Raw genomic sequence first — 120,977 nt, forward strand, 5'->3', positions numbered from 1 at the left:
ACGGTTGACCAGTCGGTTTCTTTCAGTCTCTCATTGATCTCTGCATAATCTGCTTTATGGAATAATTTTATTGTTCGAGGAATTGAGAGGGTTGCAATAGTGGATGGAAATTCTAGTTCTACAATCAATGATTTATGATGAGCATCTTCTTTAACTAATGGGTGGTCGGCAAGCGACACATTAACTGAAGTGTTACAGAAGACGAGGTCCAAAATTCGACCGTATTTGTTAGGTAAATGGTTAAATTGGGTTAAATTTGCAAAAGATAAGCAGTTAAGTAACGCGAGTGCGCATTGATCTCTATTACTTGGCATTTGTTGATTATTCCATTCGATATTGGGCATGTTATAGTCGCCAATGATTAAAAACTTGTCATTGGGAAAACGGATTGTTAAGTCAGAAATAGTATTGGTATGACTGGTAAATAATGCTAATCTTTCTGATGATGTTAATTTTGGACCGACGCTAGGTAAATACACGCAGCACATATGAATATTATAACAATGACGATTCGATTTTGATGTATTGACAGTTATCCAGATATCCTCAGCGTCTGATTTCCAAGAGCGAGGGGTAACAAAAAATTCTTTTTTAATTCCTATGAGTACGCCTCCGCCAGTTGATTTACTAGTTCGGTGTATATCCCTATCATTTCTGTAAACAGAATAGCGATTATCAAATAATTCCTCATCTCGGATACTATCAATTAACCAACTTTCGGTAATGAAGATCAAATCATAATTATTGAGCAGTATATTTTGATGAAATTCCTGTGTTTTCGAGCGCAAACCTCTTGAATTTTGATAAAAAATTATTAATGAATCATACATTGAGAATTTTCGGTAATTACATTATTATGTTCGATTTCTGTAGAATATATTTGAAGAATATTATATTCTAGAGTTATGTTATTAGTCATGAGTCCACTGGGCTTAGCAAAGCACAACATACTATTAATATCAATTAAAGTGAGTGAGTATATTATAGAATGTAGTAGTGAGCAGTTAGTGTAATTATTAGCATGTGGGGTTAATGTAAAAAGGGTGATATTGAAAAAATTATGAAAAAAAATACGAAAATAATAGTAGTTACGAGAGGATGGGTGGTTTAACATTGCAGTGGTAGTTAGGTAAGGTTTTTTAGCTGTAATTCGCATGAGACGTGTATGGGTGGTGATGTTTCGTTTTTCCGTAGGTAGATTTTTGCACTTCTTATCCATAAAAACTGATAGTTGTTATCGTTTTTGAAGGCTTTAGCGCACCTCAATATTGATTTATTCTTCCGCGTGAGATGGTCGTTGACGAAGATCCTCTGGTCAGCTCCAACCATCCCGATGGCCTTGGTAGTGATTCCTTTTCTTTTTTTGATGGCTGCGACAAATTCGTCCTTCTTCTTGCGGGAGGTGAATTTGGCGATTATGTTACCCGGACGTCCATCTGTCGTGGCTTGTGTACGATGGCGCTTACTGATTCTGCTAACGTATTCAATGTCACTTTGATGGAGAGGGCATCCAATAACTGTTGCGATATTCGACATCATGGTAGGTAGATTCTCGTTGGTGGTCTCAGGCATTCCATGTATTTCTATATTGTTAGATAGTAGTTCCTGGTCCCTTTCGTTGTTTCCCCTCTCTAACATGTAAACTGTTTGTTTTAATTCTGAGACCTCCATTTCTAGCTTATCAACTTTAGCTAATTTTTCGTTTATAGATTTCATATTACTTGAAAAATCTTCCATGACATTATTATTATAAATGATGACTTTTTCGAATTCCGCCATTTTACTGCTCATTTTTTCGATTTGTAGCGCCATTTTTCTAATCTCAACAGTTAGGAGTATGTTGCTTTGATCTGAGGAGCAGGATTGTGTATCTAAATTGTCCAGGGTTTGGATACAATTATTGCACTCCCACGCATCCTTTTTACCTTGCGACATACGTTTAAAAACACTTGCCGGAATATCAGCGCATTCGAAATGGATGGTGCATTTGCAAGTTGAACACTTTATACACTCAGCCACTTTCAGCTGCTTAACGCAATATTTGCAGGTTGTATCCATCTTATGTTTGGCTTGTGGCTGCAATAGGTTACAATACTGTGGGTATCTTGAAGATTTTTGAAGAATAACTAAAACTCTAGATTTAGCACTTTTTACACTCCAGACAAGCACTCACTTTCGTATTTTAATGCACTTCTACGAATATTATCAGCTGGTATAAAAATTGTAGGATAAGGGTCGATGTTTTTAGAAGAAAATATAAGATTATTAGGGAGCGAAATGACAAACTTCAGACTTGTGATAATTGTTGTTGTTATATTATCATAACATATATATCATAACATATTCGTGCTGTGCTGTTATTTTGTTATATTTGTCAATTCATTCATTATAAGCAACCAATCGCGTTTTTAACAGGAAAACAAATGATTTGATCAGATTTTTAATAAATTCAAATCAGTGAGTTTTCTCTGTTCATGGTTCAATTTTACGTTCAACTCAAGCAGATTGATACAACCAATTTTTTTTTTTTTTTTTTTTTTTTTCATGTTCTCCGTAAAACGGTTATTCACCAATACATTATGGAGAAGATTACAAATTAGACAAAAAGAATAGCAAAACACATAAAAAGGTCAGTTTCACTACTTTCACTAGTTTCACTACAATCAACTAAATTGAATGGTCTGTAAGGCCCATGGAGACTTGTTCCGCGCAGCATCACGCAAATCATACAAGTCTCGAGTTTAAATAATACCTCAACGATTCCTATATTCTCATTAGTTTCAAGCACAGATAACACAAACAAAGAGAACATTATCAAATAATAATAATTGCGATACATTTATCTAACGTGGCATCTACGTTTATCTAACCCTTCAAATAACCTACATTTACTTGGATAAGTAGCCAATATTTAGGGTATTAGTTATTACTAGAGATTTGAGGTCACAGATAGCATAAACTCAGAGTGATATGGCATGGAAACGTACCGACTGTCGCTGAGTTCAGACTAAACTGCACTTATCAAACCGGTATGCGTTTGGTGTGTAGGACGAAATAAAAGCACGCGCCGCTGTGAAAAAAATGAGTACTGCTAATTGATTAAGAATCTCTTCAAATTATTCGTTATTCGGTTAAAAACGGGATTGCAGACCCTTAAAAATGAATTGACAGGTTTCCTAATAAACTTTCAGTAAAATACGTTTTTATAAAAATTCTAATATTTTTGCATTTCGTCATTATAATATATATATTATCAAGGAAAATGCAGGTGCATGAACACGCGTTTTGAAATATAAGGAATTTACTAAAAGTTTATCAGAAAACGGCCTGAAATCCCGTTTTTCACAAGATTACGAATAATTTGAAGAGATTCTTAATAAATTTGCAATACTCATTTTCTCCGTGTATGTAGATGTGGTTTGCTAATACAGGGTTTTCCAATAAGAGGTGTTATTTTGATATTCAATCGTAAAAGATCAATGGTTTCGTTGCTTGTGTGGCACGTAGCGCCGTCTTGTTGAAAGTAAACGTTGTCCAGATCAATACCATCCAATTCCAGCCATAAAAAATCATTAATCATCTCTCGATAGCGCAATCCATTCACCGTAACTGTTGCTTCAGCCTCATTTTCGAAAAAGTAAGGACCAATGACTCCGCCGGACCATAAACTGCACCAAACAGTCACACGTTGAAGATAGAGAGGCTTTTCAACAATAACTCTTGGGTTTTCCGAGCCCCAGATGCGACAATTTTGCTTGTTGGCGAAACCACCGAGGTGGAAATGGGCCTCATCACTCAAGATGATTTGCATTTGATTCACTCAAGTGAATTTTAATAATTTCAATGCGTTGTTGAATCGTGTATCGTTCCATTTTTATTAATGGCGTAGTTTCTACTTGTCAAATGTTAAAAAATGACAGCTTCAAAAGTAACATCTACCGAAATAGCGGGCTATTCAAAATAATACCTCTTATTGGAAAACCCTGTAGTATAGTTTGATTCCATACTGGTTCATGGCCCTCCTTACTTGTGTCTATTATCTATAATTTCAAGTGTACTTTTATCAAGTGTATTTCAAGTGTAATGTGTTTTTGTTTCTCCTTGTCAATGAGTAGTAACGTATTACATGTAATTTTCTATTTAAGAAAATTAACCATAAGAATATAATCACAAAGTGTCATGGGTGCTTCGTTCCACTATCCACTAATTGCTGCGAAACAGCGTAAGGTTGGCAGTAATTTTTCATTTAGTTTCAAGAACTACATTTCAGTGGCAGCCGTGGTGGTGGTACATGTAACACTAAAAATTGATGCAAATAGGTATGATGGCCTCCGTGGTCGAGGGGTAAAGCTCTCGACTAGCAAGCCGAAGGTCGCGGGTTCAAATCCCGGCGTGCGCAAGTAAATTTTATTGAATTAATTTGTGTCATTTCAGAATGTATTCATTTAAAATAATATAGGTATGGTATACTTACGGCACGTGCCAGAGTGGAAGATACTCTCAGTATCGCCCTGGTCTAAGACCATCATTTAGAGATGAAATATTTCTTGAAATAGTTGTAGTTGTGTTTGGTGACCAGATCTGAGTAGCCAGATACTCACCATCATTCTTCTTTCCAATCTACTTCCGCTCTCCAAAACCTTCAGCCTCACAACATACCCCACTTTGGAATGCCATGCTCCTATAATAATAATGCAAAAATATGCACTGAAAATGCAAAAATATGCTTTAACGATGTCATCATTAAATATGCTTTCAAATGCCAAAATATAATAAATTATATCAAAATTGCCAAACATCAACAATTCCAGAATATACATTGAAAATGCCAAAATATGCATGAAAATGAATTGTATTATATAAATTTTAAAATATTCATAACCATTTGCTTCTTCTGAGATGAGCGACTTTTTTCATACAAAATTCAAATTTTAATTTGACGCCAAAATACTTGACCAAACTACGTAATTATTTTTTTAATAAAAAAATATAGGAAATATCTAGCACGTGCTCCTTTATTTATTATGTTTTAAATTATTGTTGTGTTCCCACAAACAGTTCTCCAACTCGTCGTGGAAGGAGATTATAAATAATTTGTTCTTTGTAATAAATCGGGGATTTATTAATCCTTCGCGTATTGCAATGGTGACTCGATAGTCGACCTAAATGGAAGCTGGCTAATTGAGATCTGTAACACTTTGTTTTTCTGGGAGCATTCCCACTGGCCCTGGCGACTACTGGCTATTGGCTGCCATCTTGCGGACTTTCAAGCAAGCTCTATGCACTGCCCTCTATGACTGCATCTGTGAAGCTCTTACTTCCCAACAATTATAAAATATAAACCATTAATTTTCACGATTTTAGATGAAACTTTGACAATGTTTTTGTGAGTAAAAGTTAATTTAAAAAAATATTACTCATCGTTAAGAATTTATAAAAAAAAATGTTTTTCGATCGAAATTTTATATTCATGCAAGACAAATTGTTATTCCAACGTATATCTGTCGTTTATAATTTAAATTTAAGCCCAGCATTATGTTTTTTAAACAATGAAAAAATAAGTATTTTATTATATCTCCATGGTAGAGAAAAATATCGTTTTAAATAATGAACATTAACTAAAAAATGATTGCCAAAGTTGAAGCTAAAAATGGCCTCGTGAAAAATATAGTTATTTAATGCTGTATCATTTTTTTAATAAGAAACACAAATTAATTAAATAGCACAGTTGGTATTTTGATCTCATATCCTAATTAAAGTTATTTTCTTACATATAAGGCCGCGCAGATATGAATATAGGTACCTAATCGTAAACGACATTCCCCTATCTGACATTTTTTCCATCATCAAAGATAGATCCCGCAATGTTTGGGCAGAGTATTGGCACATTGCTAGTCAATACAAGGGAGCCTGCTAGACCTCAATACAAAGGACTATCCCATCAAAACCGTGGTTTCAGCAATTCCCCCAGTTTTCCAAAAAAGAAATTTCTTCACTCATTCGAATGAGGATCGGATATTGTTCCGTTCCTTACCATCTTTTTAAAATTCACGTCCTTGACTCCCCAGATTGTACATTCTGTGGTCTAGAAGTGGGAACTTTAGATGACATATTTTTTGGTTGTCCATCTCTAAACAAATATCCTCTCTTCTCATCATCATCATCATCACTTTTGGCTCTACAACCCCTGGTGGGTCTTGGCCTCCTCAAGAGTCTTCCTCCACTCATCTCGGTCCCGCGCCAGCTCTCTCCAGTTTCGAAGCTCCAAGGCAGACAAATCTTTGAGGACGTTGTCGCTCCATCTTAACCTTGGCCTTCCCAGGCTCCTTCTCCCTATCGGTCTTGAGCTCAGCAGGGACTTTGGTTATTGATGCTCGGTCATTCTCTCCACATGACCTAGCCACCGAAGTCTTCCCAGTTTTATGAACTTTGTGACGTTTAGCTCCTTAAACAGAGTACAGAGCTCATTGTTATAACGTCTGCGCCCAAATCCATTTTCTAGAACCGGTCCGAAGATGCGCCTCAAAATTTTCCTTTCAAAAACATCCAGTGCTCGCTCATTCTTCTTAGTTAGAACCCACGTCTCGGCTGCGTACGCAAGCACTGGTCTAATTTAGTGTTTTGTACACTAATACCTTGGTGGTTCTGGAAAGCAGTCTGGATTTTATTTGTTTGTTTGTATCCTCTCTTCTATCAAGCCTTATCTAAAATTGCCTCCCCTCCATTCAACATCTCATCTCTTCTAAGTCTGAACTCGACTCCAATTTTCATTATAATTTTTAAATTTGCCTATTTAAATTAAATTAATATCTGAATTTTCACCTTTCATTTGTCCATAATTTTAAATGATGGCCAAGAACACCCTTGAAGGGTGAATGCCAGAATTAATGGAATATAGGTACTTAAAATATATATGTATATTTTTTTTAGTGCTCTTGGAAAAACTTCTTCGTTCCTGTTCCGATGTGAAGATTATTTATGTCTTGCTCAGGGGAAAGAAGGGTAAACTTATCCAAGAGAGAATGAAGTCCCTTCTAGATGACCAGGTAAATTACTACAATTAATTCAGTACTTAATTATGAATAAAACTGTAAATTTTTGTTTTGGTACAATATTTTACATTTCATAGTACAATCCAGTAATGTTGGCCTCACTGGGTGGCTTACCCGTGCTGAGGCTTCCATTTTATAATACAAAAAAATATACATAATACATTTAAAGAAAATATATTATATAATGTTGGTGAAGAAAAAGAAAACATGAGATTAAGATTAATTTTAAACTAAAAATTTAGATTCGAAATTAAAGTAAAATAAAAATAAATAAAGTTAAAATCGGTATATTTATTTTATATGTTGTGTGTGTTTGTGAGTGATATGTGTTTTATATTGGTTTTGAGTGTTACGTGTAGGTTTTATTATTTTATGTTATGAAATTTCGGTATTATTGTCTTTTTTGTTCTTTAATCCATTTTGTAATATTGTGTCTGGGTTTATTTTTGCTTTCATAAATTTTATTTTCAAGTGTTAGACTGTTGAATGCTTTTATAGCATGGTATTGATAGTGTCTTTGTCCAAAGCTTGTATTTAACGTCGGAGTTTTGTTTTCTTTGTACGCTTGTCTAACTGGTCTGTTAGTGATATTTTTTGTATGTTGAAATTTGTTTTTTTGGTCAAAAATGTAGTTTAGTATTGGTAGTTTAGAATATTTGGTCTGTATCAGTCGGTCTATGTTTTTTTAGTATTATCTTTAAAATCATTTTCTGTGCGATTTCTATTTAATCGATAGCCGAGTTTGTTGCTCCTCCCCAAGCAATAATTAGATAAATAATCTATTATTACCAAATCATAAGTTATGAAGAGTCGTTGAACACTTATTTAGTGTTTCTGGAGTTCTGACAAGATGTATAATATAATACATATTTTAAATTAATTTCTGCCATGGTCAAAAGGCGCAGATCTCCAGTGTCGTTCAGATATCAATCCTTGTCCTGAAGATTTCTTAATCTTAAAAAAAATGTTGTGTGTAATATTATTTTGTCGGCGCCAGAAGCGGACTGCTCCGATTGCACCTGCACAGGACCGGCCCTAAGTGGACTTTTGCCGAATGGCAATTTCAGCCAACCAAACGATATTATTTACAAAAATGAAATTAAATTTAGTTTCTGCTTCCAGGTGTTTGAGACCCTCCCAGGCCAGTGGCGATGCAAGCTGCAGGCAGTGGAGGGGGAGCTGGGAGTACCAGATATGGGGATGACACAAGCAACCCGAGACCTACTCACCAGCAATGTCAACATTGTGATGCACTGCGCTGCTACCGTAAGGTGAATAATAAGTTGTAATTCTCTCCTCTCTCCTCTCTCCTCTCTCCTCTCTCCTCTCTCCTCTCTCCTCTCTCCTCTCTCCTCTCTCCTCTCTCCTCTCTTCTCTCTTCTCTCTTCTCTCTTCTCTCTTCTCTCTTCTCTCTTCTCTCTTCTCTCTTCTCTCTTCTCTCTTCTCTCTTCTCTCTTCTCTCTTCTCTCTCCTCTCTTCTCTCTTCTCTCTTCACTCTTCTCTCTTCTCTCTTCTCTCTTCTCTCTTCTCTCTTCTCTCTTCTCTCTTCTCTCTTCTCTCTTCTCTCTTCTCTCTTCTCTCTTCTCTCTTCTCTCTTCTCTCTTCTCTCTTCTCTCTTCTTTCACCATCTTGAAACAGAAACGGAACGTACGAACAATTTTACAGGAATGCAAAACGGTCGATTGAAAACAACAACTTTACCATGCTTAATAGAAAATAATATTTTCTAAAATGTCTTCAGGTTTGACGAGCCCCTGAAGAGAGCCATCAAGGTCAACGTCATGGGAACAGCCGACATCATCTCCTTGTGCAAAAAGATGGACAACTTGAAGGTATACAGACGACCATCTAAAAAAACATATGCTTTGTTTTATATACAGGGTGTAACAGCACGTCGTAACAGAAGGATTTTAACCAGAGATTCCTGATAATATTTGGATTTAAGAACGGAAATACCATTTTGCTGTCCGATGCAGTTTTTATCGATTTAAAACAAAAAATCCTTTACACCTAGTAGTTGGATACAGAAGATCACGTGATACGCACTCCGCCTCGTTCCAGTAGCACGGTAACACACGATACAGCATATTATACCTTCGGGTACATGCTGTTACAATCTGTACATATAACTGATTTCCTTATACCATCTGTATGTCCTTATGGGTTGGTCCAGGACCTGGTGTGAAAAACTGAAATTTTACTTTTTCCTAGTGACAACTATCTAGAGTCAACCACGTTCTTGGATGTGGTTGACTCTTGACAGTCCAGCGCCTGCAAGTGGGCGATAAAGCCCCCTTGCAGGCGCTGGAGGCTTTCAGGGGGGCAGTAAAAGACTAAAAAAAAATTAGGAGGCTTTAAGGAAATCTAGAAGGCTGACGGCAGACAAATTCTATGTATAAGAATTGGGCAGAGTTAAATAACAATAGATTGTTTTACTTCGTTCCAATAAAACTTGGAGAACCACTACGATGATTTTGGGAAACGATTCCAGGAAATTTTAAACATGGACATAACAGAGAGGTTCCAAGTGTAGAATCCTTTTTTCAAATGTCAACACAGCAGGATCATCCCACTTTGATGAACGACTTATGGAACTGACAAAAAACGAAGAATTAAAAATTAAATTCAAGAATGTTTACCAAGAACTTTGGCTGCAGAAGCAAATCTCCTAACTGTATGATTTATGGTCAGTGGCGGCCAGTGACTTTTGTGTGTGATAGAGTGCTATGATTGAAAAATTTGAAATTATTGATTTTGTTTGTCCAAAACAAAAGTTTTGGTCGTGCGCTGCACGGATTTCCTGAAAATCTTCATAAAAAAATTCGAATTTTCAAAAAAAAATTTCGGCTACAATAACATCAATAATGTAATTTATTTTAATATGTATAAGCATTCTAGTACAACCAAAAGTCACCAGCCGCCACTGTTTATGGTTATTTGGTTATGGTGGTTATGACTAATGGTTATGGTCAGTTGTTCAACCATATCTGATAGTATTCCCAACGTCGTATTTGTGTGAACGTGAATTTAGTGCTGTAGCAACGTTGATTTAGTACGGTTAATTTCACCAAGTACTCATAATTTCTGAAGTTTCTTTCTTAATTTTGTACATTTTCTAGTCTATGGTGTACGTGTCAACGGCGTTTTCCCACTGCGAGCGGATGGAGCTGGGAACGAACGAGGAGTTCTATCCTCCCGGCATGTCTCCGAAGACTGCGCTCGCCTTGGCGGACTTTGAAAATGAGGATGCTGTCAACACACTGACACCTGGGTAAATCATTTATTTGGATGGTCCGCCATTTTGAATACATCTATTTGAATTTAGATTTTGTTTCCTCGAAGAAATGAATGAATCAAATAGAATCAAATGAATCAAATGGAAATTAACCCCCTTTCCGACATCTGATGAAACGATGATGATGTCGATGCATTTTTATTCATTCATTTATTTATTTATTTAACGCCCAGAGGGCTTTTACATGTAGGTGGTACAATTTTGATGACAGACAATTTTGAACCATGAGAAAGAAATAATAAAAATAAAACTACATTAAAAAATAATATATGCAAGAAACAAAAATAAAAAGAACAAGAACATAAATTTAAAAAATACAGCGATATGACTGGTTCACAAAAATACAACTTCCATTTAGGAATAGTGTTGAAATAAAACTTTAACGTGATCCACAAAATTCGCAAAGTCAATATTAAATATATAGAAATCACCTAAGTATTGGTTTCCCATAGTGTGAAACCGCTGTATTGGGGAGTTCGCAATGTAATTGCGCTTATGTGTGTTGCAGTGGAATGGTGTATTTTGTCGTGTTGTTATTGTAGGTATTCGTAAGTTTATGAGTTGCAGAAGTTCGCAATAGTCGAATTTAGAGTTTAGAATTTTGAATAAAAAAGTGAAGTCGTTTATTTTATGCCTGTCTAACAATGTGTATATTTTTAGAGTATTTAATAAGAAATGATATTGTCAACTGTTCGATACACTCTGTTAATTTATTTATAAATGTTATACAACCATACGGGCTTTTTTTACAAGTATGTGAAATACATTATAATTAGGTGTATCCATAGACTAATATTATACATCAATGGGTGTATCAGTAAAATTTGCTAACATATCTTAATTAGCATAATTACTTTTATTATTATTGAGGTATGTAACTATAGTCTTCTTGTAACTATATTCCCTGCAGTTGAACACAGCTAAAATTTCTGAGAAAGTGTTGCCAACTGCAAGGTACAAGCGAATATCTATATGACGTTTTTTTCTTATAAACCAATTGTCATCCGTATTTATGCCCTTGTTTTTGATTGCACAATTTTTATATACTTTTATAAAACTTCTTCTTTCTAAGACATAATTTTTAATTTCCAGTTTAAAACTTTACTGAGAATGTCGCATTTTATCTTATTATTGGTTCACATTTCACAATTCGTTTAATTTTTGAACACTTCATTTTATATATTATATCTTCAAAGAAAAAGTTCACTATTTATAATGCTTTATACTTACACCATATAAACGTTATAATCTGCTATAATACTCTCACACAGACTTTGTCTTTGTGGCGTTTTTTGCATTTTTATTTATAGTGGCCCTTTTTATTTTATAGACAATAAAATGACATCAAAGTAAAAACTTTCAATGTTAAATTAATATTGATGAATTAATTATTGTGTTTATTATTAATGCATTTAATTTTTTTTTACATAAACCGATATTTTATATATTTTTTTTACCTGGCGTATGTAATAGGTTAAAAATAAAGTATGTGCTTGACTTTAATGCCATCGTGTCTTGACGTCGCGAATATTTTTCACTCTGTCGACACTTTTCATAAGTATTCATTTACTGAGGCAGGCTTAATCCAGTAGTTTACCTTCCTTAAATTGGTAGATCGCTCAGTCGTCACCTTTCCGTTGGAAAGTGCGTAGTTGTGCTCTTGAGCAGTGTTGAGCCAAAATTTCGGCTTAACTGTTGATCAGTAGGATTGGGAACAGCGGCCGTGAAAGTCTGACGGCCGTTGTTCCCAATCGCAATTGTTGAGCCGAAATTTTGGCCCAACACGGCTCAAACGGACAACTACGTTCTTTCCAACAGAAAGATCTACTAATTTAAGGAAGCCAAACTACTGGATTAAGCTGGCGACAGTAAAGGACTAGTTAGAAAAAGTGTCGACAGAGTGAAAAATATTTGCGAAGCCAAGACACGGTTGCATTAAAAACAAGCTAAGACATTATTTTTAACATATGTTTAAAAAACGATTGTTTAAAACAATATTATATATAGGTTTATGTATTACAGTATTTAAAAAAAATATATATGTATGCATTAATAATAAATTCAATAATTAATTCGTCAATACAAATTTAACATTGAAAGTTTTTACTTTGATGTCATTTTATTGTCTATGAAAGTGGGCGGGGCCACTTAAGATAATCAACGGTAAAGGTGTTTGGAAACAGCCGAATCAAGGTTACTGAACAAATCACTTGGCTGATCGGAGCCTCAGATTGATCGATCGAGTTGGGAACAACGGCCGTAAAGGTTTTAATTAATAATTTTAAATATTTCATCAAGTGGTTGTAATTTTTAGTTTCTAAGGGTAGACCGAGTTTATAGTTAAAATAGTCTTAGAAATATAGGTTGAGTTTGTTCTATGAAATCGGAGTGGATTTTAAAGTGAGGGGACCAGAAAAGAATTATATTTGACTTGACTTCGAACTAAATAATAATGTGAGATTTTTATTGTTTTTAAAGTCTCTCTGTGATTTGAGAAAGAAAATTAAATTATGAATCGAAAATTATGTCAGGATCATTAATTTTATTATGATGACAGATGTGAAGGAAACATTATTATAATGATTTATTTTTGGGTTATTACGCCGTCTTGCGTTGCTTCTTCATCCAACATTGTGTAATCAATGTGGTAAACAGGTAAAGGATGCGCTTATGTATGTAGATGTTATACCGTGTTGCCAACTCCAGTGCTCTAAGAGCTGGTATTACAGTATAATTTAAAATGGTTTCCTGCGTTTAGTTTTGTTGTAGTTTTTTTTTAGTTGAAAGGTTGATTTATTTAAAAAAATAATATTGTTTTGCAGTCTACTGATGGGATGGCCAAACACCTACACCTTTACGAAAGCAATCGCCGAAGAGGTGATGCGGCTAGAGGCCAGTGGACTACCAGCTGCTGTATTCAGGCCTGGCATCGGTAACTATAACAATAATAGTGTTTAGTCTACTATTATAGTTTTTGTGTAACAAATAAATATAATGATACCCTCACTGGGATCTCCCGTGCTGAGGATTTTATTGGCATACTATTAAAATTTTGTAGTATGGATAATATAAGGTTAACTATTTAAATATTAATTAATAGATATTTTTAAAAAAACTCGTTTGTACAGGTTTAAATTATTCGCTAACCAAAAATACATTTAATTTATTTAAGGAGATAATACTGTTTTTTGATAAACTACCAAAGTTTTCATCGAAGTCGTTCCAGTAGTTTTTGAGTCTTTAGGGAGAAAAGAAAAAAAAATAATTTGTATATATACAAATAAAATAAGGGTTCCAGTTCTTTTGAATTCATAGTTTTTTCTGGAGTTCCTCATGGGTCTATCCTTGGACCACTTCTGTTTCTGATTTTTATTAACGATATTGGATCCGTCATCACACATTCGCTGTATTTACTATTTGCAGATGACTTGAAACTATATGCCTCAATAAAAAACCATCTTGACTGTATTCTCCATCAACGTAACATTGACTGTGTCTCAAACTGGGCCAAAATAAATGGCTTGAACTTCAGTACACCCAAGTGCAATATTGTCTCGTATACAAGATCAAAGAAACCGCATGTATTTGAATATACAATCAAAGAAATTATTCTCCAACACCTAAACCAAATCAAAGATCTAGGAGTTATTTACGACAGCAAACTAACTTTTCACCAACACATCGATGATTTAATAAGCAGAGCATACAGGCTTCTCGGCTTCGTAATTAGAAACTCATATCCGTTTCGTAACACAGAAACACTGACGTTATTATATAACACACTAGTCCTAAGTGTACTTGAATCAAACTCGATCATCTGGGCTCCACATGAATTAACATACACTTTACGCATTGAAAGAGTCCATAATTATTTTTAAGGTTTTTATTCTCGCGGCTCTATGGACGTTACCCGTCGATTTATATATTAGGCATGACGAATTACCACTCCCTAGAAACACGTAGAGGTATTGCTTTGCTTAAATATTATTTCCTACTAATAAACGGTCACTTATCTAATAATGAGGTACTGGCCCAATTAAATTTTTTTGTACCAGAGTCTCACTCTCGAGGACGTCATCACAATCTTCTATATAGTAGAGCAAGCCGCACTAATTTATTTATGAACTCACCTGTGGGGAAAGCTACGTGCTTTTTGAATGCGGTAGATAAAAAAATAGATTTATTTTTTGTGTCCTATAGCGCATTTGCGAGATTTTTGGCATTGCATATACACTGCATAAATGGTACAATTATAACGTCTTAGGCTATATTACCTGTAATTGTTATAAATAAATGTAAAAATTATATAAATAAATAAATATATGGATAAAATGATTTATGAGCACCAAGTTAAAGTGTTTTACACAAGACTACGATCCAGTATTTGAAAATCACAACGAGGACAATAATCATTAATAAGTTAAGTGTACCCATTCTGTTAGAGCCAATATTCACTCGACTCCTTTTACATTTCGCACACAAAATGTACTGTTTGTATAATTTTCAGTTCTCGTTTGTTTATGAACAAAATTGGTTATTTGTCGAAGTCATTGACACGATAACCGAAGTGCGGCACTTGTCGTTATTTTATAAACCGCATAACGATAACATGACGTAGGTATGATTCAATTAACCTATCACTAGATTTTTTGTATGTCAATTTAAACACTTCAATTTAAATGAAAACTTGGGTAATACCAATGTTATAATTATTACACTTTCTTATTCTAATTTTTTTTTGGACTTAAATTTTAAATGATTTTTTTTTATTAGTCAATGTATAGCCATCCAAAATACAAAACCAAGTTGAGCGAAACGAGAACGGAGAAAACTTACAGATTAATTAAGAATCTCTTCAAATTATTCGTAATCCGGTTAAAACAGTATTACAGGCTGCTTCCAGATAAACTTTTAGATTTATAATAAACCAGCAATACAAATTTTTCTCCGTATAGGATTCAGTTTGTCAATAAATTAACCTGACAGTATACAGACAGCTCGCATTGTAATATCAATATTTTTTTTATAGAGTTGAGACGGTTTACACGTAGTTCCCGTGAGCACTTAGACCATAGGCCCATTGTGCTATCTCACATTATACCTTAATCCTTTAACAGTCACCCGGTCCCATTTATGAAGTTCACCAGGGTTGTCAGTGGATATGTGGCTATGTCTTCTGGTTCCATAATGTGTCTTCCCAGATCTCATCTCTCCTCTCCAATCCCCCTTGGTTCCCTGAAGGCCTCACAAGGGAAGAGAGCCTCATCTCTCCTCTCCACTCCCCGTTGATTTCCTGAAGGCCCCACAAGGGAAGAGAGCCCCATCTCTCCTCTCCACTCCTTATTGGTTCCTCGAAGGCCCCATGGGGGAAGAGTCCACTCCCCGTTGGGTTTCTGAAGGCCCCACGGCGAAAGAGTCCACTCCCCTAGGTTCCCTGAGGGCCCCGCGAAGGAAGAGGGCCTCATCTCTCCTCTCCACTCCTCATTGGTTCCTCGAAGGCCCTATGGGGGAAGAGTCCACTCCCCTAGGTTTCATGAGGGCCCCGCGAAGGAAGAGGGCCTCATCTCTCCGCTCCACTCCTCATTGGTTCCTCGAAGGCCCTATGGGGGAAAAGTCCACTCCCCTAGGTTCCCTGAGGGCCCCGCGAAGGAAGAAGGCCTCATATCTCTCTCCACTCCTCCTTGGTTCCGTGAAGGCTCCACGATATAACTAGTTAATGGTCTGCAAATTGCTGCCTGCGTAACAAACTGAAGAAGAACGGTTACGCGACCCTTTTCATACAAAACTTAAATTTGATTTTGAGACCCAAGCAAATTGAATTATTATTTTTTTAATCAAAGATTTAGTACGAATCTATTGTATAATTTATTTGTTTATGTTTCAAATTATAAAATATGAGCAATTAAAGAAATCCATTTTCAGACAAGTTTGGCGATTATTTGTGATTAATAGTAACTACAAAAAATACGTTTTTTTACTAGGCTAATAAAGTTAAATATAATATGTAAATTATTAATTAAAAAAACTATTTTGACGGGCTTAACACAAATTTGTCGTATATAATTTTTAATTTCCGACACAAAAACGCCTTTTTTTAGATGTTTAATTTTTTTTATTTAAGTATCATTATATTTACGTAGTAAATTTGAGAAATATTATTTTTTTAATAATTATCATTGACTCACAAAAAATTGTCAAAGGTGCCTCTGAAATCGTAAAATTTTTAATTCTGTACTGGCCTATATTTTCTAATTTAAAATACAAATAAATAATAAAGTATTTGTCCGTACTATATATTTGCAATATCTTTTGATAAAAATATTTATTATTCAGTTTGGTCAAGTAATTTGGCTTCAAATCCAAATGAAGGTCGCGCAGTCGTTCCTCATGACTACAAATCCCAATGTCTACGGGTCAATGATATAAACTCCCTAACACTGTTAAATATTTATGTATAAGAACTGTTAATAGCGAAGGTAAATGAATAATTTAAAAATAGTCCTCTTTTATGAGTGTGTTTAACAGTATAATTGAACCCGTGCCTTCTGATGTCCGGTCAGGTGCTCTGCACCACTGTGCCACGTCGGCTTATTTCCAACCCGCCAAATAATTCAATATGTACTAGTACTTCAATCAACAATTACTGCTTATTATATATTTTCCAACTGTATTTTTGTAGGAAAGGCTTTGTTAGTGCTCAATCCACTAGATGGCGTCGTATTTTTACTCGGGAGATATTTTCAATTTGTTTTCATATTACAGGCGACTAATTATTGCTTATAATTATTTATTATCGTTTGTGCTATGCATAAACACTTTGTCTTATAAACATTAGTTTATCATTGAAATAAAAAATGATTTTTTTATCCCTTATTTCCAGTTGTCGGCACATCGGGAGATTCTGCTGTTCCTGGGTTCGTGGATAATCTATACGGACCAACTGGCTTCGTTGTTGGAATCGGCTACGGTGTTATCAAGTAAGTTTGTTATAAAAAATATAAGTTTATAAATAAATTAATAAATAGATCCTGGGTTTAATTCCGAGTTGTGATCGTTATCTTTTATTTTATTTTCATTGTCTTGTTCTGTTTCATGTTTCATTTAGATTTGTTTATACAGGGTTTTCCAATAAGAGGTGTTATTTTGAATAGCCCGCTATTTACAAATCGCAAGTGCGCCCTACTGTCGAATTTGGCAGCCATCTCTGGTCGGGAGCCCCTAAATACCTGAAAAAAACCCTTGACTCTGTGCAGAAACGGGCGGTCCGTTTGATAGATTCCCCAATCTTAACAAACGGACTGCAATCTTTAGAGCACAGGCGTCAGGTAGGTATGCTGTTCTTGTTCTATCGGTTATACAATGGAAGATGCTCTGAGGAACTAGCGTCATTGATCCCTTCGGCACCGGTGCGTAGTCGGGATACACGCCAAACGCGCGCCCAACATTTGTACACGGTTGACATTTGTCACATGAGAACGGGTCGCTTCTACGATTCGTTCTTAAGTTCAACAGCTCGGCTGTGGAACGAACTGCCGGCCTCTGTGTTTCCTCCCTCCTACAACATGGGACTCTTCAAGACCCATGTTCACTCCTTCCTCTCCACAAAAAGACCCTCCACACAGCATCCCCAAAGATGACATAGGCTCTGAGGGAAATTATTTTCTTCAGGGCCTCCTGTGTGGAGTTAATATAAAAAAATAAAAAATAAATTCGGTAGATGTTACTTTTGAAGCTGTCATTTTTGACATTTGACAAGTAGAAACTACGCCATCAATAAAAATGGAACGATACACGCTTCAACAACGCATTGAAATTATTAAAATTCACTTGAGTGAATCAAATGCAAATCATCTTGAGTGATGAGGCCCATTTCCACCTCGGTGGCTTCGTCAACAAGCTAAATTGTCGCATCTGGGGCTCGGAAAACCCGAGAGTTATTGTTGAAAAGCCTCTCTATCCTCAACGTGTAACTGTTTGGTGCGGTTTTTGGACCTTACTTTTTAGAAAATGAGGCTGGAGCAACAGTTACGATGAACGGATTGCGCTATCGAAAGATGATTCATGATTTTTTTATGGCTGGAATTGGATGGTATTGATTTCTACAACGTTTACTTTCAACAAGACGGCGCTAAGTGCCACACAAGCAATGAAATCATTGATCTTTTACGATTGAATAACAAAATAACACCTCTTATTGGAAAACCCTGTATTATAGTTTTCTTCAACGATAATTTAACACAACCTTTTAATAAATTAACTTGAAGCTTATAAATAAACCTAAATGTAATATTATTTAATCATTGAAAAAATAATATTAACAATAGTCAATGAAATGTAAAATATACGAAAAGACAGAAAATAAAGAGGCAACAATTGCGACCGCTAATTAATAGATATTATAAACTAGAGAAGATTCGCGAAAAATCACGGGATAGTCTGAATTCACGACAAATCAGTTACAATTAAAAAAATAAAGTTTTGGACGGCATTACAGTATTTATCATTAGGGCAGATGTGTCCGAAACGTTGGCTGAAAGAAGGATTTAACGCAACACGGCATAATACCCTAAAAATAAATCACTTAGTTATCACTTTAGTCATAAAAGTCTCAAATCATATCAAAATATTTTCTGTTCAATATTTTATATTATAGGTAGGTACTTTATCATTTTTCTGAATTATTCACAGTTCAGTTCCAATTTTGAAAATTATTCTTAAATTCATAGCAAATTGAGTTCATTGAACCAGAATTACGCAGGACGCATAGGCAACCGAATTTAGTATTTTTTTATGATTGATTTTCTAATTAAATAATATATATAAATTCGATTTCAGAAAATAATAACTATTTAATATACATATACGGCATAATACCCAAAAATAAAACACTTTTGGCCGTGAAAATTTCAAATCACTACTGGACCTTTTTGTTTACTGTCTATTTCATTGAGAGTTGTTGATATTGGATATATTTTTCAATAATTAAATTTAATAGTTAAAAGTAATGATGAACCTATCTTGGGTCCAATGTAAATGATGTCTAAAAACTAGTGGTAAAAGCGCGAAACTAGTGAATCCAAATTACATTTGGAGACTATTTTGCGCTATGTCTTTTTTTGATTTGATTTTTCGGAATCGAATAAATCGAGTTCTAAGTTAGAACGTTTATTTTTTTAATAATCGATAAATGATCGAACATAAAAATCGAAAGAAAATATCGAAATAATAATCGAAGTAGTCGAAAAATAATTAAAACCTCAAATTAAAAATTTTTAACTAAATAATTTTTTTTAAAATTATTATTACGACTCGCAATCTAAAAATTTACACTAAAAAAAATCAGTCTCTTGCCGGGGAAGTGCTCTGACCACTAAGCTAATTCGACCTAAATATAAATACCTCCCTAAAATAAACCTAGATGCTACTGAATATTTTTTCTGTCGTTTCTGTTTCAAATTCTTCGATTGAGAATCGTTAATATTGGCTTCAAAGGTTTGAAATTCTTTAGGTCGAATTAGTAAAAAAAATGTAGTTACCGGATTACTGTTTATTGTATTAATGCGTCGAAACGTAAATCCAGCTCCAAAAGTTTTTTTAACCCTTTAAACGCCGAAAAAAAATCGAAATGCTCATATCCAAATTTTTTTTTTATTATTCTCACATCTTTCGATTCACCAGTTCCTTTACTTTATATTATAGATCATGAAAGAATATTGGAAAACTAATTTGCTAATAGCTTACCACTGATATTGACAGTGAAATTATCTTTATAATACACCCATTGATGTATCCATATTTTGGTCGATTATTGTACCGTGTACATGTTATTTTATTTTGTTTAGAGCGATATACGTCAAGGATGAATTCCCCGCGCAGCTGGTGCCGGCAGACTTGTGTATTAACGGTATGATTGCAGCGGCTTGGCAAGTTGGCACCAAAAAGTAACGTTACCATTATATACTAATAAGACCTAAACTAATTTCTTTAAACACTCACCAGACCAGCCTAAGATGTAGCTCGGTGTACTGGGCACTACGAAGAATTATTGGGATTTAAAAAAACTAAAATAAGATCAGTTGTGTGACACGGTGCTTACGTTGAACGCCATTGTAGAAATGAAGAAAAATTACCGTTTTAAATTTGAAAAAAAAAATACTGAGATGGCATCAGCGACCATCAAAACGTATTCCTTTTTTTTTGACAAAAATTTTCCATGAAAATCAAGAAAATTAACTGCGGTCACCGGTGACCGTAATGGCGCAATGGGAGAAAAATTACGATTTTCGTTATGAGGTCACCGGTGACATACATGGCGTTCAACGTGTTAACCAAATTGAAGACACAAAATTAGAGTCTTTGAACACAAAATACGCAGAAAAAATAGTAAACAAAATTATGTTCATAACTGTACAATGTACATGGTACTATAGAAAGACCTGATTTTCAAACTCACGTCATATTGATTTTTTTGACATTTGAAAGGTCACCGTATGCCGATTCTATGTACGTTTTAGCTTGGTAACAAATTGTAATGAACTGAAAAGCTTAACAACATGACAGTTGTCCTCTTCTGCTCATATCATAAGCTGAAATTTGTTCGAAAACCATATATACCCAGAAAATTGTAATTTTTATTGGTGTTACTGTTAAACTTCTTAAAGTTAGTGTTAAATAAAATGCACACGAAATAAAAGTTTTTTTTTGTTTAGTTGGTAGAACTCCATTATTTAAAAATTTTATGTAAATCAAATTAATAATGTTATTATTAAGTTCTGCAGATACTTTATTATTTTTTAAAGTGTTTGAAAATAGCCTTGAATACCGAAACAGCTGTCACAATAATAAAAAGTTAACATTGTCAAATTTGATTTGCATTAAATTTAATAATAAATATATAAAGGATATACCTAAATTGGTTTACAAATTTGGACAAAAAAATAAAATATTTGGAAAATTACAATCACTTTCAACTTTTATTGAAGAGCTTTTTTTTAAATGAATATTTAAGTAATTCTGAAGGCATACATAGTCTACTTCTATACAAGCAACGAGTATCACAATATCACAACTGCAGGTTTCGGCTGAGCCGAAGTTTTGGCCGGAAATGGCTGAAATCTAAACCGAAATTTCACTAGAAATAGTGTAGATCAATTCAATTTAATTCTTTAAGATATGAATTCTTTTATTAAAATGATAACTTTTTAAATCAAAGCCAATATCAGTAAGCAAATAAAGAAAATGAATACATTTATTTTCAGATATGAAGAACCTCCTATATACAACTTCACCCCATCTCCTAACAACTACTGCATTTGGTCTCGCCTACTCACCAATGGTTTGAAATATGGCCACACTGTTCCCCTACCGGATTGCATGTGGTAAGGGTTATAGAATAATCACTACAGAATTAAAGACAGTACTTACCTTCCAAAGTACTTTCCATATAACAACTAGAAAAATCGAAAATAATTTGTAATTGGAACAACAATATCATTATGACCGAGTCATTTAGATATTCGATTGTAACTTGCAGTTCAATTTCATAATTCTGTTTAAAAAAAAACGCTACTAATTTTAGAAAAATCTTTGGTTAAATAACGAAAAGCGCCCACTTATATTGTACACAGGTTCCTATTTTTATAATTTTGTGATAATCTACTGTTACCAGCTCTGTACCGTTTATGTTAAGTATGTTATGTTTATGTTTATGTTATGTCATGTCATGTCATGTCATGTCATGTCATGTCATGTCATGTCATGTCATGTCATGTCATGTCATGTCATGTCATGTCATGTCATGTCATGTCATGTCATGTCATGTCATGTCATGTCATGTCATGTCATGTCATGTCATGTCATGTCATGTCATGTCATGTCATGTCATGTCATGTCATGTCATGTCATGTCATGTCATGTCATGTCATGTCATGTCATGTCATGTCATGTCATGTCATGTCATGTCATGTCATGTCATGTCATGTCATGTCATGTCATGTCATGTCATGTCATGTCATGTCATGTCATGTTATGTCATGTTATGTTATGTTAGGAATCTAGGGATTAGTGTGTCCAGGAGTGACGGACTAATGATATACAGGGTTTTCCAATATGAGATTTTATTTTGATATTCAATCTTAAAAGATCAATGGTTTCGTTGCTTGTGTGGCACGTAGCGCCGTCTTGTTGAAAGTAAACGTTGTCTAGATTAATACCATCCAATTCCGGCCATGAAAAATCATTAATCATCTCTCGATAGCGCAATCCATTCACCGTAACTGTTGCTTCAGCCTCATTTTCGAAAAAGTAAGGTCCAATGACTCCGACAGACCATAAACCGCACCAAATGGTCACAAATTGAAGATAGATAGACTTTTTAACAATAACTCTTGGGTTTTCCGAGCCCCAGATGCGACAATTTTGCTTGTTGACGAAGCCGCCGTGGTGGAAATGGGCCACATCACTCAAGATGATTTGCATTTGATTCACTCAAGTGAATTTTAATAATTTCAATGCGTTGTTGAAGCGTGTATATTTCCATTTTTATTAATGGCGTAGTTTCTACTTGTCAAATGTCAAAAAATTACAGCTTGAAAAGTAACATCTACCGAAATAGCGGGCTATTCAAAATAACTCCTCTTATTGGAAAATCCTGTATAAGGCGTTGGGTCAAGAGAGACCGGTTTGAGAGGTCTGGTCTCCCCAAACCAGCCTCTCCTGATCCAGCACGCCAGGCAGCTGATGAGCAGGTGCATCTGGAACACAACTCACCCGATGTACCCGGGCACCCCTGCTAATTCACCATACGCAGTGAACCACTTGGAGTGACCTACGGTAGAGGTTTGGTTATCCAATAAATGATTCCCTGGGCGGCGGTACCTAAACCCGCCTCCAACAACATACTGTTCTTCTGCATGGGTTCTAGATAATTTAAATAGCAAATTTTACTTCATGATTACTGTTTTTTATTATTTAAAGTATTATCCAGTAAAGTTCAATTAAGCAGCATGTCAACAGGATGTACATGTTCAATTACAATGTAAATATGTGTACATAATATTATTACTGATTACAAATGAACATAATATTGTTACTAATTATAAAAAAATAGATTATTATTATTATTTTTTTAATGATAAACTAATGTTTATAAGACAAGGTTTTTATGCACAGCACAAAGAATAATATATTATTATAAGAAATAATTAGTCGCCTGAATAAGCAGTAATTGTTGATTGAAGTACTAGTACATATTTAAGTATTTGGCGGGTTGGAAATAAACCAACGTGGCTCAGTGGTCGAGAGCGTCTGACCGGACATCAGAAGGCGCGGGTTCAATTCCCGTCGGCGGCATTTATTTTTCTCGGAAGATATTTTCAATTTGTATTGATATTACAGGCGACTAATTATTACCAGATTATTATTATTGGCGCACACAATCTAAATCTACATGCTAATTAATAACAACTATTAATCGATAGTGATGACTATTATAAAGTATCTCTACTTATGAGCCATATTTCAGCATTGATAGTGATGACTATTATAAAGTATCTCTACTTATGAGCAGAGATGTGCTTTATTTCAAATAAATCCATTTCAAATGGAAATGCAAAATGGGTATTTTCCATTTTGCATTTAAATGCTTTTCTAAAAACCATTTTGCATTTTAAATACTTTTCTCAATGCATTTTCCATTTTAAATGCTTTTTTGCAACATACTTCCTACTATCTCCACTCATCTTTTTTTCATAAGCCCCAAATATCAGTCGGTCCTCAACCTCGCTATGAGAGATAATTTACATTTGTCAAGTTGCTCCCTGGTAGGAGCCCTGGCAATTGAGTGATACCATTACAAAAAATACTGATTCAAATACTGAACATGGGGCCATGACGCTGTAATATTAAAATTTAGATAGCAGTTTCTATGTTTTTACGTTGGCAACATTAGTCCCGCGCAAATTTTTGTGGTTTCACAATCTGTAGTCGTGGTGTTTTTGGATTTACCATCATGTAATATGTTTGTTCTACATTGATGTCCATTATTAAATGACAAAATTCTATAATTATTTTAATTGTTTGACCTGAGAAACCATTTTGCATTTTCAATGCATTTTGAAAATATGTATTTTGCATTTTGCATTTGAAATGCTTTTCTAAAAACCATTTTGCATTTTGCATTTTCAAATGGAAAAGTTTTGACCTATTTCCATTTTGCATTTCAAATGGTTTTGGGTACCCATTTTGCACATCTCTGCTTATGAGCCATGTTTCAGCATATATCTGATTCTATTTGAGAATTTGCAATATTTTATATTACTCGGTAACATGTTAAACATTTTGGGCATTTATGTATGTATATGCTAAATTATGTATGTATCACATGTTTGTAAAAGCCCGTATGGGCGTACAATATGCCGCTGAGATGTCCTTTGTAACCTCTTTTTGTGTTACACGCTTGATTTATGAGAAATTAAATAAAAAAAATAATAATAAGTGCTTTGGTTAGCATTCTTCGTGGATATCCACATTTGTAATAGGATGAAACTTATAAAGACAAGGTTTTACAATACATTCGCCTCAGGGATCTCATTTCTTCAGCGTTCAGTCTACTTTCATCCTTCCTTTGCCAGTTCCATGCCTCACTGCCATACATCAGGGAGGGTACCAGCACTCCATTGTGGACTGCTAGCTTCGCTTCTTTAAAGTACTTATTTTTAGCGCCAACCGCGTTCAGTTGATTATTTATGTTCGCGTCTTCTTCACTCATGTCGTTAAGATTTCGACTTTATTTTAGGATTTTGTGTCGTCTTAACTATACATGTATATATAACTAATAGCTTTTGAACAATGTCAGAGTGGTATTATTATTAATTTTTTATTATTCTTCCAGGTACAATTTTATATACATAACATACAGCATGTATACGTACAAGCTTCTGTGGTTTTTCCTGCATTTTATTCCTGCTCTGATTCTGGACACATTCCTCGTGGCTACAGGGAACAAACCCAAGTAAGTTAAAAGTAACTGTTGTCAATTATTATAAAACTATTGAAAAATCAATGTCACGTTATTAAAATACAGGGTTTTCCAATAAGAGGTGTTATTTTGATATTCAATCGTAAAATATCAATGGTTTCGTTGTTAATGTGGCACGTAGGGCCGTTTAGTTGAAAGTAAACGTTGTCCAGATCAAAACCATCTAATTTTAGCCATAAAAAATCATTAATCATCCGTCGATAGCGCAATCCATTCACCGTAACTGTTGCTCCAGCCTCATTTTAGAAAAAGCAAGGTCCAATAACTCCGCTGGACCATAAACCGCACCAAACAGTCACAAATTGAGGATAGAGAGGCTTTTCAACAATAAATCTTGGGTTTTTCGAGCCCCAGATGCGACAATTTTGCTTGTTGATGAAGCCACCGAGGTGGAAATGGACCTCATCACTCAAGAAGATTTTTCGATTGAATTCTAATAATTAATAATAGTGAATTTTAATAATTTCAATGTGTTGTTGAAGCGTGTATCGTTCCATTTTTATTAACGGCGTAGTTTCTACTTGTCAAATGTTAAAAAATGACAGCTTCGAAAGTAACATCTACCGAAATAGCAGGGCTATTCAAAATAACACCTCTTATTGGAAAATCCTGTATATATTAGACAAATACATTTTAAGAGCATATGATGTACGTAAAGTGCACTACTATAAAAAGCTTTCTACCGACGAGAAATGTATTTATAACCCTTTGATAAGGTGAAATTCGTGAATGAAAGGGGTTGTAGATTTCGGAGTGTTTATTGAAGTCAGTGTAGATGTGATGATGACTCCGGACCGATGCTCAACGCAGTTTGTGGACATTATCGGTGGCGAATTTCCCAGGCTGATGGTCAACACTGTATTTGCGAAACGTTGGTGGAGTGAAGTGAAGTTGATAATTCTTAGAAGCGGAGACCGGACTTGTATGTGGTGTTCATCACTGATGGTGAAGACCATGGGTCTTCCAGGTGTTGTGGACCTGGTCGGCAGATGATGCAAGCGCAAAAGGGCTCACAGTTAATTCCCACAAAGTTGTTGGTTAATTGTAGCCTCCGTTAAATGTAGGAATGTCCCATTGGCCCTTTTCAGTTGCAGCTGGACGCTTGAACGTGACTGATCGATTGAGTACTAAAGACTGACTTACCGCAGCGCATAGCGTGGTTCTTATATATGACACACACTCGCCTGATAAATCCTAGAAGCATCCCGGCCACGAGTTGATACACTGACAGGTTAATTTTGATTCTCATAGGAACGCTATTTACAGAGGAATACTCCACAACCCTAACAAACATAGAAAAAGGAGAAAAAAACTCTTAAGGGGGGGCTAGGGTTAATTCGTACAAAAAAAGGCATTTTTTGTGACAACACAGTTAAAATTTCTTTATTAAATCTAATAGGACAGTAAAGTATGACATTTTAAGAATGTTTTGTAAAATTTTCACGGAGAAATATTAAAAAACACGGCATTGGCAGCAATTATTCGGACGTGTCTCAAAAAAAAGTAGAATGGCGGTGCCCCTCATAACTCGGTGCTGGGTCATCTGAAATCAAAAAATCAAAGTTAATTCGTTAGATAATAGTTTTTCCCAGGTAACGCTGGGAGGGTTTTTCGAAATTTTAATTTTTCACTTTTTTGGAACACTTTGAAGGGAAAAACGCTATTTTTAGTGAAAAAAATCGGCTAATTTGTTATTGTAAAATAATAATTGTTAACAAATTTGAAAAAAACTCTCCAGCGTTACCTCGTAAATTATGTACAGAAATAGTTTTCAAAATTTCAAAAGGATCGGTGCAGTAGTTTTGAAGTTATGGCGGTCACCGACTTTGAAAACGTGAGTTGTGGGAAAAACGCTATAAAGTTTTGAACACTTAAAAATCTGGTATTAAACGTTTATAAGCAATTTTTATCGGCTTACCTCGCACTGAATCATCAATGCCAGGTCCATAAAGGATGTTGCTATCATCCATGATGTCTAAAGCACCTTTTTGCTCCTGTCTACGACAAATCCTGCCTTCTTTAGTTTGTTTCTCAGCTTCCTGCTCTGCTCGGCTTATACGTATGGTCGGGTAGGAATTAAAATCCGACAGGTATAAAAATACTCGTAACTTCGTCAATTTTGCTCCAATCAACTTGAAATTTGAACACAAAATTCTTAACATATTAAGCATTTATTTAAAAAAAATACAAAAAAAAATATTTTAAAACCCTAGCCCCCCTTAAAGGCTTCCGTACTAATTTGAACGGAAATAAATGTCGTCACTGACTATCATGACAGGATCTGAATTTTTGTAAAAATTAAAAAAAAAACCGAAAGGCCTCTAAATCATAAAGTTTTTTACGCAGCCAGTTATTGTTAAAAGGACTAGTAATTCGTAAGCAAATTTCATTTTCGCAGATGAAATGGTGATATTACAATGCGAATTGCCTGTATACTGCTAGATTAATTTGTTGAAATTACAGAAAGGGAGACGCTGACGTCATATTTTGGTTATACACCATTTAGTACGCGCTATGTCTCTCTTACACTTGTCTGACGTCGAAGATCTGCATCCCATTTGAATTTCGTTATCATGCTCATTTATCAACACATTTTGTATTTGAAATTTAAGGCCCAATTGTCCAAATATTTGGATCACAAAACACGTAAACAAAGCATTTATTGTTTTCTTCTTTGTTCTATGCCAACTAACGACACTTTCCCTGCTTCATTTACAATATTCTACACACCAAAAAAACTCGATCGAATTCTTATAAATTTTAAACATAAATTTCTACTGATTTCAGGATGGTAAACGCCCACAAAAAGATAGACAAGTTCCTTGACGCCCTGCAGTTCTTCGGTCTTATAAAATGGTCCTTCGGGCACGACAACGTGAAGCAGCTGCTGGGATCCATGTCCCCCGGAGACCAGGCAGAGTTCAACATGGACATGGAGGCTGTCAACTGGAATGAATACGTCAAGACAATGCTGGACGGAATCAGACTGTACCTGCTGAAACAGAAGCCTGATAATATTCCGGAATGTAGGGCAAGATATTACAGGTAACCGTGGTATTGTTATTGTGCTAATCCAGGTCGGTATATATCCAAATTTGGGTAGCTCCTCTATGCTCTTGATCCTCTATGCTTTGACCCAAATTTGGATAGCTCAGCTCTAATGCCCTTGAACGATAGCTACTCAAATTTTGGTAGCACTTCGAATGCCTTCGATCGATAGCTATCCAAATTTGGGTAGCACCTTTAATTCCCTTGAACGATAGATTTTTAACCCAAATTTGGGTAGACCCTCTAATGCTCTTGAGCGAGAGCTACCCAAATTTGGGTAGCACAACTCTTATGCCCTTGAACGATAGCTACTCAAATTTGGGTAGCACTTCGAATGCCTTCGAGCGATAGCTACCCAAATTTGGGTAGCACCTCTAATGCTCTTGAGCGAGAGCTACCCAAATTTGTGTAGCACACCTCTTATGCCCTTGAACGATAGCTACTCAAATTTGGGTAGCACTTCGAATGCCTTCGAGCGATAGCTACCCATATTTGGGTGGTACCTTTAATGTCCTTCAGCCGCAGCTACCCAAATTTGTGAAGCTGTAGGTAGGTGATTTTAATGAATAAAAATCACCTTCTAACGCGCAATATGAATATTAATAATATCCGCACAAAAGCCCAATTCTTCCACGAAAGGTATACAAATACAATATGGGATTGAATCACCGATTAAATATCCTATTTGTTTGCCTTTCTAACTCGAGTAAGGCCGTATCAACAGTCAGAATAACAGAAGGGTGTCTATGAGACGATGTATGAATGTGAATGAAGCAAGGGGTGTGTGCCACGATCGACTTGTTTAGCGATCCGTCCACTCTGTCTACCCCTGCCGGGAAACGGCTAGTTTGTCTCATGTGTACACTTTACAATGAACCGACTTCATTATATGAGTGTGAACCTAAAATATTAACATTTTTTTATATTCTATTTGGAGGTTAGGTTAGGTTAGGTTAGGTCAAAAGGTCAAAAATGTTAGGTTAGGTAAAAGTCTAACCATGTTTTTCTTACCAGGCTTAAGATAATCGAATTCTATTTGAAAGTTATAAAAAGTCTAACCATGTTTTTCTTACCAGGCTTAAGATGATCGAATTCTATTTGCAGGTTATAAAAAGTCTAACCATGTTTTTCTTTCCAGGTTTAAAATGATCGAATTCTATTTGGAAGTTATAAAAAGTCTTACCATGTTTTTCTTACTAGGCTTAAGATAATCGAATTCTATTTGGATGTTATAAAAAGTCTAACCATGTTTTTCTTACCAGGCTTAAGATAATCGAATTCTATTTGAAAGTTATAAAAAGTCTAACCATGTTTTTCTTACCAGGCTTAAGATAATCGAATTCTATTTGAAAGTTATAAAAAGTCTAACCATGTTTTTCTTACTAGGCTTAAGATGATCGAATTCTATTTGCAGGTTTTAAAAAGTCTAACCATGTTTTTCTTACTAGGCTTAAGATGATCGATTTCTATTTGCAGGTTATAAAAAGTCTAACCATGTTTTTCTTACCAGGCTTAAGATGATCGAATTCTATTTGCAGGTTATAAAAAGTCTAACCATGTTTTTCTTACCAGGCTTAAGATGATCGAATTCTATTTGGAGGTTTTAAAAAGTCTAACCATGTTTTTCTTACCAGGCTTAAGATAATCGAATTCTATTTGCAAGTTTTAAAAAGTCTAACCGTGTTTTTTTCTAGACTAAAGATGATCCACTACGCGGTGAAGTATCTCCTTATAGGCCTTGCGATCTACTCCATATGGACTATTTTAGCAAGCTGCCCCTGGATTAGGATGCAAGAGAACAACCTTCTAGAGAAAATATTCTAAAATTGTTATTTATTTTACCAATCTCATGGTTACTGTGAGAAGTGCCTCTGTCTAGTTTATGATTATCGATTTCTTGGTGTAAAAAATGCTGAAACAATATTTTTATTTATACATTAAATAGGTCACAATTTCATTAATCAATACCTGAAAATGTATTAATTCCGTTGAAATAAATGAACGTTTAGTTTAAAGTATCAGGGGGTCTAGTACGGTGATATTGATAACTTTACACTATCAGATCGAAAGGCGTAACTACCGATGATTTTATACCGATTTCCCGAGCATTGTCGCGATGATTGAAATCTAGATGTTAAAAACGCAATGAATCAGAATTCGATATACACTGGCAAGACTGGCTCATCTCTCTATGAATTCACATTGCTAAACGTCAGATGGCTATGATAAAGTTAAAAATACTTATTAATTGACAATTAATTGAAATATTAACTTTAATATGCATTGGCAGTCCGCACGCATTTTTTGACACTCAAGTGAGTTAATTAGTTTGTGAGGTCACTATCCATAACCTCATATTCTATTATCTTTGGCCATAAATAAGATCTTTTGTTTCTCGAAGCTGAAACGGAATCAATTGATCGCGTCTTATGTGAATTAGTTAAAACCATTGATCGTGCATTGGATTTCTTTCAGTTCTAAGAGCTTAGTTAGTTCAAGGGCCGGCCCTGAGCCAACGGCGCCTGACGCGAGCTAAATTTTGTCACCGCTTGTCAAAACCAGTGGACGCCTATTTATAGGTTATCACTGTAATCGATATAATTTGGATGATTTTTGTTTTTTGTGTAGCGCGGTTTTTAAGAAAAATAATCTTAATGGCGATGTGTTAGGTTAGGTGTTCAGCCTGGAGCGGACTGCTCCAATTGCGCCCGCATAGTGCCGGCCCTGGTTAATTCACCCCCATTCATTAATAAGCGAGTTATTTTTAAATAACGAACGACATTATCCAAAAAGTCGAACATATTGACAGCTTATACGAGACTTTCGAGGCCGCGCTAAAAGTATCGGATTTTGTCAACCGACTATCGGAATAATATTCTGACCGTGCTCGCAAATACCGCTACTAACCATAAATGAAGCATTTCGTCAATATCGCATTGACATAGGGCTTTATCGATAGTCCTTGATAGACCTCTAAAAAACTGACCCAGGCACTTCTAACATTAAACCCCAGACTCATTTAGGCAGTTTTTTTAATTAATAAATGTGTGTATTTATAAATAAACGGTTAGTTTAGTACAATAAAAATTATTTTATGAAAATTTGAATGTATGAGTAATTATCTATTATTATTTTTAAAAATACTTCTAACAAGCAAAACTGTAATGTAACAAATTATGGTAGGAAAATGAGAATCCTGCAATTATTGTGTATTGATGTGGAAACACCATGATGGCTCAAAGGTAAAATAGTGTAACTTTTAAAAAGGCATACTTCCAACTAAACATTTTTCCCATCTTGTATGCGTTTGTCATCAGTTTGTACAACAACAAATAATTATAAGCAATAATTAGTCTCCTGAAATACTTATAAGGCACCTCAGAAGAAACGGGTTCAATTCCCATTGGCGGCATTTATCTTTACTCGGGAGATATTTTCAATTTGTAGTAGTATTTCAGGAGACAAATTATTGCTTATAATTATTTGTTATCCTTTGTGCTATGCATAAAACCTTGTCTTATAAACATTAGTTTATCATTAAAAAATAATAGTATGTACGATGTTCAGAAATTAGTGGTACTTTCTGAAAGAAGTTATTCCAACGTAATTTAGACGAAGAGATAACAGCATGGGTTTTTAAAAATAATATTTTTTTAAATAAACAGTGTCTGGGAACACGTAGTACAAGTAGGGTTGTCAGATGTCCAGTTTTGGACCGGACAGTATGGTTTTTTGAGCGGCTATCCGATCTAGAACATTTTGGAAAACCGGCCAATAGAATGTCCGCTTTTTTTGAAAATACGCTATATATACTCGTATACCTCACTCACGAGAAAACGTTCTTAATGTTTACCAAAGAGCACTAGCCTATATTGAAAAAAGTGGTACCCTTTTGAAAACAATACCTACGAAACATTCAGTTGCTTGGATATTTAACGCGGAAGATTACCTACGCTAGATGAACCAAATGAAATATGGTCACTGTCAAAGCAAACTCCTCCTGAAAATCTTTACGAGGAACTGGCCGCATATCAAAGTATTTTTATTTCAATTGAAGGTTTTTCGACGATGAATTAGCACCAAATCTGTTGAAAAGTGTTCCCGTCTCCAATGTCTTCGTAGAAAGAGTTTCTAGTGTAATGGGTAATGTATGGACTGAAGAAAGAAATCTACTTGGTGTGAATACCCTATAAAGCGAATTATGTGTTTTCTTCAATTTAAATGCCAGTTGCACAATACAAACATACAATTTCAGGCAATAAATGATTTTTAAAAGCAGTAGCATCTAATCCCAAATTTGTTAAGAGGAAGCTATAAGCCAAAAATGTGTATATTCTTGGTGTACCTTATATCAGACGTAATAGGCATTAAAATCGCTTGACAAACGGAGTCTAGAAACGTTCGATTTCAAGCAAAAAACTGGTGTTTATTTATTTTGTAAATAATTTTTTGAGAAATCAAAAAAGTTAATCAAATGCAACTATCACAGATAATCTTAGCTATAATACTGTATTTTTTTAAATTTGTTCCCTTTACGCGTTCATACATTTCTATTGAAAAAAAAAAATAGTAATTTGCATTTATATTTTTTATTGAGAAATTTATATTTTTATTTGTATTCTATTCAAGCGAAGCGATAGGAAAACCTTCAATTTATCTAAATCATAATTTTTGGTATTCTTAATATCCCCCAATTCGTTATAAATATTAATCAAAATAGTGATTTGTCATTAGCTTCGCATTAAAAAGTGATTTTTTGTTTACCAATAATAATAATAAATAGAGGTTTTACTGTTTAGTAATAATAATAAGTGTTTCATTGTGTTCACCCTAAGTAATTTTCTGAAATTTTCTCTATTTGATCTGGCCAAAATCAAAGGGGTTTATGATTTCGACAAATTGTACAAAAAAAATCAAAGGGGGGACCCTTCGATAAAAAATGTTCTGTTTTTTTTTTTATCTGGAACATCTGGCAACCCTAAGTACAATCTGGAAAATGGTGAGTCTACATCACATTTAGAGTCGATTTTGTCTTGAAATTTTTTTTATGTGAGCTTCGTTTTCGAGTAAATCAAAAGGTTAAGTCAAATTAAAAACAATCAAAATTAGGTCAAATAAAAAAAAATCGGTCTCTAGGGGTTTAATATCAGCTGTTTAATGCATTTTAAAATTAGTCGAAGGGTAGATGCGGCTTAATTTTTTTTTTAATTTGTTTTATAATAAAGTTGTAAAAAAATGCTCAGTTCGAAAAACGTATGTTTTTTTTGGGTTCTCTTTGCGATGAATATTCACTAATTTCTTGCTTTTACTACGAGTTTACGGACACCCCGTATAATTTTTCAAATAATAATGCATTTAACCGTGTAAGATTTAATTTGAGAGTAGGGTGTGGGTACCGCCGCCCCGGAATCGTTCATTTGTGTAACCAACACCTCTGCCATAGATAACCCCAAGAGGTTCGCTATGATTGGTGTTCATGGGGTGAGGATTGTACTGACCACCTACTGTGTGGCGGGCGGGATTTTGAGAGACTGCTAGATGGAGATCTTCCATCCAGCAGAACTCTCTCGACCCATCACTCACCGACCCCCACCCTCATACCTTTTGCCTTCCTAGATCTTCCTATCCTTTCCTTTCCTTAAAAAAACACTCCACACAGTTTCCCCAAAGATGACATAGGTCCTGAGGGAAATTATTTTCATCAGTACCTAAACAAAATATATATATTATGTATTTCAATATTTTTTTTAAATAAACATTTTGGTCATAAATAATGGTGCCACGCTTACATCAGATAATATATTAAACTAATTAACAGAATTTAACATCGAAAGCAGTCCACTATCAAATAATAAACATTGGAATTAATAATTACGTAAAAGCAACATTCAATATGTCACCAAGAGAAGAGATAAGGTACAGAGACGTCTGTAAAGATGTACTCTCATTCGAGTAAAGGACATCATTAAATAAAGTGGTCCGATGTGACATAGTTATAATTAATTAATATATTCAGGTATGTAAAAGATTTTTACTTATTTTTGTACTGTCTGAAGGAATACAATTGAGTAATGTTTGCCTAAGTTCAGTGGCATTAAAACGATTCTTTTAATTAGTTCAGTAATTGATATGTTATTTATGCACGGAGAAAGTAAGAGTATTGCTAATTCATTAAGAATCTCTTCAAATTATTCGTAATCCGTTTAACAACGGGATTGCAGGCCCTTAACAAATGAATCAATAGGTTTCCTGACAAGCTTTTAGCAAAATACAAATCAAGGCAAATTCAATTGCATGAACACGTGTTCTGATATGACGAGAAACGTCCTGCAATCCCATTTTTAACCGGATTACGAATGATTAAAAGAGATTTTTAATTAATTAGCAATAGGTACTCATTTTCCGAATTCAAGTCCACATTCTGAATTTTTTCCGATTTATAACATATTTCTCTTGAACGCTGAGTACAATATATTTGGTTTTTGAATATAATATCAATATATTTGTAGAGCTGAAACCGTAATTATATGAGATTCCCTCGATAGAAAAAAATCGCAAAGTATGCTACGCGAATTATTAAAAACGCATTTTATTCTGATATTTAACATGTTATTGGTTTGAAAAAAATCTCAGTGTATCTTTAAATGAAACTTGCTTGATTTTCGCTCTATTTTAAACAAGTCTTGTTTTCATATAAGCATCTTGTCTTGTTTAAGACATAAGACAGAAATAAGTTTGCTAAGGTCCAGGGAGTCTAGCAAAGTGAAAATAATAACTCTACACTATGGGATCGATGGGCGTAACCATAGACATATGAATATTAGTAGACCTGCCCTAAGTGATTAAAAGCGTATTATCCCCACTCCCCATACCGGTTCCATTGGAGCCGGCTGTGCTCGCGTATGGCCTCAAGTGAAATTTGAAAACGTGACGTCATCATTCTTGTGCGAACTATGGTCGAGGCATTTACGAAATAACACGGCAAAATGTTGACTTGTGCTATGAAAACTTGTAAAAATAGATGTGAAAAAGAGAATAAACCCAATTGTCGTATTACATTCCATATATAAGCATTATTTTACTTTATTTTAAGCATATTCACATCGTATAATATGGATCAGTTTTAGAAACATATACTATCACATCGAGAAACGTCTGGACGCGAAACACAAAGCTGGTTGGTTGCTGGGAAGTAAATTATGAACATTTATAAAAGTGTCTTAACTAAATACTTAAACGAAATATTCGACTCTGAAAAGAGAACCGTTTTTTTTTGCCGAATTTGGACTTCGCAAATTTGTTCATAACGTGGCGAGTAATTTGCGCTCCCATATGAAAATGTCTATTCATTCAAAAGCAGATTTTACTTTTAAGAAGTAAATGGTGATATTATAATGCGAGATGCCTATTTACTGTCAGATTGATTTATTGACGAATCACAGTCAGCCTTACTCCCTTCGTTCTTCAACAGTTGATTTTACCCCTCGCCATTATCTTCTCGTCTATTAATTCCTATGTCTGTGGGCGTAACCAATTTAACCGATTTCCCAAGCACGGTTGCGCTGTTAATATCCAGATCGATATTGATAACGCAATAAATCATTAGTCGACATAGCTAGCAATTATGGAGGTATTATTTTTTAATTGACATTCCGAAACGTTCAACGTCACACATTTGCGTAAAAATATTAATAAATTGGCAATGTTGAATTGAAATACTAACCTTATTATGCATTGGCAATCCGCAATTTACTCTTTAACACTAAAAATGAGTTAATTAGTTGATGAAGTCTTTATTCATAAATTTCTTTTCTGCAAGCCCGAACTAATGTAGCTTCATTGGCTCGAACGGGTTCAACTCGCCGCGTATACGAATTCTTTCAATTCTAAGAGTTTCGTTAGTTCAACTCCGTTCATTAGCAAGCCAGTAACTTGGCGTAAAAACGACATTATTAAAAGAGATGTGTATATTGACAGTTAGCGTAAGCTTATTTGATACTATGGAGGCCGTGCTAAAATTTATCCATTGTCGGTCAGAATATTTATTATCAATCGTTGACCGTGTTCGCAAATATCACTAATTGAACATAGACGACGGATTTTGTAAATATCGAATTGACATGGGGCTTTATCGGTCCTCCTGTGGCCTGGAAAAAGATCCCCTATAATAAAAAAAACCTTCTGTTAAAAGCACTTAATGTATTCAAGAATTTGGGAATATTTTCACTTGTTTTCTTATTCCCCTTTCCATCTAAAATCTAAAAACACACTTTGTGCTGTGTTTATTTATTTATTATTTATTTATTTATTTATTTAACGCCCAGAGGGCTTTTACATGGTTGGTAGTATAATTTTAATTTGACAAATACTTTGAAACATAAAAAATAAGAATAAAATTACATTTGATAAAAGCTATGCAACAAGTCATACAAACACAAGAAACAAAAACAGAAAATTACAGTTATTTGTAGATTTACATGATGTGTTTAGAAGTATTGTTGAAATAAATGTTTTAAATGATCCACAAAACTTGCCATGTTGGTATTGAATATGTCAACATCACCCAAGTAATGATTTCCCATGGTGTGAAGTCGTTGTATCGGAGAGTGGGCAATGTAGTTACGCTATAATATAATTTGTTCGGTTTGTGAAATAAACAGCTATACCCAATTGAATTCTTTTTTCAAAATATTTAAAAAAAAAGAAATACAAACATGCCCGGGTTACGAATAACCCGAAGATATTTGAAAATCTCCTACGACCACAAAAGTGAGCGGAAAATGTTTCTTGTGTTTGTGATGGAGGACTTGAACACAGGACGGCTGAGTAGGTCCAAAACGCGATGTTAACTCGGCCACTGACCGGTCTTAAAAAAGAAAGTATTATAGTAAGTAAGAAAGCAGTATAGTAGTCATTGTATCTACCTTACTGTCATGATGAGAAATATGATTTAAATGGTGTCAGAAAGAGAAAACACCACGCTTTATATTCAAATCAAGAACGCTTCAGACAGCATTACAGTGTCCATCATTGATTGTGGTGAAGTGTGTGCTTATGTATAAAGATGTGATACATTGGCTAGAGAAGGAGGTAGCGTAACACTGCATAATACCCCAAAAATAAATCACTATAAATTCATCTGAAACATTGTGTTCTTCCCAGGAAATATGGATAGATCTTCTGATTAACCTTCTTACTAATCAGATTCTTACTCGTCCGTTCAACGTTCGTGTGGTAAAGCCGGCCTTGAACCTGGTTAAAGACCGTTATAACCAAACAAACGCCATGGTAATGACTCAAGTTTTTCACTGTTCTGATCTTACGTCCCGCGTAATATTTACACCACGTTTTTAGTAAGGCTGTAACAATAATAATAATAATATTTTGATGATTTGCATAGCTCCGTTTTAGTGTAAAATCGCCTCAAGGCCGTAATACAAATATATAATACATTTCTACAATGTTCTATCTTAATACTAACTATAGACTAGTCAAACAATTATCCGGTTCGTCGATCACTAATACAAAACTATATGTACAATGCATTTGATTAATTAACTTGATGCTAGAATGTACATTAGGCCGGAGCGACATTATACGGTACGTGTATTTTTACTAAATTTAATATTTCGATTATAAAAATCTGAAAAATAAATTATTAAACGTTGACTTATAAATCTAAATAATCCCACAGGTTTGCTCTCGGTGGAAGCTTTAGCGAAAATAGTGATGAAAAAGCAATCGAACGATGTTAGCCGGTTTGCCTCCCCTGTGCTTAGAAATTTTCGTTTAATCCAATATTTTTGATTTTCACCTTCATAAATCGACAGGTTGCCGTATAAACACATATAAATATACAGAATTTTTAAAGTATTTTTACGATAGTATGGATGATATAAGGCCTCTTTTTTTGCTATCACAATACTTAATTTGGATTTTGGCGATGTCACTGCAGCCTAATGTAGATACTGAGAGTATTAATTATAATTTTTCATTGTTTTTATCTTACTGTGGGAGTATTCAGTTGTTGACAATAACAGAATAATCTATCGAAATTTTACCTTTACCGATTTGAAAGAAAACGGTTGAGACCGCACACTATATAAGGTGTCAAAAGCAGAAATTAAGCATGCCAAATGTCGCTCACGTCAGAGTATTCTATGTCTACTTTATTCTACGCGAAATGTGTACACGCATACCGTGTGTGCATTTAAGAGATGGCTCGTTTGTGTTCGTGTCTAAATTGGCAGAGATTTTCACATGCTTTTCAGAAAAAATTGCTACACGGCGAACATATATTGCACGAAGGGAGTAGTTGTCTATGGTAAGATTTTTTTTCTATGAATTTTTTCTATGAAATGTTGTTATCCCTTCTGATCCAAAACTCTATGCATGCCACTGGTAATGTACCTTAAGGTGATGCACCACGTCATATGCTAACAATAAAATTCACAGTAAAACTCCTTATGTCAATGGAGATAAGGTTTAAATTCCCGCCTAACACGAGCCGCTGGTTTTGATTTATCGAAGAAAAAAACATCGCCAAAAAGAATGTTTCATTTTATGTTGCAAATTTCACGCACAAATATTTAAATGTTTTACGACAATTTTCTAAAAGGCAAAATTTTCCACATTGTACAATAAAACTATAACCGAAAATGGGTTCGTATGTAGGAGATTTTGAACTTTAAAGTAGTTTTTATAGGCCCGAAACTTTATTGTTTTTCGGGGTTTATTAAAAAACTTGCTAAAAAAATTACTCAATTATTTCAAAGGCCAAAATGTGTTCTACTCCCAGAATTTAAGCATCTAAAATATTTCTAAGGATCAAATTTTGAAACCAAAAACACATGATTTTGCATTATTCAAAATAGTATAAGATAAAGTCGCTATCCGCGTCTGTCTGTTTGTGGGCTTATTTCTTCTAAGCTACGCAACAGATTTTAATAACGTTTTCACCATCGTTTAGAACATTTTTTCTGGAAGGTTTATATATATATAAAACATGCATATTATATTTATAAAAAATAGAGATAAGTTAATTTTTTGTAATCAAATCGTAAAAAAAAATATTTTCAGGTGCTTACATTTCTAACTCTGGCTACACCTTGAGAGATTCATCAAAATAATGTAGGACGGAATTACATAATAATTACACAACGCCGGGTACATAATAATAAGCTAATATAAATTAGAAAATCTTCAATAAAAAAAATAATACTAATAAAAAAATAAATTACTCAATAAAAAATATAAATGCAAACTAGTAAATATAATTTTTTTCAATAGAAATGTATGAACGCAGGAATCGCATAAACAAACTTTTAAAAAGTACAGTATTATAGCTAAGATTACATGTGACAGTTCCACTCGATTAACTTTTTTGCTTTCTTATAAAATTATTTACAAAATTAATAAAAACCGTTTTAAAAGTCCGTTTGTCAAGCGATTTTAATGCGTATTACCTACGATATAAAGTATACCAAGAATATACACATTTTTGGCTTGTAGCTTCCTCTTAATTATATTTCACAGTTCTTTACGTGAACTAGTACATCTGAAAATATTCAAAAATATAAATAAAAATTCTTCTTTTTGGGAACATTTTGTAATTACTTGAATATTGTTTGTTTCATAAAAACCACGTTATTTTATTGAAAAACATTTAACAAGCCAATTATAAAAGATCTTCAAATTTTGATTTACGCCTCATTAAAATGAATAATGTCCCATAATGGCCCCTAATTACATAATAAACTATGACTGTCCTCTTGCGAATGTCAACTTAGAGATAAATAATATATTGGGGGTCACGCAACACATATGATTTACTGGCCAACTATTTATGATAAAGTTGTTAAATATACTGACTGGAGAGATATCAACTCTGTGATTAGTAGGTTACTATTTATCAGATATATCATTCTGCTTTGTAAATTGCAATACATTTGAAAACCAATTTCCTCATTATAAGTGTAATCTTTGGGATGGTGTGATAAGTGATAAGGGTCTACTTGAGGACATTAAGAGGAAGGTACAAGCCAAAAATATGTATATTCTTGGTATACCTTATATTTTAGGTAATAGGCATTAAAATCGCTTGACAAACGGAGTCTAGAAACGTTCGATTTCAAGCAAATAACTGGTTTTAATTTATTTTGTAAATAATATTATAAGAAAGCAAAAAAGTTAATCAAGTGAAACTGTCACAGTTGTTTCCTTTATGCGTTTATACATTTCTATTGAAAAAATTTTTTTTTTAGTAGTTTGCATTTATATTTTTTATTGAGTAATTTATATATTTATTTGTAATCTACTCAAGAGCAGCGATAGGAAAACCATCAATTTATCTAAAGCATATTTTTTCGTATTCATAATGTACACCAATTCGTTATAAAGATGAATCAAAATAGTGATTGGACATTAAGCTTCGCCTTAAGAAGTGAAATTGGGTATTGAAGAGCTAACTTGTAGGAAGGAGCACGGAGAAAAATGAGTATTGCTTATTTATTAAAAATGCAACTTACACATTTGTCGAAATATTCTCACTCTATTTTAAACGAGTCATGTGTTTCATAAAATATTTTCACGTATTTTCACGTATTTACATGTATTTCTTTCAAGCCATGTCTTTTTTTTTCTTTTTGAGCGCTTACTGCGGAGCGTATTAAAGAGTTTCGGGAGAAATAGTGACGCGAATTTGGATGGAATCAGAAGTCGAAGATGAGTCAGGTCATGTCAAGAGTCGCTACAACAGATGAATATGTATGGTAAGATGTATGAACCGTGTAACATGTACCGTATTCTATGAACTTTTGAGGCTCCCACCACTTTCCCACCCCGGTATAAGTAACAGATGGAGTAATCCTTCATGGTACACAACAGGACTCTAATTTTTATATTGATAAAAGACTCTAGGTATACAACGATTCTAGACCTCAAATGTCCCTGCATGAGGGGTAAGTTAGCACTATGCAAGATGCTCAGGTTAGTATAAGTGTTAATAGTGTATAAGGGACATTGTTAGTTTTTACACATCAGTTAATGCAAAACAAGTATGTACAAGTGGAATCAGATTCTCCGAGTCGGCAGACCCTCACAGGTGCAATCAGACGTCGGTTGGTCACAGGTGAGGTTCGACAACCGCTCACGCTCGCAGTGACCGTCTGATTTTGCCCCAAAGAAAGAGATAAGCTGATATATAGGCTGTGAACAGCCGAATACCCTAAAGAAGAAATCGAGCGTCAGACGGGAGAGGATCGTAAGGAAGGTGGTCTAGCTCTTGCAGACAAATATAAAACTTACACGGAAATGAACTGTAAATCAAATCGACAAGAATACGACAGTATAAAGCTCATTGAATTGGGTTTGAAAAATCACGGGAAATATGGAATGATGGAAACAGTCTCCCTTGAATTCCCATGAATCCCGTCAGTAGGGCTCTCGACGAACTTGCACTGTTCACAGGGTGAAATTTCCTCCAAAACGAAATAATCTTTGATATGATTTTGATATTTGCAAACAGAGCACAAAGCATGTGTGTGCCAAGATAGAACTGTGTCACAGTCCATCCTCTCTGGCTGCCCCTGCAGGAAACGGCGTGTAACAATAAGTATACATTATTTTTATCAGCTTAAGCTCATGTGGGAATTCATTCCAATGTTTAAGGTCTAATACTTCTACTAAAACGCCACCAGGACGCCTACCACAGGGTAATCGATAACTTTACAATATCGGATCGATATTGTTGATAAGCGTAACTTACGACGATTTTCTACCGATTTCTCAAGCACGGTCGCGCTATTAGTATCCAGACCGATATTGATAACGCAATAACTCCTAAATCGATATACGCCAACAACACTGGAGGTAATATTTATGAATTGACATTCCAAACGTCAAACATCATACAGTTACGTAAAAATATTAATAAATTGGCAATGTTGAACGTAACTACCGATGATTTTATACCGATCTCCGGAGCACGGTCACGATGATTGATATCCAGGCTGATGGTGATAACGCAATAAATCAGAATTCGATATACTCTGGCAACACTGGCTCATCTCTCTATGAACTGACATTGCTAAACGTGAGACGGCTACGTAAATGTTAAAAATACTAATAAATTGACAATTTCGAATTGAAATATTAACTTTATAATACATTGGCAGTCCGCATGTAATTTTTAACACTAAAAAGGGAATTAATTAGTTCCTGAGGTAATATCTTTTGTTTCTCGAAGCTGGAACGGAATCAATTGGTCGCGTCTTAGATGAATTAATTAAGTCTATGGATGGTGCATACGAATTCTTTCAATTCTAAGAGCTTAGTTAGTTCACCTCCTCTCACTAATAAGCTAGTTATTTTGGCTATTACACATTGGGGGCGCGCTAAAAGTAGCTACTTTTGTCTGCCGACTGTGGAAATCATATTCGTACTGTGCTCGCAAATATCGCTATCCGACCATAGATGAGGGATTTTGTGTTGATGTCAATATTGTGTTGACATAGGGCTTTATCGGTCGTCCGTGCTAGACCTCCATAACTATAAAAAATTAGCGCAGGCCAGTGAAAAATCACGGTATAGTCTTAGAATTCTTTATACATCAGTTTCAATTTTGAAAATAACAATTAAATACAATGTGATAATAATTGTATTTTAAAATGAATAAAACTCAAAACATCATAAATAAATATTACAAATTGGCAATTCACGTTTAAAAACAATATTATTATTAAGTGAGTTATTATAACAAATACCAGGTAATTTGTTGTTACTTAAATACCTACCTAACAATTATTATTTTACAAATGATTACTTGACTATCTGAAGCAACAAATCTCTTTAGAACGTTTAGATCGTCAGCCCATCTCTTGTTTTGAGAATGTTGGAGCGGTGAGCTCTGGCGTCATGAAAATTTGATAGCTTCCAGCAACTACTTTCAGCGCACTCAATTGCGTGAGTGCGCTTTAGCCCAAACACGACAATCGCAACAAGGAATATTCACAATATGAAATTACACACTCTTTTCCAAGTTGTTCAATTAGATAAAAGATCTCGAAAAAGAGTGTTGATGCTCAGGTGAAACCGGTTGGTAAATACGTTCCAAGGGTCGACACGCCCAACGTCCACGCCATATTATTGTTCGTCCACATTTTGGGTGAAACAGGGTTTGTAAAGTTAATGTTTACATAAGTTATGTCATTACCGTTTGACTATGATATCCATTTAATACGTCATATTTTATTTGTTTTCTTGCAGTCATGGCGTTCATCCTCTCTTTCTTGTTAAACCTGCTCATCTTCCTGCTAACCGCAATCCTCGTTGGCTATGTCTACTTCACCTGGCATTTCGGCCATTGGAAGAAGAAAAACGTCCAGTTTATCCCACCCGTGCCAGTTCTAGGCAACTTCGGCAGCTGGGCCATGCTGAGGACAGACATCGGAGGCATGTTCAGAGAAATCTACCAAAAAGCAAAAGGCAACGACTCGGGGATAGTCGGAATCTGGGTCTTCAGAAAGCCAGCCTTGGTTGTGACAAGTCCAGAAATGATCAAAGCCATCTTGGTGAAAGATTTCAATCACTTTGCAGACAGAAGCACGCAAGCTGATAGAGAATACGACCCCCTAGGAGCTGATAATCTTTTCTTCGGCAAAAACCCGCACTGGAAACTAATGAGGGTTAAACTGACACATCTCTTCTCTTCTGCAAAGATGAAGAACATGTTTGGACTGATGAATGAAATCGGTAAAGATCTGGAGACTTGTATAGCGGAACATGGGTCGGATCCTGTCGAAGTACGAGATACTTGTGCAAGGTTTACCACTGATGTTATTGCCACAACTGCCTATGGACTGAAAGCTAATGCTCTGCTGGATAGGCAAGCTCCATTCAATGTCTTCAGGAAGAAGCTCTTGGACTTCAGATGGTTCAGGTCTATCGAGTTCATGTCAATTTTCTTCATGCAGGGATTCGCTAAATGGAGGAAGTAAGTAGTTTTTTTATTCATTTATAGCGTATTGTTTATTTGCTAGGTCCTCCATTAATATTGTTATTATTTGTTCTTTAATAACTCTATCGCCCATCTTTAACTTCATTCAAACGAATTTTGGAAAATATGTGGTTTTCCTTAGAGAAGATTAATTGGTTACGCCCTTTACACAATAAACCACTCTCATTTACGCTTACAAACCACTGTGCATGGGAAGGTATTGTTGCATTCCTCTAATCCTAAAATCCTGGTCCTCTGTGTACCTCTCGCCAAATTGAAACCACCGCTGAACCGCTCTGATCATCCAGCCGCGATAAAAAAGCGCAAATCATTTTGTGTTTGCCGTGCCACCAATAATCTAAAACACGCTTTAATCCGCCGCACAATCAGCGATATAGGTTGTGAAACCATAACCAGTACTGATAAAATATTGTGCTACAAAATACCCGGTGAGTCCTTTTCACTTTCGTGTGACATATTCTCCTTGGTGCAGTGGTTTATTCAAACACTAATTCCATCATCTAATGGTCATTCAGTATACGTAATTACACACCATTAATGGTCATCTATCACTAAATGCATCATATTTTCTGGACAGTCCAAACGGCCAACTGAAATCATCTGGTAAGACTGGACTGACCACGAACTTTAATATTTTATATATGGTCAGTTGTTTAACCCACTGACTCTAAATTCCGATGGAAGGAATGTAAAAGTGATAAACTAAACCTAAAACAATATTATAAAACGCGACATTAACACAAAATAAAATAATTCTTCAAGACTTATAAGACAAATTACCAAAACTATACATTGGATACGCTACCATAATTTGTAGGATTCAGCACATAGCTGGTATTTTGAGTCAGTACCTACATACCCCAAACTTCCCTGATCATGCATCCTAATGCTTAGTGAGTGTGTCTGTTAGTTGGTTGTGTATGTGTTGCATAAATATGTTACATTTTATCATGTGTTTCTCGTCGGTAAATGGATGTTTTAATAGTGGCGACGGTGGTAGGTCTGTCAATTAAGTATTTAATGATTATGTATGTGATACAAGCAGGTCTGAAATAATTATCCTGTCAGACAGCGTAATTAGATGCAATTGATTCATCAACCAGTTGTAATTTTTGCACCACACATTGCCCCATTGACCAATGATATTATTGTAATTAGATGGTTGTTGCAGAGACGGATACAATGAACCATGAAATAATTGACTTACTCCCTACCAGGTGCAAGGTGTTTGAGACGGAACTGGCCGACTGGATGAGGACCGTCTTTTGGAAGACTGTGACGGAAAGGGAAAGAACCAAGGAAGTCAGGAACGACCTCATTGGAACCCTCATCGCCCTCAGAGACCAGACCCAGGAGAGTGATGAAATCAGTAAGTGCCAAGTTACTGGTTGTAATAAATCGTTTGTATTATATGATTTAGCAAGAAAACATTACGAACCACCAAGTGACTCTAGGTATATCAGATGTTGGTCTGCTTCCCACGCTAAGCTTAAGTCTAAGTAGGGAGATTCTCAAGTTAAGAAAGTCAAAAATTGGTAGGAAGGTACCTTTTATTGCAAAAAATATTCTATAATCTTCATCAGACACCAAAGCAATGACTTTAACACTATTTCACGTAATAAAGTGTACATTTTTTATATTAGCTCCAAACAGGAGGCCCTGAGGAAAATACAGGGTTTTCCAATAAGAGGTGTTTTTTTGATATTCAATCGTAAAAGATCAATAGTTACGTTGCTTGTGTGACACGTAGCGCCGTTTTGTTGAAAGTAAACGTTCTCCAAATCAATACTCGATAGCGCAATCCATTCACCGTAACTGTTACTCCAGCCTCATTTTCAAAAAAGTAAGGTCCAATGACTCCGCCGGACCATAAACCGCACCAAACAGTCACACGTTGAGGAAAGAGAAGCTTTTCAACAATAACTCTTGGGTTTTCCGAGCCCCAGATGCGACAATTTTGCTTGTTGAGGAAGCCACCGAGGTGGAAATGGGCCTCATCACTCAAGATGATTTGCATTTGATTCACTCAAGTGAATTTTAATAATTTCAATGCGTTGTTGAAGCGTGTATCGTTCCATTTTTATTAATGGAATTATTTCTACTTGTCAAATGTCAAAAATGACAGCTTCAAAAGTAATATCTACTGAAATAGCGGGCTATTTAAAATAACACCTCTTATTGGAAAATCCTGTATTTCCCCTCAGGGCCTATATTATCTTTTGGGATGCTGTGTACCCAGGAGTGACGGATGTACGAATCCATTCCTCCCACTACGGTGCAAGATGATGATTTGCCTGGGGTCAAAAGGTCTCCATCAACCAGTCACTCCAGATCCGGCCTGCCATGCAGATGGTGAGCTGACGCATCTGTCGCCAAGATCCGGAAAAACCTCACCCCCCCATGAACCCGGGCACCCCTGCTAAACCCCCAAACGTAGCGAACCACGTAGGATGTCTTATGGCAGAGGTGTTGGTTCTCCAATAAACAGTTAATTAACTATTCCCCGGTTACGAATAACCTGACAAAATGTGACAATATTTGAATTAGGTACTCCAACTACATAAGAAGAAGAAGAAAATCAGCGGAAGATTTTGCTTGTATAATGAAGGAGAACTCGGCTAGGAGAGGAATCAAACTCACTACACATGGTTGGAAAGCATACGAATTTGTAAACTCAGCCACTAAACGATCATCAACTGTTGCTGTTATCTGGTTCTGACGTTAGAGACGGATTCCGATAATTACACGGAGAAAACTTACTCATATAAAATAATATTAATTTATTCAAAATCTGGTCATATTATTCGTTTTCTGGTTAAAAAAGTATCAGTTAAAAGCGAATGTTTTATACGTGTTCATACAAATACTGATATTGTCGCATTCCGTCGTAATATTTATTAGGAAAAGAATACGTGTTCTCGATATATTCTGAATGACTAGTATTTTACCAGGAAATTGGCATGCTATCACTTATTATTAGCAAACAGTACTATTTTTCTCCGAGTACTTTTGATATCAATGTATGTTTTCAGGATTTGATGGAGACAGTTTGGTGGCCCAGTCCGCCATCTTCTTCACGGCTGGCAACGAGTCCTCCAGCACCACCATGTCTCTTCTGCTGTACCACTTGGCGCTGTACCCAGACGTCCAGGTAAATATATCTATTTCATCATCAGTATCAGTTCTATAATCAACGTGAACGGTCGCGCGCAGCGAAGTAAAGTATTGTCGCAAAAATTGCAAGCGCTGCCGAGCGCCGAGCGACTTGCGCAGCGAGCGCAGCGAGTTAACACATTATGGACACGGCCATTGATAATATAAAAACTGAAATACAAAAAATTACAACAGTGAAAGATTCGAAAGCAAAAACGAACCTAGAACAAAATGTTTATATATTAGAAGAGCTTTGGAAAACTGAAAAAATTAAACACCAAAAAGAAATAATCAAACTACAAAAAAAAATTATCGAAAATTACGAAGAACTTACGAAGAAAATAGAAAAAGTCGTGGAAAAAAATAGTAAAATACCATCTTACGCGCAAGTTCTAGCAGCAAATAAAAAAGAAATTTCAAAAGAAGAGAGGTTCTCTATAATAATATCATCAACTAAAAAAACAACAAAAGCTGCAGAAATATGTGACAAGATACAGAAAGACATCAAACTAGACCAACTTAAAATTGGAATAAATGGATTAAGAAAAACAAATAAAGAGCAAGTAATCATATCCTGCCCAAAAAAAGAATATACCAACACTTGGTGTCGCGAAGCTGCGACTCCACTATATATTTTAAAGGTGGTGTGATATGCCACACGCCCAAAGGACCAGTCCCAAACTACTCCGAATGATAGGTTATGGGACGATATATGCATCCGACAAACCCGATGGACAGTGCAATAATCAAAGGTATAAATCTGGGCTTCTGGAGCACAAGATAAGCCCAGATTGGAATGCAGGAAAGATGGACTCACCCGTTGATGACTATCACACGTCTCCAGGAGTATTAGTTGATTTCACTTCACAAATTATATGTATATTCGCACTGTCTGATATTAATTATCACTCCGAACTCTGATAAGCAACTGACACCACTTGTCAGATTTTACATGTGTCGCAACAATATTTTTAATATGGTGACATTTTGGGATGGGTAAAAGGGTAGATAGGACATTTGCAGGATTTGGTATTGACATTACACTTGTCCATTAAGCCTGTGGATGCATACCTAACAATCCCATATATATTGCGCGAACATTCTCCCGGCGTTGAAAGTACCTTCCGAAATTTTAAGTACTTTCAAATAAAGTAAAGAATTAAATGTAAAACGAAGTAAGATGAAATATAAATATTCTTATCAATACGCTATTAATATTACAAAGTTAAAACGAAAATTTATAAAATAATGAAATAAAGAAATAATAATTATTGTGTAGGCAAAGGACACAATTTTACGACTGGTCGTTTAAAGTTCCCGGAAGGGGTCCTTACGCGTGCGACACGAACCACTCCGTCTTTACCAGGGAACACCTCCTCAACAACGCCCACCGGCCAATAAAGTGGAGGCGCATCCTCTTGATTCACCAATACTATGGTACCTACTAGAATGTTATTCGCGGGACTATTCCATTTTTTTCTCATCTGCAGAGAGTGAAGATACTCTATATGCCACTTCTTCCAATAAGATTGAACGAGGTGGTCCAAAAGCTCTTTCCTTTTCAGTAGACTAATGCGTTCATTAGTCAAATCATAAGCAGGTAGATGCTGAATCGGGGTAGACATCAGAAAATGAGCCGGAGTAAGAGCTTCTGGATAATGAGAACTGCTTAATAAACATAATGGCCGTGAATTAAGTACAGCCTCTATTTGTGTCAGAACTGTGAGAAGCTCTTCATAACATAAAAGTTGAGTACCCACAACCCTATACAGATGCGATTTAATGCATTTAATATTTGACTCCCATAATCCTCCAAAGTGAGGAGCGCGGGGTGGAATCGTCTTCCATTCAATTCTCCGAATGTTAAATTCATTGCGAAGAACTTCTTTAGTTGAATTTGCCTCTAAAAAATTATACAAGTCATCCAGACAATTCTTTGCGCCTATGAAATTTGTCGCATTGTCACTGTACATACACGAAACCGGTCCGCGTCTGGATAGAAAACGCTTAAATGCGTTTAAAAAATTGTCCGTGCTTAGATCTGATACCACTTCCATATGTATAGCCTTCGTTGTTAAACAAATAAATAGACATATATATGCCTTTTGACTTTTTACCCCACGACGCCTAGAAAGGGTTATATTTATTGGTCCGGCAAAATCTACACCCGTATGTGTAAATGCCTTTGCTTCCTGAACTCTAGCTGTAGGTAAATCTGCCATTAGCGGTATAATATTGGAAGGTGCAGTTTTAAAACAGAAATTACAAGCATGTACTCTTTTGCGTATTAGATTTCTCCCCGATAAGATCCAATAACGCTGTCTAATTATTGACATAAGGAGATGTGCACCAGTATGACAATTCACACGATGGTGAAAGTCTATAATTATATCGACAATATGATCCTGTCTTGGCAAAAGTACTGGATGTTTGTTTTCAAAAGGTATATTCGCGTTTGTTAATCTACCACCTATACGTAACAAGCCATTATGATCTAGGAACGGGTTTAGTTTTCGGATTGAAGGTGAGCATAATTTATCCCTCTGTATTAATTGTATATCGGCACTAAAATACCTATTCTGTAAAGCTTTTAATACATTCATTTCAGCAATGTTTAATTCCGTGGAATTTATAACTGTTGAGCGTGATAACTTTCGCATAAATCGTAAAATATATACCACAATTCTCAGCAGTTTTGGCCATGAGGAAATTTTTAAAGCGAGATTATATATCGGAGAATTTTCCTCTATTGACGTTATCGTAAATGTATGCGATTTTTTCAATTCCAAAGTATTCTCCTCCTCTCGTGAGGGGGAAAATCTTTCGACAGGCCACTCGGATACTGGGTTCACAGCCCAGGGCGGACCGTGCCACCAAAGAGAATGATCGACCAGCTGAGCAGGCAGTAGTCCTCGTGATAAACAATCACTAGGATTGGTAACGCCATCTATGTGATAAAAATGTTTCGCGGGTAAATTTTCCTGAATTTCACTAACTCGATTAGCTACAAAAGTTTGCCACCGGTGCGGGGACGAGTGAATCCAAGAAAGTGCTATTTTTGAATCTGAAAAAGCAAATATATCGTTTATCGAAACGCGATTTCTATAAGTATCTATAATAGATCTAACGAGTCTAGATAAAATAAGCGCTGCGCATAATTCCAATCGAGCGAGCGACACTGTTTTCAGAGGGGCCACCTTGGATTTAGAACATATCAAATTCATTGTAGTGTTGCCACCCTTATCCGTGACATGAAGATATATTACACAACCGTATGCTTTCATACTCGCATCTGTGAAGGCGATAATATTTATCGTGCAGTCCTCCTTTACTCCCAAATATCGAGGTAAATTTAAATTAGAAAGCATCGGTAATTCTTCCTTGAATTTGACATATCTATTAACAATACTTTGGGGTAGTTCTTCGTCCCATCCTACTTTCTCTAACCACAGCTCTTGTAAAAGTAATTTGGCATATAAAATTACCGGAGCAACCAAACCTAATACATCGAATAAACGAGCTATTGTGGAAAGAATTGATCTTTTACATATAGTTTTTTCCTCCGTCGGACATATCATAAATCGAAAACAATCAGATATCGGATCCCATTTTAATCCTAAAATGCTACATTTATCCGAAAAATCCATTGTCGCGCGGTGCGACTCTGGTAATTGGGCCAGTAAATGAGGAGAATTACTCGACCATTTGACTAATTCAAATCCTCCACACTTGAACATCGCCATTAAATCTGTAGCCAAAGTGATGCCTTCACTTATAGTATTTACAGAATATACAAAATCGTCCATATATAAATCATTAATTGCAACTTCCGCCGCTTTCGGATAACGATTTCTTTCATCGCTCGCTAGCTGCCGTATAGTTCGCATTGCTAGAAATGGTGAACAGTTCAAACCAAACGCGAGTGAATTAAATTGATAAACTCCAATTTGTTCATCTTCGTGAAATCTATAAAGAATTTTTTGATATTTACGATGGCTTTCCGTTACCATTATACGTAGATACATTTGCTTAACATCTGCGGTTAATGCTACAGCGAATAAGCGAAATTTAATTAAAAGTGTAAATAAATTAGATTGCAAATTTGGACCTGTATACAAAGTATCATTAAGTGACAACCCTGAACTGGTCTTTGTACTTGCATCTAATACAACACGAGTTTTAGTTGTTGATTTATCTTTACGAATTACTGCGTGATGAGGAATGAAATATCCCTCATCAATATTAGATGAAGACGGAACTTCAACCCTCATATATCCCTTTTCCAGATATTCAGAAACTACTTCATTATAACTGCAATGCAATTCTGGCGACGTATTAAATTTCCGTTCTAAATATTCATATCGACGCTGCGCGACACGGCGCGAATCACCTAAATTATTAGGATCTATCTTAAACGGTAAAGATACAATATACCTTCCCGATTCATCCCGTTGGACTGACTCGAGGTACATTTTCTCACATTCTGCATCTTCAGCACTCATCAACGACTTAATAGGCATGTCTTCCATCGTCCAAAACTTGGATAACGCATTATATAAATCTACATTGGTTATGGGGCCGAACGTCCACGAAACCTCCGGCGTACACGTAGGTATTTCACCCATTACAATATACCCGAATACTGTCTGTATAGCCGGTGGTGCATTCGTATTATGTTTAGATAAAACCTTATTCCCCAGCAGAATATATGGAAATAACTGTGCACCTAATAAGATATCAACATCGGATGGAACGTTCCAGGATTCATCCGCTAAGTTTAAACCCACTAAATGCTCACATGACTTTGTGTCAACATGTTGTGTAGGAAGCTTATCAGTTATTTTATCGACAACTAATAGACTAATTTTATAAGTATCTTCTGAAACGCGGGATTTAATTTTTAACGCAACGTGTCCCAATATTGGTGTCTCTACTGAACCAACACTTTTAACTACTGAATTATTTAAAGGAATTATTTTAAGATTTAATTCATTACAAGTGTTTAAACTGATTAAATTTTGTTGCGAGGCGCAATCAATTAAACACCTTACGGTTACTTGATTATTTTTATTGTCATAAGCAAATAACTGCGCGGTTGACAGTAGTACATTCGTAGCTATATTACCCGCAGAAAAATTATTATAATGTTTATTATTACGCGCTATTAATGTAATGGCTTCGTTTTTCGATTGACTTTCAGTATTCACCGTGCTCTCAAAATGCAGAGCGGTGTGATGTCGTTTTTTACAAATTCTACAATCCGATTTAGATGGACATTTCACAGTTTTATGTTTATCGCTTAAGCAGTTTACACATAAATTATTTAATTTCACAAACTGAAAGCGAGCATTTGGTCTTAATTCGTTAAATTGTTCACATTTAAACAATTCAACATGATCAGAATGATTACATTTCCGGCACCTATTACGATTATTATTACTTGACTTCTGTTCGACCACAGCGAATGAATGCGTAACTTTGTTTTTATTATTAACAACTTTATTATCATTTTGCCCAGTTCGTTCTAGGATTTTGACATGCGACCGAATGTATTCTATTAAATCGGTATATGTAGGTATAGCTTTCTCCCGTATAGACATTTCGAAATTTTGCACCAACTGTATATCTAATTTTTTCAGTGCAACATGTAATATTATAAAATCGGTTAGGTCATCAATACCTAATTCCTTGAGTGCAGCTATGGAAGACGCAAACCTTTCGATAAAATTATTTAACTCATTTGGGTTACTAGGTGCCAATAATTTTAAATTCAAAATATTGTTCAGATAAAAGGTACCTAGCACGCGTTTGTCCTGATATTTCTTTTCGAGAGCTTCCCAAATTAAAAAATAATTTTGTTCGTTCGGAAGTATTCCCGCAAAAACTGATAACGCCTTTCCTTGGAGTTTCCCTATCAGATATTGCATCTTTTGCGACGTATTCAAATTTTCATTTGAGTGAATGTTTAATTTAAAAGCTTCATAAAATATCGACCAATTCTCTTGATTACCATCGAACGATGGCATCTCGATCGGTGGGAGCTTAATTAATGGTGAATTATTTAATTTCTGTCGATCACGTGATGAATCTTGCTTTGCTATAATGCTTTCGCGTATAGAAACTACAAAACAGTACTTATTTTCGAATTTACTCCATAAATCGAAATTCATATTGTAATTTGAATCCTTTTTCAACTGAAGTGTATGAAATTCATCACACAACGTATTAAATTGTGCATAATATGTAGCTATATTAACCGTTTGTTTAACAAAATCCTCCGAACTTCTCGTCTCCCTGTCCGCAATACTTTTCCCTTTCTCATATAATTCATTAACACGATTATGCATCAAATTAATCTTCGATTCTAGTAACTTGATTTTAATATCCTGAGTACTATCGCTAGTCGCCATGATTAATTGTATGTAGGAATTTAAACACAACAATAATTACAAATGCAACCTAGTACATACAAATTAACAAAGTATAAAGAGGAAATAATATTTATTTATAACTTTAAATATGTTAATTTTAAATGCCCCGTTGGTAATCCGGCTCGAAGGACCAAAAATGGTGTCGCGAAGCTGCGACTCCACTATATATTTTAAAGGTGGTGTGATATGCCACACGCCCAAAGGACCAGTCCCAAACTACTCCGAATGATAGGTTATGGGACGATATATGCATCCGACAAACCCGATGGACAGTGCAATAATCAAAGGTATAAATCTGGGCTTCTGGAGCACAAGATAAGCCCAGATTGGAATGCAGGAAAGATGGACTCACCCGTTGATGACTATCACACGTCTCCAGGAGTATTAGTTGATTTCACTTCACAAATTATATGTATATTCGCACTGTCTGATATTAATTATCACTCCGAACTCTGATAAGCAACTGACACCACTTGTCAGATTTTACATGTGTCGCAACAATATTTTTAATATGGTGACATTTTGGGATGGGTAAAAGGGTAGGTAGGACATTTGCAGGATTTGGTATTGACATTACACTTGTCCATTAAGCCTGTGGATGCATACCTAACAATCCCATATATATTGCGCGAACAACACTCTTACGGAGGAAATTAAAAAACTCAATTATAACCTGGAAATAAATGAAATAAAAAAGAAAAAACCCAAATTAATTTTGAAAGGACTCAAATCGAACTTGACGGAAGAGGAAATAGTAAATGGGATACTCACACAAAACGAAGGGATTCAAGACATTGTAACGAAAAACGAAGAAAATAAAATAAATTTGATTACTGAAATAAAATACAAACATTCTAAGAAATACCAACGTGGTACTCGGGATCAAGAAGATGAAGAACAAAACAAATTCTCGAACTATATCGTGGAAACCAGCGGTACAACACGAAAAAATTTGCTATCATTAGAAAAGATAAATATCTAGTACCAAAGGGTTAACATAGTGGATTGTGATCCTTTAACTCAGTGCTACCACTGCTGCAAATTCATGCACACAGCCTCCAGATGCCTAAATCGAACGAATCCATCGGTGTGCCCGCATTGCACGGGTGATCATACTTTTGCTAAATGCCCTGAAAGAGAAAAAACACCGGTTTGTGCAAATTGCACATCGCAAAATAAGAAATATGGCGAGAAAAATAAAACAGACCACGCAGCTTTCAGCAACTTATGTCCCTACAAAAATAAAATGCTTAAAGTAGCAAGAGACAGAATAGATTTCGAAGAAAAATGACAGATTTTTTATATAACGTACTAGACGAAAAAAATAATATTGACGAAAAAACATATGACAGCTATCAAGAATACCGTACCCACCAAAACGACTTCAATCGCAGCCCTTTAATTCTACACATGAACATAAGAAGTTTAGAACGAAACATGGATGAATTTTTGACAACAGTAAATAATGATCTCAGGAAGCCCGCTTGCATTGTGTTAACGGAAACACATTCAAGTGGCGAAGTGGCGTACTATATACCGGGATATACCTATGTATCTACTACAAACCGAATTAACAAAAACAGTGGAATCGTTATGTTCGTAGAAAATAATTGTGACATATTGTGCGAGGAATGTGAATGGAACAAACTGCTTACATGTACAAATGAAGTGTTATAACAAAAAAATTGATATTATCTCTCTATACAGAACGCACTCGTCTACTGTCTGTTTGTTTATAGAAGAATTAAGACATGTGTTATTAAACTACAGAAACGCGAATACAATAGTTTTAGGTGACATTAATTTAAACATATCGCACGATTATACATCGAACGATAAAGATAATTACTTAAATATGATGGCGGAATTGAATTATGTGTCGTGTATTAACTCTTACACCAGAAACGTCAATGGGCAACGTCCATCATGCATTGATCACATTTTCACAAATATCAAGGATATAAATAATTTAAACTCGGGAATTATAAAAACCTCAATTACCGACCATTACATGACTTTGCTACATTACAATTCAATAATACCTCAGGCGATAAACCAACATTGCGGACAAACTGCTAATAATAAGAAAGAAATATCTGTTGTTAATATCGAATCTTTGAAAAATAAATTGTCATCTGAATTATGGTTAGATATTCTCCAAAGTGATAACGTCAACGAGTGCTGTAAAATATTTGAAAATAGATTAACGAACTTTATAAATGATTCAAAAAAAATTATTCCAAAAGGAAATTCAGCAAAATTTCGTAAAATCAAACCGTGGATAACATATGGGCTTGTTGTGTCCATAAGACACAAAGAATGGCTTTATAAAGAAACAAAAAAAAAACCACTAGACATTAAATTAAATGTTCATTTTAGAGAATACAAAAATAAATTAACCACGCTCATAAAAAACACGAAAGAAAATTATTATAAAAATAAACTTGATGATTCTGAAAATGACAGTAAGAAAGTTTGGAATATAATCAATGAAATCATGGAAAATAAACAAAAAACCAAAAGTAATACTATTAAGAGTGTAATACAAAACAATAACATAATTAACTGTATTGAAGAACCTAAAAAAGGAGCAAACGCTTTTAACGATTTCTTTGCAAATATCGGAAAGAGTCTAGCAGAAAAAATTACCGTGAAAAAAATAAATAAGATGTATATTGAAAATATTCCAAATATAGAAACTAAACTTGAACTCTTCGAACCAACCAATCCGTCTGAAATTGTACAAATTATATCAAAAATGCGAGGTGGTTCTGCTCCGGGATTTGACGGTCTCGCTGTAAAAACACTAAAAATCATTAAAAATTATATTTCTACACCAATCTCTCATATTATAAACAATAGCTTTAAGACAGGAGTTTTCCCGAGCACGTATAAGAAAACCATAATCTCTCCAATATTTAAGTCCGGTAGCCCGGAGGACATTTCTAATTATAGACCCATTTCACTCTTATCTAATATATCGAAAATTTTTGAAAAAATTGTTAAAAAAAGACTAACTGCATTCTTAAAAAAAAACTCGATTATAAATGAAAATCAATTCGGTTTCACAGAGGGAAAAAGTACCCAAGATGCCATTGAAAAAATTTCATCTAGTATTCAGAGTGCCCTGGACAAATCAAATAAATGTATAGGAATTTTTATTGACTTAAAGAAAGCATTTGACAGCATTTCCCATGAAAGACTTATATTAAAATTAAAAGAAAATGGCATTGACCAATTAGCTCTAAAATGGATAGAAAGCTACTTAACAGAGAGACCTCAAATTGTAAAATTAAACCAAACCTTTAGTACACCACTAACAAGTACATTTGGCATTCCTCAAGGCACGGTCCTCGGACCATTACTATTTCTAATGTATGTAAATGACATTTTCCAACAGAAAATCAAAGGTGAATTAATCTCTTATGCTGATGATACTGTCTTATTAATAAAAGGTCAAACATGGGAACTAGCTAACAAACTTGCAAATGAATGTATTAATATCTTAAAATCATGGTTTGATAATAACCTACTCACACTTAATGCCAAAAAAACAACATATGTATTATTTTCACTACAAAAAATACCTAAACACAAAGTAAATATCATAATCCATAATGAAAATTGTGACAATGTCAACTGTAAACTACTTAATCCTATTTGTACTGTAATCAACTCTTCTTCTGAAATTAAATATCTTGGTGTGATCATCGATGAAAATTTGAAATGGAAAAGCCATATTACGGAGTTAGTAAAGAGAATAAGGAAATGTATATATATATTTGTTAGGTTAAGAAATATTTTAAATGTGAAAATACTAAAAAATGTATATTATGCTCTTGTCCACTCCCTGCTTATTTACGGAATCATAGGTTGGGGAGGATCTTATAAAAACAACCTACACTCAGTAAAAGTCTCACAAAAAATTATTATAAAGGTAATACTTAAAAAAAACTCTACTTTCCCAACAAAATTGCTTTTTAAATTGTTTCCAGTACCAAATATTGATGATATATTTAAGCAAACTTCAATTATAAAAATGTGTAAAGAAAAAAATAACACAGAATATCAAGAATTTTACAAACTGATGAGAAATGGAAATCAATTTATTACGCCAATCTTTAAAACAACTCAAATGCAAAACCATTATATTTACCAAGCCATAAAAAACTACAATAATCTCCCTTCCGAATTGCGCTGTATTACGAACCAACAAGAACAAATAAATAAAATCAAACTTTTTTTCCAAAAAAACTTATATTAAAAAAATATGTATATATATATATTATATTTATATCTTACACATAACATTGAATCTAAGTAAGAATCGTGGCTCCCTTATCAGGCACAAGAGCTCCTCTTTTCTGATAAGGTATACATGACTAACTATGTACCTAAATATGATATATTGCAAAATATGTATGTATTAATGTAACTATGATCTATATTAAAATAATAAAAAAATAAAAAATAAAAAAATGTACACATCATGGTTTCCTCACCGATCAAAGTCCTTTGCTATGCCCAATTCCCACCATTGTAACATACTCAAGTTCGTTTATCAGCTTGTCACCTTATGTATTGCTCGTGACTTTTAAGTATGTGTGTTATTATTACTTTTTTCTTGTGCATAAACTAAGTCTTTTAACCTTATTGATCTGGATCAACAGTTATCTTAGTAAAAGAAAGCTTTGTGTTAAAATAAATTCTGTAGAATCTTACATCTTCGAAGCCACAAGTGGGGTTCCCCAATGATCTCACCTCGGACCAATTCTGTTTTTATTATTTATAAATGACATTGTTAGTGTATTTAAAGATGTACATGTTATTCGTTTTCGTAAAATCCAAAGTCATGTTACTTATGAATACTCTTTAAATAATGTACTATTGACATCAGTCGCTCAGATCAGGGACTTAGATGAAAAGTTAACATTCACTCTGCATGTAAATGATATAACAAAGGGAGCTATAAAAATGCTTGGTTTCATATGCAGAACGGCGAGTGATTTCAAGTCACTTGAATGTTTGAAAACATTGTACACTTCTTCAGTAAGAAGTAGAGTATAATTAGTAGAGTATAATTCGCCTAATATGATTTAAGATTTTCACGGCCAAAAGTATTTTTGTTATTTGTTTTTGGGGTGTTATGCCGTGTTGCGCTAACTCCTTCTTTAGCCAACGTTTCGGACCTACAAAGCAAAATTTAGCACTAACAAAGCCTTTCCTACAAAAATAATGTTGGTTGTTTACAGGTGAAAAAATATAATAGGCATTCATTGTTGATTGAAGTACTAGTACATATTGAATTATTTGGCGGGTTGGAAATAAGCCGACTTAGTTCATCAGTCGGCGGCATTTATTTCTACTCGGTAGATATTTTCAATTTTTATGGATATTTCAGGCGACTAATTATTGCTTATAATAATATGTGATCACATAACTAATAACAAATATCTTCATCATTCTATTTTCAGGAGAAGCTTGCAACTGAAATAATAGACACATTGAACAAGTCGGGCGGAGAAGTGACCTATGAGAATCTCCAAGAGATGGCTTACCTAGAGATGTGCGTCAAAGGTTAGCAGATGTTCTTTATTTTCATACTTAAATATTACATAATAAATATTGTTTTAACAAATAGAGAAGGTGATATATTCACTGAGATCATCCGTGCTGAGGATTTCATTTAAATCTTATTACAATTTAGTAGTATGGATAAAATGAAGTAATTATAAATACAGGGTGTATCGGCACGTACCCGAAAAACTTTAACCAGCTTTTCCTTAGCCCATTTGGAGTAAAAAATGTTATGGGCACTTTGCTGTCCATAACATTTTTTTTTTCAATTAAAAACAAAAAATTATAAAAAAATCCACACTCCGTCACTGTCATTGGCATTGTTTCTCGTGTTCAACAGCTGTTATTAGCAAGTGTGTCAAAAAGCGTCTTCGTTCTTTCTACATACTAAATAATAATAGTTAAAAATGAGACGAATGGTGCCATGCCATTTCGTTGTGATTGTAAAAGCGCACCAATGTAGGTATGTACGTATATTATTCAACGAAACTCGAATAAAATATTGCCAGATGGGTTTTCAAACTGTGACAAAGGATAAAACAGTGGTGACATGTGGTGAAAATATGAATGATAAATTTTTTATTAAAAAAAAATGTTACCGGACAGCAAAGTGCCCATAACATTTTTTACTCAAAATGTGCTAAGGAATAGCTGGTTAAAGTTTGTCGGGTACGTGCCGATACACCCTGTATGTTATGTAGTGTTTTTTTCTGAAAAAAATTATAAATATATTGGAGTTTTTAGTGCAGTTGAGTAGTTTCGGTTTCAGACTGTATTTGGTATCAGTATCTCTGTAGTCAGAGTCTGTCTGTTTCTGCGCTTAGTTCTTCTAAACTACTCAACAGATTTTGATATGGTTTACATTATCACTTAGAGAATTTCTTCCGAAAGGTTTATATATATAATACATACATATTATATTGATAGAGAGTATAGAAAAGTCGACGTATTGTAATCAAGTCAAAAATATTTTTTTCGGGCACTTACATTGCTAACGCTGGCTAAACCTCATGAGATACATCAAAATAATGTACTACGTAATTGTATATCTTAAAAAGGCCTACAGAAAAGTCCTCGATGGTATATGTCTATCTCTTAAGGATAACCCGCAGCAACACCGGGTACACATCAGCTAGTAAACTTTAAAATATAAACTGTCGATTTCCTGAAAATAATTAAACAAATAAATATTGGGATGTTATTCGTAACAAGGAAATGTTTGTTTTCCTATCAAAATAAAGTGTAAGTACATACTTGATACGTGTATCAATCAGTGTTGCCAAGTTAGCATATTATATGCTAAATTTGGCATAATTACTCCATGTTTAGCATAACTATTATGCTTTTAGCATATAGCATATTTATTTGGCTTATTTTTACAGAAACATGAAATAATAAAAACCAAATTTTTAACTAAAAAAATGATATCGATTGAAAAACTGGTGTCTCAATGAAGAAACATAGTTCACATTAAATGGGAATCCTTGACTTCCACTGTAGAGTTTTGGAATGAAGTCATGCAATATAAAGATGCAGCTAATAATAACCCCTTCGGTGATTTATGTCAGTTTGCAATGTCTATTTTAACATTGCCGCATTCAAATGCGGACATTGAACGTGTATTTAGCCAAATGAGTCTGGTCAAAACAAAACTCCGAAATCGTTTGGCGGTGAGAACCCTGAATGCCATTTTGTACGTGAGATTTGGCCTAAAGAGAGCAGGAAAGTGCTGTTATTCTTACACTGTTTCTGACGAAGTACTAAGCTGCATTGGGACCAAAGAAAGTTACGACTCCGTCTCTCAGCCTTCCACATCAGCTGCTGTTAATGAAGAAGATGAAGATATTGATATTTTATTTCACTGATTTTATTTCTAAGTTAAATTTATGTTAGCTTTTTTTTGTATTTTTTAAAGGAATTTAGCATATTTCTGGCATATTTTTCCCATCACTCTAGCATATTTTGAAGTAGTTGAGTTGGCAACACTGGTATCAATGTGAACAATGTGATTGTCTGCCAACGCAGAGCTGTGTTCTCTGACCAGTTTTACCAGTATATATTTTTGCAGAGATTCTGCGTCTATTCCCCCCCTTGCCGTTCCTGGACCGCGAGTGCACGGTGCCGTACCGCGTGCCCGGCACGGATCTGACCATCGAGCGCGGCACCTACGTCTACGTGCCCGTCATGGGCATACAGACCGACGCACGCTACTTTCCCGACCCGTTCTCCTTCCGCCCCGAGAGGTTCCACAAGGAGAACGGGGACGAGATCACGCCGTTCACATTCTTTCCGTTTGGGGAGGGACCGAGGAATTGCATAGGTTTGTCAAATTTATACACTGTTTAACCTTTATTATTCAGCATGTGTTTCTGTAATATTATTATGAAAATTAGGAATTGGCCAGGAAAACTAAACTGGGTGAATAAGAACATTTAATGGAACTCAAATGCCAGCCTCCTCGATTCACACATAAAAATACACAATTTGTATAATCATACACAATTTGTATAAAAATATACGAATCGTAGAAAAATATAAATTTTTATAAACATGCACAATTTATATAAAAATACACAATTTGTATAATCGTACACAATTTGTATAAAAATATACAATTTGTATAAAAATATTTAATTTGTATTAACATACACAATTTGTATAAAAATAAACAATTTGACCGGTCAGTGGTTGAGTGGGCATAGCGCTTGGGTCTCACCAGAGCGTCGCGTGTTCGATTCCTCGGCTGGCTAAGTCCTCCATCACAACACAAGCAACATTTTCGGCTTTCTGTGGTGGTAGTAGGAGATTTTCAAACATTGTTGGGTTATTCGTAACCTGAGAATGTTTGTCTTTCTTAAAAAAAAAAAAAAAATAAAAAAAAAAAAATAAAATAAAAATAAATAAAATAAAAAAATACACAATTTGTATAAAAATACACAATTTGCATAAACATACACAGTTTGTATAAACATACACAATTTGTATAAAAATACACAATTTGTATAAAAATACACATTTGTATAAAAATACACAATTTGTATAAAAATACATACTAAATAATATAAATTTACCTGTGAACTCTATGTGGAAGCTCTGTAGGAAATATGAACGGTTTTAATGTTATACAAGGTATCCGGGGTAAAATGCACTAACTTATTTGTACGTGAATATACAAATAAAAAATATTATTAACTTTTTCGAATTTCAAACATTTTTAGGTAGTTTTCAGGTAAATAAGTTGAATTGTTTGCATAGAAAAATAAATATTCTTCTACGGAAAAATATTTTTGTAAGAAAAATAAACAATGGAGTTTCGAAAAAAGTAATTTATCTTTTTTACTTCTACCATAATTTAGAATCACCTCCTGAAGTTTGTGCATTTTAACCCCGGACAATCTGTTTATACATGCTGGAATTCTACAAAGGTAAAACTGGTTTCCAAACCGCACCTAATTACCTACAGACATAATTAATACAAATTATTTTTCCAACTACCAAATAAATCAATATTATTTGTAGTATTTCTTGAGTCATTTTTGAGAACTAGTCCTGTTTTAAAATACATTGTCTGTATTAGAAAAACTGCGACAACACTTCACTTGGAACATTTTCGGGTCTATAAGCTTCATTTCCTGTTTGAAATTAAAAGTTGTATTTCTAGAGATCAGGAAAACAACTATCAGAAAAAGCTTAACTAAAGTTTAAACAAGTTAAGCAGAGCTGTTTGTTTTTGATGAAGGATGGATGAATACCATTATTAGGTACTATTTTTTGAATCCAGATTTTTTGTTTGAAAAACAATATCCTTAATTTAAATTTCACGTAACTAAGACTAACAGAGATGATTGAATAAAAATAGTTTGCTTTCCGCTTGACCAGCTCATCACAGTCTAAAGGCGAAGGCATTCAATAATACCCAATCACACCTACCAGTCGAAAATATGACCCAATCCAGATACCATTAATTCATACATTTGAATTCATCCACCATAACATATCCCAATCATGGTGGTCGAGGAACACATCAAAAATGTACATAAATGTCATGTTAAATAATTCTAGGCGAAAGATACGGAATGCTGCAGACCCGCCTGGGCCTCATCAGGGTCCTGCGAAGGTTCCGCGTGGAAAAGTGCTCCAAGACCCAGGAACCCATCGTCTGGCAGGCGCTATCGCTATCCCCCACGGCCAAGGATGGCATCTTCTTGAAGTTCGTGGAGAGGAACCAAGGAAAACACTAAAGAAAAATTATTTTCATGGCTTTTTGCAAGGATCAAATGTAGGACCAGTTCTGAAATAACATTTATCAAAACTTAAACGAAAATTTGAAAGAGAAAAATCTGAAAAAAGATACGGTCGCATCTAGGACTTGAACCCTAATATTGTCTTCAATAATTAAATATTACAATTTGTGGTTTTACTCATTAAGTTTTTCCAAAAATAAATAACATTTATCTATAATTCTATCAAATACCTGGTTATATGTAATTATTATGAAACTCTCTGGGTATTATATTAGTATATATCTTTCTGAGGACCCAAGGAAAACGGGGATTACACAGGTATCAATGAATGGACCAATTTTAAAATAACATTTATCTACCAATCTGTATTTCTATGAAATCTTTCTGTTTTCCTTGTCAGGTTTATAACGAAATACCGTGTGTGTTGTATACTTTGTTACAAATTATGTATCTTCCTGATGTTTTCACAGAATATAGGAAAAACAGTAAAGGAATGCAATGTTATTGATGGCGTTATGCAGGGATCAACAACGGGACCCATTTAAAATAACACTTCAAACATCTACTAGTATATTTCCATAAGCTTCTTCTTTAAATTTTCCATTGAAAAATCATTCATACTATTTTTATTAGTCTTTATTTGTTACATATTTTATTGTTAATATTTCTAATAAAAAATAAAGAATGATAATAGTTTCAATATATACATTGTCTTATATTTTGTGTTTTGATTATTCCAATAAGAATGAGTGAATAAATACGAACTTTCTTATCTGCAATATTATCAAGCCATTAGCTTTGTTCTGGCAATCGAAGAAGAAGATAATACTTAGATTAATCTAAACAAACCATAACACAGAACAAACAACACACAGAAAATAAAAATAAAAGTAACGGTCGCAATGTGAAAAAATATATTGAATGTTATAGGAAATAATTTTAAAAAAACATGCTTTTGGGCTATATTTGCATTGCGAAAGGAGTGCGTGATTTCGCCTGTTTATGAATGTTATTAACTTATCGAGGATAATACGATGTTATTACACAAGTTGTTGCATTTGATACAAATAATGTTAGGTACAGAGTATTTGTATTGTGGAATGTCACGTCATAAACTTACTGTTTATCGTTCGCCTAGTGAGTTATTTGTCTGTTTAACAATAGTCGGAAATTAATGTCAACCGCCGACAATAGCAACTATATTTATTGGCCTATCTTACATCTTTACGAATAAATTAATACTGCACTGACATCTATTGGTAACTTGAAGAAATAGGCGAGCAATTCAATAGCATAAGTGCCAAGTGTAGTGTATTCGTTTATTTTATTTTATTAATAACATGATTTGATTTGTAGATTAGAAGAAGAACATGGAGCGGTTCCGAACGTTAAACATTTTGCGCCCAGTGCAAATACTAGAATAGGTAAGGCAGTCTTTCTCAAAGTGAGCGATAATGCCCATTGTAAGCACTGGAAGCTTTCAGGGGGGCAGTAGAAAGTCTCAACGAAAATTGGGGGGCGTTAAGTAAATCTACAGGGGCGACGCACAGTGGACTGAAAATCGCATTTCAAAGACATAGAGACTTGAATTTTCAAGGGTATTTTTTTTTTGCTAGAAATGGATTCTGCTGATCATTACTATGCGATAAAATGTCGTACGAAGCAATTGCGTGTACAAATGAAGGAGTTATAATTTTTTAAAGAAAAATTTGTATGGCGCTGACATTAAAAATGAGGCTATCTCTGGAATCATAAGGTTGGCCGTTCTATCCTTACACACAGAAAATACTACTATTTATTTGTATTTTTTTGACATACTTCATATTGTGGCGCAAGGTGCGATTTTTTTTTTTAAATCCTCAAAGTTGAAAAAAACCCTTTTTAATGCTGATGATTCATTTTAATGCTTAAATGCTTTTAGGCTTGCAGTGTAAATAAAATATTGTAAACTAGACAAAGGATACTCATATGTAAAGCATTTAAGCATTAAAATGAATCTTCAACATAAAAAAGTTTTTTTTTCAACTTTGAGGATTAAAAAAAAAAATCGCACATTACGCCAAAATATGAAGTATGTAAAAAAAAACAAATAAATAGTAGTATTATCTGTGTGTAAGGATAGAACGGCCAACCTTATGATTCCAGAGATAGCCTCATTTTTAATGTCAGCGCCATACAATTTTTTCTTAAAAAAATTATAACTCCTTCATTTGTACACGCAATTGCTTCGTACGACATTTTATAGCATAGTAATGATCAGCAGAATCCATTTCTAGCCAAAAAAATACCCTTGAAAATTCAAGTCTCTATGTCAATGAAAGGCGATTTTCAGCCCACTGTGCGACGGCAGACAAATTCCATCTATAAAAATCCGACGGAATCTAGCTGTATAGTTTGTTTTACTCACAAAATCGTTGAATCTTTCTATAGTTGGGACTGTACCTTGCTTTATTGTCGGTTGTTCAACGTTTTTTAAAGCATTCTTATCGTCGTATTTGTATGAACGTGGATTTAGTGCTGTAGCAACGTTGCTAACTAAAAAGAGGATCGGCTTCAAGTAAATTAATGCGGCGACTTACGGCTGTTTTTAAGGGAATTCGAGCCTGATTGAACCCGTCGAAATGCAACAGATTCATCTTTCACATTACATTAGTTTTAAATTCAAAGTCTTTCTTGTAATGTTCATAAAAATATGTTAAAATATGATTAAGTATGAGTTTTATTTCCTCTCATTAGACATTATTTGATCTTAGAAACAGGATATGGGTAAGGCAAAAATAACATTTAGCTGTCATCAGTTGTTTTGTTTTGCTCTATCTAAAAATAAATTTTATACCATTCTTTTTTGTTTTCTGGCAAAAACAAAGTGTAGTGTGTTGTGCCTTGAGGTTTCTTCTCCCTCCTGATTTTTCTGGAGTCACTTTTCGCTGCTGATTTCCAGATATTTATAAACTATTTTCATTTCTGTCATTTCCATACTATTGTTGTAGTTGTTTACTGTTGTGAATAATGAAGGAAGATTTCCCTCCTGGACCCCCTACAAAGCCCCCAGATCTCCCTCCGGACCCCCTCCGGACGGGATTACCAATTAATTATATTCTACAGTGTCATTATGTATCCACTGACTTTAAACAACTAATATCATTATTTCATCGGTTAACATCTTTAATATTAAAAAAAGATATAAACATTTCCTTTGGAGAATTGTATTGAATATATATTTGTTTCCAAACCAAATATATATTTTTTTTAATTTCTACTATAAATTGTGATTTGCCAATATAGTCTTTACAAACACCTCACCGTCTTCACATTTGACCTGATGGTGGGAACTGCAAAGCTGCCCGAAAAGTCGGCTTAAGCCGCTCAAGGATAGGAAAGGGGAACGTGCCTTAAAATCCCAAAAGTCACACCAAATGCTATTGGCCGTTAGAATTTTACATCATGACAAGTTTCTAATTGACATAACTTTGTGGCTTTATAATCTACGTGACTGTTACCTACGATAACAGTTCTGTAGCTTGCAGAGTGAAGATTACCTGATGATAGCCTACCTTCAATAGGAATAGAAAGGATACCAGAAGTAGAAAGTTTATATGTTTCTGTGTTCTGTTCCGTTCTGTCCAAAACCAATATAATATAAAAAAAAATTTCTGCCCCCGGTGTTTTGTGTCGTTTTGCCATAAAAATCGACATTATTGCAGAAATCGCCAGTAATTAATTGCAAGTAGCTTATGATTATGATTGCGTGTGGATCCACAAGTAGAATTTACTTGGTAGAGATAAACTCACCATGATCAGTTAAGTGAAAATAAAATTGAAGGGGCAGAGTAAGTCCGACGATGTGATGGACCTCGGTCCATTGTCAGATCTGGACTGGACCAACTTTAATTCTCCTGATTTTTCGAGATTCCGTTCACCACGCGAGGGGAGGTTGCGTCCCAGAGAGACGGATAACCCACGCTATCCGAGATAAACAGCAAAATGAAAAATAAATAAAATTGAAAGAAATATTGAAATACAAATTTACAAAAAAAATTAAAATAAAAATTTGCATCATATAAGTGTTGTCAGAATTAAATAAATACATAAGTTAAGTTTGGGGGTGTAATGTGTGCATGAAAGAGTAAGTGTGCAAGCGAGAAAGTATGCTTGCACAGTTAATAAATATTGAATCAATGCGTGTCTCAACCTCTTGTCTATTTTGTCTGTTCAACAATAAACATCTAGATAAAACCTACCCACATCGTCTCATTTGCATTTTACTACACAACTCCAATATACATTACGTTAATTAAATGTATTTTCAAACGATGTAATGTGTCATTTGTCCGTGAAATTATCCACATTTAATTTATTGTAGAATACAGAGAAATGATTAGTTATTATTATTATTTCACTGTAATCATTACACGTGTTATCCAGTGGTGACTCAAGCACTTCTTCAATGGTGCGGAATTAAATTTTTAATGTGTCGGTACTGCGCAGAAATCTCACTAACCAGAAGTCTAAATAAATTAAAATTTCTGTAGGTATGTACCTATATTTCAATATGTACTTTGTAAATGTGCTCAAATAATTCAGTTCAAGTTCTGCTGGGTGATATCTTACTTATCGGAAATGTGTATACCAGAGAATACCAATTCACAACAGTCAACCTTTAGGTCAGCAGCATCATCAGCTATCGGAAGATTAAAGGGACCAAAATGCACACCAAATACAAAGATCGGTGAACGTGCTTTCGGAGTGTCAGGACCTAAAGCCTGGAATGGACTGCCACATGATTTAAGAATGATTACAGACTCGACAGAATTCAGAGCAAAACTTAAATCTCACCTTTTTACACAGTCGTAGTTATAAAGTCAGAAACTTTTCACCTTTACTGTCCGCGACACTGTAAATAACCAAATGTGTAAAAAGGATAATATTCTTTGTAAGCTTTTTAAGGTCATTTCATTAAAATTCTCCAGTCCTAAAGAGTCCTAAATTCTCCAGTTTTTTAAAGAAATACTCTACTTTTGCCACTAATCAATATATATTATGAAAGTAAGTTACAATGTGCACGCCGCTAAAACTCAGAAATGAGTCCCGGTACGATCAAGGGAGTTATGTGGTGTGGTAGCCCTCTATCCCCCATCCATGAAGAAGGTTCCCGTTTTTACCTGAAAGGCGTGCTTTTGAAGATATAAGGGCTGGAAGTTTCGCCCTCTAGAAATTTCTACAATAGTCCAGAACATTCGAGAGTATCCAACCACGCAGCTATTTAACTGTTTTAGGGTTCTTAGCTTAAACAAAATTTTCAAAAAGAATGCACTGTTATAAATTCATAAAGACCATTTCAATTCAAAAATTTCTACAAAAATAATTAACCGATCACGTGGTAACTTAGAAATCCCTAAATGTAAAACTAGTGCTTGTCAACACCATTATACAGGGTAGGGTTCTTTAGCTGTAATTTTGTTTATTATAAACTTTGGTTCTGCTTGTGAAATTTGTTTATTTAATCCATTGGAATTTATTCCATCAAGTTGAGAAAATGATATCGACCAAGTGTCCGCCGCGCCGCCAGAGACCATCCGTGCCCGTTTCATGTCATTTTCCATCACTCTTGCCAGAACTTCGGACTACAGGTTCTCGCATTCCTGACGAATATTCTCCTTAAGGCGAAGCTTAACGCCAAATCACTATTTTGATTAATCTTTATAACTAATTTGTGTACATTATGAATATCAAAAAAATGCTTTAGATAAAATGAAGGTTTTCCTATCGTTTCGCTTGAGTAGAATACAAATAAAATAATAAATTACTCAATAAAAAATATACTTGTAAAGTACTAAAAAATACATATTTTCGATAGAAATGTATGAACGCGTAAAGGAAACAACTTTTAAAAAATACAGTATTATAGCTAAGATTATCTGTGACAGTTTCACTTGATTAACTTTTTTGCTTTCTTATAAAATTATTTACAAAATTAATAAAAACCAGTTTTGTGCTTGAAATCGAACGTTTCTAGACTCCGTTTGTCAAGCGATTTTAATGCTTATTATCTTCAATATAAGGTTTACCAAGAATATACAAATTTTTGGCTTGTAGCTTCCTCTTAAGGGCTTCAAGAGTCTGAGACTTGTTGACGTAAACCCGCGAATTCAAAAAACCCCATAAAAAGAAGTCTGGAACGGTTAAATCGGGTGATCTGGCCGGCCAGTGCAAATCACCAAAACGAGAGATTAAGCCACCCGGAAATGCTTCCTTCAGAATATCGGTTGTGGCTAGAGCAGTGTGCGCCGTTGCACCGTCCTGTTGGAAACACATATTCTCCAGTCCCGAGTCCAGGCCCGATGACTCCTCCAGCGTAAACAGTTCTTCGTGGGTGATACACGGATTTTCGGTGCCCCAGAAACGATTATTTTGTTTATTCTCGTAACCGCTAAGATGGAAATGAGCTTCATCGATCATGATAATTTTCGATGAAAAATCGTCCACCCGTTGAGATTCGGGATGGCTTGAGCGTAGGTTATACGCGTTTGGCGGTCAACAGCTAACAGCTGATGCACTGTCTGCACTACGTAAGGGAACATCTTCAAATCTTTCACCAAAATTCTGCGTGGGGACCGACGGCTAATGCCCAATTGCTTGGCACGTCGTCTGGTCGATGTTCCGGGCTCATCTTCGACATCTTGGGCGATATTTTCAGCAGAACGGCTGCTCTGGGGCCGGCCAGCCTTGGGAACATCTCGCGTTGTCCCAGTCTCTTCAAGGCGAGTGTACATTTTAATTTCTATAACTTATGTTTTCTAAGCTTAATAACTGTTGTAATATTTAAGTTATATTTTAAGTTTCTAATTATCTTTCTTATTTTCTTAATTAAATTACCTTATTTAAATTTATAATATATGTTTAAAACTATTTGTTAATTAGTATCTACATCAATTAATAATACAGGGTTTTCCAATAATAGGTGTCATTTTGAATAGCCCGCTATTTCGGTAGATGTTACTTTTGAAGCTGTCATTTTTTGACATTTGACAAGTAGAAACTACGCCATTTACAAAAAGGGAACGATACACACTTCAACAACGCATTGAAATTATTAAAATTCACTATTATTAATTATTAGAATTCCATCGAAAAATCATATTGAGTGATGAGGCCCATTTCCACCTCGGTGGCTTCGTCAACAAGCAAAATTGTCGCATCTGGGGCTCGGAAAACCCAAGATTTATTGTTTAAAAGCCTCTCTTTCTTCAACGTGTGACTGTTTGGTGCGGTTTATAGTCCGGCGGAGTCATTGAACCTTATTTTTTCAAAAATGAGGCTGGAGCAACAGTTACGGTGAATGGATTGCGCTATCGAGAGATGATTAATGATTTTTCACAGCCGGAATTAGATGGTATTAATCTGGACAACGTTTACTTTCAACAAGACGGCGCTACGTGCCACACAAGCAACGAAATCATTGATCTTTTACGATTGAATATCAAAATAACACCTCTTATTGGAAAACCCTATATTTTACACATTATGGAACCATAATGACGCCACTCCCCAATTCAAACACGAGAAATAATTTATCAATAGTGTTGGGCAGTTTCGTTAAAAAAATATAATTTTTTCGCAATAAGCCTCGAAATATCTACATTTGTAAATTATTGTAATGTGTTTGTAGGTATATTTAATAAAAAAATTTAAATCGCCGGAACATTCTGGAACGTTGTGGAATGTTCGGTAATAGTGTAGAACGTTCGGGAACATCTTAATATATGAAAATTCAGCCAGATCATGTTTGTGGTTGCAAAACTCGAAATCGGTGAAAATTTTAAAGTTTGCTTTTATTAGTGCCAGGAGTGTTTAGAGATGTTTAAATGGTAGAAGAAGTTGGGGATGTCCGTGGAATACTTAAAACAATATCTCTGCACCATAATTATTAATTGGACAATTTTTATAGCGCCGCTTTTGTGAGATATCACCTCAGAGGCGCTTTACAGTTGATGCAGGTATTACAAAAATATAAATATTACAAAAATAAGTTAAATAAAATGAAGTAAATGAACAGGTGGTGAAGTACAGGAACAGGTGATCCGAAGATAGAAGATGGAGACTCCTCAGTAAGAATCCTAGGTGGTGAGGAAACTGGACCAGCTGCTGCAGCGAAAGAGTGCACCGCGTCCACCAACAGTGCCAGCACGAGGTTCGTCAGCCGTTCAGGTATGTGTCTGCTGCTAATAAAGTGCTGACACAATATCCTCACATAGATACCAGACCTTGGCAGCACCGCTGTGACGTTCGATGAAGATAGAAGATGGAGACTCTGCAGCAAGAATCCTAGGTGGTGAGGAAACTGGACCAGCTGCTGCAGCGAAAGAGTGCACCGCGTCCTCCAACAGTGTCAGCACGAGATTCGTCACCCGTTCAGGTATGTGTCTGCTGCTAATAAAGTGCTGACAAAATATCCTCACATAGATACCAGACCTTGGCAGCACCGCTGTGACGTTCGATGAAGATAGAGGATGGAGACTCTGCAGCAAAAATCCTAGGTGGTGAGGAAACTGGACCAGCTGCTGCAGCGAGAGAGTCCATCGCGTCCACCAACAGTGCCAGCACGAGGTTCATCATCCGTCCAAGTATGTGTCTGCTGCTAATTAAGCGCTGACATAGTATCCTCACATAGATAACAGACCTTGGCAGCACCGCTGTTACGTTCGGCAATTCCATCATTCATCTCCATGTAATCTTGTCCCTGGTGATTGTGTTAGTGGTGCATTGTGCCCGCAATAAAAGGCGACGGTCGGGATAATAAATTACCCTGGGCTTAACGACACATTTCATAGGGCCTTCAGAGTTTCCAAGAATTCCATTGAAAACATCTGGCGTACCCAAGTTACCGATCCTCGTCGCAAGTTCCACTTCATCGAATTTCGAATATTTTTTAGCAGAATTTTTGATTATTCATTTTTAACACACTGCACTCTAATCACATTACTATAAAGTTCGAATTACTAATTGTTAAGTGAATTTAAAATGTTGATTGACTGATTTTAAAAATAATTTGAAAGGGATGTTGCCTCATTTCCCTTGAAAATACTAAAAGAAAAAAAACACAAAGCGGTTGGAGGACGCTAAGGCGCGTCCGGCTGCCACGAAGGGCGCTACAATACGGCGCTACAGTAATGAGATATATACTCGAATTAAGGTCGATGTAATGTAGTTTTTTTAACATTAACATTGTGGTATACAGTAGTAGAATGCTGGAAGAAGTCGGAGACACCCGAGAAAGACATTAGCAATGGCGAAGCATTGCGGGGGATCCACAAGTCTCTTTATGTAAAGAAGAGTGTCTGTGGTGGGATTTGGTTTTTATACATATCTACAGTTTTACATCATGACAAGAAGTAGGTAACTGTCTACATCTGAGTTTAAAAACTAAGATGTGGGCAACCCCGGGGCTTCAGCTAGTCTTCTAATAAATATAATATCAACAGTAATGGAGGGTAGAAGAGGGGATGTAAAATCAATGTCCAGTGTTTTAACTATAGTGTCTTCTGCGTGCAAAGCCGTCAAATTTTTAATAAAAGTGTGTTTTTCTGAAGTGACCAGCCCGGTAAGTAGGTTTTTCTGAATCTGTTTGTAAATAATAAGTTTGTTTTTCTGAATCTTTTGGTAAATAATAAGTATGTTTTTCTGAATATGTTTGTAAATAATAAAATTAGATAGAGACTATGAATTTGTAAAAAATTGTACAGCGCCCTTGAGGTGATTTTTCACAAAAAACAACGCTATATAGACTATCCAATAATAATTATTATTAAGTAAATAACTAAATGATTCCTCTCCAATTCTTTCCCTGGTATTGGCATCTCAATTATTATAACCATGTACCTACTTGCTTGGTATGATTTTGATGATAAAATTAATAAATTAGCGGTATATTTCCATAACAATATAAAGGTGACATTTGACTTGACTTAGATTTGGTGAAAATATTGAATAACCTGGTGTTTATTAATTTTGTTTTGTGTAAATATTATTTCACATTCATTTGGGAATAGTCAACACTTTGGGAATAGGCTAATATTGTAATGCTTTGTTTTTGAAAGTTTTATAGAAAAATATATCCATTGCTATGTCAATGGGACTAGCATTGTTAAGAATTTAAAAGTAGGTATATACCTGTTATTAATTCTCTCATTTTTTTAAATGAATTCAATTTTTGTTGTTTTTCGTTTTTTATTTTTTTTTTTATAAAGAAAGACAAACATTCCCTTATTACATTACGAATAACCTGAAAATATTTGAAAATCTCCTACTACCACCAAAGTAAGCGGAAAATGTTGGTTGTGTTGTGATGGAGGACTTAGCCAGCCGAGGAATTGAACACACTACGCCTGGGTGGGACCCAAACGCGATGTCAACTCAGCCACCGACCGGTCCTGAGTGGACATTTATGATTTTAATTATATCATTTATGTAAATAATTAATAGAATTGGACCTAATACCGACCCTTGCGGAACACCGAGGTTGTTTTCTATTAGTTCTGATTCTGAGCTTTCAACTTTTGTTACCTGTTTTCTGTCGTGGAGATATTCTTTGAAAAGATTTAGAGCTACTTCAAAAAGACCCATATCTTCTAATTTTTCCAAAATTTTTTCCAAAATTTGCGATACTATTGATGATCTCTTGCCCCGCTACCCTTCGGCCGAGTTTGTTGTTCTGGGGGACTTCAACGTTCATAACGAACCATGGTTGAAGTTCTCAGGCCCAACGGACTCGGCTGGCCGACAGGCGGAATCCTTTGCCATTTGCTACGGATTAGAGCAATTGGTTCAGGAGCCTACAAGGGTTCCTGATGTCCAGACTCACCGCTCCAATCTGTTAGACCTATTCTTAACTACTGTGCCACACGGTTATAAGATTGACGTCACAGCGCCTCTGGGATCATCTGACCACTGCCTAGTGACGACATCAATCCCCGTTAGCCTCAGACCAACCAATGAGAGGCTGAGGAGAAAAGTGTGGCACTATAGGTCAGCAGATTGGTTCGGTATGCGGGCCCATTCAACGCTTTTCCGTGGTCAGCTGTTTGTTTTCGGACTTCGGACCCTTCAAGATGTGCCCAGCAGATTGGTGAAGTCGTCAAATCGGCGATGGAAGGCTTCATACAATCGACTACTAAAGAAACTGGTGTGGGCTCAAAGCCGTGGTTCAGTCGACAATGCTCCGAAGCAGTCCGACGAAAAAACGCGGCTTACCGAGCCTACAACACATCTCGAACGCCCGAAAGCAGATCAGCATACAACAAATCGGCAAAAGAATGCAAGAGAATCATCAATAGGTTCGATACAAATCTACTTACAATTAACGCAAAAAAAAACAGTTTATATACCATTCACAATAAATAAATTCAAAACTTACCCCAACATTCATATAATAATACACAACAAAAAATGTAACAAAGATGTTTGTAATAAATCATGTACCATACTAAACCAAACAACTGAAGTAAAGTACCTCGGTGTAATTGTAGACCAACATATGAAATGGAACAGACACATATGTGAACTTGTCAAGCGCATTAGAAAATGTATCTATATATTCATTAGATTAAGAAATGTTCTCAAGCTAAATAACCTGAAAAAAGTCTATTACGCACTAGTCCAATCATTACTTCAGTATGGAATCATTGGGTGGGGAGGTGCATATGAAAAAATTTTAAGCTCTGTTAAAGTGGTACAAAAACTAATTATAAAAGTAATTTTGAAAAAAAAACCAACATTCTCTTCAGCATCACTGTTCAAAATTTTCGAAGTACCAACAATTGAAGACCTCTATAAAAAAGATGCAATATTACAAATATATAAAGAAACTGTAATAAAAAAACTTAAATTTAACTCATCCTTAAGGCATAATTTTAACATCCAAATTCCTCTATTTTCAACACAACAAATGCACAATAATTACATTTACAAAGGCATAAGATATTTTAATAGTCTTCTCGAAGAAGTGAAAAAAATACCAGACTTTATTTTATTCAAAAAGAAGGTCAAATTTATCTTTAAAAAAAATTAATATCACCTATCAAATGTTATAACTTCAATTCATGTTACAACCAAAATTAACGTCACAATCCTCTTTTAAGTCAATATTTATTGTACTGTATTTATGTTAATTAGTGATATAAACATGAAATAATTGTCAAATAACTCCTACGCCAAGCTCAAGAGCTAGCACTCTTCATTGGAGTAGAAATTCAATAACTTATGTTTTTCACTATTACCTATGATCATCTAATTTTATGTACAATGTAACAATGTTATAAGTTAAAAAAAAAAAATAAAAAAAAAAAAAAAAAAATTCGAACACGACCTGCAGATCAGCAAAAAGCTGGCTGCCTGCCCGCATGGCAGCAGAGCATTCTGGTCGCTTGCGGGCTCAATAGGTCGAAATTTTTGCAAACCCAGTTTGCCACCTCTTACCAGACCTGACGGCTCACTAGCAAACACCGCCACCGAAAAGGCTAACCTATTAGGGTAAATGTTTGCGGAAAACTCGACCCTCGACGACGGGGGTGCTGTTCCGCCGTCGGTTCCTCACTGCGGCTTCTATATGAAAAAGCTGAGGATCCGGCATCGGGATGTACTCCACGTCATACGGGGGCTCGATGTTAACAAAGCTAGTGGACCTGATGGAATACCTGCCCTGGTATTGCAGAGGTGTGCTGCGGAAATAGTTCCAGTTTTGACAAAGCTCTTCAAAATGTCCCTGAAGTGTGGCACTGTGCCCTCTGGTTGGAAAAAAGCGGTAATTCACCCTATTCCCAAGAAAGGTGACAGCTCCAACCCGGCCAACTACCGCCCCATAGCGATCACATCAGTTCTGTCCAAAGTGATGGAACGTGTGATCAACGACAAACTGCTCACATACCTCGAGAAGAACAAAATTATCAACGACCGTCAATACGGATTCCGGCGGAACCGCTCGTGCGGTGATCTTCTCGCGTATGTGACGCATGTTTGGGGGCGGTGCCTGGAACCAGCGGCGTAGCTACCTAGGGGCTACGCGGGGCAGTGCCCCGGGGCCCTCAAGCTCAGGGGGCCCTCGAATCCTTACCAGAAATCTCGATCGAACTGAACTTTTGGAAATTTCTCCCATTTTCAAAATAAATATGACAGGTTGCAACTTGCAACCCCACTTTAATCATGACAACTCAGTTGAGAGAAATTCAAAAGTTATGCCTAGGGAATTCCCCTAAATTCAGCTAAATTCAGGAAACAGCATCAAACGTTGGGATCTACGAGAGTGGTTTATTTATGGGATCTACTGTCAAAATTCACTGGCGAATCGGACACCACTCTAAAAAAACTAAATCTGACTAGATGGTCCAGTAGGGTCAATATATGGATATTATCAAAGCATTATTATGAGAAATATTTCTAAAGAGTCCTAATAAAGATGAGCGTAGTGAAGCAGAGAATATTAAAACAAAAATGCTAAATTTCGAGTTCGTGTTGCTTTGCGAATTCATGCACAGTGTATTGAACGACATCAATTAGGTATGCATCCAAAACTTTACAAAAATGCAAAATCAATTTGGGCGAGGCGAGTAAAGTTTTAGCAGAGACCAAAGCAAAGTTGCAAATTTATAGAAATGATTTCGAACTATTCAAATGCAAAGCCAGTGAAATTGCAAGAAAATATGGTATTGATACCCATTTTCAAGAAAAAAGGTAAAGAAAAGTTAAAAAACATTTTGATGAATTAGCTGCTGATCACCGATTTCCAAACCGAGATAAAATATTTATAGTTGAGATTTTCAATAATGTACTAGACACAGTAATATCTCAATTAGACACACGTTTTATTGGTATGAGTGCAGTCTGTCATATATTCGATTTTCTAACACCAACGTTTTTATTACATGTTGATGAAGCAACTTTATTACAAAAGTGTGACGAATTCCAAAGAAAATATTCAGATATAATAGGCCCTAGTTTTTCACTTCAATTTATTAATATTTACCATCTAGTTTTACCTCAACTAACTCAAGCATGGACTGTTCACCAATTATGTAAGGAAATAATGAGCAAATATGGAGTGCTAGAATGCGACCTAACGTAAGTATTTACAGCAATGTTATTATTATTTACAATTCCTGTCACTTCTGCAGCAGCTGAAAGGTCATTTAGCAAATTAAAAATTATTTAAGAAATAAGATGGGCCAAACTCGACTCCGAAATTTATCGCTAATAGCAATTGAAAACAAAACCGCATCAAACCTGGATTTAAACGAAGTCATTGATACTTTTGCGAAAACTAAAGCTAGGAAAAAATTGTAAATATATTTGTTATTTAGTCAGTTGGTAGGCCCGACCTTTATATAATAAACCCTTGAATCTTCTCTATTTCGTTTTATTACCAAGTATTAATTGTAATTTATGTTGTTACTTGTTCTTTTTACTGTTTATTATCTGCACAAAAAATAGCTTAAGTACATAGCTTAGCATTTTTAAAGTTTTTGTATATTTCATATTTTTGTTTGATAAAACCTAATCAGTTTACATAGCAGTGGGGCCCCGTTTTTTAATTTGCCCCAGGGCCCTTGGTTACCTAGCTACGCCACTGCCTGGAACGTCACGGTGAGACCCAAACGGTCGCACTAGACATATCCAAGGCCTTTGACCGGGTCTGGCACCGAGGACTTGTCAACAAATTGCATTCTTACGGACTTCCCGCATCGCTGTGTACGTGGATTGCTGACTTTTTAAGGGATAGGTCGATTCAGGCGGTTGCTGACGGTTTCACCTCTTCCTCGCACTCCATAAATGCTGGCGTCCCACAGGGATCGGTTCTGTCTCCGACTTTGTTTTTGTTGCACATCAATGACCTTTTGACATGTGCACCGATTCATTGTTACGCGGATGACAGTACAGTTCATGATAGCTTTTTGTTTGATAAGCCCCCAAAGGGCACACAAACTCCAACGGCTCGGAGGGCTTTGAAGCAGAGAATGGACGGTTATCTCGAGAGTATTTCCTCCTGGGGTAAAAATAATCTCGTTGAATTTAATGTTTCAAAGACCCAATCCTGTCTGATTACGTCTAAAAGGGATCCAAATGATAATCTAGTCTCCTTCAACGGAAGCAATCTTCCGAACAGGCCTTCCATTGATATGCTTGGTGTAACTATAAGTGACCAGCTCAGGTACGGGGGCTCCATCGAAGCCAGAGTAAAGTTGGCCTCTCAGAAGCTGGGCGTACTGTATAGGGCCCGCAGATACTTTAATAGTACACAACTGCTCACCCTGTACAAATCGCAAGTGCGCCCTACTGTCGAATTTGGCAGCCATCCCTGGTCTGGAGCCCCAAAATACCTGAAAAAAACCCTTGACTCTGTGCAGAAACGGGCGGTCCGTTTGATAGATTCCCCAATCTTAACAAACGGACTGCAATCTTTAGAGCACAGGCGTCAGGTAGGTATGCTGTCCTTGTTCTATCGGTATTACAATGGAAGATGCTCTGAGGAACTAGCGTCATTGATCCCTTCGGCACCGGTGCGTAGTCGGGATACACGCCAAACGCGTGCCCAACATTTGTACACAGTTGACACTTGTCACATGAGAACGGGTCGCTTCTACGATTCGTTCTTAAGTTCAACAGCTCGGCTGTGGAACGAACTGCCGGCCTCTGTGTTTCCTCCCTCCTACAACATGGGACTCTTCAAGACCCATGTTCACTCCTTCCTCTCCAAAAAACCCTCCACACAGCATCCCCAAAGATGACATAGGCCCCGAGGGAAATTATTTTCTTCAGGGCCTCCTGTGTGGAGTAAATATAAAAAAAAAAAAAAAAAAAAAAAAAAAAAAAAACGTGTTCATAAAAATTCTAATATTTTCGCAATTCGTCATGGTACATTATCAGGACAAACTTGAGGAATGTGCTAAAAGTTTGATGAGAAATGGCCTGCAATCCCGTTTTTAACCGGGTTTTAATAAATCAGCAATACTCAATTTACAGGTATTGACAAGGTCGACTTGTGTTAAATTGAACTAGTGGACTGGCTAATGTCTTTCTCGGGCATATCCGACTTTTTCCACCATTCGCTGCTGTATACCATAATGTTACTGTTAAAAAACTACATTACATCCACTTTAATTCAACTCCTTATCTAATTCCAGTGCAGAGATATTTCGTTAAGTATTCCTCGGGTGTCCTCGACTTCTTCTAACATTCAAAACACCCTCTAAACACTCCTGACACTAATAAGAACAAACTTTGAAATTTTCGGCTTTATAAATTTCGAGTTTTACGAGCACAAACATTCGCAGGCCGAATCTTTATGTATTGCTGGCTGATGTGTACCCGGCTTAGCTGGGGGTTAGTAGATAGTCATATTATGCCATCGAAGACTTTTCAGTAGACCTTCTTAAGGTATACAAGTCCTTAGTACTTCGTTTTGATGTAAAGGGTTTTGCAATAAGAGGTGTTATTTTGATATTCAATCGTAAAAGATCAATGGTTTCGTTGCTTGTGTGGCACGTAGCGCCGTCTTGTTGAACGTAAACGTTGTCCAGATCAATACCATCCAATTCCGGCCATAAAAAATCATTCATCATTTCTCGATTGCGCAATCCATTCACCGCGATCATCATTTAGGTGACCGCTCCAACCCGGCCAACTACCGCCCCATAGCGATCACATCAGTTCTGTCCAAAGTGATGGAACGTGTGATCAACGACAAACTGCTCACATACCTCGAGAAGAACAAAATTATCAACGACCGTCAATACGGATTCCGGCGGAACCGCTCGTGCGGTGATCTTCTCGCGTATGTGTCGCCTGTTTGGGGGCGGTGCCTGGAACGTCACGGTGAGACCCAAACGGTCGCACTAGACATATCCAAGGCCTTTGACCGGGTCTGGCACCGAGGACTTGTCAACAAATTGCCTTCTTACGGACTTCCCGCATCCCTGTGTACGTGGATTGCTGACTTTTTAAGGGATAGGTCGATTCAGGCAGTTGCTGACGGTTTCACCTCATCCTCACACTCTATAAATGCTGGCCTCCCACAGGGATCGGTTCTGTCTCCGACTTTGTTTTTGTTGCACATCAATGACCTTTTGACATGTGCACCGATTCATTGTTACGCGGATGACAGTACAGTTCATGATAGCTTTTTGTTTGACAAGCCCCCAAAGGGCACATAAACTCCAACGGCTCGAAAGGGCTTTGAAGCAGAGAATGGACGGTTATCTCGAGAGTATTTCCTCCTGGGGTAAAAGTAATCTCGTCGAATTTAATGTTTCAAAGACCCAATCCTGTCTGATTACGTCTAAAAGGGATCTACATGATAATCTAGTCTCCTTTAACGGAAGCAATCTTCCGAACAGGCCTTCCATTGATATGCTTGGTGTAACTATAAGTGACCAGCTCAGGTATGGGGGCTCCATCGAAGCCAGAGTAAAGCTGGCCTCTCAGAAGCTGGGCGTACTGTACAGTGCCAGCAGATACTTTAATAGTACACAACTGCTGACCCTATACAAATCGCAAGTGCGCCCTACTGTCGAATTTGGCAGCCATCTCTGGTCCGGAGCCCCTAAATACCTGAAAAAAAACCCTTGACTCTGTGCAAAAACGGGCGGTCCGTTTGATAGATTCCCCAATCTTAACAAACGGACTGCAATCTTTAGAGCACAGGCGTCAGGTAGGTATGCTGTCCTTGTTCTATCGGTATTACAATGGAAGATGCTCTGAGGAACTAGCGTCATTGATCCCTTCGGCACCGGTGCGTAGTCGGGATACACGCCAAACGCGTGCCCAACATTTGTACACGGTTGACACTTGTCACATGAGAACGGGTCGCTTCTACGATTCGTTCTTAAGTTCAACAGCTCGGCTGTGGAACGAACTGCCGGCCTCTGTGTTTCCTCCCTCCTACAACATGGGACTCTTCAAGACCCATGTTCACTCCTTCCTCTCCACAAAAAGACCCTCCACACAGCATCCCCAAAGATGACATAGGCCCTGAGGGAAATTATTTTCTTCAGGGCCTCCTGTGTGGAGTTTATATAAAAAAAAAAAAAACCATAACTGTTGCTCAAGCCTCATTTTCGAAAAACTAACGCCGGACCATAAACCGCACCAAACAGTCACACGTTGAAGATAGAGAGGCTTTTCAACAATAACTCTTGGGTTTTTCGAGCCCCAGATGCGACAATTTTCCTTGTTGACGAAGCCACCGAGGTGGAAATGGGCCTCATCACTCAAGATGATTTGCATTTGATTCACTCAAGTGAATTTTAATGATTTCAATGCATTGTTGAAGCGTGTATCGTTCCATTTTTATGAATGACGTTGTTTCTACTTGTCAAATGTCAAAAAATGACAGCTTCAAAAGTAACATCTACCGAAATAGCGGGCTATTCAAAATTACACCTCTTATTGGAAAACCCTGTATATCATAAGGTTTAGTCAGCGTTAACAATGTAAGCGCCCAAAAAAATATATTTTTAAGACTTGATTACAAAACATCAACTTTTCTCTACTTTCTACAAATTTAATATACATGTATTATATACATAAACCTTCCGGAAGAAATTCTCTAAATGACAGTGAAAACCCTATCAAAATCCGTTACTTAGTTTAGAAGAACTATGCGCGTAAACAGACAGGCGGATAGCGTCTTTTTTTATACTGTATAGAGATAAAGAAGTTTTTCTTCATTTGATATACGTTTCTTTGTAGTTAATTAGATCTAGTTTTCCTTGCACCATATTTCCTCTAATCGACAATAAAATTGTTCTGTAATTATTTTTTACTTCGCCTCTTTATTTGATAGAGGAGCAATTTTTATTGAGTCAATTAATCTTGCACTTTTCGGTCAAAAATGTGTTTTTGTTTTTGCGGGCTGTCTGGTACGTGAACAACAGTTATTTTTGCAACAACAATATACTTAACTGCGTATATATTTAGAGCTTACTATGTTTATAGCGGATCCATGATACCACTTAAGATATATAACCTAGTTATGTGACCTATATAACCTAGTGTGTTAAATTGTCATTTTGATGAGTTATTCGGTCAAGAATAATAAATACTTTTTAAAGGTGTGTTAAATTGTCATTTTTATGAGTTATTTGGTCACCGTTAATCGCAGTTTCTGAACGTACTAGCTAGATAACTGCTACAGGAACTAGACGTGATTCATTGATTTATTTATTCACTAGCTGTACCTCGCCACGTGTTGCTGTAGCTGAGTCTGTCTGTGAAGATAGAGAATCAATAGCGCGTGATGCTTTTACTCCCAACAATTGGCGCTATTAAAAAAATGCATGATTTTACCTAAAAAACACAGGCGTATTCAAATGCAAAGTTGTGTCGAAATTTCAAAACAATCGTTGAAGAACTTTCGGAGATTTATGATTTTGAACAAACGAACATTTTTCATTTCAATGAATTTTATTTACTCAAAATATGTATCCTCATATAAAAGCCATTATATAAACCCGAAATGGGACTGAATATTGATTTTGTGGTGCATAGTGTGAAAAAATAATTAAAAAAAATCTTTTGTTTGAATTCCGAATTCTGGCATATAATAGCCGCCCGAGTATACTCGGGCGTGGTCCTTAAGAGGTTAATTTAACCTATATATATATATATTCTAAAAACAAAATAATTCAATACATGTTTTTAAATTTAAAAAATAGAATTTGGAAGATTTTATCTGTTTTGATCATAGACATATGAATATTAGTAGACCTGCCCTAAGTGATTAAAAGCGTATTATCCCCACTCCCCATACCGGTTCCATTGAGCCGGCTGGGCTCGCGTATGGCTTCCCATGAATCAAAAGAATGTGACGTCATCATTCTTGTTCGAACTAGCGTCGAGCTACGGTCGAGTTCGTTTTACGAAATAACGCGGCAAAATGGTCGGTTGCGCTATGAAAACTTGTAAAAATAGAAGTGAAAAAGAGAATAAACCCAATTGTCGTATTACATTCCATAGGTAAGCATTATTTTAATTTGTTTTAAGCTTATCACATCGTATAATATAGATCAGTTTTAGAAACATATACTATCACGCGATGGACGCGAACAACAAAGCCGTGTCCACAAGAATCAGGGATGTGCCTTCGCCTTTTGCGCTTTGATAAAATATGTATATATATATATATATTTATTTTTTTTACTCGCCACGTTATGAACTAATTTGCGAAGTCCAAATTTGGCAAAGTAAATTTCTTCTGTTTGCAGAGTCGTAGTTAGTTTCAGAGTATTTAGTTAAGAGACTTTTACAAATGTTTCATAATTTACTTACCCCAGTAAACAACGATGAGCACACTTGAGAATCGCTACATTGTGATGTGATATTGTGTTTCTAAAACTGATCCATATAATACGGTGTGAATAAGCTTAAAATAAAGTAAAATAATGCTTACTTATGGAATGTAATACGACAATTGGGTTTATTCTCTTTTTCACATCTATTTTTACAAGTTTTCATATCACAAGTCAACATTTTGCCGTGTTATTTCGTAAAATGAACCGATGATGCCTCGACCATAGTTCGCACAAGAATGATGACGTCACGTTTTCAAATTTCACTTGAGGCCATACGCGAGCCCAGCCGGCTCCAATGGAACCGGTATGGGGAGTGGGGATAATACGCTTTTAATCACTTAGGGCAGGTCTACTAATATTCATATGTCTATGGTATTACGTTGTTTTCGATCATATTCAATTATTAACCTATCAACTGTGGGAGGGACTCCGGAGTCCTCCAAACTAAAATCGAAGATTTTTTTTAAATCAATTTTAACCCGTGTTTACAAAGGAACTGTATGAATAATACGGCCAGAATCGCTTGCGCTAAATATTTCTTTAGGAAATATTTTTTATTTGATAAACGCAGCTTCTTTGACGGCGTTGGAATATATTATCTTCCACTTTAGAACGTGCCGCAAACATCCTTTAAATTATTTTAAATTAGTAAATCGTGAAATAATTCAAATTAATCAAATAAAAATTTTATTTGCACGCTGGGTTTCGAACCCGAAACTTCCCGCTTGCTAGTTGAGAGCGTTACCCCTCGACTACGGAGACCTTCATATCTATGATTTGTAATTTTTCTCACGGACACGGGCGTCATCACAGTCAACAGATTAATACCTTCTTTCTATGTTGGTTCATCTTTAAAATATATTTTTATTCAGCTGTTATTATTTATCTAGCATCGATAATATAACTATTGTACATGTTGTTTTCTCTTAAACTGTGCTTTTATTTTTGTACATTATTTAAACCCCTGTAAGTTGTTTATTGGATGCTGTTCTCACAAATATACTTTAATTATTAACCCTTTTGTCTTTTTCTTTTGATTTCTTCCATTGTCCGTATATATTTATATATACATAATTTATATGTATAACTCGTATATTTTTTAATAATATTATGCATAGTCTTAGAATACTGTTATTATGTCGGTGTATATAATACTGTCTTACTAATTTCTTGCAGACATATTATGATGCTTAAATGTACCTAAAAAAATGCAAATATTATACCCAAAAAATAAATAAAAAGCACCTTCATCGACAAAATACTCCCAAATAATACCCCACACCTGGCTATGTGGTGGTGAGAAGTATCTAGCTATGTAAATCTGGTCACTGAACACGCCTAAAGCCATTTCAAGTAGTTGGGGCGATACTGAGAGTATCTACAAAAACAAGGAGCAAATAATAATGTAAATGCTACGTATTATTGTGATGAAATAATGTTTGAAATAATTCGCGTAAATTAATTTTAATTAAAAGTGATAATTACATTATTTTATTATTAATAGGAAAAAAAGCGGTTGTGACAACCCTAGATCATTGTTCGAATGTGGCCGTTGCTTAGAGTAATAATATAGCCGTTGTCAAGTGTGCTTGTCGCTGTTTACTGGGGTAAGTAAATTATGAACATTCGTAAAAGGGTCTTAACTAAATACTCTGAAACTAACTACGACGCTGCAAACAGAAGAAATTTACTTTGCCGAATTTGGACTTCGCAAATTTGTTCATAACGTGGCGAGTAATTTGCGCTCCCATGTAAAAATGTCTATTCATTCAAAGCAGATTTTACTTTTAAGAAGTAAATGGTGATATTATAATGCGAGATGCCTATTTACTGTCAGATTGATTTATTGACGAATCACAGTCATCTTCACTCCCTTCGTTCTTCAACAGTTGATTTTACCCCTCGCCTTTATCTTCTCGTCTATTAATTCCTATGTCTGTGGTTTTGATGTTTATTTGCAATTAAACACTTACACGTAAATATTTACTTACAGAACGCATTCATATTTCTGCAATACCTAATTTGTTTTTACATAAATAAGACGAGAAAAGTCGCATCTAGTTCAGTGTTCACAGCGCATCCTCTATATACGGAGGTTAAAACAGTTGTCGTCTGAATCTTTTTATTTAAAAATAATAATTATTAATAATAACATTATCATAATTAAAGTAAGTAAAATAACAAGTTTTGAAATTGAATATATGTTTGCTTTTTTGTTTAATTTTAATTTGGCATAATTAATCATTTTATTGAACGAGTAAAATCAGTCAAAACTAATATTATATGAAATATATAATACTGTGATTGTGTGAAAAATTTTTTTTTGCTTTATTTTTGGAATACATGCCAACCGGTTTCGCCACAACCGTGATATCGTTATGTTATTATTATCTAATCAAAGTGGGTTAAGTTGCCGAATTCCACCTCATTAAATTAAAAAAATAACGCTTGATTTCAACATAAAAACAACTGTTTAAGTCGGGGGGGGTGTAAACATGCATAAAATAGGTTTTTAGGTTGTTAGTTTGGGTTATTTTAATAATGTACACGTATTTTCTAACTTTCAAACTTAATTTTACGAAAAAAAATAACTTCAATGCATAAATAGTTGTTTCTTGTAGTAATTAAGTTCAAACCAAGGGCTGTTTTTTTGCGTATTGATTGAGGCTAAATTTGAAACATTTATCGACAGGAAATGAATCTATTAATAATTATAAAACTTAGTTTTGTGGAAATTGATAGAGAATACTTACCTACCCACAGAATTTAGGTATCAAAATGACAACTCAACACGTCTTTTAAAAGAGATATAAAACAATAAAAAGTGATGAATCAAAAACTAAGTTAAACAGATTGCGTAGGTTAGGTTAATACAGGTTTTCGGGGGTAAAGTGCACTAACTTCGAGAGGTGATTCTACATGATGGTAGAAGTAAAATAGATAAATAACTTTCTTCAAATTTTCAATATTTATTTTCGCATACAAACAATTGAACTTCATTACCTAAAAACTACCTTAAAATGTTAGAATTTCGAAAAAGTTATTAATCTTTTTTACTTGTACTATTCGTTTACTCACTTAACCCCCGTTAGTTTTGTTAGTTTTTTTTCACTTCACTTTTTTAAGGTGTGTTAAATTGTCACTGTGTTTAGTTATCATTGAACCCATAATTTAATAACGTTTGGGTTAAAGTGTTGCAAAATTGCAAGCAAAACTATGATATGTAATAAATATTAACATCAATGTATTTTAGTGTCGTTTTCAAAATCGGAACTGATTGTGTGAAGAATTTAAACAATTACCTACCAATAATATAATTTATTTTTTTGCAAGAAAATTATTTTAATTTTCTATTCTATATTTGGAATGTGTGCATTTTAGTCAATCCCTGGAGAGAAAGGTTCAATCTCAGTCAAACAAAAAAAAATCATCTATTAGTAAAAATAGATGTATTGTAGGTTTTTACGGGGTGATTTTTAAAAAAAAATTATTGTCAATTTTAAAATGCCCTCAGAAGGCGAAACAGCTGTCACGTATAATAATAATAATAATTACACAGCAGAACTGGTTTACATATAAACTGTTTTTAAAAGATTTAATAATAATGATAACTATTATTTTATAATAAAAACTTTGATTTGAAATGGAATTTTTCGAAATAAACGTGATTGCAATTTAAATAAACATGATTACAATTTAAATAAACGTGAAAACAATTCAAATACACATGATTCAATTTTTTTTTAATATAATATGTACTAATTAATTTTTTTCATATTTTCAGAAATATCAAGATGTTATTCATATCTAGATACATGATTGAACTCAGTCTGGCGGCGATTGTAATATTAGTTTCAACCGTCTACTACATAATAAAAAACTTGAACTATTGGAAAGATAGAAACGTAGAACATTTAAAACCAGTGCCAATATTTGGAAATATCCTCCCGATATTTACCTTCAAGAAATCCATCGGACAGTTCTTTGAACATTTACACATCCAATCCAGAAAACTCAACACAGGAGTGTTAGGATTTTGGATTTTGAGAGAGCCATGCCTGTTTGTGAGTGATCCAGAACTGCTAAAGAAGATTTTGGTGAAGGACTTTGACCATTTTTCCGAGAGAGTTGTCAGTAATAAGTCCAAGAATGATCCCATCGGTAGTAGTTCTGTTTTTGGTATGAAGAACCCGCATTGGAAGAACATGAGAGGGCGATTGAACAAGTCTTTTACTTCGAATAAACTCAGACAAATGTCTGAAATGATCATCAAAAATACGGATAATATGGTCAAGTATATTGATGCACAGAATGAAACCACTGGTTAGTTACTTTTTTATTTATTAGTTTTACCCTCTCAGACTTCTGGCATAATCTTCAATATTTTAGGAATCGAATGTCGTGTCTATCAAGTGATTTCATCATTTAATAGAAGATCGTATTAATATAATAACATAAGAAAGTAATGTAATAATATTCAGTCATTTAATTTCATTGGTTTAATGTCATTTATAATGTCGTAAGTTGTTTGCATCACCGTGAGATAACTCATTATTTATATATAACTAATAAAAGGTTTTCAAATAAGAGGTGTTATTTTGAACAGCCCGCTATTTCGGTGGATGTTACTTTTGAATCTGTCATTTTTTGACATTTGACAAGTTAGAAACTACGCCATTGATAAAAATGGAACGATACACGCTTCAACAACGCATTGAAATTATTAAAACTCACTATACAAATGGTGAAAATTTGGCAGAGACGGTTTATAAAACTTTAACATTTTTGGGTCGTCGTGAAGCACCTTGTCGGACCGCAATACAGAAATTGGTGGAAAAATTCGAGCTGTTCTAACAACTTAGTGATGTGAAAAATAAAACCCGTGCACGTCGCTCAAGAACAGTTGAGAATATTGCCGCTGTAGCCGAAAGTGTTGAAGAAAACCCAGGTTTGTCCATTCCTCGTCATTCTTTGGAATTAGGCATTCCACAAACGTCATTACACCGTATTTTGCATGAAGATTTGTGTCTTAAGGCTTATAAAGTTTAGTTAACACAAGAACTCAAGGCGGCCATCATCAAAAATGTCGTGTCTTTGCTGATTGGGTCCTTGAAATGCGTGAAAATGATCCGGAATTCCATCGAAAAATCATCTTGAGTGATAAGGCCCATTTCCACCTCGGTGGCTTCGTCAAGAAGCAAAATTGTCGCATCTGGGGCTCGGAAAACCCAAGAGTTATTGTGGAAAAGCCTCTCTATCCTCAGCGTGTGACTGTTTGGTGCGGTTTATGGTCCGGCGAAGTCATCGGACCTTACTTTTTCGAAAATGAGGCTGGAGCAACAGTTACGGTGAATGGATTGCGCTATCGAGAGATTATTAATGATTTTTTATGGGCGGAATTGGATGGTATTGATCTGGACAACGTTTACTTTCAACAAGACGGCGCTACATGCCACACAAACAATGAACATTATATTTAAACATGAAATCTGGGTATCATTTCAACAGTGCTAGAGGCAAATCACGTGGTCATGTTTTTGGCACCAGAAGGGTTCGAGAATGCTTTGAACAAACTATGAAATAAGTCGTACATCGAGCGCACATTGAAATAACCAGAACCCGCCCAGAAAAGTAAAGTTTGCTAAAGTAAGGCAAAGGTTTGCAGCGCTGTCCATTCTTGGACTTTTCTGTGCAGGTTCTGAATGTTCATTTTTAAACGAATCGCCTGGCGTAGAAATTATATCACATTTGCAAAATTGTTGAATTAAATAGTGTAATACAATATATTAAATTTTGGAAACAAGCCCCGACCTTTGTTTCCCCGATTTGGGATATGTAGATTAGTTTTTTACGCAGCCAGCAATTTATTTATTTATTAATGGTTCAGGTCTTTTACATAGGAAAATTAAGAAATATACATTATTTATTGTACTTAACTGAATTGCTTCATTAACAATTTATATTTGTTTAAAGATAAATTGAAGATTTCCACTGACTTGGTATAATTGTTTCCCTCCATTAGTATTCTGGGCAAAGAGGAATACATATGGTAGTTAGTCCCAGAATTTCTGACTTATAGTATTACGTTGTGGAATCCGGAAGCTTATCAATTCTAGCAATACCGGACTATCAACTAAATCATTTAGAATTTTATATAGAAATACCAAGTCATTGAAAATTATTCTGTATGACAATTTGAACATATTATTCATATGATTTAACAGAGTGTTGTAGTTCAACATAATTGCAGGAATACCCATTTTAAAACGTAAAAAATTGTTTTGTATCCTTTCAACAGCTTGTACACGTATATTATAATGTGGGTTCCATACAGGAGAATTGTATTGATTTGAAAGGCTATTGTAAAAGGACTAGTAATTTTCAAGCAGATTTCATTTTCGAGGACCGCATATTAAAATTCGAGTTGCCTGTATACTCTAAGATTCATTTATGTTTGAAGTTGTCGTAAAAATACCATTTTATAACCTAACCTACTACTAACCTAATCTACTGAGAGCATTATAAAACTGATAATACCAACATACTCACGGTTTGACGGTCTCTCAATAATTACACAGTTCGCTAATTGCGTTTCCAGTAGTTCCCAATATCTCTATATAGTTAAAACCACTGGCTTTGGACGACTCAGCCACTAACGAAGTATTAATAAATAAATGTGCAGTAAATATCATTATAATGAAGATACTGGAGGTTATCCACTGCTTACCTACAGTCTCAATAATCTTATAATGAAGATATTGTTTCAAGGTTTCAAAGAACTCGATCCGAAAGACTTCTGTGGCCGCTACACCGCGGACAACCTGGTGGGGACTTCTCTAGGGCTGGCCGGGCAGTGCCTTGCGCAGCTGCCGGAGGGGGCAGAGCACCCTGACGACGAGAAGGTGCCGAGGTTCCAGGAACTTGGCGAGACTGTGTTCAAGAGGGAGGCCTACCGCTCAGCCGAGGTGACATCGTTCTTCTTGTTTCCTGAGATCAATAATTGGTTTGGGTAAGTTGCAGACAAGAAGGACGTTTTTCGTGATCTAAATATTTGTCCAATCGGCGTTAAATTTTCAATACAAAACTCTGTTCACGATATTCAAATGGGATGTAAATCTACGATGTCAGGCAGAGCAGTGAGACAAAACAATGCCAGTCCAACAACACGACTGCCTGCGGTGGCGTAGCTATAGCATTCACGGGGGGAGGATATTTTTTAGAAAGTTTTTTGGCACCTCTGCTCACCGCTTATTATTTACATCACATTGCTAAAAGAAATTTTGTAAATAATTAAACACTAAGGACGGGTTGTTTCAGAGAATTTGAACAATTCATCAAATTTCAACGTTCATTTTCGGGTTCTGTGAAAGTCCTATTCAAGTTCTGTTATTGTATAATTATTGGCTAATTGCTTGACAGAACTGAAATAAAAACAGAACCTGAAAAAATCATTCGTTGAACTTGAAAATGAACGTTGAAATTTGATGTATTGTTCAAATTCTTCGAAACAACCCGTCCTTATTTCGGTAGTGTGTATCTAAGTAACATTTTCAAATGTGTACGTAATTCTAAAATTCAAAAATATTATAACATTTTTTATATGTTTTCTTTTTATTTGTAGATATAATAAATTTATTTCGCGGTTCTTATTGTTGGTGGTTTAATGGTCAGCATGTTTACCTTCCTTTACCTAGCAAGCAGTTGATCGGGGTTCAATTCTCGGCCGCGGAAATTTTATTTTATTTAAAAAAATAAACTTTTTTAAATTTTATATTCTGTGATCTTTCACTAGTATAATTGCATTTCACGAAGTCGAATTAATGTTGATGTAATGTATTTATACTTAATACTTTTATAGTTTTATTAATGTGTATGTAGTTAAAATATAAATAACTAATGTTTAGGTTCAAGTTCTTTGGCGATGCTTCCTCCAGTGCAATGCGGAACATATTCTGGGCGGCAGCAAACCTGCGGAAAGGGGACAGTAATGGCATTAAAGAAAAAGACGCCAAAAATAAAGATTACCTGGATATACTGCTGCAGATGGAAGAGGATGGAACTGAATTGAATGGCTTGAGTGAGTTATATATATTTACTTATTTCACGTTTTAAGGCCCCGTACTAAGCGTTCAAAGATTGTTTGAAAGGGAGATATATTAATACGAATGTTAGAGGGAGGAATATTAAAAAACGATAATAATTAAGCGAAAATGGTGAAAATATTTAATAAAACACGACTCGTTTGAAATAAAGGAAAAATCTTTTGCCAAATTCTTTAGTTGCATTTAAAGATACACTGTGAATTTTTTTATACCTGTAACTTATTAAATAACAGAACAAAACGTGTTTTTAATAATTTTCGGATCTTTGCGATTTTTTTCTGTCGAGGGAATTTCACGTAATTAACGTTTCGGCGTAACAAATGTACATATTATATTAAATAACTTAAAAACTTTGATTTGACGAGAAAATACTGAAGAAATTTGGTATGCATAGGCAACAACAATCAGATTGATATCAGATATTTAAAATGAGTTGAAGATTAAAAAACAGGAAACTGTTGTAATGGGTTTCGCCATGAATGTGACGTTTCTATTGCGCAAAAGCAGCACAGAACAAACATCATTTTTGCAAGAACCAGCTTTTCCAAGATGACGGCTTCTGGGTCTTGAAATAATGTTTTTTTAAATACATCTATTTGAAATTCACTTTTGTTTTCTTGAAAGAATGCACATCTTGGAAGTGCCAATTAAACACACTTTACGATATAAACCCGAATTAAACTCGGCAGAAAGATAATGCATTCTATCATCATCAGTATAAATAAAAATTCAAATGTTCGTTTGTTCATAATCTTAAATCTGCGAAATTTCTTCACCGATTGCTTTGAAATTTCTTCACCGATTGCTTTGAAATTTCTTCACCGATTGCTTTGAAATTTATTCACCGATTGCTTTGAAATTTCTTCACCGATTGCTTTGAAATTTCTTCACCGATTGCTTTGAAATTTCTTCACCGATTGCTTTGAAATTTCTTCACCGATTGCTTTGAAATTTCTTCACCGATTGCTTTGAAATTTCTTCACCGATTGCTTTGAAATTTCATCACCGATTGCTTTGAAATTTCTTCACCGATTTCTTTGAAATTTCTTCACCGATTGCTTTGAAATTTCTTCACCGATTGCTTTGAAATTTCTTCACCGATTGCTCTGAAATTTCTTCACCGATTGCTTTGAAATTTTGACACAACGTTGCATTAAAGTACGCGTGTGTTTTCATATACCTATACTATATAGATGTCACCCGGAACAGGTATAAAGATGCTTTTTTTAAAACAGTGCCATCTGCTGGACGTAAAAGCCAAACGCGCTATTGTTTCTCTATCTGCACAGACAGACTGAGCAACAGCTAAGCGTGGCGGGGTACAGCTAGTCTTAATATATACTATACTATATAGATGTCACCTGTGACCGGTAAAAACTTGCTTTTTGTCAATTGTGACAGGTAAAAACATATATTTGTTTAAACATCGCCATCTTTGGACGTAAAAGCAACACGCATTATTGTGTCTGCACAGATAGACTGAGCCACAGCAACTCTTGGCAGGGTACAGCTATTTTTTTAATAAATTTAATACTTTCATCTTCAAAAATCTTTCAACTATTATAATATCCCGTGATTTATAGGATTACAATAATTTATTCATTAATTTAAACGCCCTGATGGGCTTTTACATTATACATATTTAAGATAATTTACTGCATAATAGAAGGTTTTTATTTTTATAATATCGACACAAAAATTACAATTTTTTTAAAGTTCACAACTCTTTAAATATGCTACATAAAAATGTCATTCAGGTATCTCTTGAAAACAGGCAAACTTATATTAAATATGTCGATATTTTAGGTGAATTTTTTTCCAAGTGTGTGAAAGCGAGAAATAGGTGCATGTATGTGATGGTTGGTACTTAAGTTATTGTTGCAGAATAATATATATTTTACTAGGCAAATAATTAGTTATGACTGATTATTACACAACTGTGTCAAAGTGACTAGCAAAATTATTTTGACTGCAATATTACATTTAATAAACATAAATATTTTTATATAAACAGTTGGATAATCGGTCTAGTTACTATGTGCATAGTCCATAATAATGTAATTAGTGACTTGCATAAATACATTGCCTACGTAATGAAATAATAACTAGATAAACATGCAACCATAAGTAAAAGGAACTAAGAGGGCTGTGCGAACTTTTTGATACAAAACTTATATTTGGATTTGTGGCCAAAATACCCAACCAAACCGAATATAATAACAGCTACAGCAAATATCTAATATGAATATATCTTCTTTTTATTTGTCTTTTAAATCATGATGTATAATAGGTTATTAAGAGGAAGCTACAAGTCAAAAATGTGTATATTCTTAGTATACCTTATATCGTAGGTAATAGGCATTAAAATCGCTTGACAAACGGAGTCCGGAAACGTTCGATTTCAAGCAAAAAACTGGTTTTTATTTATTTTGTAAATAATTTTATAAGAAAGCAAAAAAGTTAATCAATTGAAACTGTCACAGATAATCTTAGCTATAATATTGTATTTTTTAAAGGTTGTTTCCTTTATGCGTTCATACATTGCTATTGAAAAAATATTTTATTGACTAGTTTGCATTTATTTTTTTATTTGTATTCTACTCGAGCGAAACGATAGTAAAACCTTCAATTTATCTAAAGCATATTTTTTGGTATTCATAATGTACACCAATTCTTTATAAAGATTAATCAAAATAGTGATTTGGCAATAAGCTTCGCCTTAAAGAATTCAACTTTGTATGATTTATATTAAATGAAAAAAATACACTTTGTAATACACCACTTTTATTATGAATTAATATTAACAGCCTACTATTAACTAATATTAACATCATAATAAGCCTAATATTAACACCATAATAAAAGTGGTGTTTTACAAAGCGTATTTTTTTCATTTAATATACAATTTCACATCACAAAGTGTTTGCTTCCTTCGATAAAATTTGTATGATTTGTAGTTTTTACCATAAAAATAATGTTTTTTAAATGTTATACAGTGTTACAAAGGACAATAAAAATAACCTTTCTCACCATAAAACAAGAAAGGCTTTTGTGTTTGATAAGGGAATTCTAGCTTGATTATATGAAGTCATTTAAGTCATTATAAAATATAGTTTATTTTTTACATTATCTCCACAAAGAAGGCCCTTAGGAAACAAATTGATCAGAGCCTATTTCACCTTTGGGAGAGTGGGGATAGCCTTTTATGGAAAGTAAGGTGAGGGAAGAGAAATGTATGAGGGGTGTGTAGGAATCTTGGGTTCAGTTTGTCAAGGGGTGACGGACGAATTAATCCATTAATTCCACTGAGGTGCAAGACGAGAGGTCGAGAGAGTCCGGTTGGAAAAGTCAAAAGGTCTTCTTCAATCAGTCTCCCTTGTACCGGTCCGCCACCTAGACAAACATCACCCCATGAACCCGGGTACCCCTGCTAAGTCAGGGTGACCTATGGCAGGGGTGATGGTTATCCAATAAATGGTTCCCGGGGCTGCGGTATCTATACCCGCCTCACAAATTAGAAGATTTTTTTTAGTAATTAATAACAAAGCGATAAGTAAGAATAACGCAAGATTTTTCATAGACATGGACTTACGAGTAATTTTTCAATTTTAGATGAATTTCATGAATATTTTCGATAATTTTTAGATTTATACATTTTGAATGTTATTTCTACTATGGCGGGTAAAGTTTACAGATTGAAGAATTCTAATAATATACATAATGGTTAGTAGGTAAATTATACAATTCCGATTTAGTTAATATTTTATTTTAATTTTTTTTAATTGGTGGTTGTTAAGATAAGTAATTGCTAGATAGATATAGGTATTTTGAATATGTATCGTAATAAAATTATTCTGATATCTTGCCGATATATGCAGCCGGCTTTTCGGTAAACTTCGCCCAATTTATCTAAGTTCCCTGATAGTAGAATTGTGCCCCATTGTACAAAAGCAATTATTAAAACCTGTTCAATTTTTTCTATCCCAACAAAAATTTGTGAATGCTCAAATATGTATGTCGTGTAACTTCGTTTATTTTAAATTCACTGGACTCAATTTACTGGACAAAAACTACTTTCTACTAAGGAACAAACTTCCTGCAACCAATAATACTACAAAATTACTGCTAATCATCAGAAGTCAAGAAATTAAAAAACGCTGTCATGGAAATAATTTTTTTATTTTTCTGAAAAAAATTGATAAAATCGGAATGTGTGTAGGTAATCGGAAAATTGGTCAGAAAATAATTTTAAATACTTATTTTTTATTACACCTAATCTTTTTGATATTATGTGACATTTGGAAATTTTTCATGTTGTCCGAAACAAATCGAAAAATTTTGCTCGGAAAATTGGGCGGAAAAGGCGTCGGGAAAGTTTTATTAAAACTTTTTGAATAAATAATTGTTTTTTGTACTCAATGGAGTTTGATAAACCGATCATTTGTAATTTCAACTCACGCCCATCAAAATGCTTTTTTTAAACGTTTATTTTAAATTTAAATTTTAGAGCAAATATTATTTTTATAATAATTATTATTGAATCGTGCTATGTATGTTATGTATATTATTTGACGGGAGACTAGATTCCTCACGATACAAACCTTGACCTTGTTCTGTCATGTTTTCCAAGATACGCAAGCCTTCATCGTAATCAATCCATAAAAATACAATAATTAGCATTAGACCTCGTCTTTGCTAAATAGGCAAATAAATTCCTTATGCCACGAAGCTACCACGATAATAATAATCCTATGCGACAGATTCAACAGCTACTCCGATGTTGTTGATATATTTAGTACATCAATTTCATTATATAAGCATACCTTATTGAAGTTTTTTTTCATCGATTAGGGGAATATTTTAATAAAGCTATTTAAATTGACAGTATTACAGTATTTTGCACGTTAACAGTATTTTGCTGGCAAAAGAAAAAAAATATTTTGGATTTTGTATATTTATATTTTGTACCTACATACTGTGTGGATCAAATTCAACAATATTTTTTTTATATATGTGTTTTAAACAGTTATTTCCTGCACTATGTATAAGTATAATTTTTTTTAATATTGTTATATATGTATATAAAAGCCTTGATAGGCGTGAATAAATAAATAAATAAATAACCTTTAAACATCCGGTGATCATCAAATTAATAATTTAAATTGCCATTAATACTAATATTTGATACTAAGGCACCGTAGTAAGCGTTTAAAGATGCTTTGAAAGTGAGATATGTAAATACTAATGTTAGAGGGAGCGCGCTAATATTAAAAAAACGACAATAATAATGCGAAAATGGTGAAAATATTTAATAAAACACGATTCGTTTGAAATAGAGCAAAAATCTCTCGAAAAATGCTTTAGTTGCATTTAAAGATGCACTATGATTTTTTTCATGCCTATAACATATTAAAGAACAGAACAAAACGTGTTTTTATAAATTTTATGAGCTTATTTTGCGATTTTTTTCTATCGAGGGAATTTCATATAATTGATAATTGATATGGTAATGTCGGCCGTTTTAATCTCACATACGCTGTGGTGGTAAATGAAGGTTTTCACTGTTCCGACCTTAAGCGCCGCGTTATATTTACACCGCCATTAAAGGTCTGATTAGCGGAAAATTCTATTTAGATCTTGGTCGCAGAAATAATCCGTTTCCACGTTGTATATACGTGGTAATTTATATATTTATATAGAAAGATTACAACGTGAAAAATGATTATTGCTGCGATTATATATAGGGTTTTCCAATAAGAGGTGTTATTTTGAATAGCCCGCTATTTCGGTAGATGTTACTTTTGAAACTGTCGTTTTTTGACATTTGACAAGTAAAAACTACGTCATTGATACAAATGGAAAGATACACGCTTCAACAACGCATTGAAATTCACTTGAGTGGATCAAATGCAAATCATCTTGAGTGATGAGGCCCGTTCCCACTTCGATGGCTTCGTTAACAAGCAAAATTGTCGCATCTGGGGCTCGGAAAACCAAAGAGTTATTGTTGAAAAGCCTCTCTATTCTCAACGTGAGACTGTTTGATGTGGTTTATGGTCCGGCGGAGTCATTGGACCTTACTTTTTCGAAAATGAGGCTGGAGCAACAGTTACGGTAAATGGATTGCGCTATCGAGAGATAATTAATGATTTTTTATGGTTGGAATTGGATGGTATTGATTTGGACAACGTTTACTTTCAACAAGACGGCGCTACGTGCCACACAAGCAACGAAACCATTGATCTTTTACGGGAAAAGTTTCTTTAAATATCAAAATAACACCTCTTATTGGAAAATCCTGTATATATACTATTTAGAGATAAATAATGAATATTCAATTTTTCAAAGATAATGGTGATAAATCTAAACCAAATATGAAACATGTTTTATGTTTCGTTTAGAATTATCAGTATTATCTTCTTCTTCGTTGATTTATATCATTGATGGGTAACATTCAAAAGTTATTAAAAGAAAATTTGTTCCATTAAAAATTGAATATTCATTATTTATCTCTAAATAGTATAAAACAAAGTCCCTATCCGCGTCTGTCTGTTTGTGCGCTTAGTTCTTCTAAACTATGCAACGAATTTTGATATGGTTATCACTGTCATTTAGAGAATTTCTTCCGGAAGGTTTTTTATATATATATATATAATACATGCATAGCATATTTATAAAAAAGTAGAGAAAAATCGATGTTTTGTAATCGAGTCGTAAAAAAATATTTTCTGGTGCTTACATTATGAGATACTAAACCTTATAAGAAACATAAAATGGATGTTCTAAATAAATAAAATTAATTATAAGATTAGTTACAAGACAAAAGGAAAAATAATATACATTACTACAAAGTTGATAAAAGAAATGACTAAGAAACAAAAGCAAAATACCTATTACGCAGTGACTTCGTTAAAATATGCACCATATAAATATTCAATAGAGGCATATTAAAAATATCAGCTAACATAGCATAAGAGTTACCAATAGTGTGTAATCTATACAGGGTGTATCGGCAAGTACCCGACAAACTTTAACCAGCTATTCCTCAGCACATTTGGAGTAAAAAATGTTATGGGCGCTTTGCTGTGCGGTAACATTTTTTTTCCATTAAAAACAAAAAATAAATTAAAAATCCACACTCCGTCACTGTCATTTGCATTGAATCTCGTGTTCAACAGCTGTTATTAGCAAGTGTGTCAAAAAGTGTCCTCGCTCTTTCGTACACACTAAATAATAATAGTTAAAAATGAGACGAATGGTGCCGTTCCATCTCGTTGTGATTGTAAAAGCGCGCCAACGTAGGTACGTACGTACATTATTCAACGAAACTCGAACAAAATATTACCAGATGGGTTTTCAAACTTTGACAAAGGATAAAACATTGGTGACATGTGGTGAAAATATGAATAGTAATTTTTTTATTTAAAAAAAAATGTTACCGGACAGCAAAGTGCCAATAACATTTTTTACTCCAAATATGCTAAGGAATAGCTGGTTAAAGTTTGTCGGGTACGTGCCGATACACCCTGTATAAAACAGAAGTTTAGCCTGAAATAATTGTCACAATCATATGTACTAGAGAACCTTGATTATGATTTTAATTATCGATATTGCAATGTTCTGGTTAATACTGTTTTTGCAAATAAACAATAAATAAATAAATGATGGGACATGAAAACCATTACTCTATGTCAAACGTTATGTTGATTACAGAATACGCTGGTGATGTATTGGTGGCCCAATTCATGGTGCTTTTCGCAGCGGGCTATGAAACCTCCAGCACCTCCATGACCCTGTTGATGTCTGCCCTCACCAGCCATCCTGAAATACAGGTAACACCTACCTTTGTAACAACAGCTGTGAAGCTAATCTTGGGGCACATCCATCAAAATTCCAACAGCATAATCATTATCGACGGTGCTATTTGACTTTCTCCACAAATGTTCACGTTCAAAGTTTTCAGTCCTCGGTCCTTCCCGCCCTGCTCCAATGTTCACTCACCTCTTCATCGCTCTGCCCATGGGTTACTTTTACTGGGGCACCCACACTGGCCACACTTCTGGCATTCTTCCTGCATGTCCAAACCATCTTTAAGTATGGTTAACTTTTCCGTATTGCAACGCCACCATACACCATTGACCATATCCCAATGGCTTAAACAAGTAACGTCTATCACTAACTTTTCGCCTACCGAAAATTGCAGCGTTTCGGAAATTTTCCTGGGGAGGGCAAGTGGACTCTTTCAGAGTACTTCTCTACCACCGCATTGGTTTGCATAAAAGGCGCAAACAACTCCTATCCAGGATTGCCTTTAATACCATGGCTGACTGAATGGAGTCCCTCTTGAAGGCCCTCTGTGTTCAATTTCTCAGTAACTTATTTTTTTCTTACTAAACAAGATCGTTTTTATTCCAGGAACGTGTGAGGAATGAAATCAACGAAGTTTTGGACCGACATAATGGTGTCATGTCATATGAGGCCATATCTGAAATGACTTACCTCAGTATGGCTTACAGTGGTAATTATAAAACTTATTTACGTCTTAAGTATCTTGTTTTTTTGTAATTATATTTACACCCAGCAGACCCCGAGGAAATTCATTTTCCTCAGAACCTATGTCATACTTAGGGATGCTTTGTGAAGGTTCTTTTCTAGGAACGGAAGGTTGTACGAAGCAGGAAACACAGATGTCGACAAATTTAATCATTCCATACCCGAGCTATTGGAACTATTGTACACAGATACTACCCGTTTCAATGGTGTACAAATTTGGGCGTGCAATTTGGCCGGATCAATGACGCTAGCTCCTCGGAGCATCTTCAATAGAAATGCTGGTAGAACAGGGTCAGCATTCCCATCTGACGACTCTTCTCTAAATAATGCAATGCATTTGTTACTCCGGGTAATTTAGGCTCTTGTGCGGTAGTCAATCATTTTACCAACCTGATTTTTCAAAAGAGTAATTAATTATAATGTGTGTCTCTTTCATTTCAGAAATCCTTCGTCTCTATCCAACACTACCATTTTTAGACCGTCTTTGTACTAAGACCTACACAGTTGAGGGGACCAAACTGGTTATAGAGAAGGGCACAAAGATATACATGTCTCTATCTGGCATGCAGACGGACCCGAGATACTGGAAAGACCCGGAAACATTTGACCCAGAAAGATTTTCGGCGGAAAATATACGAAATATCACTCCATTTACTTACATGCCGTTTGGAGAGGGACCCAAAGTTTGTCTTGGTACGTAGAAGTATCAGATATTTGCTGTAAACGCTACCGTCTCAATGTACTGACATTGTCTAAACCCTTTCAATATCTAACTAAGCCCTCTCAATGTCTAGCTAAACCCTCTCAATGTCTAACTAAACCCTTTTAGTATCTAGCGAAACCCTCTCAATGTCTAGCTAAGCCCTCCCAACATCTAACTAAGCCCTTTCAATATCTTGCTAAGCCCTCTCAATGTCTAGCTAAGCCATCTCAATGTCTAGCTAAACCCACTCAATATCTAGCTAAGCCGTCTCAATGTCTAGTTAAACCCTCTCAATGTCTAGCGAAACCCTCTCAATGTCTAGCTAAGCCCTCCCAACATCTAACTAAGCCCTTTCAAAATCTTGCTAAGCCCTCTCAATGTCTAGCTAAGCCATCTCAATGTCTATCTAAACCCACTCAATGTCTAGCTAAGCCGTCTCAATGTCTAGTTAAACCCTCTCAATGTCTAGCTAAACCCTCTCAATGTCTAGCTAAGCCCTCCCTACATCTAACTAAACCCTTTCAATATCTTGCTAAGCCCTCTCAATGTCTAGCTAAGCCATCTCAATGTCTAGCTAAACCCACTCAATATCTAGCTAAGCCGTCTCAATGTCTAGTTAAACCCTCTCAATGTCTAGCTAAACCCTCTCAATGTCTAGCTAAGCCCTCTCAACATCTAACTAAACCCTTTCAATATCTTGCTAAATAAATAAATAAATAATTAAGCCCTTTCAGTGTTTACCTAAGTCCTCTCAATGTCTAGCTAGGCCATGTTCTGGTGCCCTCTATCATAAAATCATCAACGATTTCCGCATACTATGGATGGCAGTAGGAGGATTTCAAATATTGAAATAATAATATGATAATAATTAAAAATATTGAAATGGTAAAATAATATATATCCAATATTTAAATAATAATTAATTGAATGATTGTTAAAGCGCCGTATTTGAGCAAAATCACGCCAAGGGCGCTGTACTATCGCTTTATTACAATCAGTTCCAATAGCTTTGAAAATGACACTTAAACTCATAGCATATCCGAGTTTTAGAGTCCATTGAACAAAGTTACAGACAAACACATGACCGAAATTAATGTGTTTGACTTTTCTCTCTTCTCTAGGTGAACGCTTCGGCCATCTCCAGTCCAAACTAGGGCTGGCTCGCATCTTGAGTCGATATCGGCTAACTTCGATAAACCCACCGCCCACTGACAGAAGAATCGAACTGTCCAAGTTCGGATTGGTTACCGCCCCAGAACAATCCCAGACCATGTTCTTTAAACCTATTTCAGCTTAATTCATGATCACGTCATTCATTTTAGATCCTCGTGGCCAATACACAATACACGTTCAATGTTGGACGTTTACTGGCTTACTAATTAAATTCTTACACCCCCGCACAACGTTTGTGTGGTAAAGCCGTCCTTGAGCCTGGTATAAGACCGCTTTAACCAAACAAACGCCATGGTTATACGTTTTTCACTGCATGCGACGCATAATATTTATATAAGTTTATATAATACATTATAAGTTTTATTAAAAACCCTGAAGAAGTGAGCGTTGCTCATGAAACATGTTGGTAATAAACAATAAAAGTGGTTAAAACGAAGTATTTTATTAATTTTTAAGCATAATATTTACACTGCGCTTTATAAGCAAGGGGTTAAGAGCTTTGTGATTGTATGATTTGTGAAGGTTATTTAGAACATTGGCAAGAAATGGAGTGAGTAACATTGCTCCTTTCCATAAAATCAATGATATTATAATCATTTGGCAAAAAGTCGAAAATTACACGACTTTACGAATTAAACATGATTAACAATAATATATACCCTCTATTCATTCATTACATTACCTCATTTAAATGTTATATTAACCAAATAATTTCCAACGAAAAATGAAACATTTAATTTAGTAATATTATTATATTTTTTTATATTGGTGTGGCGTTAGTCGTATATAAAGTAGCTACCTATATTGTGATAAATATAAATAATTTCTACATGTTTTGCTTTATATATAAGTTTTATGCTTCATTAATGCGTTTTGAATCCAATTATTATAATTTTTACTGTGATTTTATATTAATAAATACAGGTAATATTATATATAGTCTTTGATTTATTTCTTTTCCCATTCATTTTCCTTATTTTAATTTGTTGATTTTAACATTTTCCATATTTTAACAGTTCTTTTTCGGATTGAGTTGTCAGAAATGCTACTCGAGAGCAACATGGACGTACATAAATGTTTCCTACCGAGTTTAAAAAGCAACTGAAATAACTCCCCTCGGTTTAATATCCACCATCTAATTACTGGCAGATCAATATCAGCGCCTTGATTTCTTGATTCCTTGAAGCCTTGGAAAGTCGGAGCTTGGAGCGGACTACTCTCTGCAGGACCGGCCCTGGGCATGACAATGAATTTAGGGGAGAATATTAAAAACTTTATGCGATCAAACTTTTTTCTTCCTGGTTTTGTATGCGAGCAATAACTGCAAAACTGTATCTTAGAAGCTTAGATGTGTTTCTAGCCGCTCGTACAACAAAGGAAATTTTCTATGGCGAGTCAATTTGACAGATAAGCAAGAATGACAGATCGATCTTTTCAGATAATAATATTTAGGTGTAGACTTTATACCGATTTTTTATATTAGTGAATACTTAAAAATAAACCTGGTAAATCAATATTCTTTACCTATCAATTTAATTAATAAACGAATTGGTAAGTATTCTTTTTAAGCAATAATTATTAGCGTGAAAACCTATATAAATTGAAAAAATCTTCCTAGAAAAAATACATGCCGCCGACGGGAATTGAACGCGCAGCCTTATGGCTGGTCAGGTGCTTTACCTTACTTACTCTATTGGTAGAGCACCTGACAGGCGATCAGATGGCTGCGGCTTCAATTCCCGCCGGTGGCATGTATTTTTTCTATTTATCTAGGTGTTTCAGACTAATATTTATTGCTCAAAAATAATATGCTATCCTTTGTGCTATGCATACAAAAAACTTGTTTCACTATTTTTCTCTTATTCCGCTTCACTCTTAATACGCAATATTTCACTTTCAAATAAATGGATTTAGCTTTATTAATTCAAAACATGATTTATTATGTCGGGGGAGACTACGCACTTTTAATTTTAATTTCGTTTATTAAGTCACTTACGCGATATGTCAATTAGTATGCGTCGCCGTTGACGGCGACTATGTTCATATCAAGAGTTGGATTATATTCATAATATCGTATTAGAATTAAATCACAAACCAGTCTATACAAACCTAGCGTAGCCCACAAACTACTTGAAAACTGGGATATAACTCTAAAGGGGACGCGAGCAGGCGTTATTAAAGGTTCCCCAACATTTATAGTAACTTTTAGTAATAATATAACTAAATTCAAGTATTAATTCAAAGTAAACATTCCATATTTACCGTGAAGCGGAATTCGTAACCTTTACCCTTGTTTCTTAAACATTAGTTTATCATTAGAAATAATAATTGTTATAGTTTTATGGTGAATTTGTACCCAACTAATGGAGTATTGTTATTTTAGAATAAATGGGCTCCGAGCAGTCGACACAAGGAGGTTCCAGGGAGAAAGCGCCAAGTAGATTAACTAGAGGACATACCATACCACCTCCACTGTCTAAAGGTTATTAGAATACAGAATAATTATCTTCTTCTTTATCTGATTTTGGAAGGGTACCTGCTCACTTGAAATACTCGTAATCAGTAATCTAAACCACCTACACTCTAACCTAACCTAACCTAACCGCCGCACTTATGACTGGCACAGATAATGGAATTACACTTCATTTCAACTTAATTATTAAAAGAAACAACTATTTACATCATGAGAGATGGTAAAAGACGTATTTAAATTCCTTATTCAATCAAAGTTAAAAATTTATCTTATAAAACAATCCCTTTGCTGTCATTTTTTTAGTATGATTTTGAGGTTTGGGAAAATTTTGTTTCAATCTAAATATATATTTTTTTTTATTGAATATACAAACACATTACAATAATTTACAAATGTAGATATTTCGAGGCTGATTGCGAAAAAATTAGTAATTTTTAACAAAAAATTGCCCAACTCAATTGAGAAATTATTTCTCGTGTTTGAGTTGGGGAGTGTTGTGAGTCATTATGGTTTATAGATTGTAAAATTTCACTAGTTGATGTAGCTAAAAATTAACAAATAGCTATAAAACTAGATGATAAATTTGATAACACTATATATTTAAGAAAATAAGAAATTTAATTACAAACTAAAAAATATAACTTAAATAATATAATAGTTATTAAACTTGTTCAAAGACCGAGCTGGCAATCTTGTATGAAATGGGTACTTAATAAAATCCAACAACAATAAACGCATATTAGGAAGCGCATAATATAACTTTAGAGGATATGTATTTTGTTTTTAAATATTAAATTTTGTTTAAGTATACATACAGGGTGTATCGGCACGTACCCGACAAACTTTAACCAGCTATTCCTTAGCATATTTGGAGTAAAAAATCTTATGTGCACTTTGCTGTCCGGTAACGTTTTTTTTTTAATAAAAAATTTATTATTCATATTTTCACCACATGTCACCACTGCTTTATCCTTTGTCAAAGTTTGAAAACCCATCTGGCAAATATTTTATTCGAATTCCGTTGAATAATGCACGTGTGTACCTATATTGGCGCACTTCTACAATCACAACGAAATGGCACGGCACCATTCGTCGCATTTTTAACTATTATTATTTAGTGTGTGCGAAAGAGCGAAGACGCTTTTTGACATTCTTGCTTATAACAGCTGTTGAACACGAAACGCAATGCCAATGACAGTGATGTAGTGTGGAAATTTTATTTTTTTTTGTTTTTAATTGAAAAAAAAATGCTACCGGACAGCAAAGTGCCCATAACATTTTTTACTCCAAATGTGCTAAGGAATAGCTGGTTAAAGTTTGTCGGGTTAGTGCCGATACACCCTGTATATATTTTTTTTTATTAATCATCAATCAATTTTCCTAAATTCATAACGTATCCTTAAATTGTTTAATTAACCCAAATTAAGAATCTAATTACCTCTTTTGTAATATTTAAATATTACAAGAAATAGTTAAAGTGATTAATTTGTGGGGTATTATGTTGCTCTACCTCTTTCTCTAGCCAATTTTTGAGACAGAATAACAGTGTCGGTCATCAGGGCAGATGTTCTTTTGGCTGTGAAAATCTCAAATTATATATATTTTTTTCTTAAAGAAAGACAAACATTTTCGGGTAACGAATAACCTGACAATATTTTAAAATCTCATACTTCCACCACAGTAAGCGGAAAATATTGCTTGTGTTGTGATGGAGAATTTAGCCAGCCGATGAATTGAACGTGCGACACCTGGGTGAAACCCAAACGAGATGCCAATTCACCTATTGACCGGTCGAAATGTAAATAGTTGTTTCTTGTAGTAATTGTTGAAACGAAGTTTAAAAGTGCGGCAGTTAGGTAAATAATTACCATCCTTTTATATCTGTACTAAATATATATTAATATATTTTGCCAGTAAAACTGATGATTGATGGTTGATTGCAGACATCCGCAAGAATAGCAATGACCACCTCGGGGGCAGCGGTAACACTTCTCCGGGGGCCAGTCTGTGCTCCGACACCGAGTTACCCTACATCTCCTATACGCTCAATCGCCCTATCGGAGGTGAGATAACACTGACATATTTTATGTTACACAAGTAGTTAGTTACCTGAATTTGACAGAGTTTCAAACTCAAGTTTCTTATTAAAGCTGAATTTCCATTACGCAACTAGTTGCATGCATGTGTGCAAATTTAGTGTCGTGCAACCTTCAATATCACAGCAACCATTTTTTTTGCAATGCACAATGTTGTTGTATACATGGCAATGTACAAAATAAAGAAAACACTGTCAAGAGAGACAAGACTATGTTGGATTCGTGGGTTGTTATCAAGAAAGGATCTAGGTGCAATGCAGTTAATTTCCGAATTAGCAGATGAAGCACCTGAAATATATTAAAACTATTTTGAATGTGTGAGCCTCTTTTTAATACTTTATTGAGTTAAGTGTCCAACAACAAATCTAAACAGGATAGGAAATGTCAGGAAGCATTGCCGCCAAAATTGAAACCCCAAATTACGCTACAATATTTAGGTAGCAACTGAAAATAGTTTCCAGTCATGATAAATATCGACATGTAGTATATCAATATTTTTGCCTGAGGTACTGGAATATTACAAATAACAAATATTATTCAATAAAATTAAATTTTATTTTAAAAATAACCTCTTTTACAGTTGCCATCTCCACGGCTTCCATAATTGCCTTGTAGGCCGCTTCTCGGTAATCTCTATTTTTGTCCTGACGCTGTTTCAGATCTCAGAGACACTTGTTTCGATGGTATTCATTGATAAACTGTATATGCCCAGAGTTGCTAAACAAGATTCCATTCAATGTACCTGCCTGTTCAACACGCTCTTGTTTCCTGTTCAGGGTTGATCAAAGCAAAACGAACTCTAAGCAGAATTTTTGCCTGAACAGACTATGCAATAATTACAATAGCGTATTATCCAAGGTTGATATTTTCAGTTGCGAACTTACCAAATACAAGCGGTCCATAAAAGAATATTTCTCTGATGGTTTGTGAATAATGTTTATGTCTTTATTGTTTATATCTCTATTATGATTTGATTTATATCTACAACCTCTCTCCATGGCTATAAATGTATTGTTTTGTACATTTTTCGTTTTATATAAATTTTTTAATTCATATTCCTTTCTCACAAATTTAAATAGCTTATTCCATATTATGCTGTCTCAGTTAAAGTCACAAGGAGGAAATCCATAATTGGTTTTATTCTACTATATAATACTTATGTACAAACTGATCAGATGTAAACAGTCGATTTCCCGAAAATGAATAAATAAATAATTATGCCCCACAATGCCTTGCTATTGCTAATGTCTTTCTCGGGCGTCTCCGACTGCTTCCACCATTCACTACTGTATACCACAATGTTACTGTTAAAAACTACATTACATCAACCTTAATTTAACTCTGTATCTCATTACGGTGCAGAAATATTGCATTAAGTATTCCTCTGGCATCCCCGACTTCTTGTACCATTCAAACCACTCTCTAAGCACTCCTGGCACTAATAAGAACAAACTTGAATTTTTTTCTGCGATATCGGTCGATTACTTTCCGAGTTTTACGAGCGCAAACATATGCAGACTGAATTTTTATTAATGTATTAAGACTTATCTATTTAAATATGTTTTTTTGTTTTGTGTAAACTTCCATTAACAGTTTACATGATAAAAACTATTGTTAAGTGACTTTAAAAACATTATCTATGTTTGATTTCAATATTTTTAATTGCATACATCGATTTGCAGTGTGAAAATCAAAAAGAGTCTTAACTTGCTTTCAAAAATAGTATTTTATTTTGAAATACGTTAAAAAAACAGCGAATTTATCTGGAATCGAATGTAATGCGAGAATATATTTTTTCGCAATCTGCATTTTGACAGTTTGCTTAACCTTTCCTCATCTGTGGTGTGTATTTACTACACATTGCTTCTAATAACTCTATAAATATAATAAATTCTGGGTTCAGATTTTAGGTATTCCTCCGTTATACATTTATGCACTGAATTAAAAAATAATATATTACATAGTTTTCAAATTCAATTAAAAATCAGAGTTTTTTGTTAAAAATCGGGAACAAATACACCAATACAATCAACCGTGTGAGACTAAATACGCGAAGAGTGTGCGAGGAAATGACACGCTAATGATGTCCCGCTTTAATTCGCTATGCGGGAACATGAGACATCCACACTTCTGCAGTTGTAGTTTTTGATTTAGACCATCGATAACTACGACCGCACAGCTGTGTTTGTGCCAACCGTCAGCCGCGCCGCTAGCCAGTTGGCCGCGAACCGTCGTTAGATGTGGACCCCTCGCACGTTTCTTTAGCATCTGCTGATGGTTTTTTCATGTTTTCAGCAATTAAATTACAATTATTTTCACTTTTGATATAAAATATAATAAACATAATCGATTAGCTATGAATATTCATATTTTTACGATATTAAATCGCTTATTTTGAGATGTGTATTGACTACACAGCACCGTAACGCGTGTATTTTTTTAGCACAGTAAGGGAAAGGTTAAGAGAACAACATTACAAAATTTAGATGGAGGCTCTAGGGTTTAAAGAGAGAAATGAATTATCCTAGGTATTGAAGTAACCCATGTTTTAGGACGGAGAAAATAACAAAAAATTTCAGAAAATCATCCTATAGTTTTTGAGCACATTTTCACTGTTGATCATTCCAGACTCTCCGAAGCTAGCTCGGGGCGCCCGGCGGGGTCTGGGCAGCAGGGCTCCGCAGCGCCCCGGCCCCTCCCGAGCCCCGCAGCCGCCCCCACGCTCCTCCCACGCACACAACATCGTGGTAGTAAAAGAGGCCACACTTCTTCCCACCACCGATAAGGATGAACATCTGATTAGACTGCAGGTATTTCTGTTCATTTAATCAATAAGCCAATATGAAATCATGTTTTTGGTGCAATATCAGCCGGAAATCTTACTATTAAATTAAATTTATACAGGGTTATACAGTTAGTTTATACAGTTATACAGGGGGTAAAGTTAAATCAAGAATCAAGAAATTAAATAAGATGGTTATCTTATTTACTTTTTGTAATATAATGATTTATACCTACAAAGACCGCTGCCGTCAATGTGACTGTAAGGACCATTAAGCTGAGTTTGTTTACAACCCTTTTGTTACATAGGTACACATTCCACCTCGCAAAATGATAGTACTGATCTGTCTGTATCTTTCTTTTGGTATCATTCAAACTCGATTGGTCACTGTATTTTTAGGTGTTTTTGTCTTTTTGGATTCCTCCCAGAGAAACAGAAATACTTAAGTTGAAATATTTAAAATCATGACAATTTTTGTTGAATTTAGAATGTAAAATCGGGTTAAAATGAAGTATTTAAAATCCTATTTATTTTTTGTATAGCATCAATTGTGATAATAATGATTTGTAATTCATGTAGCCAAAGGTTTTAGATTAGGTCGAGGAGGGTGTGATGTATGGTAATAAGGTTGAGTGCTTAATCGATAGATGGTGGTAGACATAAAGCTTACGCCAGGGCCCAGCCAGATGTCGCTAGTATAGCAGGTACTTGCGAGAGATATTATCGGACAGTGCGAGCGTCTGGAGGCTCAGAGATTTATCTACCCTCGGGTAACGAACAGTGTAGTTTAGCCAGACAGGTTGTTGTAACGTAAACAAACGCAATTATATTAAGAACCTTTTACTGTTTTAAAGAGCTCCCAACACCCGAAGTCTGCAGTAAAGGCAGACATAACAACTGACACAACACACATTTTCGGTGTCAGTTGTTAGTATTTCATGTTGATCTCAGCGCACATATTTCAGTTTGCTGAATATTCGTTTCGTTTGTGTTTTTGTAGATTGTATTCTACCAAATGTGTATCTAATCAAATAAAGTAAGCAATTTCACTAATTCTTGTTTTATTTATTTTATTATATACGTAAAATTTACTTGATCAGCTGTCAATATGACGGTTGCGGTCCTCTTTCAATCCTCTTTCTATCACAAGAGGAAAAGTCTGTCCGTTAGTTGTTCTGCCAATGAGCTGTGTATGCATTTACCGACTAAATTACATAATTGTTTATTTTTGTCGACTCTCCCAACATAAATACTGTCACAATCATAATAATTTTTGTTATTTTTATCATAATATATTATTTCAGCAAATCCCCATGTTCCTGCCCATCATGCGGGGTACTCTCGGTTTACCGGGGGCCAGGGACCCTGAAGTCTTAGAAGGTAATCTATAATATTCCATATTAATACATTGTAGTCGGGCGCTTCAAACAATAGACTCTAGCCTATAGCGGGTGTTTTTTGCGATTAGCGCAAAAATATATCGCTTTCTTAAAATTGATACAATTTCTAAACCAAATAATATTTTCGATTGAAAATTTTGAAAGAAATCATACATGAAATTTGATCATCAAAAATAAATTATAATTGCTTTGATTACATCATAATTTCACCACATTTCAAAGCTGAATATAAAAACCTGATATTAATTCAGTAAAAAGCATTCAATATTCAATATTTGAAAATTCCATGTAAAAGATAGCATGTTTATTTGTATCATATATAGTTATATAATAAATAATAATATATATTTGCCATGCCCGCAATTTTACAATCGCTGGATGTGTGAAATCTGATCGCGTAAATATTGAACAGTGTCGCCTAAGGCCGAAGGCGAACACTCAATAACTCTTAAGTTTAATTGCTTCTTGTCAAAAAAGAGTCTTTTGCGGTTGCCTCGCCTAATTGAAGAACCCATTCCACTTATGAATGATAGTATTTATTCTTTCAAGGAATCAGTACACTTCATATGTTGATAATCCATCACACACCATAAGTGCATGTATCATTGGCTTGTAAAGACATTTTTGTAGGGATAAAGTCCTATACAATGATAATATATTCAAATAATAAAATACCAAACAGTAAACAAAACAGTGCGAGCGGTATTAAAAATAGTCCAATACGTGAAATGACTCAAACTAAACTGGAGATTGAGATCGCATAAAAACTGTAGATTTGTGGCGACGCCTTTACAAGCGGCACACTCGCCAATCCGAACAAGGCATCTCAAATAACGTCGACAGACTGTCGCCTAGCACCCAGGTAGCAAATTACCCTTCAAGGTGTTTTATTTCACGCTAATAACAAACCCGTATAGTGCCGTTTCCCGCCAAAAACTGACAGTCGACATAAACGGCATTTGCCGTGTCCCGCAGTTGACCGACAGTCCGCGAAAAACGGCAAATGCCGTGTCGCGACGACAATGTGTTAATAACATCACATGTCATATGTTCACACATTTTATTATTTTGCATGTAAAAATTAAATTTAATAATTTTGTAGGTATCTACCCAATACTTTATACATAATCATTGTTATCTCCAGGTGTGGATGGTGCTCCGTGGTTGAGACTCTGTGCCAGGTATCAGGCTCATCTCTCTATGTGTGCTCAATTAGTTACCCAAGAACAGAACCAAATCACTGGAAAGTGCAAGGAGGTATTTATGAACCCTTTTCAACACATTTGTTCAGTTAACAATGTTTTCAGTGTATTTCAAATGCGCTAAATACATCTTGTTTTTTTAATTTTTCGGAAGAAGAAATACTGTTTTAGAAACTAGATAAAATTATCTTTCCGGTGTATGCATTTGATGTAAACATTACTATTTCTAAATAATAAATATTAATATTTTCGTAGAAAGCAATCACTTTGTGGTTTAACATTTTAATGAAATAAAACAAAAAGTTTTATACCAACAACAATTTAGGTAAATTTTTAGTCAATTCTAAAGATAAAGATGACACACTTAGTCATGCAGGAATTTATAAATTAAATTGTAACAATTGTCCAGCGTTTTATATCGGGAAGACAACGCGCAATGTCAACATTAGGATTAAAGAACATCTTAGATGCCTAAATAGCAATGGCTTTTCAGAGTTTGCCAATCATCTTATTGAAAAAGATCATACCTTCAATAAAAGCACCGGTGCTAAGATTCTCCATAAAAAAGACCATAGTAACAAATTGAATAACCTAGAAGCACTAGAAATAAAGAAAGCCATTAAAACCAAAAGTTTAATTCTGAATAATCAATTAGATTTGTCAAAAAGCCCAATACTGGGAATATTCCCTGTAAACTGTAAAATTCCCAGTATCCCTTAATCACCTTACAATTATTAATGCCTATTCTCTATTATTATAATATTTATATACACTAATCGTTTTCTTTTAATATATTGTTGTTTCATTTTGGTTTTACTTTCTCTCTCCCTCTGTATGTATATATAATGACACATTTTGTATTATTGATTAGTTTAATTTTGTACCCTGACGATGCTCGAGTGAAGCGAAACCGGTCGGTCTCAAAATTAATAAAAATTCGTGGTTTTAAACAACAAAAAAAAAAAATTGTTTTATTTCAATAAATATTAATATCAAATGTGAAAAATGTTGTCAAAAACGCTAACCACATTTTTACTTAATTTTTTTACTCCAATCATAGAAAAATTGAGAGGATACAATATGTATTTTGAAAATACATTTGTTTTTTTGGGGGAATTTGTAAGAAAACTGTACCTTCACATTTATCTAGCTCATATAATAAAACTTAAACTGATTGTTACTAGAGCGCCGCGAAATATGAACTATTAATTTTGGCTATTTTTAGGATTTTATTAATGGATTCCAGTATAAATATTTGAGACAAACTAGAAAGAATTATTGTTTCTCTTTCTAACGTCAAAAAAATTACGTATTTTCACATGATAGAAATACTTTTATTAAATATGGACGCCTGGTCATATATGACCCTAAAACGCTGGAAGGGTTAACACTGCAAAAAAAATTAGGAGACAACCTCTTTGTGTGAGCAAACAGTTTCCTCAGTTTATTATTATATCTCCAGTTATTCATTAGTTTCCCATAGGCACATCTGTGCTGGACCAATCAACTCCAACAACTCTCCTACATCATATGAGGGTGGGCTGAAAAGTTTCCGACCTAACAATGAAACAAGATTTTTTTATTTTTTTTTCTACATAGTCTCCTTTTAACTCTACACACTTCTCCCAGCGATGCTCCCATCTCTCTAACCCATCCAAATAATACTCGGCGTTTTTTTCTACAAAATAATTGTTCACAAATGTGATTGCCTCCTCATTTTGGATATTAAATTTTTTTTTTTTCCTCTTCAGGTGGATGGTGAAGTATCACGTCTACTTTCCAGTGTAATAGAACGTCAACGCCGCGGCGCTAGAATGGCCGAGAGACTATCGCAACTTCGCCCTCTGTCTCAACAGCTGACGCGATGCCACTCTCTGCTTAACCAGGCCCTGCAGTTGATGACGGACATTGACCTGCTACTACCACCAGAAGATAGAATGGAACCATTCGCCTGGACCACAGGATGAAATATTGCTGTGATAAAAAGATTATTCGTTTTAGTAACGTTATGATTGTATTTAAAATATTTAAATCACTGCGTGATTTAAATATTGTAAGTGGCTTAATTATGATATAATGCTACAAGAGAAATTTTAGATTGTAAAATATGTTCGCAATTTTTGTTTTGTTGCAATTTTATACAGCGAAACTCTCTTTTTAAGGTTTTTATACTTAAGTGGAAAAACGTTAAATTATGTGGGTTCAAATATTTAAAATTTCCAAGCGCGAAAACTTCTAATATGGGAATTTTATGTGTCGATTTTACTGTAGTATTTTGTTTTTACCTCAAATAAGAAAAATCATACATTCGTTTTTATTAATGGGTTTGTTCCACTGATCAGAAAATTTCTAGAAATGTAATCTAGCCAATTTACTTTCGACGCCTAGTCTCCATAGAAGCCAATGAAATTGTTTTTCTGTTCAAGAAATAATTTCTACGTTTGAAAATGTATCAAGTAAGGGAAAATTGAGCTTAATTCTGGCACACAGGCACGCCCACAATGCACTTTCATTTATTCTGTGGTCAGTTTCTATTTTAAAAATCATCTTTGTAAGAAAGTTTAGGAATCCATTTATTGTGACAAATAACAATAATTTACATCACTTATAATTTATTTACGAACAGGTTCAAACTAGGCATAAGTCACTTGTGCTTTTATAAAATGTAGAAGTGCTCAAAAAATTATTATTATTGTTTAATTAATTGTGATATTATTATTTTTAATGTGTGCCATATCATTAATTTTTTGTGTAATAATTATTTATACATTTTTTAATTAGTTTATTCAGAAGAATGTGTAATTATTATTATGTAATAAGAAAGTCCAAATTTAATTCAATTGTATTGGAATAACTTTTGAAGGTTATGCCCAGTGGCGGCTCTCGACGATGGGGACGATCCCTCCAGATATACCCGAACCCTGCTAAAAGAAAAAAATATTCAATATCTTGTCTGCAACAAAATGATTGAATTCTATAAACATTTGCAGAAATATAATATAAAAATTTGTTCCAGAGCATTTTTAAGCGACAGGCGTCCGCTCCGCTCCATGTCTTGAAGCTTACCAATTAGCTAGAAGCTAGAACTAGCGACTAGTGACCAGCCCCGCGAATCACGTCCTTTGATGCATTTCTCAGTGCGCAGAACGTTGCGCACAGATTGGGGACAAACCGAGACGTCCCTTCAGGCATTTGGGTACATTCTCTGGTTTCTTTCTCGATCGTAAAGCAATCCTCGAAACTGTGCATATAGTTCCCGTGTGCACTTAGGCCATAGGCCCATTGTGCCATCTCCCATTTGACCTCATTCCTTTAACAGTCACCCGGTCCCTTTTATAAAGTTCACCAGGGTTGTCATTGGATATGTGGCCATGTCTTCTGGTTCCACAATGTGTCTTCCCAGGTCTCATATCTCTTCTCCAATACCCCTTGGTTCCCTGAAGGGCCCACGAGGGAAAAGGGTCTCATCTACTTTGTTCCCCGAAGGCCCCATGTGGGAAGAGTCAACTCCCTGTTGGTTCCCTGAAGGCAAGAGGGAGTTTTCGAATGGTCCAATTTTTGTCCCACGAGTATCTAGAGAAATAGAAGGTCTACTCCAGCACAGCCCCGAGTGCTGGGGTAAGATCTAAATACTCCGAGAAGCGACCCTGTTTCTCGGAGGCACCGTTCGTGACACTGTTCCTCAGGTCATTCAGCCTGAGCACGATAGCTCACACCTTAACTTGGGATGGCTTTTCCAGGTCGTGTTTCCACTCGCTGAGCGATGGGTTCGCCACACTCCCTACGCTTGCATAAGTACAAGTGTATGTGAATTTCAAATACCCTCGTTGATGAGATCCTTCGTGCCAAATAACACTGAACTTCAAAAAGGTACATAGTTTCGAGCGGGAATCGTAATTTTTATTATACTATGTTATAAATTGGTAAATACCTATATAAATTTTTATTTTTTTGTGTTCAGGCATGGCTTGTCCGTAAACATTTTTGTTTGAAAATTATACTATATTTTCTGGGTAGTAAGATTTCAGTACACCACATGTAAAAAATGTCGGTCCCCACCGTTGAAGAAGTTCTCGAGCCGCCACTGGTTATACTCATCAATGTAACATATCATTGAAGAAGATAGTACTAATACATCTAAGCGAAACATGAAACAGAACAAGACCCAGAAAAATAACGGGGTAACGGTCACAACTGGAATCGAACTCTGTCTTAACGGGATTACGCCTCAACCAACTCAGCCATTGTGACCTAATTATTTTAAGTCAATCTCATATTTCAAATTCAGAATTAACAAAATATTATCTTCAACTAATTTTTCCCATATTTATGGCTGCTATCTTTTGGATGATTACAAAGTTATAACAAATTTATTTGTAACCTAGATAGTGTCTCGGATATCTGAATTATTTTTAGATTTTTTCTTTTCTGTTTAGGCTGTTACCTTTTTATTTGTCTGTATCTTGTTCTGTTTCATGTTTCATTTGGATTTATTAGTATTATCTTCTTTTACAACGATTAAGGCGACGCACCATGTTGTGTAACATTTGGAATAGGGTCGCAAACAATAACACTCCTTATGTAGATGGCGATAAGGTTTAAATTTCCGCCTAACACCAGCCAATTAAGTTATTTATAAAATGATCGAAAAAAAATAAAATAAAAGGCACTTTTTGGCCATGTTTTTTTCTTGCATAAATCAAAACAGGCGGATGGTGTTAAGCGGGAATTTAAACGTTATCGCCATCTACGTAAGGGTTATTATTGAGAGCGGCTCAATATAAAATATTACACGACGTAGTGCATCGTCTCAATTCAATTTTTTGTAAAAATAGTCAAATGGTTATCAATTAATTAAAGGTTTTTTTATTTATTTAAATCTTTTATTACCTTACCAGTATAATAGTGGTTAAGTTACCAGCCATACAATATAATATATATATATTTTTTTTTTTACCCATAGTTTTTTAAATGTTATTCCTAATAAATTATGATCACCTTATTCTTATTTATCTAACCCTAAGATGTTATTTTAATAAAACTATTGTGTATAATTTGTACAAAATAAAATAATAAATCGCATATAACCCCAGAGAACTTTTTTTTATTACAGCGAAAGATTCAAAAAATGCCATCCATATAATCGTGAATAAGTCTTTTCAAAGGCTGCCCCACGGTGTCTGCCAAAAGCTATTGAATGACATTCCAAAAGTTTGTCAGCCACCTCTGGTCTAGAGTACTCAAATGCCTGCAAAAAACTCGACTGCAGAAATAAGCTGAATATTTCAGTCGTCTATGGTTAACTGTAGTGCTAAGATCTGAAATTTCCGCGTCCCTTATAAACTAGCCGAAAAATTAATAGGAGTTGTTTAAAGCCACAATAAATAGATTTAAATTAAAGTTTAAACCTTCTACGTTTTGTGGGATCAAAAGTTTTAGTTAAGATTTCAAAGTGTGAGTGATTTTTGCGCAAAAACTAATTAAAGTAAAAAAATATTAAATGTCAAGTTGAGTGACTTTGTCTATGCAATAAAACAAATATTAAATAGTGATTGCCACCATCAATTTTTCATCAAGCATAAATTAAAGAGGGGCATTTGTGAACTTACTAAAATAGTGATGTCTAGCACACGTAGCAAAACCCCAATAATTTCGGAAGATAAATTGAACATGGATAAGATTATTGAATACATTGATAAAAAATTTGAAACCCTGAAAAAAGATATATTTACAAAAATTGATTTACAAACTACAGAAACTACAAAAAGTATTGATTTTATCAGTGCTCAATACGATGAGATGTTAAAAAAAATTGAGGTCTCAAATAATTTAAATCGAGCGATTCAAACAGATTTTGAAAATATAAAAAAAGACCAAATGGAAAAAAATATGATTATTAAAAAACTTGAAATCCGACTTTCTGATTTGGAAACGTTATCAAAATCTAATAGTTTGGAAATAGCAGGAATTCCACAACAAAACCGCGAACAACCTGTGGAAATTGTTAAAAAAGTTGCTGCCGCAGCAGGAATCCACCTCTTACACACTGATATAACTGACGTCACGAGAGTCTCAGACAGACGAAATGAAGCCCCTCCTAAACTTCTTGTGACCTTTTCCGATAAAAGAAAAAGAGATTCCCTCCTTGATAAGAAAAAGGAAATAAATTATAATGAAATCAAGGATCTGGCGACATCTCGAATCTTCATCGGGGAAGAATTAAGCCCGTATCATAAAGAAATCCTATGGAAAACAAAACAATTATCAAAAGAAAAAAATTACCAATATGTATGGTACAAACAGGGTAAAGTTATGATACGCAAAAAACAAGATGATAAAATTATCTACATTAAGCACCTTGATGATATGGTGAAAATAATTTAGTGAATAATATGAACAACATTACTTAATCCACTTAATAATTTAAATTGAGAAAATGAATAACGCACTAACAACAAACATACCAAACATATCATCCATAAACAATAATTTTAACATAATGCACCAGAATATTAGAAGTATCAATAAAAACTTTGATGAACTACAAATATTGATGAAAAGCTTAAATTTAAAATGGGATATTATTATTCTTACTGAATGTTGGCTAACTGATAAATACTACCCCCTACAAATTGGGAATTATGTCCCTTACTCTACAATAATGAACAACACAAAAAATGATGGTGTCATCGTATATATTAAAGAAGATATAGAAGCTGATGTCAGAGAGATCTGTATCAATAATGCAAACTGTCTAAGTATATCAATCGGTAATGACACAACAATACTCGCAATTTATAGATCTCCTTCTACACAAAATCTAGAACCATTCCTCAACTCCTTATCTAATCAACTAAGTCTACTAAAAAGAACTAAAGATGTATTTATCATCGGTGATATAAATATTGATATTCTTGAAAATGGCCATCCAAAAAAATTTGATTATATGCAAACACTAGCATACCATGGATATAAAAGCCTAATTGATGAACCAACACGTGTATATAATGAAAGCAAAACTTGCATTGATCATATCTTTTGTAAAACTAATAGAAAAACTCAAGCCATTATTTGTACTACCACACTGACAGACCATTATACAATAATTCTATCAATTATTGTATAAAAATACATATGTAAACCAAAAAAAGAAATCACTCCTAACGAAATGTGAAACAAATTGGGAAAACGTCAAATGCGAGTTAACAGTGAATGACTGGACAAGCCTTCTGGAAAAAGATGATACTGATACTGCTTGGAGTTATTTTATAGAAGTTTTACAGAACATTATCCTATCAAACACCAAAACCATAGAAAAAAAGTTATCTCATAAAAATTTACACATTAAACCTTGGATTAGTCAGAATATTATAAACTCAATTAGAAAAAGAGATGAACTGCACAAAAAAGTCAAAAACAACCCTTATGATATCCTAACACTTCGATTCTACAAAAGATATCGTAATACATGTAAAAATGTAATACGTTATGCTAAAGAAACATTCTATAAAAACAAGATTGATGAATGTAATAATGATTCACGTAAACTCTGGCAGATCATAAATGAAATAACTAATGCTAAAGCCTCACATAATGACAATAGCATTAAGGAATTAAACATTGATGAGGTTCCCACATCTTTCACAGAACACCCGGACAAACTTCTTGACTTTATAAACAACTATTTTTGCAATATAGGCTCAAACTTAGCAAATAAAATTAAACAAAATTCAATTAGTACTATCGAAAATACAGTGAGGATTGACGATGTAAATCAAGAAAACAGCCTCAATATTGTCAAGATAACAAGTGATGAAATAAGAAATATTATAGCCTCCCTAAATATAAATACTTCATCGGGAAATGAACTGATATCAAGCAAATCAATTAAATATCTACAAAATGAGTTAATCCACCCACTGACGTATCTTATAAATCTGTCAATATCAAATGGTATTTTTCCTGCTTGTCTTAAAATTGCTACGATCATTCCAATATATAAAAACGGTCCCAAAAATGATGTATCAAACTATCGACCAATTAGTATTTTAACTACACTATCAAAAATATTAGAAAAAGTTATAAAAAAACAAATGCTTACATTTTTGGATTCTAATAAAATATTATCATCTACGCAGTATGGTTTTAGGGAAAACCTGAGTACTGGTGACGCTATAGCTAATGTAACAAATACAATTATTAGAAAATTGGATGAAGGCAAAAAATGCCTAGCAGTTTTCATTGATCTTCAAAAAGCTTTCGATACCATTGACCACGAAATACTGTATTTAAAACTAAAAAA

At 34.8% G+C, this 120,977-nt stretch overlaps 5 protein-coding genes across 5 annotated transcripts; all 5 read left to right on the plus strand.

Annotated features, from left to right (window-relative positions):
• The first annotated feature begins 7,022 nt into the window (after positions 1–7,022).
• LOC149410745 (fatty acyl-CoA reductase wat-like) lies at positions 7,023–30,219 on the plus strand. Its single transcript, XM_089648327.1, has 12 exons — positions 7,023–7,046; positions 8,175–8,323; positions 8,794–8,884; positions 10,172–10,323; positions 13,170–13,279; positions 15,705–16,031; positions 17,228–17,324; positions 20,190–20,288; positions 21,606–21,725; positions 25,238–25,357; positions 28,172–28,415; positions 30,127–30,219. The coding sequence occupies exons 1-12, from the start codon at positions 7,023–7,025 to the stop codon at positions 30,217–30,219; spliced, it is 1,626 nt and encodes a 541-aa protein (XP_089504453.1).
• Positions 30,220–34,347: 4,128 nt separating this feature from the next.
• On the plus strand, positions 34,348–64,568 carry LOC149410746 (cytochrome P450 6k1-like). The gene is made up of 7 exons (XM_089647863.1): positions 34,348–34,448; positions 43,697–44,423; positions 45,665–45,816; positions 47,480–47,598; positions 59,506–59,608; positions 61,677–61,928; positions 63,671–64,568. The coding sequence occupies exons 2-7, from the start codon at positions 43,699–43,701 to the stop codon at positions 63,847–63,849; spliced, it is 1,530 nt and encodes a 509-aa protein (XP_089503989.1). The 5' UTR covers positions 34,348–34,448; positions 43,697–43,698; the 3' UTR covers positions 63,850–64,568.
• A 21,696-nt stretch (positions 64,569–86,264) lies between these two features.
• LOC149410747 (cytochrome P450 6a2-like) lies at positions 86,265–88,519 on the plus strand. Its single transcript, XM_089648329.1, has 2 exons — positions 86,265–86,359; positions 87,976–88,519. Exon 2 carries the CDS (start codon positions 87,986–87,988, stop codon positions 88,517–88,519), a length of 534 nt encoding a protein of 177 aa, XP_089504455.1. The 5' UTR covers positions 86,265–86,359; positions 87,976–87,985.
• Positions 88,520–90,940: 2,421 nt separating this feature from the next.
• LOC149410748 (cytochrome P450 6k1-like) lies at positions 90,941–102,846 on the plus strand. Its single transcript, XM_089648330.1, has 6 exons — positions 90,941–91,200; positions 92,096–92,268; positions 100,007–100,125; positions 100,709–100,811; positions 101,288–101,539; positions 102,671–102,846. The coding sequence occupies exons 1-6, from the start codon at positions 90,941–90,943 to the stop codon at positions 102,844–102,846; spliced, it is 1,083 nt and encodes a 360-aa protein (XP_089504456.1).
• Positions 102,847–104,133: 1,287 nt separating this feature from the next.
• Positions 104,134–116,471, plus strand: BORCS5 (BLOC-1 related complex subunit 5). Its single transcript, XM_089647717.1, has 7 exons — positions 104,134–104,227; positions 105,106–105,204; positions 107,139–107,258; positions 109,920–110,101; positions 111,378–111,453; positions 112,618–112,730; positions 114,427–116,471. The coding sequence occupies exons 2-7, from the start codon at positions 105,111–105,113 to the stop codon at positions 114,640–114,642; spliced, it is 801 nt and encodes a 266-aa protein (XP_089503843.1). The 5' UTR covers positions 104,134–104,227; positions 105,106–105,110; the 3' UTR covers positions 114,643–116,471.
• The last annotated feature ends 4,506 nt before the right edge of the window (positions 116,472–120,977 follow it).

Source organism: Hesperophylax consimilis, chromosome 27 (genome assembly GCF_061612785.1).
Source record: "Hesperophylax consimilis isolate HC1 chromosome 27, BYU_Hcon_1.0, whole genome shotgun sequence".
In the NCBI taxonomy this organism is placed as follows: Eukaryota; Metazoa; Arthropoda; class Insecta; order Trichoptera; family Limnephilidae; genus Hesperophylax; species Hesperophylax consimilis.

Bases quoted from the DNA above. Each gene is read 5' to 3' on its own strand.
- LOC149410745 (XM_089648327.1), top strand. From the start codon at position 7,023: ATGAAGTCCCTTCTAGATGACCAG. The intron at 10,324-13,169 runs GTAAATCATTTA...ATTGTTTTGCAG, and splicing joins GTCAACACACTGACACCTGG to TCTACTGATGGGATGGCCAA. The intron at 25,358-28,171 runs GTAAGTTAAAAG...TACTGATTTCAG, and splicing joins GCTACAGGGAACAAACCCAA to GATGGTAAACGCCCACAAAA.
- LOC149410748 (XM_089648330.1), top strand. From the start codon at position 90,941: ATGAAGATATTGTTTCAAGGTTTCAAAGAACTCGATCCGAAAGACTTC. The intron at 100,812-101,287 runs GTAATTATAAAA...CTTTCATTTCAG, and splicing joins CCTCAGTATGGCTTACAGTG to AAATCCTTCGTCTCTATCCA. The intron at 101,540-102,670 runs GTACGTAGAAGT...TCTCTTCTCTAG, and splicing joins GGGACCCAAAGTTTGTCTTG to GTGAACGCTTCGGCCATCTC.
- BORCS5 (XM_089647717.1), top strand. From the start codon at position 105,111: ATGGGCTCCGAGCAGTCGACACAAGGAGGTTCCAGGGAGAAAGCGCCA. The intron at 105,205-107,138 runs GTTATTAGAATA...GGTTGATTGCAG, and splicing joins ACCACCTCCACTGTCTAAAG to ACATCCGCAAGAATAGCAAT. The intron at 107,259-109,919 runs GTGAGATAACAC...TGATCATTCCAG, and splicing joins GCTCAATCGCCCTATCGGAG to ACTCTCCGAAGCTAGCTCGG.
- LOC149410746 (XM_089647863.1), top strand. From the start codon at position 43,699: ATGGCGTTCATCCTCTCTTTCTTGTTAAACCTGCTCATCTTCCTGCTA. The intron at 44,424-45,664 runs GTAAGTAGTTTT...ACTCCCTACCAG, and splicing joins GGATTCGCTAAATGGAGGAA to GTGCAAGGTGTTTGAGACGG. The intron at 45,817-47,479 runs GTAAGTGCCAAG...GTATGTTTTCAG, and splicing joins CCAGGAGAGTGATGAAATCA to GATTTGATGGAGACAGTTTG.
- LOC149410747 (XM_089648329.1), top strand. From the start codon at position 87,986: ATGTTATTCATATCTAGATACATGATTGAACTCAGTCTGGCGGCGATT.